This window comes from Coregonus clupeaformis, chromosome 36, assembly GCF_020615455.1.
Source record: "Coregonus clupeaformis isolate EN_2021a chromosome 36, ASM2061545v1, whole genome shotgun sequence".
In the NCBI taxonomy this organism is placed as follows: Eukaryota; Metazoa; Chordata; class Actinopteri; order Salmoniformes; family Salmonidae; genus Coregonus; species Coregonus clupeaformis.
In genome coordinates this window covers 17123163-17267341 of record NC_059227.1, presented here as the reverse complement: position 1 = coordinate 17267341, position 144179 = coordinate 17123163, and the positions used below count along the sequence as shown (strand labels likewise).

Here is a 144179-nt window from a genome sequence, read left to right as displayed (position 1 = left end):
TCACACTGAGCAGACCACCCATCGAGAGCCCTCTGTTGCCACGAAATAGCAGGGTTATGGGTGCTTAACCAGGGAATCCCCAGCACCACTGGGTACGCAGGAGAGTCGATCAGATACAGCTGTATAGTCTCTTCATGACCCCCCTGCGCACACATCCTAAGTGGCGCTGTGACCTCCCTGATCAACCCCGACCCCAACGGGCGGCTATCTAAGGCATGTACGGGAAAAGGTTTGTCAACAGGTAGGAGAGGGATCCCTAACTCTAAACAAAACTTTTGATCAACAAAATTCCCAGCTGCGCCTGAATCTACTAGCGCCTTATGCTGGGAATGAGGTGCAACCTGTGGAAAACCAACAGGTATACAAAAGTGCGCAACAGAAAGCTCTGGGTAAGCGGGGCGTCTACTCACCTGGGAGGCCCCCCCAGTGCGTGGCCTGTTGTCCTCTCCCTCGGAGAACCCTCCCCCAGCACCTGGCCGCAGTGTGCCCTCCACGACCGCACTTGGTGCAGGAGACAGGCCCCCTCGGGCTCTTCCTCCTCCGCTCTCTAGCGCCAGCGCCCCCGAGCTCCATGGGGCACGGCTCGGAGGCGCTGGAGGGTGAAATGGACGGACCCCCCTCGGAACGTCCGCGGGTAGCTAGCAGGTTATCCAGCCTGATGGACATGTCGACCAACTGGTCGAACGAGAGGCTGGTGTCCCTACAGGCCAGCTCCCGACGGACGTCCTCGCGAAGACTATATCTGTAGTGATCGACGAGAGCCCGCTCATTCCACCCTGCATCTGCCGCTAGAGTACGGAATTCTAGGGCGAACTCCTGGGCACTCCTCCTCCCCTGCCGGAGGAAGACCAGACGCTCCCCCGCCGCTTTCCCCTCCGGGGGATGGTCAAACACCGCCCTGAAGCGGCGGGAGAACTCGTCGTAGGTGATGGTATCCGCGTCGATCCTCCTCCACTCCGCGTTGGCCCATTCCAACGCCTTCCCGGAAAGGCAGGAGATCAGGGCGGACACGCTCTCATGTCCCGAGGCGCCGGGTGCACGGTGGCCAGGTACAGCTCCACCTGGAGAAGGAATCCCTGACACCCGGCCGCGGTCCCATCGTAGGCCCTCGGGAGCGAGAGTCGAACTCCTCGGGGTTCCGGAACGGGAATGGGCTGACTGGCCGATGGTGCTGGCAGGGAGGATGGCGGTGGAGGAGTCCCCCAGCCTCGGATGGTGGTGATCACCTCCTGCAGTGCGGACCCCATCTGCAGGATCTGGTCACTTTGTTCACGGACCTTGTCCTCCAGCGTCGCCTGGGCTGCTGCGGCTCCTGCTGATTCCATTCTATATGGTGTGTGATTCTGTCAAGAATGCTGTAGGTGGGTGTAGTGGTGGAATCAAGCGCAGGACACCGAAGTATAGTCCAAAAGACTTTAGTTCAAATTCCAACAAGGAAAATACGAACAAAACTTGCCCGAAGGCGAAACTACGCACGAAGGCGACACAAACAAAAGGCGCACAAAACATGTGCGTAAACACTCCAACACAGTGGCGTGAAGCTCAACCGAGCGAAAGCAAATACGAGCACAACACACGACAGAAATAAATCACACACAAACACAGACACACACAACGAGACTTAAATAGAACACTAATGAGGACTAACTAGACACAGGTGTACAACATCAAGACCAAACCAAACGAACATGAAACATAGATCGGTGGCAGCTAGTACTCCGGGGACGACGACCGCCGATGCCTGCCCGAACCAGGAGGAGGAGCAGCCTCGGCCGAAACCATGACAAAAGGCTCTTAATGGTACAGCTGTAGAACCTTTTGAGGATTTGAGGGCCCATGCCAAACTTTTCAACCTCCTGAGGGGGAAGAGGCGCTGTCGTGCCTTCTTCACGACTGTGCACCTGAGTTTGGACCATTTTAAGTCTTTAGTGATTTGGAACTTGAAGCTCTCGACCTGCTCCACTGCACCCCCATCGATGTGGATGGGGGCGTGCTCTCCCCCCCGTTTCCTGTAGTCCACGATCAGCTCCTTGGTCTTACTGACGTTGAGGGAGAGGTTGTTTTCTGGCACCACACTGCCAGGTGACTGACCTCCTCCCTGTAGGCTGACTCATCAGGCCTACCACCGTCGTGTCGTCAACAAACTTCATGATGGTGTTTGAGTCATCCGTGGCCACACAGTCATGTGTGAACAGGGAGTACAGGAGGGGACTAAGCACACACCCTTGTGGGGCCCCTGCTTTGAAGATCAGCATGGCGGAGGTGATGTTGCCTACCCTCACCAGCTGGGGTCGGCCCGTCAGGAAGTCCAAGTTGCAGAGGGAGGTGTTCAGACCCAGAGTACTAAGCTTGGTGAAGAGCTTGGAGGGGGAGGACAGTGTGGAGAGCAATTGAGATTTCACCATCTATGGATCTGTTGGGGTAGTATGCAAATTGGAGTAGGTCTAGGGTGTCTGGGATGGTGGAGTTAATGTGTGCCATAACCAGCCTCTCAAAGCCCTTCATGATTACAGAAGTGAGTGCTACAGGGCGGTAGTCATTGTGGCATGAAGCCTTAGAGTTCTTGGGGACAGGAATGATGGTGGTCATTTTAAAACAAGTGGAGATTACAGACTGGGACAATGAGAAGTTGAAAATTGCCATGAATATGCCTGCCAGCTGTTCTGTGCATGCTCTGAGAACGCGCCCAGGAATACCGTCGGGACCCGCGGCCTTGCGGGTGTTGACCTGATTAAAAACCTTTCTGACGTCGGCCTCGGAGAGCGAGATCACTCAATCCTTTGGGTTGGTGACGGCCCTCACACCTGGTACCATGTTGTTATTGTTGAAGTGTCTATAAAATGCATTGAGTTCATCTGGTAGCGAGGCATCGTTGGGCAGATCACTGCTGGGTCTTCCTTTGTAATCCGTAATGAACTGTAGCCCCTGCCACATGCGGCGGGCGTCGGAGCCTGTGTAATATAATTCCACCTTATTCCTATATTGTCCTTTTGCTCTTTTGATGACTCTGTGGAGATCATAGCAGGACTTCTTGTACTTATTCCTGTCCTCGGCCATAGCTTCAGGGTTGTCTATGATAGCTCTGTGTGCGGTAGCCCTGTCCTTTAGTTTAGCGCCAACCAGAGTATGTGCGTGGAGCAGAGCTGGAGCAGAGTAAGGAGAGGAGCGTGGCCAATTTGTCTGCAGCATTGAGCGAGATTCCCAAAGGCTGGAGCGTCGGCCTTCTCGCCCGCTCCAATTTCGCTCTAGTAGCACTCACTTCACAAGCTCAGGGCATGCTCGGCTCAGTATGCATCTGTAGTCTACTTGTGTGCTGCTATCTATAGCCCCTTTCTTTAGTTATTGTCATGGAGTTCGCTAAATATTTTCATAAAGAAACACACAGGTGCTAAATCAAGGTGACTTACTAAGACAAGGACCAAGAGCAAGACAGGGAGTGCAGTGATGTAGTGTCCACAACTAAATAATCATTGTGGAATCTGAAAAGACACGTATCCCGAAAGCATGATGGTGTACTTACTACGTGCACATGCTAAAAGAAAGGAATGAGGTGGGTAGATAACTAAGTGTGTCATTGTAGCAAAGTATTTATAAACCAAAAATCAGATCTCTTAAATGTTTTGTTCATTTTTGTTCTATTATCTACAGTATACAATAGGCCATAATTGATTTTGGCCCAATAGGCCTGGCATATTCCCACCTTCAAGGAGCTTTCCATTTTGATTGGGTTATTTTGCCTAAAAACCTTTAGGCCCACCTATAGAAAAAGTTTAAAACAATTCTGCATCTCTGCCCAGCCTGGGAAGAGTGGTGAAAAGGGGGTTTAGCATCCCCAGTGGCTCTGCTGGCCTGCTCTCCAGGCACCATCGCATGAGCCTGAAGCCACAGAATAGCCAAACTTTCTAAAATTGAATTATAAAAATGAATTCAAAGGCACTAATAAGTCATTTTTTGTTTAATTTGTATTTGATTCTAAATAAGTCACAGCCTATATGCGCAATTTATGGACTATAATGATTTAAAACAACAAAATGTTGTTTAAATGCTGAACGTTCAACGTCCCTACCAGCCTAGTGTGTTGCACTCGCAAATGTTTCACAATGTATTTCTTTGTAGGCTATAGCCTTGAAATAACTGAAATAATATAGCCTAAATAATTATTTTTTTGTTCCTGTCTGGCTCATGACCTATTTAGTGTAACGATCCCGGCTGTCTGAGTCGGGTCCTGGTCGTAATCTCCAGTTTCCCGAGGGTTCGGGAACGCTCCGGGGAGCGCTCTGGTTTCCGCACCTGCTTCCCATTAGCAATCTGCACACCTGGGCCTAATCAGCACCTTTCTTAGGCTCTGGCCCAACATCCAGTTCCTGCCGGATCGTTAGCCATGAACAGTAGGTGTATCTGCGTATCAGTTAGAGTATCTAGCGTGAGTTTTTGTTGTTTTGTACTTTGTTGAGTTTTGTGTCCTTACCTCCGTTTTTGTTTCACCTGCAGTCACACGTCCGGAACCTTCACCCCACCTCTGCCTGATGGTCGGCGGCTGCCGAGCCATCACTGGACCTTGCACTGCACCCCCAACTACTCATCCACGCCGCCCGCTCTGTCCCTGGAATATTCTGCACCTTTTGTTTGTATCCGAATAAACCCTCACTTTCGTTCAACTCTCCTTGTCCTGGTCTGCTTTTGGGTTCTGGCTGAGGGAACTGTGACAGAACGATCCGGCCAATTATGAACCCAGCGGACCTGGACTCCGTTCGCCATGCCATCACCCAGCAGGAGAAGATGTTGGGCCATCATAGCACGGTACTACAGGAGATCGCGTTGGCAGTTCGGAACCTCTCTACCGGTCTGACGGAGGTCCAGGACCAGCGCAAGTTTCCGGTGGAGGATCCACTACCGGTTTCACCCATCCCGCCTGCCGCTTCTGGAGCTGTGTCCTTCCGTGAGCCCGAGGTTCCGACGCCGGATAGATATGAGGGGGAGCTGGGAAGATGCCGTTCCTTCCTTATGCAGTGTGGATTAGTGTTCGATCTACAGCCCTACTCTTATGCCACAGACAAGGCTAGGATAGCCTTTGTGATTGCGTTGCTGCGTGGTCGAGCGCTGGAGTGGGCTTCAGCCGTTTGGGAACGACAAGACCCCTGCATGGCTTCATACCAGGGGTTCACGGCCGAGATGAGGAAGCTCTTCGACCATTCCGTCCGAGGAGGGACGCAGCTAGGCGCCTGTTTTCGCTTCACCAAGGTACTGCGTAGCGTGGCCGACTTCGTGATCGAGTTCAAGACGTTGGCTGTGGAGAGTGGGTGGAACGAGGAGTCTCTGCAAGCGGCCTTTTACCAGGGTCTGTCGGAGCAGCTCAAGGATGAGTTGATCTCCTATCCGGAGCCTAGTGACCTGGACAGCTTGGTAGCCTTGTCTATTCGGGTGGATAATCGAGTCCGTGAGCGAAGGAGGGAGAAGCAATGGGGTCCATCCAATCGATCAGCTTCTCAGTTCCCAGTCGGGTCGGGTGGTGGTCCAGAACACGTCGATCATTCTCCTCCACAAAGGATTAGTGGAGAGGTCCTCTCTCCCGATTCTGAACCCATGCAAGTGGGGCGGCACGGGTTAACCAAGGAGGAGCGTCAACATAGACGTAGGACCAACTGCTGCCTCTACTGTGGTCGCTCGGGACATTACATCTCCACTTGCTCCCTGCGGTCGTCAAACTGCCCGGCTCGCTAAAGTTGGGAGGACTTTTAGCGAGCCAGTTTCAACCTCTCAGTACCTCTGTCAGACCCCGCTTCCCGGCTACCCTTGTGAACAGGAATCAGAGCTTAGCGCTTAACGCTTTTATCGATTCAGGTGCCGATGGAAGCTTTCTTGATGCCGAGTTGGTGGAACAGCTGGGGCTTTCCAAGGAGCAATTGCCGGAAGCCATTGAAGCGACCACTCTGAACGGCAGTAGTCTGGCACGTATCACGATGAGGACTGAACCGGTTAAGATGCGGTTGTCAGGGAATCATTCTGAGATGATTTCATTTTTCATTCTGCCGTCTTCCCATGTTCCTCTGGTCCTTGGATACCCCTGGCTGAAGGAACACAATCCCACGTTCGATTGGGTGACGGGCAAGGTAACGAGTTGGAGCCTGGATTGTCATGCTAACTGTCTCAAGACTGCCTGCCCTCATTCGGTTACCAGTCAGGTGATTGAGGCTAAACCTCCAGATTTGTCCCTGGTTCCCGAGACATATCACGATTTGGGGAAGTTTTCAGTAAGCAGAAGGCTCTGTCACTCCCCCCCCACCGACCATATGATTGTGCCATCAACCTGGTTCCTGGAGCTGTCTACCCCAAGGGAAGGTTATACAGTATCTCCCGACCTGAACGTGAGGCGTTGGAGACCTACATCAAGGAGTCCCTAGCTGCTGGTCTCGTTCGTCCCTCGTCATCACCCCTGGGGGCAGGATTCTTCTTTGTGGGTAAGAAGGATGGCTCTCTTCGACCATGTATTGATTATCGGGGGTTGAATGACATCACGGTCAAGAACAAGTATCCCCTGCCCTTGATGAGTTCTGCCTTCGACTCTTTACAGGGTGCTACGGTGTTCACCAAGTTAGACCTACGCAATGCGTATCACCTGGTCCGGATCAGAGAGAGGGGGACGAGTGGTTGACGGGTTTCAATACACCGATGGGGCACTTCGAGTATCAGGTGATGCCGTTTGGACTGACCAATGCTCCAGCGGTATTCCAGAGTATGGTGAACGACGTCCTGAGAGATATGATCGGTCTCTTCGTGTTTGTTTACCTGGATGACATTCTGATCTTCTCGAAGGAACCTTCCGACCACGTCCAGCATGTCCGGCAGGTTCTGCAGCGATTATTGGAGAATCGCCTGTTCGTGAAGGCCGAGAAGTGCGAGTTTCACGCCCACACGACATCCTTTCTCGGGTACATCATCTCCAGGGGTGAGATTAGGATGGACCAGGAGAAGGTTAGAGCGGTTCTGGAATGGGCCCAGCCCGGTGCGAGATTGCAGCTCCAGAGATTTTTGGGGTTTGCGAATTTCTACCGCAGATTCATCCGGGATTACAGCCGTGTGGCCGCTCCATTAACTGCCTTGACTTCCAGCATCAGGACCTTCAAGTGGAATCCGGAGGCGGATCGAGCGTTTCTGGATTTGAAGAGGCGATTCACCAACGCACCGATTCTCTCTCAACCGGACACGGCCCGTCAGTTCGTCGTTGAAGTGGACGCGTCTGATGTGGGAGTTGGCGCCATCCTGTCGCAGCGATGCTCCACGGACAGTAAACTCCATCCCTGCGCCTACTACTCTCGTCGCCTTTCGCCTGCGGAGAGGAATTACGATGTGGGTAACCGGGAGCTGCTCGCGGTGAAACTTGCCTTGGAGGAGTGGCGCCACTGGTTGGGGGGGGCGGAGCAACCGTTTATTGTCTGGACTGACCACAAGAATCTTGCTTACGTGCAATCGGCTAAACGTCTCAACTCCCGTCAGGCCAGGTGGGCGTTGTTTTTCGGACGATTCAAGTTTGTCCTGACGTTCCGACCTGGATCTAAGAACGGCAAGGCGGACGCCTTGTCCCGGATGTTCTCCAAGACGGAGGAGAGTGGGTCCAAGACCGAGACAATTCTCCCCCGGAACTGCGTCGTGGGAGCAGTTATGTGGAGGATTGAGGAGGAGGTGCTGGCGGCCCTTCGGACTCAGCCCGGTCCCGTAACGGTCCACCCGGTCGGTTGTTTGTGCCTGAGTCGGTTCGTCCTGCTGTTCTCAAATGGTCCCACGCCAGTAAGATGGCTTGTCACCCTGGCGTGGCTCGGACTATGGCGTTTCTTCGCAGACGTTTTGGTGGCCTGCCATGGCCGAGGATACTCGGGGGTTTTGTTGCTGCCTGTCCAGTGTGTGCGCAGAATAAGAGTACCAATCGGCCCAGCTCTGGACTACTTCACCCCCTTCCTATTCCCCGGCGTCCATGGTCGCATCTGGCCCTGGACTTCGTCACGGGGTTGCCCGCTTCTGAGGGGAACACGGTCGTTCTGACTATCGTGGACAGGTTCAGCAAGTTCGCCCACTTTGTGCCTATTGCCAAGCTTCCCTCTGCCTCGGAGACGTCCGAGATCCTGGTCAGGGAGGTTTTCAGGGTCCACGGTTTGCCCAGTGATATCGTTTCCGACCGTGGCCCTCAGTTTACCTCTGCTGTCTGGAAGTCCTTCTGTTTGGCCATTGGAGCTACAGTCAGTCTCACATCTGGTTTTCACCCCCAATCCAATGGTCAGGCGGAGAGAGCCAACCAGAAGATGGAATCCACGCTACGCTGTCTGGTCTCTTCCAACCCCACCTCCTGGGCCTCTCAGTTGCCTTGGGTTGAGTATGCCCACAATACTCTCCCCTACATCTGCCACTGGGATGTCTCCCTTCCAGTGCCTGTATGGCTACCAACCTCCCCTGTTCCCTTCTCAGGAGAAGGAGCTCTCTGTGCCTTCTGTTCAGGCCCATATTCGTCGTTGCCACCGGACCTGGCATCGGGCCAGAAAGGCACTCCTTAGAGGTTCGGACCGGTATCAGCTCCAGGCGAATCGTCGCCGGACCCCGCTCCCACCTATACCATCGGAGATAGGGGTTTGGTTGGCCACACGGGATCTTCCGTTACGGACTGAGTCTAGGAAGTTGTTACCGAAGTTTATTGGTCCGTTTGTGGTGGAGAAGGTGATCAATCCAGTGGCAGTGCGACTCAAACTACCGAGGACGCTCAGAGTCCATCCCACCTTTCATGTCTCCTGCCTCAAGCCTGTCTTCCTCAGTCCTCTGTTGCCTCCTCCGCCTCCTCCTCCTCCTCCTCGGATGATCGGAGGTGGTCCTGCCTACACGGTGCGTCGCATTATGGATTCCAGACGGCGGGGCCGGGGTTTCCAGTATCTCGTGGACTGGGAGGGGTATGGTCCTGAAGAGAGGAGTTGGATTCCGCGGCGACAGGTCCTAGATGCGGATCTCATCAGGGACTTTTACCGCCTCCATCCTGGCGCTCCGGGAGTCCGCCCGGTGGCGTTCGTCGGAGGGGGTACTGTAACGATCCCGGCTGTCTGAGTCGGGTCCTGGTCGTAATCTCCAGTTTCCCGAGGTTCGGGGAACGCTCCGGGAGCGCTCTGGTTTCCGCACCTGCTTCCCATTAGCAATCTGCACACCTGGGCCTAATCAGCACCTTTCTTAGGCTCTGGCCCAACATCCAGTTCCTGCCGGATCGTTAGCCATGAACAGTAGGTGTATCTGCGTATCAGTTAGAGTATCTAGCGTGAGTTTTTGTTGTTTTGTACTTTGTTGAGTTTTGTGTCCTTACCTCCGTTTTTGTTTCACCTGCAGTCACACGTCCGGAACCTTCACCCCACCTCTGCCTGATGGTCGGCGGCTGCCGAGCCATCACTGGACCTTGCACTGCACCCCCAACTACTCATCCACGCCGCCCGCTCTGTCCCTGGAATATTCTGCACCTTTTGTTTGTATCCGAATAAACCCTCACTTTCGTTCAACTCTCCTTGTCCTGGTCTGCTTTTGGGTTCTGGCTGAGGGAACTGTGACATTTAGAGTGTTTATATGTTGTTTAATATGACATTTTTGAAATGCCTATTTGAAATGATGTGCTCCATGAGCGATGAGCGGGATTTCCAACTGCTCAACTCCGCTCACATTCTCTGGCGCCAACCTCTGTGTTAATCCAGGGCTTTTGATTGGGGAAGCAGCGAACCCTCACCGTGGGGACAACGTCCCCGATACATTGTCCCTGATTCATTGTCTAATGAAGCCGGTGACGGAGGTGGTTAGCTCGTCAATGTTATAGGCGGAGCCTCGAAACATATTCCAATCAGCGCTAGCAAAAAAGTCCTGTAGCATAATCTCTGATTCTGGTGACCATTTCTCAATGCATCGAGTCATGGGTACTTCCTATTTGAGTTTATGCTTGTAAACAGGAAGCAGGAGTACGAAGTCATGATCTGATTTGCCGAATAGCGGACGAGGGAGGGCCTTGTATGCTTCTTTGTGGGTACAATAACAGTGGTCTAGGACTTTATTGCCCCTAGTGGTGTTGGAAATTCGTCATCATGTGTCTTAGTGATGCGGAATTAAAATAGCCGGCAACCAGAAAAGCAGCATCTGAATGCATGTTTTCTTGCTTGTTTATAGCCTTGTACAGTTTGTTAAGTGCCAGCTTGTTATTTTTCTTGTCCTGAGGTGGAATGTAGACAACAGTCACGATAACAGCTGAAAACTCTCTCAGTTATTCCAAGACAGGTGGGTGAACAGTGTGTCGACACTTCCACCGCGCTGGAGTTAGCACACCAGTTGGTGTTGATGTAGAGGCAAACCCCTCCCCCCCCCTCGATTTCCCCGACTCCACTGTCCTGTCCGCTTGGTGAATGGAGAATCCATCGAGTTGGATAGCCATGGGGGGTATCAGGAAAGCAAATAATATTGCAGTTTTGAGAGTCCTGTTGGTAGCAAATCCGCGATCGGAGGTCATCCATCTTACTATTGGCCAGTAGAATGGAGGGAAGAGGTGGCCGGTTTTCCCTTTGCATTAGTCTCACCAGGATCCCCCCCCCCGGATACATTTCGTGAAAATAAAGTTCAAATAAACAACAAATAATCACAAAATAGCAAAGTTGGGTCGGAGCTTGCAAAACCTATGGTGCCATCCTTATTTAGTAACTACTGCTATAGTAACTACTGCTATAGTAACTACTGCTATAGGAACTACTGCTATAGTAACTACTGCTATAGTAACTACTGCTATAGTAACTACTGCTATAGTTACTACTGCTATAGTAACTACTGCTATAGTAACTACTGCTATAGTAACTACTGCTATAGTAACTACTGCTATAGTAACTACTGATATAGTTACTACTGCTCAGTGGGAGCTGTGAGTTGTTTGCTTCCCATCAAGGTTATTAAGTGGAGGCATGTTGGAGATGCACTTCAACCTGCTGGTCAAAAGGAATTGATGTGCTTTATTCCTGCATGCATGTGAACTGCGCTTCCCAGTGGTGTGCCACAGCCTGGAGGTATAAATCCAGCTACTACACCTTCATGTTGCATCAGCCCCCTGTTGTGTGATTAAGACGGAGCCGCTATATAAACCCAACATAGGATCACTCCCATAGAGGGAGACACACCACTGATAATGAGGCTGGGTAGCACTTCTTTACTGGAATACGTAGATCAGAAAGACAGCAGCTTCTCTGATATCCAGCGTTCCACATTCAAAATGTAAATGAATTTGTGTGTAGTTAAAAAAGAAAGGGTGACTAGAGGGGAGGGCAGCATCTCAAACAGTGGAGAGAATAAAACAGTTTAAAATAATCATCCTCACAGGGGGTACCAGTTATGTAAGAAAAGTATCTTCACATGGGGTACCAGCTATGTAGAGTACCTTTATTTTTTGAATGGTTAATTTAGATTGGTGCATCCGGTGTGAGGATGATGTTTACAGCAGCATGTACAGATCTATCCCTATCCTCACACCGGGCGCTGGAAATGAAGCACAACCCATGGAATGGCGGGAACAAAGTGTATATACTGCTGTCACGGTTTCGGCCGAGGCTGCCTCTCTCCCTTGCTCGGGCAGGCTTCGGCGTTCGTCGTCTCCGGAATACTAGCTGCCACCGTTGTATGTTTCTATGTTCGTTTGCTTTTGTCTGATTGTTGTACACCTGTTATCGTTTAGTGTAATTAGTGTCCTATAAGTTCTCGTTGTGTTTGTCTAGTGTTGTGTGTGATTGTTTTACTGTCGTGCCGGTAGGCTGGATTTACTGTTTGCTCGGTTGAGCTATTTTGCTCCTTAGTTTTGGAGTATTTTGTCGCACCTGTTTGTGCGCTTGTGTTTTCGCCTACGTGCGGAGCTTTTGCCTCAGGGCAGTTATTTCGTGTTTGTTTTGCTGTGCATCACTAAAGTCTGTTGGACTAACGTACTGCGTCCTGCGCCTGATTCCACCCACACCCACCTACATCTACCTTGACAGAATCACACACCATACTCGATGGAATCAGCAGGAGCCGCAGCAGCACAGGCGACGTTGGAGGACAGGGTCCGTGAGCAGAATGACCAGATCCTGTGGATGGGGTCCGCACTGCAGGAGGTGATCACCACCATCCGAGGCTGGGAGACCCGAGGGACTCCTCCACCGCCATCCTCCCTGCCCGCACCATCGGCCACTCAGCCCATTCCCGCTCTGGAACCCAGAGGAGTTCGACTCTCGCTCCCGAGGGCCTACGATGGGACCGCGGCCGGGTGTCAGGGATTCCTTCTCCAGGTGGAGCTTTACCTGGCCACCGTGCACCCGGCACCCTCGGGACACGAGAGTGTGTCCGCCCTGATCTCCTGCCTTTCCGGGAAGGCGTTGGAATGGGCCAACGCAGAGTGGAGGAGGATCGACGATAACACCATCACCTACGACGAGATCTCCCGCCGCTTCAGGGCGGTGTTTGACCATCCCCGGAGGGGAACGCGGGGGAGCGTCTGGTCGGCCTCAGGCAGGGGAAGAGGAGTGCCCAGGAGTTCGCCTTGGAGTTCCGTACCCTAGCGGCGGATGCAGGGTGGAATGAGCGGGCTCTCATTGATCACTACAGATGTAGTCTACGCGAGGACGTCCGTAGGGAGCTGGCCTGTAGGGACACCAGCCTCTCGTTCGACCAGTTGGTCGACATGTCCATCAGGCTGGATACCCTGCTAGCTACCCGCGGACGTTCCGAGGGGGGTCCGTCCATTTCACCCTCCAGCGCCTCCGAGCCGTGCCCCATGGAGCTCGGGGGCGCTGGCGCTAGAGAGAGGAGGGGTCGGCTTACGAGGGGGTCCATCTCCTGCACCAACTGTGGTCGGGAGGACACACCGCGGCTAGGTGCTGGGGATGGCCTCCTCGGGGAGAGGACGACAGGTCCCGCACTGGGGAGTCCTTCCAGGTGAGTAGGCGCCCCACTCACCCAGAGCTCTCTGTTGCACATTTCGGTATATCTGTGCGTTTTCCACAGGTAGCACCTCATTCCCAGCATAAGGCGCTGGTAGATTCAGGCGCGGCTGGGAATTTTGTTGATAAGAAGTTTTGTTTAGCCTTAGGGATTCCCCTTCTCCCTGTGGACGTTCCCTTCCCCGTTCATGCCCTAGATAGCCGTCCGTTGGGTGCGGGCTTGATCAGGGGAGGTCACTGCGCCACTTAGGATGTGTGCGCAGGGGGGTCATCAGGAGATGATCCAGCTATTTCTGATCGACTCGCCTGCGTATCCGGTGGTGCTGGGCATGCCCTGGTTGAGTACCCATAACCCATCGATTTCGTGGCAGGAGAGGGCTCTGATGGAGTGGTCTGCCCAGTGTGTGGGTCGATGTTTAGGCGTTTCCATAGGGGCTACCTCGGTGGAGAGTCCAAACCAGGTGCCCGCATTGCACGTTCCCCCTGAGTATGGGGATTTGGCTATTGTGTTCAGTATGTCGAGGGCGACGCAGTTGCCTCCCCATAGGCAGGGAGATTGTGCGATAGACCTCCAGGCAGGAGCTGCGCTCCCACGGAGCCATGTGTATCCTCTGTCTCAGGAGGAGAAGAGAGCTATGGAGACGTACATAGACGAATCTCTGAGACAAGGATACATACGGCCTTCCACTTCCCCTGCGTCCTCAAGTTTCTTTTTTGTGAAGAAAAAGGATGGAGGATTACGCCTGTGCATTGATTACCGTGGTCTCAATCAGATCACGGAGAAGTACAGTTATCCACTCCCGCTGATTGCGACCATGACGGAGTCATTGCACGGGGCGCGTTTCTTCACTAAATTAGATCTCAGGAGCGCGTACAACTTGGTGCGCATTAGGGGGGGCGATGAATGGAAGACAGCCTTTAGTACCACCTCGGGCCATAACGAGTATCTTGTCATGCCATACGGGTTGATGAACGCTCCTTCAGTTTTCCAATCATTCGTGGATGAGATCTTCAGGGACATGCAGGGGCAGGGGGTGGTCGTGTACATCGATGACATTCTCGTGTACTCACCTACCCGAGTCGAGCATGTGGCCCTGGTGCGCCGAGTGTTGCGGAGACTGTTGGAGCACGACCTGTATGTCAAGGCAGAGAAGTGTCTGTTCTTCCAGGAGTCGGTCTCCTTTTTGGGTTATCAGTTGTCTGCGTCAGGGGTGAAGATGGAGGTAGACCGGGTGTCAGCCGTGCGTAATTGGCAAACGCCAACTACTGTGAAGGAGGTGCAGCAGTTTTTGGGGTTTGCGAATTATTACCGGAGGTTTATCCGGGGTTTTGGACAGGTGGCAGCTCCCATAACGTCTCTTTTGAAGGGGATCCGGTGCGTCTGCAGTGGTCAGCCGAGGCGGACAGGGCGTTTGGGAGGCTGAAGGACCTGTTTACCTCGGCTCCGGTGCTGGCGCATCCGGATCCCTCTTTGCCATTTCAGGTAGAGGTGGACGCGTCAGAGGCCGGTATAGGAGCCGTGCTGTCGCAACGGTCCGGCGCGCCACCTAAGCTCCGCCCCTGTGCCTTTTATTCCAAGAAGCTCAGTCCGGCGGAGCGAAACTATGACGTGGGGGACAGGGAGTTGTTAGCCGTGGTACAGGCCCTAAAGGTGTGGAGGCACTGGCTTGAGGGGGCTCAACACCCTTTCCTCATTTTGACGGACCACCGTAACCTGGAGTACATCCGGGCAGCGAGGAGGCTGAACCCTCGCCAGGCGAGGTGGAATATGTTTTTGACCCGTTTCACATTTAAGATCACGTACATCCCTGGGTCACAGAACGGTAAGGCAGACGCACTGTCTCGGCGGTATGACACGGAGGAGAGGTCCGTGGAGCCCACTCCCATACTGCCGGAGTCTTGTCTGGTGGCACCGGTAGTGTGGGAGGTCGATGCCGAACTCGAGCGGGCGTTACGCACCGACCCTAGTCCACCTCAATGCCCGGAGGGTCGGAAGTACGTTCCGCTCGAGGTTCGGGATCGTTTGATCTATTGGGCTCACACGTCACCCTCCTCTGGACACCCTGGTATCGGCCGGACAGTGCACTGTCTTAGTACCAAGTACTGGTGGCCCACGTTGGCGAGGGATGTGAGGGTTTATGTTTCCTCCTGCTCGGTGTGCGCCCAGTGTAAGGCGCCTAGACATCTGCCTAGGGGTAAGTTACTACCCCTGCCCGTTCCACAACGACCATGGTCTCACCTCTCGGTGGATTTCCTCACTGACCTTCCTCCTTCACAGGGGAATACCACTATACTGGTCGTTGTGGACCGGTTTTCTAAGGCCTGTCGTTTGCTCCCTATGCCGGGCCTTCCTACTGCCCTGCAAACCGCCAAAGCACTATTCACCCATGTGTTCCGGCACTACGGGGTACCCGAGGATATTGTGTCTGATCGAGGTCCCCAATTTACCTCCAGAGTCTGGAGAGCTTTTATGGAGCGGTTGGGGGTCTCGGTGAGCCTCACCTCGGGTTACCACCCGGAGAGTAATGGGCAGGTGGAACGCGTGAACCAGGATGTGGGTAGGTTTCTTAGAACATACTGCCAGGACCGGCCGGAGGAGTGGGCAAAGTACGTTCCCTGGGCCGAGATGGCCCAGAATTCCCTACGCCATTCCTCCACTAACCTAACCCCTTTTCAATGTGTGTTAGGTTACCAGCCGGTTCTGGCACCTTGGCAGCAGAGCCAGATCGAGGCTCCTGCGGTGGATGAGTGGGCGCGGCACTCGGAGGAGACATGGAACGCTGCACACGTCCACCTGCAGCGGGCCCTCCGACGTCATAAGGCGAGCGCCGATCTCCACCGCAGTGAGGGACCGGTGTACGCACCTGGTGATCGAGTCTGGCTCTCTACCAGAAACCTGCCCCTCCGCCTGCCCTGTCGGAAACTGGGTCGGCGGTTTGTAGAGGCCATTTAAAGTCCTGAGAAGGTTGAACGAGGTGTGTTACAAATTACAACTACCTGTTGAGTATAAGAGTATTAACCCCTCGTTCCATGTGTCTCTTCTCAGGCCGGTGGTAGCTGGCCCACTCCAAGAAAGTGAGATCAGGGAGACTCCTCCGCCCCCATTGGACATCGAGGGGGCACCGGCGTACTCCGTACGGTCCATCTTGGATTCGAGACGTCGGATGGGGGTCTCCAATATCTAGTGGAGTGGGAGGGGTACGGCCCGGAGGAGCGGTGCTGGGTGCCGAGGAGAGACATTTTGGACCCGTCTCTCCTGACGGAATTCCATCGTGGGCACCCGACGCACCCTGCTCCGCGTCCTCCTGGTCGTCCCCCGAGGCCGGAGTCGGCGCACATCTGGAGCCGCGCGTCAAGGGGGGTACTGTCACGGTTTCGGCCGAGGCTGCCTCTCTCCCTTGCTCGGGCAGGCTTCGGCGTTCGTCGTCTCCGGAATACTAGCTGCCACCGTTGTATGTTTCTATGTTCGTTTGCTTTTGTCTGATTGTTGTACACCTGTTATCGTTTAGTGTAATTAGTGTCCTATAAGTTCTCGTTGTGTTTGTCTAGTGTTGTGTGTGATTGTTTTACTGTCGTGCCGGTAGGCTGGATTTACTGTTTGCTCGGTTGAGCTATTTTGCTCCTTAGTTTTGGAGTATTTTGTCGCACCTGTTTGTGCGCTTGTGTTTTCGCCTACGTGCGGAGCTTTTGCCTCAGGGCAGTTATTTCGTGTTTGTTTTGCTGTGCATCACTAAAGTCTGTTGGACTAACGTACTGCGTCCTGCGCCTGATTCCACCCACACCCACCTACATCTACCTTGACAACTGCTTTGAGAATGTTTATATTTTTTTAACCTAAATGTGTTTGAGAGATTAAATAGATAGAGGGTTCTACTTTTTTCCTTGAGTGCATATATTTGAGAAACCTTTCAAACTCTCTGACCATTCTTCTGTCTTTCATAACTGTTTTGTCCCCTATGGACTATATAACACTGTGTTATTGTGGCATATATTTTTAGAGAATGATTAACTGAAGTTGAGAGCTGCTCACAGAGCTGAGATGGAAATGTAATAGAAATCATCATCATTTTCCATCTCAATAAAGATGAATTAATCAAGGGGTTGACAGCTTCTTTTGTGTGTTTTGCTCGACAACCAGTTTATTTTCACAAGAAAAATATGAATACGCTGTTGCTCTTGGCAACAGATCAGATCTGATATTGCTCTTGAGAATATATTCCAATGACTTGAGCCATCTTGGATTAATATTTAATTTGTGAGCAGATGCTTCAAAGGGGGAAACGGATTAGACTGCATACCCCTGGGATGACTTTCAAAGGAATCCCATAATGTATCTGCTCCAACAGGGTGCCCTTCTCCACTGATCTGGGATCAGAACCGCCAACTCTTAGGATGCTGCTATAGTCTCTGGGGGTCACAGCAGGGTTACTCTGGATCAGTGAGGTGAAGGTCACAGGTAGAACCCTGTTGACGTTTTACGCTATGTTCCTCCTCATCTCTTTTGTATTGCTTTTCTTGGGGTAATTTTCTCCAAAGTCCCAAGCAAAGTTCATACAGTGTTTGTAGAGTATTTGTGTTCATTGCTTCCAAAAGTCCAGAATCCACAAAGATCTTGGATCTGACACTTGTAGGAGTGAGGAGTGAGCAGAGTGGTCAGACTGCAGTGGGTCTTGGGCCTTGTTATTCTGTGCTGTAGTCCATATCTCTGTGACTGACAGTAAGGTCTCCATTACCTCAGTGAGTTAGAGACTGAGTTAGTGACTGGACGAGGGTGAGTGCACTCAGGAGTGTAGTGTTGGAGTGGATGAGACTTCTTCTATGGCCGTGGCTTTGACTTAATCTGGCCTGATGTTTCTCTCTCTCCTCTAACTATTCCCAGGAGAGCTCTTCTTAAATCAGACACACCATTGTGAAAATTATCCAAGGGAACCCAGGGAAGGGGAACAGACGGCCACATCTTCACTCTCCTATCCTTTGCCTGTCCATAATAGATTCAGTGTCCTGCATCCTGACTGAAGAACAAAACAGTGCTGGCTATATGAGATGGACCATTTTACATTCCCTGAATGTTTTGTTGCAGGTGATGAGGGCTGCCAAGATGAAGGCTGCGTTTTGAGAGCTTGATCTTAGTTATCAGGGCACTTTAACATATTCTGAATGTCCCATCGTTATTTTACTTACTTGCTACCTAAATATGATTTCAAATGAGTTGGGAATCTTTTGATATAATTTTTATAGACACACACAGTAATCACTTTTTGAATATTGTCAGATTCACTGATGGAACTCATAAAACATAAACTTGGCAATGAATATGTACACATACCTAGTGAAACCACAGCAAAGAAGATACAGGTAACTGCCAAAATAAAGGAAACACCGACATAAAGTGTCAAGGGCATTGGGCTGCCACGAGCTGCCAGAACAGCTTCAATGTGCCTTGGCATAGATTCGACAAGTGTCTGGAACTCTATTGGAGGGATGCGACACCATTCTTCCGCAATAAATTCCATTATTTGATTGTTGATGGTGGTGGAGAACGCTGTCTCAGGCGCCGCTCCAGAATCTTCCATAAGTGTTCAACTGGGTTGAGATCTGGTGAAACACACACACCCTTTGAAACCCCTATGCTCCTTTTTCAAAGTCACTGAGATCTCTTCTTCTAGCCATGGTAGCCAAAATAATGGGCAACTGGGCATTTTTATACGTGACCCTAAGCATGATCGGATGTTAATTGCTTAATGAAATCAGGAACCACACCTGTGTGGAAGCACCTGCTTTCAATATACTTTGTATCCCTCATTTACTCAAGTGTTTCCTTTATCTTGGCAGTTACCTGTATTTGTTGTATCAATTTTTTTTTTTATCCAATGAGATTTGGGCAAATACACAGGAGATGCAAGATTTATTTTTTATTTTTTACAATAGGCCTATTGGTACTGCATTACATGGATTTACTAGACATCAGGATGAATGAATCTAGAACTTTCTTGTTCCCCTGACTGAAGGGAAAGTGTTGACTAAGATGGGTCCCTACTGTGAGAGTAGAAAAATCACCTCTTTAAAGAGCTTCACTGATAGAAAAACAATGATCTCCAAAACCGTAGCTTCTCAACGTTTTTTAAGTTAGGATTTCTAAAATGGCATATCCTCCTTTGTGAACAGTATTTGACAGATTTTTAGCACACCATTAAAAGTCACAATCCTGCAGTTTAACTGATGGTTATAACACGTCGTTATCACTTTATTGGGACTGTCTGCTTCCTGTCCTCTAGTCCTAATCTTTGTATTTTAAATGAACATGTTAAGAAAACAATTCCTCTTGCAGGAAGTGAAGGCAGCAATTATGCTGCTGTCTGCTGTTGACATTTTCTATGGCATGGCAGTCTGAGGTGTCAGAATTTCAACTTGTTGAGTAAGCAGTGGATATATGCGGCACGCGCTCCTGAGCTAACCGAGCAGTGGGAGCCGGCCTATCAGACTCTTTGAAGGAATCCATTAAAACAGGACAGGCATCCCTCCTGGGAGTGTACTGTTTCAACAACCTTCCACCATCCCTCTCCCGCTCTGACATAGAGAAATGAACGAGACAACAGCAAAACAAAACTGATTTTCAAACGGCCTCTGTCGTTGGAAAGGTATGATTTATTTAGAACCATTATAATTGATCAGTCATATATGACCGTTGTATAATAAATGGGGTGTTACTTTTCATGCTGAATATGGTTTGCGGGGACACTGGCTATGTGTGACTGACATCTGGAATATGAACTAGAGGGCAGAGCAGAAAAACAGCAAGCAACAGTCAGTTTACTGTCACATTTCTTTCCTGTTAATTCTTGATAGAGTGAATTAAATGTGAACCTTTTCCTGATCAGTGAATTAATCCACTCACTTTGACAGTTGACGTTTGAAAACACTGAAGTCTTTATAGGGGTGCTATTTCAGATTTCTCTGAAAATAATGAGGCAGAGATTGCTTCCATCTAATAATTGGACATTACATTGATATTACTTATGAGGCTGATTGAGCCTACAAATCCCCTCCTCATGTTTTCATCTTTACCTGGCGAGCAACAAGTGTGATGAGGTGATTTTGAAGGAGTCAGGCACAGGCGGGTAAATCACAGAATAACAGGATTTATTCTGAACCACAGAGTTACACAGTAATGCGTAAAATCACTCCAGTGCGCAAAACAGGCGCACTGGAAAATACAAGGCACATGGGGAAATATTCCCGGCGATACAAAATACACTGCGCTCCACCGAGCTTCTCTCTCCTCCACAATAAACAATCACACACAAAGACAAGGGGGCAGAGGAAACACTTATACAGGTACTGATGAGGGGATATGAACCAGGTGTGTGTAATAAACAAGACAAAACAAATGGAATGATGAGATGAGGAGCGGCAGTGGCTAGAAGGCCGGTGACGACGAACGCAGAAGCCTGCCCGAACAAGGAGAGGAGGCAGCCTCGGAGGAAGTAGTGACAACAAGAGAACAGAAAGATACTTAAATACTCAAGACAGGAAGGTTGAATAGCAAAACACCTGGCCTCTCGTTATTACAGTGCATTCAGACCCCTTGACTTTTTCCACATTTTGTTACGTTACAGCCTTATTCTAAAATTGATTAAATTGTTTATTTTTTCCCCTCATCAATCTACACACAATACCCCATAATGACAAAGCAAAAACGGTTTTTTGATTTTTTAGCAAATCTTTACAAAAAAATGAAATATCACATTTACATAAGTATTCAGACCCTTTACTCAGTACTTTGTTGAAGCACCTTTGGCAGCGATTACAGCCTTGAGTCTTCTTGGGTATGACGCTACAAAATTGGCACACCTGTATTTGGGAAGTTTCTCTCATTCTTCTCTGCATATCCTCTCAAGTTCTGTCAGGTTGGATGGGGAGCATTGCTGCACAGCTATTTTCAGGTCTCTAAAGAGATGTTCGATCGGGTTCAAATCCGGGCTCTGGCTGGGCCACTCAAGGACATTCAGAGACTTGTCCCGAAGCCACTCCTGCATTGTCTTCGCTGTGTGCTTAGGGTCTTTTTCCTGTTGGAAGGTGAACCTTTGCCCCAGTCTGAGGTCCTGAGTGCTCTGGAGCAGGTTTTCATCAAGGATCTCTCTGTACTTTGCTCCGTTCATCTTTGCCTCGATCCTGACTAGTCTCCCAGTCCCTGCCGCTGAAAAACATCCCCACAGCATGATGCTGCCACCACCATGCTTCACCGTAGGGATGGTGGCAGGTTTCCTCCATACGTGAAGCCTGGCATTCAGGCCAAAGAGTTCAATCTTGGTTTCATCAGACCAGAGAATATTGTTTCTGATGGTCTGAGAGTCTTTAGGTGCCTTTTGGCAAACTCCAAGCGGGCTGTCATGTGCCTTTTACTGAGGAGTGGCTTAAGTCTGGCCACTCTACCATAAAGGCCTGATTGGTGGAGTGCTGCAGAGATAGTTGTCCTTCTGGAAGGTTCTCCCATCTCCACAGAGGAGCTCTGGAGCTCTGTCAGAGTGGCCGTCAGGTTCTTGGTCACCTCCCTGACCAAGGCCCTTCTCCCCCGATTGCTCAGTTTGGCCGGGCGGCCAGCTCTAGGGAGAGTCTTGGTGGTTCCAAACTTCTTCCATTTAAGAATGATGGAGGCCACTGTGTTCTTGGGGACCTTCAATGCTACAGAATTTTTTTGGTACCCTTCCCCAGATCTGTGCCTCGACACAATCCTGTCTTGTAGCTCTAAGAACAATTCCTTCGACCTAATGGCTTGGTTTTTGCTCTGACATGCACTGTCTACTGTGGGACCTTATATAGACAGGTGTGTGCCTTTCCAAATCATGTCCAATCAATTGAATTTACCACAGGTGGACTTCAATCAAGTTGTAGAAACATCTCAAGGATGATCAATGGAAACAGGATGCACCTGAGCTACATTTTGAGTCTCATAGCAAAGGGTCTGAATACTTATGTAAATAAGGTATTTCTGTTTTTTAGTTGTAATACATTTTCAAGAAATTTAAAAAACCTGTTTTCACTTTTTCATTATGGGGTATTGTGTGTAGATTTATGAGGATTTTTTAATTGTATTTTTTTATCCATTTTAGAATAAGGCTGTAACGAAACAAAATGTGAAAAAAGTCAAGGGGTCTGAATACTTTCCAAATGCACTGGAATGTCTCTCTTCAGTTCTGTTTCAGAGCAAAAAACTAAAAATTAAAAACATAAGCCATGTCTAGACTTGTTGACTAATCTACTGGTACATTTTCAAAAATCTCCTGATGCGCTATCATTTACACCTTACAATTTCAGTCTGTGTGAATAGGCACCTTTTCATGCCACACTTCTAATATGAAGGGCCTTTTGTATTTGAGCAAGGCATTTTGATGTCTAGAAGGCCACATTTAGCTAATAAATCCACAACCTATTCAGTTGAATACACAAATCTCTGCTCTGAGCTGCTATTTTTGCATTACAGAGAACACTGTGTGAAACAACTCACACCAATGGAAATAATGGCGTCTGTGGATACTGAAATGGCTCTTGTGTTTGTGATTATTGCTCTCTATTTCAGAACGGTGATGCGACAAGGGCCGTCTGCAGAACACAAAAGCTGTCGGAATTATGCCAGTGCAAACTCCAGACGCACACACACACACACACACACACACACACACACACACACACACACACACACACACACACACACACACACACACACACCTCCCGTCTCAGAGTACCAGACACATCAGAGGAGACAGAGTGGTGCTGCTAGGGGCCCGAGGCCCTTCACTGACTGTTTTAGCCTGGGCTGGCTGGGACCCTGTCTTCCGCCTGTAACTGGACTCTGGTCTCAGGCACTTTTATTGGTGCATTACTGTCACCCAGATAAATGGGAGTAATGGAGATATTCTACTCTGCCACAATAACCAGGGACCAGGGACCACCGTGTCCCCATAACTGTCACTAGGAATATATATGGTGTCCAGAAAGCCCCAGACAATCACAAAGTTGTTATATTCTGCCCAGCTATATACACAGTTATTGGGAGAGGGGAAAACTTTCCAAACAGAGGTTTGAGTGTGACTCACAACAGCTATGTCAGAATCAAAGGTTGTTGACTCTTGCTCTTACCCCATTAAATTATACCCTTTCAAATGACACCCATTGTTCAGAAATAAAAACTGGTGTTAAAAACACATCCTCCCAGATCCAATATTGCTTGCGCATCCTTGGCAGATATGACTGTTCTACTGCTGAGCAGAAGGACCCTAGGTACAGTAAGCTAAGTCAAAGCCTCAAGGTGATATTAATGCGGCCGTCAGAAGCAGCTCAGCCTTCACAAACCAAACAAGCCCGCCTCTCCATCTACAAAGACAAGGACCACTGTCAGATTAGGTGATGAGGTGATCTCTCTCCTACAGAACCTCCAGAGGAGAGAGATAGACAGACAGGAGAGAGGGAGGATATGTTTAATTGTTGGTGTGAAAAATATCTTTACTGTGCCCATAAACCACAAACACAAAGACATCATGTCATCATGAGCATGGCACTTTGTTTAATTGCCCAGAGACCATGGAGACCATCTGTGCCTGTCTGCTTTTTCTACATTTGGACACAAGGCTTTCTGAAGTGACAATGAAAGTTCAAGAACAGGATGGGTTGATGAAAAACTGAAGGTAAATGGATGAGATAAATAGACACAGTATCCTTGGCTGTTAATGTAGTTAATTACCGTTAACAATACAGATACTGTTAACCACAAACAGACATCTACTGTAGCATGACTCAGGGAAATTCACTAGCTATACAGGGTTTCATTAAACTTTCAATCTACAGTATGTGTGCTTGGATATAATCTCTGCTCTTGTATATTTCTAAAGAGAAACACAGTGGGTCTGTGAATGTGCTGAAAGGAGGCTCGGGTGGAAGTCTGAATCTCTGACTGCGTGTGTCATTCCGTGTGGGAAAGGCTGAAATTATTACTGGCTTGCCGCACTCGCTCTCTCTGTAATTACTGATATTGTGCAGATGCAAATTTTGGGTGATGAATGTGGAATTTAAATCAGATGAATTGCAAAGTTCTCAACAGGATGCTTGTTGAGGCCCTCTCTCTTTTTCTGGGAATGATAATGTGTTGCAATCAATCCATAGTTTGGTTACAAACCCTCTTGAAAGGCTACTTTTATTATAATCTTCTCCAGTATCTATTTACTGTGATCTGTTTGGAAGGTAGGAATCATATTCAAATTGTAGTGGCTGTGGTTATGGAAATACATATCTACAAAAACCTCAGGTGGTAGGATCTGTAAAATCGTTATGTTTGTGTGATTGCACTCAATAATGAACATTAATTCCGCTTCACTCATCCAAGTTTATATGGGGGTAATGAAGGCATACTGTGTGTGCAGTGGCGGCTCCTGAAAAAATTCTCAGGAGGGGCAATTTTTCTGATGATTTAGGTGACCTACACACATTTTAAAAAAGATATGTCCAGCAACAACATGAAGACAGGGGCAGCATATAAGTCAATACCAGAAGCATTTATTGACTGATCTGGGGAGATGGATTCCAGTTTCTGTGACAGATTATAAATAATCTCTGATGCCTTTGTTATATTAGCTTTTGGTTGAATGTACTGTCGTAGTAAATATATAATGTTATAGCTTGGTCTGACTAAAATCTTGTGCATGACCCATTTTGTGTTGGGCGTTTGTTTTCAATCAATGCTGTTCCTATCCTATAACAATGGACAAAAGAGTCCTATCTTGTCAGCCTTGTCAGCAGGTGGCCAAGGACAACACCCACGCCATAGGTCTCTCAGTTCTTCCAACTCACGAGTTCTTGCTCTGAGGACACACACACACACACACACATCATCACTGATAACACACACACACACACACATCATCACTGTTAAACACACACACACACACACATCATCACTGTTAAACACACACACACACACACACAAAAATCCCCTCTCTTTAGGCTGAACATTTGAAGACAGAGAACCCGACTCAGAGCCAATGCAACAGCGGAGGGGACCTCGCCCAACTCATCAGGACCAATCAGAAGATCAGAACTACTAGATTCAACCTACATCATTTATTGTATAAAATGTCAGCACACAATGTTTTCGGGGCTCTCTTCAGATAGCTCCCTAAGAGTTTGACGAACGAGTCCGTGCACGCGATTCCAGATATCTTTACCTCTGAATAAACTGCCTTTATTATACCATATCCACCCTGTCCAAAGTCTCTACTTGGTCTCAGTTCTCCAGTAAACTTGTGATTATCAACAGTACACAACGGTAACAAACAATTGGGGGAACTCACGGGGCAGATAGTAAGGTCACAGTGACACAGAAAGCAGTTCAATGTCAAGGCTCGGGGGTACAGAGTCGCTCTCTTACCAGGATCGACAGTGACTGTCAGATCGAGGTCCGCTCCGACCAGGGTGAAGCCGGCCGGCTCCACTTCTCTGTCCGGGACTCTGTCATCCAGCCAAGTCTCCCAGCTGTATTGGATTCCGCTGCCAGCAACGTTTTCATTATTTAGTCCGTTCGTAGCGGGTATGTACACGATCAACAAGATCAGTCCAAAACCCACCACTCGAAATCCATGGTTGGCAGAATGTTTGTAAACTAAGTGTACAAATTAAAAACATAAAATAACGCCACTAAGTGTACAAATTAAAAACATAAAATAACGCCACACTGCAGGTCGCAAAGAGACGCTGCTAGCCGCTATTTGCTTAGTTACGTTCATGGTTACGTCACGTATGACGAAAGCGCGTAAGTGCAAGCCCACAGACACCCATAGAGAATGTATTGAAAGCTTTGAAATTTGAAAAAAATAGATTTTACATGACAGGCTATGAGAGACTTCTGGGCGATTTTCAACCTGACTGAAATCGCCCAAAAACGGGCGGGGCCATTTGAAGCACGACTTTAGCCTGATTTGACATTTAGTGGCAGTCAGATCAGATTACAACACTGATAACTACTGTTGCCGTGATATAATTGATTAGAAAAAAAATCCCTTCCTTTTCCCGTTTGGCAGTGCGTCGCCCATATCGCCCTATTGAACAGGCCGTCCCTGTGTGTGTGTGTATACAGGGTGTGTGTGTGCCTTTATGTGCACTCTGTCTGTAGATATGTGAGCTCAGTGGTTGTGGAGGCTCCAGGGCCACATCATTAATTAGAGCTGGTATAATCTGTGCCCCACTCTGAACTTTGCAGGGATTCCAGGGCTAGTGCAACTGCCACCAAATTAATATCAATGTCTTTGGATGTAAATAAGGGTCTTCTATTTTTGTAGTGCTCTCACAGACGGAAGTGGTTATACCGCTCATTTCACGGTTATTCAAGAAGGAAATCTACACTGATTGGGTAACCAATGGCACAACTATGTAAATACTTTGTAACTACATAAGTAGAAACACACTGCATACAATGCATAGATTTTGCATCATACGAATATAGTTACGGTTATTGATTTGATACAGTATAACACAAGGACAGACTTTCACTATGACAACAAAGTCTACCTACTGCTAATGAACCCGTCCAGATAATGTAGCTTGATGCTAGCTAGCTCCTCTGTGTGCTGTGTGAGGGCCACCCCTCCCCTCTTCTGTCTTGTTAATGCTGGTCGTGCCAATGAGATCAATAGCGACAGGACAAGTGTGAACTTTCCAGAGCCTAGTTAATTAAACTGGAGGGATATTTTAAATGGAAATACGAGGAAATGGACAGGCTGCAATTACCATGCATGTCAGCATCTCCACTGAATAATGAATCCCTCCATCTTCTCTATTTCCTCCTTCTCTTCACCCCACACGTCATCCTGACCGACCGGGAGACCTCTGCACAAAACATTATTGGATGTTTTAGGTAAAGTATGTAATAATATATTTAACTGAAATATTAGTTCAAATGCATTGTCTGCAGGGTTCCAGGACTTGCTTTTACAGGTATAGCGTTATCTGTTTTGTAATCAGCAGATGAGATGCTGTTGGCTGTCCGTCGCTGGTGAAAGATCTAGCTAATAAAAGCTCATGTTTATTGCATTGCACCAGCCCGGCTGATGTGATGACTCCCATCTCGCTCACTGACCTGTCATCTCCTCTGCCACAGGGAGAACTCCTGCACCTCACCAGGCCAAACTCATTTACTGCTGTAGTTTCATCACACACACTCAAACTAACTGCCAAACCTTGCCGCTGCTCATATCCAAAGGTGAATTATCAAGCAAGTGGACGCATTGGGAAAACGCCCTGGGTTAGTCATCATAGTTGTTAATATGAATACATCATTATCTGTTTTTCTTTAGCTTTAGAGATTGCCTGGCAAAGAGCTTTCAATTCAGACTTTTAGTGAGTCTGCAAAGCCTTGTCATTATCAATCTAATCTCTTTGCATGACTTGCAGAGTGGACCACTTTTGACTGGGAGCTTGCAGAGTGCACTCCCGTGACATATTATGATTAATATTTGACTGGAACTGTCCCCTGGTATATTGTCTCCTACCCCCTGAGGGACTTGTATTGATAAATGGAGAGCACTAAGTTAAGCTTGTTTGATCTGCTCAGTCAAGGCTATACAATAGAGAACCGTTGCATGCCAATTCATTTGTCTCATCTCTTTCACCCGATGTTGTTTTTCACGTCCCCAGCAAAACTTGGCCATTGTCTTTTTCTACTTCTTATTTCACTGTAATAAATCATGAGTCATGGTGACCAGTAAGCAAAGGTTTATCTGTGATCACAATGCTATTGTATGGACACACCTGTTGGAGGATAACACAATGTTCAGTGTACACAAAGGTTTGGTTTTTAATAAACAATGAGTGACATTCGGCCTTGACCTTTAAAGGATGCACACGTGGAGCCATTGTTAGCCATCTCCCCTGACATATAGCAGCAGCCGTTGACTGGTCCTGGAGTGCTCCGTTCCAAACAGCGTCTCTGGAGTTGTGACATTCAACAGCACAGAGCAGATAGCGTCGTTGTGAACACTGACACTAGCCTGACATTTCCTCTCATCAACACAAGCTGTCAGAGACGGGGCTTTCGGCTGCACACTCATTTGAACTCAAAACACTGGAGCAGCAGGTCCATAATATATAGAGTTAAGACTATGCTTTCTGCAGAGTTATTTAACCTTTATTTTAACAGGGAGTCATGCTGAGCCCAAGGTCTCTTTTACAGATAAGCCCTGTAATTACAAAAATATACACATCAAAACAATATGAAAAGCAAAACAGAGATACTGTACAAAACACAGTTACAGAAAACAAACACATTCTTCATTAAAAAGGTCCTTAATCTGCCATCTGAAATGCCCTAGAGGCACCAATTCCTCAAATTTTTGAGAGTTTTGGAGATTATTCCACAAGTAAGGTGCAAAAAAAACTAAAAGCTGATTTACTTAACTCTGTAGACTGAAGGAATTTCCGGAGTTAGCCATCCCTGAGACTGGGTATGGTAACTTGTCTAAAAGTTATTTTGATGTTAGGTACAGCAGGAGTTTTTGTAAAATAGCTTTATAAACAAAAAGTGAGCAATGCATCGATCTACGTGACTTCAGAGGGCCAACCTTCTTTCTGATACATAATGCAGTGATGTGTACTGATCTGCTTCCTGCTATTAAGCTAGAGGCATTACCTATTTCTATAGAAGAAGCCAATTTTATTCGCAACAGCTTAGTTAACTCATCAGTGTGTTTTGTAAACGACAACTTGTCATCTATCCAGATGCCCAGATACTTATAAACAGGGACACGATCAATGTGGGCACCATCCAAGGTACAGATTCTTGAAGAATGTGAGATAAAGATGTTGACTCCCTGTAAGGCTTATACTGTACTTTTTTTCTGACATGCTGACGTTGTTGCCTGCACTCAACATGGTCAAAAAAACATGACTGTTATTGGTTAGCATGGTCAAAAAAACATGGATGGTCTTGGTTAGCATGGTCAAAAAAACATGACTGTTTTTGGTTAGTCATAACCATCCATCATTCATTAGCGCAACATTTGCATCCCAATGAAGCACAGCAGAGATGAACACAACACGATTAAACCATGTTTCAATACTGACCATTATAATGAAGGGTGAGGGGTTGAGAGCTCGTGTCAGAATGAGAGCATCTATACATTATAGTCAAGTCCATGCACGCAATATGCAGAACAGCCTGTTGGAAAGCCCTTCTAATGATGTATCTCAAGTGACCTTTCTCCGCGGGTGTCTGAGACATCAGGAAGCATCGCCGCTATCATGTTGCTGTGATGTATGGTGGGGAGCTGCTCTGACTTATTGCCCTTCACTAATTTAACACAGTGCCTGATAGCAAAGTACTGCCCCTTCATTTAACGGATGCCCCTGGCACAATCCGCCCTCTCTAGCTTCTCTAACTCTGCCACCCTCTTTATGTAGCAGATTTGGAACTTGATTTCCTGTTTCCTTGTTTTGTATGGATCAGTGTACTGGAGACCTAGTGTTTGCGAGTGTGTGTGTGCGTGCAGGTGAGTGAAAATATGTGTGCGCTCTTATTAGTGTGAGTTCCTCTCTGTATTGCAGTCAGGTCTGTGTTTCTTTGCCATTTCTCATCCATTCTCTCTCAGGGCTCTTGTTCAGTATTCTAGCAGGACACACAGACAGACAACACACCAGTGCACGTTGTGTGTTCTTTGAAAATATGTGCTTCAACTGCAGGAGTTGTATTCCAGGGGATAAAAACCATAGGTACTGAGAATGTTTTTGCCTGCGCTACACATGGCTATATCGGTCTGCTAATACAGGATTAGTAAAGTCCCAGTCCTCTACTTTTGTGGGAAATACAGTATATACTGTATACACTATATATACAAAATTAGTGGATTCGGCTATTTCAGCCATACCCGTTGCTGACAGGTGTATAAAATCGAGCACACAGCCATGTAATCTCCATATACAAACATTGGCAGTAGAATGGCCTTACTGAAGAGCTCAGTGACTTTCAAGGTGGCATCGTCATAGGATGCCACCTTTCCAACAATTCAGTAAGGCCATTCTAATGCCCTGCTAGAGCTGCACCAGTCAACTGTAAGTGATGTTATTGTGAAGTGGAAACATCTAGGAGCAACAACGGCTCAGCCACGAAGTGGTAGGCCACACCAGCTCACAGAACGGGGCCGCCGATTGCTGAAGCGCGTAAAAATTGTTTGTCCTCGGTTGCTGTACTCACTACCGAGTTCCAAACTGCCTCTGGAAGCAACGTCAGCACAAGAACTGTCTGGAGCTTAATGAAATGGGTTTCCATGGACGAGTAGCCGCACACAAGCCTAAGATCAAGCCAAGCGTCAGCTGAAGGCGTGTAAAGGCGTGTAAAGCTCGCCTCCATTGGACTCTGGAGAATGATACCTGCCCCAATGCATAGTGCCAACTGTAACGTTTGCTGTAGGAGGAATAATGGTTTGGGCTTTTTCATGGTTCTGGCAAGGCCCCTTAGTTCCAGTGAATGGAAATCTTAATGCTACAGCATACAATGACATTCTAGACGATTCTGTGCTTCCAACTTTGTGGCAACAATTTGGGGAAGGCCCTTTCCTGATTCAGCATGACAATGATAACATACAGCTAGCGGGCTATACGCTACATCGGCAGGATAGAACGGCTGACTCCAGTAAGACAAGGGGTGGCGGTCTGTGTATATTTGTAAACAATAGCTGGTGCACAAAATCAAATACTAAGGAAGTCTCGAGGTTTTGCTCGCCTGAGGTAGAGTATCTTATGATAAGCTGTAGACCACACTATTTACCAAGAGAGTTTTCATCTATATTTTTCATAGCTGTCATTTACCACCACAAACCAATGCTGGCATTAAGATTGCACTGAATGAGTTGTACAAGGCCATAAATCAACAGGAAAACGCTCATCCAGATGCAGCGCTCCTAGTGGCCGGGGACTTTACTGCAGGGAAACTTAAATCCGTTTTACCTAATTTCTACCAGCATGTTAAATGTGCAACCAGAGGAAAAAAAACTATAGACCACCTTTACTCCACACACAGAGATGCATACAAAGCTCTCCCTCGCCCTCCATTTGGCAAATCTGACCATAACTCTATCCTCCTGATTCCTGCTTATAAGCAAAAACTAAAGCAGGAAGCACCAGTGACTCGGTTAATAAAAAAGTGGTCAGATGACGCAGATGCTAAGCTACAGGACTGTTTTGCTAGCACAGACTGGAACATGTTCCGGGATTCTTCAGACAGCATTGAGGAGTACACCACATCAGTCACTGGCTTCATCAATAAGTGCATCGATGATGTCGTCCCCACAGTGACCGTACGTACATACCCCAACCAGAAGCCATGGATTACAGGAAACATCCGCAATGAGCTAAAGGGTAGAGCTGCCGCTTTCAAGGAACGGGACTCTAACCCGGACGCTTATAAGAAATCCCGCTATGCCCTCCGACGAACCATCAAACAGGCAAAGAGTCAATACAGGGCTAAGATTGAATCGTACTACACTGGCTCTGACGCTCGTCGGATGTGGCAGGGCTTGAAAACTATTACAGACTACAAAGGGAAGCACAGCCGCGAGCTGCCCAGTGACACAAGCCTACCAGACGAGGCTAAACCACTTCTATGCTCGCTTCGAGGCAAGCAACACTGAAGCATGCATGAGAGCACCAGCTGTTCCGGATGACTATGTGATCACGCTCTCCGTAGCCGATGTGAGTAAGACTTTTAAGCAGGTCAACATTCACAAGGCCGCAGGGCCAGACGGATTACCAGGACGGGTACTCCGAGCATGTGCTGACCAACTGGCAAGTGTCTTCACTGACATTTTCAACATGTCCCTGACTGAGTCTGTAATACCAACATGTTTCAAGCAGACCACCATAGTCCCCGTGCCCAAGGACTCTAAGATAACCTGCCTAAATGACTACCGACCCGTAGCACTGACGTCTGTAGCCATGAAGTGCTTTGAAAGGCTGGTCATGGCTCACATCAACAGCATTATCCCAGAAACCCTAGACCCACTCCAATTTGCATACCGCCCCAACAGATCCACAGATGATGCAATCTCTATTGCACTCCACACTGCCCTTTCCCACCTGGACAAGAGGAACACCTACGTGAGAATGCTATTCATTGACTATAGCTCAGCATTCAACACCATAGTGCCCTCTAAGCTCATCACTAAGCTAAGGATCCTGGGACTAAACACCTCCCTCTGCAACTGGATCCTGGACTTCCTGACGGGCCGCCTCCAGGTGGTAAGGGTAGGTAACAACACATCTGCCACACTGATCCTCAACACGGGGGCACCTCAGGGGTGCGTGCTCAGTCCCCTCCTGTACTCTCTGTTCACCCATGACTGCATGGCCAGGCACGACTCCAACACCATCATTAAGTTTGCAGACGACACAACAGTGGTAGGCCTGATCACCGACAACGATGAGACAGCCTATAGGGAGGAGGTCAGAGACCTGGCCGTGTGGTGCCAGGACAACAACCTCTCCCTCAACGTGACCAAGACAAAGGAGATGATTGTGGACTACAGGAAAAAAAAGAGGACTGAGCACGCCCCCATTCTCATCGACAGAGCTGTAGTGGAACAGGTTGAGAGCTTCAAGTTCCTTGGTGTCCACATCACCAACGAACTATCATGGTCCAAACACACCAAGACAGTCGTGAAGAGGGCATGACAAAGCCTATTCCCCCTCAGGAGACTGAAAAGATTTGGCATGGGTCCTCAGATCCTCAAAAATCTCAACAGCTTTTACCCCCAAGCCATAAGACTCCTGAACAGCTAATCATGGCTACCCAGACTATTTGCACTGCCCCCCCACCCCATCCTTTTTACGCTGCTGCTACTCTGTTAATTATTTATGCATAGTCACTTTAACTCTACCCACATGTACATATTACTTCAACTATCTCAACTAGCCAGTGCCCCCGCACATTGACTCTGCACCGGTACCCCCCTGTATATATAGCCTACCTACTGTTATTTTATTTTACTTCTGCTCTTTTTTTCTCAACACTTTTTTTGTTGTTGTTTTATTTTTACTTTTTTGTTAAAATAAATGCACTGTTGGTTAAGGGCTGTGAGTAAGCATTTCACTGTAATGTCTGCACCTGTTGTATTCAGCGCATGTGACCAATACAATTTGATTTGATTTGATTTGAAATGGCAACAATCAATAATGCAGATTAACAGTGATGAAGTCAAAGTGTGACTGTGGACTAATACAATTATGAAAGGTTAGATCATGGAGGCATTAGATTAGATGTGGAGAAAAGCATATGGTATACAGAGACAACCTTTTAGCCACAAAGTTGGGGACAGCAATGCCATTACAATCTTAAAAGGCCAAACAAAATGTTGCCTCATGAATATCTACCAATTCAGAGCCTGTGCCCATGAAAAATTATGTAAAGAGTGCTAACTAGAAACGTAAAATCTTTATTCAATACTCCCTCCCTTCCACCTAATTGGTCTCCCTATTATCTTATGTCCTATTCCTTCTTCCACCTCTAGCCAATGAAGGGAATTGAATGTATTATTCTCTCACAGAAGAGACAAATGGTCAAGATAGGGGTTGATGCAAGCAGGGTTTAGGCAGAGGGACTGTGGGAGTCTACCTCTTGCATTTTAATCAACATCAGCCCATTTTAAATTAAAGGAGAAGCAGCAATTGAATGGAGAGACAAATTATGGAGTTTCTACTGCTGCCTGATGCACTTTGGATCAATAAACAATTCTGCATTTCTATAGTTAGCAAAGACGTGGTTGTAAAATGCTAAGTTCAGATGGCTTCTTCATCTGAGATGTATCCAATTACTATACTGTGAGCTGGCTGCCCATTAATATTTATTGATGTAATGGTGTGACTTATTGAGTTGTTATTCCCCAAACCACACGCATGCAAGGTGAACATTACACCGCATCAAAAGGGCATTAGTGACCACTAAAATACATACACTACATGACCAAAACTATGTGGACACCTGCTCATTGAACATCTCATTCCAAAATCATGGGCATTAACATGGAGTTGGTCCCCCCTTTGCTGCTATAACAGCCTACACTCTTCTGGGAAGGCTTTCCACTAGATGTTGGAAATTGCTGCGGGGAAATGCTTCCATTCAGCCACAAGAGCATTAGTGAGGTCGGGCACTGATGTTGGGCGATTAGGCCTGGCTCGCAGTTTGCGTTCCAATTCATCCCAAAGGTGTTCGATGGGGTTGAGGTCAGGGCTCTGTGCAGGCCAGTCAAGTTCTTCCACACCAATCTCGACAAACCATTTCTGTATGGGCCTCACAAGGGCATTGTCACGTTGAAACAGTAAAGGGCCTTCCCCAAACTGTTGCCACAAAGTTGGAAGCACAGAATCGTCTAGAATGTCATTGTATGCTGTAGCGTTATGATTTCCCTTCACTGGAACTAAGTGGCCTAGCTCGAACCATGAAAAACAGCCCCAGACCATTATTCCTCCTCCAAATAAACTTTACAGTTGGCACTATGCATTGGGGCAGGTATCATTCTCCAGAGTCCAATGGAGGCGAGCTTTACACGCCTTCAGCCGACGCTTGGCATTGCGCATGGTGATCTTAGGCTTGTGTGCGGCTACTCGTCTATGGAAACCCATTTCATTAAGCTCCAGACGAACAGTTCTTGTGCTGACGTTGCTTCCAGAGGCAGTTTGGAACTCGGTAGTGAGTACAGCAACTGGGGACAAACAATTTTTACACGCTTCAGCAATTGGCGGTCCCGTTCTGTGAGCTTGTGTGGCCTAACACTTCACGGCTGAGCCGTTGTTGCATCTAGACGTTTCCACTTCACAATAACAGCGCTTACAATTGACCGGGGCAGCTCTAGCAGGGCAGAAATTTGACGAACTGACTTTTGGAAAGGTGGCATCCAATGACGGTGCCACGTTGAAAGTCACTGAGCTCTTCAGTTAGGCCATTCTACTGCCAATGTTTGTCTATAGAGATTGCATGGCTGTGTGCTCGATTTTATACACATGTCAGCAACGGGTGTGGCTGAAATAGCAGAATCCACTAATTTGAAGGGGTGTCCACATACTTTTGTATATATAGTGTAGATATTTTTAATACATAGCCTACACCGTCTACAGTATAGGGAATCTGCCCGCTTGGCAAGGCTCATATAGCATTGCACAGCAGCTTTATTACCACGTAATCAATGTAATTATAAGTAATTAGCCAATAAAAATTACTTCCTGTCATTTAAAGTCTATCATTCAGATGAAATATTAGATTGATCATTACTGTAAAGGTTGCTGTTGTCATTTTTAAATGTAATCTAACAGCAATCTCTAGAAGGCGCAGCAGTGTTGGCCCGATAATGCGATTTTTTTACATAATTGAAATAAACAGCTCATTAGACTAAAATTAAATGATTTAGTACAATGGAGTCATACCAAGGAAGAAAAGGGGCTGACAGACAATCAAACATAGAAGGTGGAATTTTATTTAACACATGGAGATCAAAGATAAATAAATACAAGTCTAATGACTTTTAAACCTTGCTTGAAGAGCTTACCAGGTAAACATTTTGTCGCACTGATTTCTATCACTTCTATCCACCTCTTCCCTATGTAGATGGTAAACAGTATATAATATTTAACAGTTGTTGTGTTGGAGAAACCAAAGACTTTAATGATCTCATTCATTATTCAGAGGTGTTCATTTCAGATGTTTCAGCTGAAGGAGAGAGAGGGGATGTTTATTAATGAAGGTTTGTCACAACGCTGCCTCTCCATGGTCATCATCAACCATCTCTATGAGGAGAGTGGACCCGCAAGATAGAGCTATTTGGTATACAGACCCTATACCATTCATAACGATTTGGAGCTTAGCATTGATCTCAAGGAGAGGATGTGTAATACATTGTTGAGTAGAATTGGAATTAAAAAGGCATGACCAAACAATCATCATATTGTCTAGTGGAGGTATTAGTAGTGGTTATATTGAATAGGAGAGGTCAGTAGGTTTACAGGTAAATATAATATGCCCTTAGAGATGGATTACTATAATGCATCATCATAACCCTGAAAATGTAAAAGACAGTACATCAAGTAGAAGATCATTATTATGTACACTGAACAAAAATATAAACGCAACATGTAAAGTGTTGGTCCCATGTTTCATGAGCTGAAATAAAAGACTGCATTCATTTTACATACGCACAAAAAGCATATTAATCTCAAATGTTGTGTACAAATTTGTTTACATTTCTGTTAGTGAGCATTTCTCCTTTGCCAAGATAATCTATCCACCTGACATGTGTGGTATATCAAGAATCTGGTTAAACAGCATGATCATTACACAGGTGCAACTTGTTCTGGGGACAATAAAAGGACACTAAAATGTGCAGTTTTATCACACAACTGCCACAGATGTCTCATGCTTTGAGGGATTGTGGAATTGGCATGCTGACTGCAGGAATGTCCACCAGAGCTGTTGCCAGATAATTGAATGTTCATTGCTCTACCATAAGCCACCTCCAACGTCATTATTATTATTTTTTGTATTTTTACCCCCTTTTTCTCCCCAACAGGCTCGGGAGGTGAAGGTTGAGTCATGCATCCTCCGAAACATGACCCGTCAAACCACGCTTCTTAACACCCGCCCGCTTAACCCAGAAGCACCAATGTGTTGGAGGAAACACCGTTCAACTGACGATCGAGGTCAGCCTGCAGGCGCCTGGCCCGCCACAAGGAGTTGCTAGAGCGCAATGAGCCAAGTAAAGCCCCCCCGGCCAAACCCTCACCTAACCCGGACAATTGTGCGCCACCCTATGGAATTCCCGATCACGGCCAGTTGTGACACAGCATGGGATCGAACCCGGGTCTGTAGTGACACCTCTAGCACTGCAATGCAGTGCCTTAGACCGCTTAGGTTTAGGGTTAAGGTTAGGTTTTTGGGTTAAGGTTAGGGTTAGGGTTAGGGTAAGAGTATGGGTTAGGGTTAGGCTTAGGGGTTAGGGAAAATAGGATTTTGAATGGGACTGAATAGTGTGTCCCCACAAGGTTAGCTGTACAATACTGTGTGTGTGTGTGTGTGGGGGGGACTTTAACAACCTGTAAAAGTGCAGCCAGTGTGTGGGATGGCCTAATGTGCAATGACATTTTAACAACTGCAATTGGATCGAGGCCAGATTGCTAAGGACAAAATACAAGTTAAAATGTTGGTAATTTGTACAGTCAGCAATTTCATTTATGGCGTTATAATTACTCTCGGAGTGAAACATCTTTTATGGTGATTCTCAAGTACACAGACAATAAAAAATGAAAAACAGAGGAAATAAACTTTTATGGGTTCATTGGAAAGTCGATGTGTGCAGTGCAAGCGTATACTGTTTGCTACCTACAGAACACAGCACCCAAATGGTGGATATCTTAGCCAATGACACAGAACAACCCTGAGCAAACAAATGCAATGCAAATGTCCTTATATTCACACTTTAAATTATGTAGTGGCAGGGGTTAAAGCCAAAATAAATCCCATGACTGAAATTTAAGTCAATCTCAGATCGATTGTCTAGGGCCAAGTTAACTTCCCTTTCATGTAAGTCATGACCATCATGCTTTTAGGGAAAGAGGATTGTTTTGTACATGTATTAAACTGTGAGTTTGACCAAATCCAGTCCTCTTGCTTAGGGGGTCTGGAGTCCTCCCTGGGAAATGTTTATGTAGAAGGACTGAGAAGCTCAGTTCTGGTGACTTTATAAAAGGACATTCTACAAAGAATGCATGAAAATAAAATAATGTTGACACCATCTAAAATATAATTTCCACCTCCAGAAATGGGCCCAATAACATATTGGTAAAAATGATTGGACCGTCAGTGGTGTAGTGCTATATTTTTTAGGTGAGGGACATAACAAAATGACTCAGTTTGTACTGACGGATTGAATATCATTATAAAATAGGTGCATAAAATGCATCCTCCAATTGCAACGTCTGCCTATATGCCCACACATCTTGTCTCAGTAATATTTTATATTTTTAATACCCTCAAACACCATACATAATTTAAAAATAGGCCATTATTACTGTCAATCGTGAAATATAATTCTTCACGTTTACCAGTGAAATGTCCAAACTGCATGCACAATATTGGATCTCAATCAGTTTCATGAGGATATGCATTTAGATCTTATTGAATAACTGTTTCATGAGCGAATTAAAGCAGATAGTGTTAAACTATTCGCATTTCTTGTAGGCCTATTTTGTTTCAATCAAAGCATAGCCTGCAGCGCATGCTGTTGAGTTTTGGCCGCATGAGGAAAATGTTTTGACTATTCAGCTTCAGATAAGAAATGACTGAGGAGGTGTTTTTGGTGTAAAATGTTATAGGCCTACTATGCTACAGTAGGCTTATATGCCATTGTATTCAGATCTGTTATGTAAAATACTAATGAATCATTATGTGATCTTGCGAGATTCAGCTTTGAGCTAACTTTACTAAACAAGCACCATTGGGAGAAGTGATAATCTTAAATTTGTAAGAAGAAGAAGAAGAAGAAGAAGAAGAAGAAGTAGAAGAAGAAGAAGAAGAAGAAGAAGAAGAAGAAGAAGAAGAAGAAGAAGAAGAAGAAGAAGAAGTGATGAGTAGGACTATTAGGCGAAGGCAACATCTTGATGAGGGAGATTTTAAGCGTTTTGAGTGCCCTTCGAATCGTGGCGCTGAAAGGAAAGCTGTGGTCACGTATCATTCTGGGTTCCTCTGTGCAAGGGGGTCCGTGGAGTTTTATGTTATGAACATCATGGCAGACGCGGTGAATTTGGATTCTAGATCTCGTTGGTGTGATGATAAGGTTCATGAGTGGATCACTTTGTCTGCATATACAATAGAGGTGGTACGTTTCTGTAAGCTAAGCACTCGGACAGTAGGGCGAGTTCAAATGGGTCGTACAAGACCGTTTTGAGGACAGACGTTTTGGCAACCCTTGGTAGAGTTTTCGGTCTGTGGCTGTTCTTGCTACGTCGGATTTGGCCTGCTCAAAGTGGTCAAGCCTCCGACCGACGGGACTCTGCACACATGCCTACAGTTCATAATTCGTGCCACCGCCATAGAGAAAGAAGACAGGGAAGAAACCACAATTTAGGCTACCTACCTATAGGCTGCTATAGCCTACATATTTAGTTTGTCATTCCATCGTTTTCATGGAATGTTTGGTGGTAATTAAATATAATTTATTTAGAATTTATCAGAATACATTTTCCAGATATAATTTTACCATTCAGCTAGTTGTACACTCAAATTGAAAAAGTGAGGGCGCACTACATCCCTGTGGACCATGCATATAGCCTATGCATGGTCTATATTATCAGATGTGCTATTAGCAATAAGCATTATCACCTGTAGCCCAACTGATGCAGCATAGTAACTATAAAATGTACATAGGCTGAAGCAGGGGTTTGTCCATCTGCATTTACCCCATTGGATACAACATCCTGATTGTTATTATTATTAATTATACATTTTTATTCACAAAAAAAAAATACTTTTTTGTTGTTGTTTCTATTACAAAGTATGTCATTGCCCTTTTAAGACGAAAATGCACCTTTAAGAGCTCTGTTGCGCAGCTGAGCCTAAACCGTGCTTGAAACTCCGGTTGTAAAACTGCATTTGTTGTCACGAGTTACAAAGCCAGAACCCAGAAGCAGACCAGGACAAGGTAAGTTGAAACGAAGGTGAGTGTTTATTTACAAATTCAAGAGTGATGCTGAATAATCCAGGGAACAGAGCGGGCGGCGTTGATTAGTTGTTGGGGGTGCAGTGGTTGATCCAATCATGGCTCGGCAGCCGCCGACCACCAGGCAGAGGTTGGATGAAGGTTCCGGACGCAGTGACTGCAGATGGAACAAAACGGAGGTAAGTAAACAACAAACCAACAAGGTGCAAAACAACAAAACTAACGCTAGAAGCTCTAAGACTGATACTCTGGTAAACCTACTGTTCATGGCTAACGATCCGGCAGGGAATGGATGTTAGGCCAGAGCCTAAGAAGGGTGATGATCAGGACCAGGTGTGCAGATTGCTGATGGGATGCAGGTGCGGAAATCAAGAGAGCTCCCCGGAGCGTTCCAGAACCCTCGGGAAACTGGAGATCCCGAGCAGAAAAACTAGTCCACAGACAGGACCCGACTCAGACTGCCGGGATCGTTACAGTACCCCCCCCTCCGACGAACGCCACCGGGCGGACTCCCGGAGCGCCAGGATGGAGGCGGTAGAAGTCACGGATGAGGTCAGCATCTAGGATCTGTCGCCGCGGAATCCAACTCCTCTCTTCAGGACCATACCCCTCCCAGTCCACGAGATACTGGAAACCCCGGCCCCGCCGTCTGGAATCCATGATGCGTCGCACCGTGTAGGCAGGACCACCTCCGATCATCCGAGGAGGAGGAGGAGGAGGCGGAGGAGGCAACAGAGGACTGAGGAAAACAGGCTTGAGGCAGGAGACATGAAAGGTGGGATGGACTCTGAGCGTCCTCGGGAGTTTGAGTCGAACTGCCACCGGGTTGATCACCTTCTCCACCACAAACGGACCAATGAACTTCGGTAACAACTTCCTAGACTCAGTCCGTAAAGGAAGATCCCGTGTGGCCAACCAGACCCTATCTCCGATGGTGTAGGTGGGAGCGGGGATCCGGCGACGATTCGCCTGGAGCTGATACCGGTCCGAAACTCTAAGGAGTGCCTTTCTGGCCCGATGCCAGGTCCGGTGGCAACGACGAATATGGGCCTGAACAGAAGGCACTGAGAGCTCCTTCTCCTGAGAAGGGAACAAGGGAGGTTGGTAGCCATACAGGCACTGGAAGGGAGACATCCCAGTGGCAGATGTAGGGGAGAGTATTGTGGGCATACTCAACCCAAGGCAACTGAGAGACCCAGGAGGTGGGGTTGGAAGAGGCCAGGCAGCGTAGCGTGGATTCCATCTTCTGGTTGGCTCTCTCCGCCTGACCATTAGATTGGGGGTGAAAACCAGATGTGAGACTGACTGTAGCTCCAATGGCCAAACAGAAGGACTTCCAGACAGCAGAGGTAAACTGAGGGCCACGGTCGGAAACGATATCACTGGGCAACCCGTGGACCCTGAAAACCTCCCTAACCAGGATCTCGGACGTCTCCGAGGCAGAGGGAAGCTTGGCAATTGGCACAAAGTGGGCGAACTTGCTGAATCTGTCCACGATAGTCAGAACGACCGTGTTCCCCTCAGAAGCGGGCAACCCAGTGACAAAGTCCAGGGCCAGATGCGACCATGGTCGCCGGGGAATAGGGAGGGGGTGAAGTAGTCCAGAGCTGGGCCGATTGGTACCCTTATTCTGCGCACACACTGGACAGGCAGCAACATAACCCCGAGTATCCTCGGCCATGGCAGGCCACCAAAAACGTCTGCGAAGAAACGCCATCGTCCGAGCCACGCCAGGGTGACAAGCCATCTTGCTGGCGTGGGACCACTTGAGGACCGCAGGACGAACCGACTCAGGCACAAACAACCGACCGGGTGGACCGTTACCGGGACCGGGCTGCGTCCGAAGAGCCGCCATCACCTCCTCCTCAATCTTCCACCTAACAGCTCCCACGACGCAGTTCCGGGGGAGAATTGTCTCGGTCTTGGACCCACCCTCCTCCGTCTTGGAGAACATCCGAGACAAGGCGTCCGCCTTGCCGTTCTTAGATCCAGGTCGGAACGTCAGGGAAAAATTGAATCGTCCGAAAAACAACGACCACCTGGCCTGACGGGAGTTGAGACGTCTAGCCGATTGCACGTAAGCAAGATTCTTGTGGTCAGTCCAGACAATAAACGGTTGCTCCGCCCCCTCCAACCAGTGGCGCCACTCCTCCAAGGCAAGTTTCACCGCGAGAAGCTCCCGGTTACCCACATCGTAATTCCTCTCCGCAGGCGAAAGGCGACGAGAGTAGTAGGCGCAGGGATGGAGTTTACTGTCCGTGGAGCATCGCTGCGACAGGATGGCGCCAACTCCCACATCAGACGCGTCCCACTTCAACGACGAACTGACGGGCCGTGTCCGGTTGAGAGAGAATCGGTGCGTTGGTGAATCGCCTCTTCAAATCCAGAAACGCCGATCCGCCTCCGGATTCCACTTGAAGCTCCTGATACTGGAAGTCAAGGCAGTTAACGGAGCGGCCACACGGCTGTAATCCCGGATGAATCTGCGGTAGAAATTCGCAAACCCCAAAAATCTCTGGAGCTGCAATCTCGTACCGGGCTGGGCCCATTCCAGAACCGCTCTAACCTTCTCCTGGTCCATCCTAATCTCTCCCCTGGAGATGATGTACCCGAGAAAGGATGTCGTGTGGGCGTGAAACTCGCACTTCTCGGCCTTCACGAACAGGCGATTCTCCAACAATCGCTGCAGAACCTGCCGGACATGCTGGACGTGGTCGGAAGGTTCCTTCGAGAAGATCAGAATGTCATCCAGGTAAACAAACACAAAGAGACCGATCATATCTCTCAGGACGTCGTTCACCATACTCTGGAATACCGCTGGAGCATTGGTCAGTCCAAATGGCATCACCTGATACTCGAGTGACCCATCGGTGTATTGAACCCCGTCAACCACTCGTCTCCCTCTCTGATCCGGACCATGTGATACGCATTGCGTAGGTCTAGCTTGGTGAACACCGTAGCACCCTGTAAGGAGTCGAAGGCAGAACTCATCAAGGGCAGGGGATACTTGTTCTTGACCGTGATGTCATTCAACCCCCGATAATCAATACACGGTCGAAGAGAGCCATCCTTCTTACCCACAAAGAAGAATCCTGCCCCCAGGGGTGATGACGAGGGACGAACGAGACCAGCAGCTAGGGACTCCTTGATGTAGGTCTCCAAAGCCTCACGTTCAAGGCGGGAGATACTGTATAACCTTCCCTTGGGGTAGACAGCTCCAGGGAACAGGTTGATGGCACAATCATATGGTCGGTGGGGAGGGAGTGACAGAGCCTTCTGCTTACTGAACACTTCCCCCAAATCGTGATATGTCTCGGGAACCAGGGACAAATCTGGGGGTTTAGCCTCAATCACCTGACTGGGAACCGAATGGGGACAGGCAGTCTTGAGACAGTTAGCATGACAATCAAGGCTCCAACTCGTTACCTTGCCCGTCACCCAATCGAACGTGGGATTGTGTTCCTTCAGCCAGGGGTATCCAAGGACCAGAGGAACATGGGAAGACGGCAGAATGAAGAATGAAATCATCTCCGAATGATTCCCCGACAACAGCATCTTAACCGGTTCAGTCCTCATCGTGATACGTGCCAGACTACTGCCGTTCAGAGTGGTCGCTTCAATGGCTTCCGCAATTGCTCCTTGGAAAGCCCCAGCTGTTCCACCAACTCGGCATCAAGAAAGCTTCCATCGGCACCTGAATCGATAAAGCGTTAATCGCTAAGCTCTGATTCCTGTTCACAAGGGTAGCCGGAAACGGGGTCTGACAGAGGTACTGAGAGGTTGAAACTGGCTCGCTAAAAAGTCCTCCCAACTTTAGCGAGCCGGGCAGTTTGACGACCGCCGGGAACAAGTGGAGATGTAATGTCCCGAGCTACCACAGTAGAGGCAGCAGTTGGTCTTACGTCTATGTTGACGCTCCTCCTTGGTTAACCCGTGCCGCCCCACTTGCATGGGTTCAGAATCGGGAGAGAGAACCTCTCCACTAATCCTTTGTGGTGGAGAATGATCGACGTGTTCTGGTCCACCACCCGACCCGACTGGGAACTGAGAAGCTGATCGACTGGACGGACCCCATTGCTTCTCCCTCCTTCGCTCTCGGACTCGATTATCCACCCGAATAGACAAGGCTACCAAGCTGTCCAGGTCACTAGGCTCCGGATAGGAGATCAGCTCATCCTTGAGCTGCTCCGACAGACCCTGGTAAAAGGCCGCTTGCAGAGACTCCTCATTCCACCCACTCTCCACAGCCAACGTCTTGAACTCGATCACGAAGTCGGCCACGCTGCGAGTTCCTTGGTGGAGCGAAAACAGGCGCCTAGCTGCGTCCCTCCCTCGGACGGAATGGTCGAAGAGCTTCCTCATCTCGGCCATGAACCCCTGGTATGAAGCCATGCAGGGGTCTTGTCGTTCCCAAACGGCTGAAGCCCACTCCAGCGCTCGACCACGCAGCAACTCAATCACAAAGGCTATCCTAGCCTTGTCTGTGGCATAAGAGTAGGGCTGTAGATCGAACACTAACCCACACTGCATAAGGAAAGAACGGCATCTTCCCAGCTCCCCCTCATATTTATCCGGCGCCGGAACCTTGGGCTCACGGAAGGACACCGCTTCAGACGCGGCAGGCGAGATGGGTGAAACCGGTAGTGGATCCTCCACCGGAAACTTGCGCTGGTTCTGGACCTCCGTCAGACCGGTAGAAAGGTTCCGAACTGCCAACGCGATCTCCTGTAGCTCCGTGCTATGATGGCCCAACATCTTCTCCTGATGGGTAATGGCATGGCGAACAGAGTCCAGGTCCGCTGGGTTCATTACTGGCCGGATCGTTCTGTCACGAGTTACAAAGCCAGAACCCAGAAGCAGACCAGGACAAGGTAAGTTGAAACGAAGGTGAGTGTTTATTTACAAATTCAAGAGTGATGCTGAATAATCCAGGGAACAGAGCGGGCGGCGTTGATTAGTTGTTGGGGGGTGCAGTGGTTGATCCAATCATGGCTCGGCAGCCGCCCGACCACCAGGCAGAGGTTGGATGAAGGTTCCGGACGAGTGACTGCAGATGGAACAAAACGGAGGTAAGTAAACAACAAACCAACAAGGTGCAAAACAACAAAACTAACGCTAGAAGCTCTAAGACTGATACTCTGGTAAACCTACTGTTCATGGCTAACGATCCGGCAGGGAATGGATGTTAGGCCAGAGCCTAAGAAGGGTGATGATCAGGACCAGGTGTGCAGATTGCTGATGGGATGCAGGTGCGGAAATCAAGAGAGCTCCCCGGGAGCGTTCCAGAACCCTCGGGAAACTGGAGATCCCGAGCAGAAAAACTAGTCCACAGACAGGACCCGACTCAGACTGCCGGGATCGTTACATTTGTAAAACAATGACACAAGCACAACATTGAAGAAGTAGAGATGTGTTATATTATTTCGATTTTTAAAGGGATAGTTGCAGCACCATCAGCTCCCCTACTTCCCGAGGCTATGAAAGTGGTAGCAATGAAAACTGGGATCCCCCTCTTTTTACAACGAAGGCCAAAACTCCTTTCAAAAGTGTTTTCCCGCGATTGAATTAAGAATAGTTGTGCAATGATTGCTTGTTGTCAGAATACATGTTTCCCTCCTATGGCTCTCGCAACTTCAATGCGCTTCGAGAGGAATATTTATCTCGCATAGAACACACAACATGCGACAAGGTAAATAGGTAAACTATTATACTATGGGGTTGTCTGATTTTGTTTTAATAACAATATTACATGGCAAAAATAGCAGCACTGGAAAGTTACATCCTGAGGGATAAAGTAAAGGCTTTGAATTACTTTACCAGCAGCTACAGTAAGCTACACACCACTGTCTGAGTTGAGCGATGCGGCGCATTATAGACTATTTAATTCCTTTCATCTGAACATCGGAGTGCCACCAACAATCATGCATGTCAATTCAGTGCACACAGTATAACAGAGAAAATAAAATATTTGAGAATTCATTTATTTGGGAATTTCATAGAACATACATGCTTCTATCTGTATTAGGCTATGTCATCTCCAACTGATTTTTATTGCGGATCTACACTCGTCTCAAAAACGACCTCTCCAGAATTCATGACAGAAATCCATCGCAATGACGGAGAACTTTAACCCCTGTACAGGTGTGTGTTTGAGTAGATTGAAGCTCTAAGGCAGACCTGTTATATACAGTGGGGAAAAAAAGTATTTAGTCAGCCACCAATTGTGCAAGTTCTCCCACTTAAAAAGATGAGAGAGGCCTGTAATTTTCATTATAGGTACACGTCAACTATGACAGACAAAATGAGGAAAAAAATTCCAGAAAATCACATTGTAGGATTTTTAATGAATTTATTAGCAAATTATGGTGGAAAATAAGTATTTGGTCAATAACAAAAGTTTCTCAATACTTTGTTATATACCCTTTGTTGGCAATGACACAGGTCAAACGTTTTCTGTAAGTCTTCACAAGGTTTTCACACACTGTTGCTGGTATTTTGGCCCATTCCTCCATGCAGATCTCCTCTAGAGCAGTGATGTTTTGGGGCTGTCGCTGGGCAACATGGACTTTCAACTCCCTCCAAAGATTTTCTATGGGTTGAGATCTGGAGACTGGCTAGGCCACTCCAGGACCTTGAAATGCTTCTTACGAAGCCACTCCTTCGTTGCCCGGGCGGTGTGTTTGGGATCATTGTCATGCTGAAAGACCCAGCCACGTTTCATCTTCAATGCCCTTGCTGATGGATGGAGGTTTTCACTCAAAATCTCACGATACATGGCCCCATTCATTATTTCCTTTACACGGATCAGTCGTCCTGGTCCCTTTGCAGAAAAACAGCCCCAAAGCATGATGTTTCCACCCCCATGCTTCACAGTAGGTATGGTGTTCTTTGGATGCAACTCAGCATTCTTTGTCCTCCAAACACGACGAGTTGAGTTTTTTACCAAAAAGTTATATTTTGGTTTCATCTGACCATATGACATTCTCCCAATCCTCTTCTGGATCATCCAAATGCACTCTAGCAAACTTCAGATGGGCCTGGACATGTACTGGCTTAAGCAGGGGGACACGTCTGGTACTGCAGGATTTGAGTCCCTGGCGGCGTAGTGTGTTACTGACGGTAGGCTTTGTTACTTTGGTCCCAGCTCTCTGCAGGTCATTCACTAGGTCCCCCCGTGTGGTTCTGGGATTTTTGCTCACCGTTCTTTTGATCATTTTGACCCCACGGGGTGAGATCTTGCGTGGAGCCCCAGATCGAGGGAGATTATCAGTGGTCTTGTATGTCTTCCATTTCCTAATAATTGCTCCCACAGTTGATTTCTTCAAACCAAGCTGCTTACCTATTGCAGATTCAGTCTTCCCAGCCTGGTGCAGGTCTACAATTTTGTTTCTGGTGTCCTTTGACAGCTCTTTGGTCTTGGCCATAGTGGAGTTTGGAGTGTGACTGTTTGAGGTTGTGGACAGGTGTCTTTTATACTGATAACAAGTTCAAACAGGTGCCATTAATACAGGTAACGAGTGGAGGACAGAGGAGCCTCTTAAAGAAGAAGTTACAGATCTGTGAGAGCCAGAAATCTTGCTTGTTTGTAGGTGACCAAATACTTATTTTCCACCATAATTTGCAAATAAATTCATTAAAAATCCTACAATGTGATTTTCTGGATTTTTTTCCCTCAATTTGTCTGTCATAGTTGACGTGTACCTATGATGAAAATTACAGGCCTCTCTCATCTTTTCAAGTGGGAGAACTTGCACAATTGATGGCTGACTAAATACTTTTTTTCCCCACTGTATGTTCAGGAGCACATTCACTTACTCACCCTGTCAAAACCAGAGCGGGCTGTCGTGATAAATGTGGGATTAGCATGAAGAACATTCTACTTAACGGAGTGACATTTCTTCCTGTTCCTTCCTGTTCCAAGTTCATAATGGCAATCTTTGTATGAAAAGCCACCCAAATGACCAATGCAATTTCCCTGAGTCTTTATCACCCAGAAAAGAGCTGTAAACACCATCAAATGTGGAAAACGTGAAGAGTGAACAGATACGAATTAATTCAGCAAGTTAGGTAAACCAACTGTACTGTAGCCTTGCTCCTATTGTTACTGTGAGAGAGAAGTAAGCAGGGACTGGAATGAACATTTTGGAAGGCACTTTAGAAAATATCTGGGAGCAGTTCTTTGAAAAATCCCAGTCATGTTGGCAGAGAACCCATGGCAGCATTGTGTAGTGACAGGCAAGTTCTTTTGAATTTTGAGGAACAAAGAGAGGCTTTATTTTCCATTTGATTCACCGACAATGCTTTTTTAATTTGTGTCTTCCACCACATTGAGCTGCAGAATGACATCCAGAACAATTGTAACAAGTAATTTCCATTTAAATGTTTAATTGAGATGAAATATAGATATACTCAGCAGCCGCGGAGACGTACAAAACCCAACAAACCCATCCGACTGTCTGTCTAAAACGGTTCCCCTATTGTTCAAAGTGTGAACCTCAATGAGCATTTACAAAGTAGCATGTTTCAAACTTTCGAAGTTGAACCAAGGACAATGAGAAGATTGCATAAGCATGTTTCTGTCTAGCTGTATTTGATGCAAAACGCTACAATTCATCACAAGAATATCTCCAGAGACAGCCAAAACATAATCTTTTATTCAAACTATCAGTCTGTTGATGGAGCAGGGACTCAGTTGTTATCTCTTGTAGACGGATTCACTAGCTCTAGCTGTATGAAAGCTACTGTACTCTATGGAGAGTGTCTCAGTGTTTCAGCGCTTTGCAGTGCACCAGGCAGTGTGACTGACAGCCAGCCAGACTCACCTTAAGGAAGACCTGCAGGTCCTGGGTCTGCGTGTGCTGCAGGATGTCCTGGCGCAGGTGTTTCAGCACGCCCACACACGTACAGTTGAAGTCGGAAGTTTACATACACCTTAGCAAAATACATTTAAACTCAGTTTTTCACAATTCCTGAAATTTAATCCTAGTAAAAAATTTGTTAGGATCACCACTTTATTTTAAGAATGTGAAATGTCAGAATAATAGTAGAGAGAATTATTTATTTCAGCTTTTATTTATTTCATCACATTCCCAGTGGGTCAGAAGTTTACATACACTCAATTAGTATTTGGTAGCATTGCCTTTAAATTGTTTAACTTGGGTCAAACGTTTCGGGTAGCCTTCCACAAGCTTCCCACAATAAGTTGGGTGAATTTTGGCCCAATCCTCCTGACAGAGCTGGTGTAACTGAGTCAGGTTTGTAGGCCTCCTTGCTCGCACACACTTTTTCAGTTCTGCCCACAAATTATCTATAGGATTGAGGTCAGGGTTTTGTGATGGCCACTCCAATACCTTGACTTTGTTGTCCTTCAGCCATTTTGCCACAACTTTGGAAGTATGCTTGGGGTCATTGTCCATTTGGAAGACCCATTTGCGACCAAGCTTTAACTTCCTGACTGATGTCTTGAGATGTTGCTTCAATATATCCACATCATTTTCTTTCCTCATGATGCCATCTATTTTGTGAAGTGCACCAGTCCCTTCTGCAGCAAAGCACCCCCACAGCATGATACTGCCACCCCGTGCTTCACGGTTGGGATGGTGTTCTGCGGCTTGCAAGCATCCCCCTTTTTCCTCCAAACATAACGATGGTCATTATTTTTGTTATTTGTTATTTAATTTTTTTAGTCATTTAGCAGACGCTCTTATCCAGAGCGACTAACAGTTTAGTGAGTGCATACATTTTCATACTGTGTTTTCATACATTATGGCCAAACAGTTTTATTTTTGTTTCATCAGACCAGAGGACATTTCTCAAAAAAGTACGATCTTTGTCCCCACGTGCAGTTGCAAACCGTAGTCTGGCTTTTTTATGGCGTTGTCACGGATTCTGCCGAGACTGCTCCTCCTCCTGGTTCGGGCAGGCTTGTCTGTCTGTTACACCTGTGTCCATTTGTGTGTTGATTACGTGTCTTATAAGTTCCTTGTTTTTGCACTAGACTGATTGTGTGTTGTTATTGCTGCCACTTTGTCAGAGCTACGTGTTTGCACTCTGTTTTGTTTCGTGTTTAGTGTTTACGCGTGTGCGTAATTTTCCCTCGCCTCTTGGTGTTATTCGAGGTCGGGTTTTTTCCTCATATTCTTTAGACTATTAAAGTCTGTTGGACTTTGTCAGCTTCCTGCTTCCCCTGTTTGTCTCCTGGCCTCTAGAGGTCAGCTGTGTTCCCCTTTGCCTTAGTTCTTCCTCATGTGTCCTAATTAGCTTATCCAGGTCACCTGTGCCTTGTTTCCCCTTGTGTATTTTAGCTGTGTGTTTTCCCCTTGTTTGTCACTTGGTTATTGCGTCCTGACTGTGTGTCTCCTGCTTTGTCTCACCGTGTCTGTCCTAGTAAGTTTTTGAAGTTATCTTTAGTTTGTTTTTCTCCCTCGTGGAGTTGTTTTGTTTTGCCTCCTGTTTTGTGAACATTAAATCTACTTGCCTGGAGTATTGCCTTGGGTGTTTCATTTGGGTCCTACAACATCTCCTCTGTGGCTAAGGGGTAGTACCCCCAGCTCTACACTTCTGAGACCGGAGTTCTAACCCGGAGTGTGACAGAATAACCAAGTCAATCATGGACCCAGAAACACTCAGTTCCCAGGACCTGTTGGCGGTGATCATTCGACATGAGGCTTCTTTCCAGCGCCATGAAGCCGTTCTCAGCCGACAAGAGGAGCTGATGGCTAGACATTCTCAACTCCTGGCCGAAATGATGAGTTCCCTTCACCAGCTCTTTGAACGCCTCCTTGGTCCTCCCCCTTCCCCCCGGTCACCTCCCAGTGACGACAGGCCTTCTCGGTTGGCGGAGCCCCGACTACCACCTCCCAAGCCCTTTTCTGGGGATCCAAGCTCTTGCCAGGGTTTCCTCACCCAATGCTCCCTCACCTTCGAGCTCCAACCCTCAAGTTTTCCCACAGACCGTTCCAAGATTGCCTACCTCATTACCCTTCTTTCAGACAAGGCGCTCGCCTGGGCCTCTGCGGTGTGGCAGTCCCAGGAGGCCTGTTGTGACTCCCACGCTGCATTTGTAGAAGAGTTCAAGCGGGTGTTCGATCATCCTGTCAGTGGGCGGGAGGCTTCCAAGCGCCTACTGTCTCTCCGTCAGGGCCCCCGAAGCACGGCAGATTTTGCCATTGAGTTCCGAACCATGGCAGCAAGGAGCGGATGGAATGATGAAGCGCTGAGGGTCTGCTTTCAGGGAGGGTTATCTGAGCCCCTTCAAGATGAGTTAGCCACCCGTGAACCAGCTGAAGATCTCGAGTCCCTCATAGCCTTGGCCATCCGCCTGGACAATCGTCTAAGAGAGCGGAGAACGGCTCGCCGTCAGGTGTCTCAGTCCCAAGTTCCTCTGAGCAGCTCTGTTTCTCCTGTTTGGACTCCGTCATTCAGAGCTGCCCCGGCTCCTGAACTGCCCCAGGATTCCCCGGAGAGCATGCAGTTAGGCCGTTCCAGGCTTTCTTCCAACGAAAGGGAACGTCGCATGAGGGAGCGTCGGTGCCTCTACTGCGGGGTTGCCGGCCACTTCCGCTCCACTTGCCCCGAGCTTTCGGGAAACGCCTGTCCCCGCCCAGCTACAGGAGGGTTGTGATGGGGAAAATTAGAGCTCCTCCTACTAACGCGGTCCTAGCTATTCCAGCCACTCTGTCCTGGGAGGGCCACCAGCATCGGGTCCAGGCTATGATCGATTCCGGTGCCGCAGGTGATTTTATGGATGTAACCTTGGCTAAGGAACTTAAGATCCCTACCCAACTACTTCCTCAACCCCAGGCAGTTACAGCCTTAGATGGCAGACCTCTGGAACCAGGAAAAGTTACTGAGGCGACTCAGTCCCTGCGACTTACCATCTCTCAACACCAGCAGGAGGAGACCTTCTATCTCATTGACTCTCCCGAGTATCCTATTATCCTGGGTCACCCTTGGCTATGCAGACATAATCCCCAGATCGACTGGCCTACTGGCACCATTCTTAGCTGGGGTCCCACTTGCCAACTCACCTGCATGCTTCAGAGTTCCTCAGCCCCTAGTACCCAGTTTCAAGAGTCTGTTGACGTCTCCCGAGTCCCCAGTGTTTACCATCGGTTCAAGGCAGTGTTCAGCAAGGCCCGGGCTACTGCCTTACCGCCTCATCGCACTTATGACTGTGCCATTGATCTACTCCCTGGGTGCTGCCCTCCTAGAGGTCGGATCTTTTCCTTGTCCTCCCCGAGCACGCAGCTATGGACACCTACATTAAGGAGTCCTTGGCAGCCGGCCTCATCTATGCCTCTACTTCCCCGGCTGGGGCGGGCTTCTTTTTGTTGAAAAGAAAGACGGGGGTCTGAGGCCTTGTATTGATTACCGGGGACTCAACAAGATCACGGTTCGGAATCGATACCCTCTTCCTCTCATGGCCACTGCTTTTGAGCTGCTTCAAGGGGCTTCCATTTTTACTAAGCTGGATCTCCGCAATGCTTACCATCTCGTGCGGATCCGGCCAGGAGACGAATGGAAGACGGCGTTCAACACGCCCACGGGACACTATGAATATCGGGTGATGCCGTTCGGGCTCACCAATGCCCCCGCAGTATTCCAAGCCCTGATTAATGATGTTCTCCGGGATATGCTTAATCTGTTCGTCTTCGTGTACCTGGACGATATCCTCATCTTCTCGAGGTCACTGAAGGAACATGAGGGGCATGTTAGCCGGGTTCTCCAGAGGCTCCTTGACAATCACCTCTACGTTAAGCCTGAGAAGTGTGAATTTCATGTTTCTCAGACTCAGTTTCTCGGGTTTATTGTCACTCCCGGGCACCTAGAGATGGATCCCAAGAAGGTCAAGGCGGTCCACGATTGGCCCACACCTGCCACGGTCAAGGAGGTTCAACGGTTCATTGGCTTTTCTAACTTCTATCGGAAGTTCATCAAGAATTTCAGCTCGGTGGTAGCCCCCCTTGACGACGCTTACCAAGGGAGGAGGGACCAAGATTCACTGGGGTCCGGAAGCAGCAGGGGCCTTCGAGGATCTCAAGCGCCGCTTCACTTCTGCTCCGATTCTGGTGACCCCTGACCCAGAGAGACCTTTCGTGGTGGAGGTGGACGCCTCAGAGGTGGGGGTGGGAGCCGTCCTGTCACAGAGGGGTGCGGATGGGAGATTACACCCTTGTGCCTTCATGTCTCGCCGCCTGTCTGAGGCCGAGCGCAACTACCACGTGGGGGATCTAGAGTTGCTTGCGGTTAAACTGGCCTTGGAAGAGTGGCGCCATTGGCTTGAGGGGGCTCAGCACCCTTTCCAGGTTCTCACAGACCACAAGAACCTGGAATATCTCCAACAGGCTAAGCGGATGAACCCTCGGCAAGCACGATGGTCCCTTTTCTTTAATCGATTCCAGTTCATCCTGACTTACCGACCTGGCACCAAGAACGTCAAGCCGGATGCTCTGTCTCGAGTCTATTCTCCCGAGGTACAAGAGAAGCCCTTGGCATCGATTATTCCGAGGTCTAGGATCGTCGCACCTCTTCAGTGGGAACTAGAAAGAGGGGTACGAGAAGCTCTTGCCCATGAGCCCGATCCAGGCGGTGGTCCTGCCGGTCGCCTGTACGTTCCTCTCTCGGTTCGGGGCCCGCGTCTTGCAGTGGGGGTCATGAGTCGCCCTTGACATGCCATCCTGGCAGTGCTCGCACACTGGAGTTCCTCCGACGGCGGTTTTGGTGGCCGTCCATCAAGAAGGACGTGCAGGTCTATGTTGAGGCCTGCCCTGTGTGCAACCAGGGAAAGTCGACACGCCAGCGACCCCAGGGACTGCTCCATCCCTTACCTGTTCCTCGAAGGCCATGGTCACACCTTTCTCTGGACTTTGTTACGGGACTTCCTCTATCCCAGGGCAACACCGTCATCCTTGTGGTGGTAGACCGTTTCTCTAAGGCTGCCCGGTTTATTCCCCTGCCCAAGCTGCCCTCGGCTAAGGAGACTGCTGAGCTCCTCATGAACCATGTCTTCCGGATATTTGGCATTCCCCTGGACGTGGTCTCTGACCGAGGTCCCCAATTCTCGTCCCCGGTTTTGGGGGGCCTTCTGCAGGCTTATTGGGGCCACAGCCAGCCTATCGTCAGGATTCCATCCAGAGTCTAATGGCCAAACGGAACGGATTAATCAGGATCTGGAGACCACCCTGCGGTGTATGGCGGCCAGTAATCCCACGTCTTGGGCCACCTATATCATTTGGGCTGAATATGCCCACAACACCCTCCAGTCCTCAGCCACCGGATTGTCCCCCTTCGAATGCCAGTTCGGTTACAACCCTCCATTATTTCCAGAGGAAGAGGCGCAAGTTGGTGTTCCCTCGGCCCAGCGCTTTGTCCAACGCTGTAGGCGGACCTGGAAGAAGGCCAGGTGTACCCTCCTTCGGACCTCCCAGAGATACCAAAGTCAGGCTAATCGCCACCGCCGGACGGCCCCTAGTTTCCGAGCTGGTCAGAGAGTTTGGTTGGCCACTAAGAACTTGCCCCTCCGGGTCGAATCCAAGAAGCTTTCCCAGAGATACATCGGCCCTTTCCGCATTGCTAGAAAGGTTAACCCTGTTTCGTATCGTTTAGTTCTGCCTCGCTCCCTTAGAGTTAACCCCACTTTCCATGTTTCACTCCTTAAACCTGTCTTGTCTTCTCCTTTTGCCCCCCACACAGACCCCCGCCACCTCCCAGGATCATAGACGGCCAGCCAGCCTACACAGTCCGCCGGATACTGGACTCCCGGAGGGTCCAGAACTCTCTGCAGTATCTGGTGGACTGGGAGGGCTACGGGCCAGAGGAGCGCTCCTGGGTTCCAGCCAGGGACATCCTGGACCCAGGGTTGATCCGAGATTTTCGCACCCTGGGGCCAGGGTGTTCTGGAAGGAACGTCAGGAGTCGTTCCTAGAGGAGGGGGTCCTGTCAGCTTCCTGCTTCCCCTGTTTGTCTCCTGGCCTCTAGAGGTCAGCTGTGTTCCCCTTTGCCTTAGTTCTTCCTCATGTGTCCTAATTAGCTTATCCAGGTCACCTGTGCCTTGTTTCCCCTTGTGTATTTTAGCTGTGTGTTTTCCCCTTGTTTGTCACTTGGTTATTGCGTCCTGACTGTGTGTCTCCTGCTTTGTCTCACCGTGTCTGTCCTAGTAAGTTTTTGAAGTTATCTTTAGTTTGTTTTTCTCCCCTCGTGGAGTTGTTTTGTTTTGCCTCCTGTTTTGTGAACATTAAATCTACTTGCCTGGAGTATTGCCTTGGGTGTTTCATTTGGGTCCTACAACATCTCCTCTGTGGCTAAGGGGTAGTACCCCCAGCTCTACACTTCTGAGACCGGAGTTCTAACCCGGAGTGTGACAGACTTAACCTCTGTGTCCTGCGCCTGACTCCTCCACCACATCCACATCGGTTCTAGTGACAGGCGTTTTGGAGCAGTGGCTTCTTCCTTGCTGAGCGGCCTTTCAGGTTAGTCGATATAGGACTCATTTTACTGTGGATATAGATACTTTTGTACCTGTTTCCTCCAGCATCTTCACAAGGTCCTTTGCTGTTGTTCTGGGATTGATTTGCACAAGTACGTTCATCTCTAGGAGACAGAACGCGTCTCCTTCCTGAGCGATATGACGGCTGCGTGGTCCCATGGTGTTTATACTTGCGTACTATTGTTTGTACAGATGAACGTGGTACCTTCAGGCATTTGGAAATTGCTCCCAAGGTCTACAGTTTTTTTTCTGAGGTCTTGGCTGATTTCTTTTGATTTTCCCATGATGTTAAGCAAAGAGGCACTGAGTTTGAAGGCAGGCCTTGAAATACATCCACAGGTACACCTCCAATTGACTCAAATTATGTAAATTAGCCTATCAGAAGCTTCTAAAGCCATGACAGAATTTTCTGGAATTTCCCAAGCTGTTTAAAGGCACAGTCAACTTAGTGTATGTAAACTTCTGACCCACTGGACTTGTGATACAGTGAATTATAAGTGAAATAATCTGTATGTAAACAATTGTTGGAAAAATGACTTGTATCATGCACAAAGTAGTCCTAACCGACTTGCCAAACCTATAGTTTGTTAACAAGAATTTTGTGGAGTGGTAGAAAAACAAGTTTTAATGCCTCCAACCTAAGTGTATGTAAACTTCTGACTTCAACTGTATGTGGCTGTGATCTTGAGGAAAACTTATTACACTGTTTCATGAAAACTCATTTCTATTCCATTTCAATGGTCAAATCCTTGGTCAAAATAGTCACTAAGGGTCTCCATTTGATTATAATATAATCCTGTAAAAACAGTGGAAAGTGAATGGACAGAGGGTGATATTGTACCTGGGAGGGGGTGCACCCGGATATCCCGAAGGCAGAGAAGACCAGAGGCACTTCAGACTTCAGCAGCATCTCTACATAGTGTGTTGTACATGAGTAGACTAGATAGATGCCAGACTGAACAATCTCCAAGGGGAGGTGAACTTAAAAGGCAAATAAAATAAAATATTTACAGAGCATAGAACTTTAACTATAAAAGCCCAGCTCTGTAGGTTAATATCTAAAAGTGTGAAAATAAAATGCAGACACAGACTGCTGCTTTGTCTGATTTTCACTCATCAATTTCCTCAAAACAACAGAATTGTCAGAGCCTGAATGCTTTAGAATAATGCAGTATGTGTGCATGTGTTTACTGGGTACACTGTCAATTTGCTACTACTACTTCATTACCTGTCCCTCTGTTTTCCTAGGTATTGACAGGATCGACCACATCAAATTTACAGAGGATTGTGCCACCGCTGTTTAGGAATTCTCCCTCATCGACGACATGGTGTGCTTACTCCCATCTGTCTGCATACATCCTGATTTGCATGCACTGCTGCTCGGATGGCAGAGCCATAGGAACTATAATAATTTGTACAAACTCATCCACGGTAGCATTACCATTTCCAAGACATATTCTTAGCCCTGAAACTCTATTAACTTCAGCGTATTCACCATCATCTGCAGAGAGAGATTGCCATTTCCACATTTTATGGGAACAATGGTAATGACTATGCCACCATAATCTCATCATATTCACCATTTCCATCAAGAAAACATGAGGCATTAAGAATCCCTAGTCTACACAGTTACAAATGATAACATAACTCAAAACGTGTACAATTTGGCTCGTGGTGCATAAATTGGGGCGAGAATATTTAGCATTAAAATGCAACTGCATCTTTCCAATGCACAGCCATACAAATGACAGTATTTCATAAGAATCCAATTGCAGCAGGATTCAGTAGACGCTCCCACCAAATGAAAGAAGTGTTTATCTCCTTATATACTTTTAACCGCCCTCTTCCTTGATTACTCCCTAACCTGCATGCAAATGGAAGGCAGGGAGAGACAGAGAAGAGACAGCAGATGTAGAAAGGAAAAACAGCTAAGCTCTATTCGTCAGACTGGAGGCCTCTTGGTATTCAGTCCCTTCCGGGGAGATTGAGGGGTGGGCTGCTGGACTCACCAATCCGAGGAGCCTGGCGGGCCAGAGGAAGGCCGATGTGAGCAGGGTTGAGAGGTGGAGGAGGAGGTGGAGGGCTCTTTCCATGTCTCCAGCCATGATGAGGAACACAGTGGAGGCAAACCAGTCGTGGCCGGGGTAGGCTCCCTGCAGAGTGTCTGGTGGAGGGGAGTCAAAGTGCAACATCTAGGACTGTCTGACTGGCCCCCCCCAGCAGAACAGCCAGACCAGGGGTAATGTCAGGGACAGGTCCACTACAACAACCACAGCATCTTACCTAGGGCACCACAGGTCAGTCTCAGTAGGCAGCAGGAGAGAGGGGTTACAGATTGAGGGGGCTGAGGCTGGACGCAGTGGGCCTTCTCAATGTGATTGACAGGCACGCACTGCAGGGGAGTGGAAGCGGCCAGTCATGATGCTAAACATAGAAGTATGAATCTGAATTTAAAACAGAGCATAACAACGAGAGGCTCTTACCAGGGAATAAAGAGAGCAGTCTCGGCAGAACTGCAGGTATCACTCTGTTGAGGAAAAGGTCCGTTTCTAAAAGCCTCTGAGTGTTCACGATGTGTCCTTGAAAAAAGACAGGTGTAAAATATCTATTCTACCTCTGAGGGAGAATAATAGAGTTATCACTTTACTGACCCTGGAATAGTCAGTGGAGGCTAAGTCAGTCCCTTTGTGATTCGTACGGTTGTCAAACAGAGATAGCTGATAAGGATACAAAGCTCCGATGTGAGTTTGGCTCTCTGTTGAGAGAGGAGCTCTTAGCAATGCCTCACCAAAAGACAGAGGTCCTGCTCAGAGTCATCGCTCAATAACATCAGATATCTCCCATACCTACAAACAAACACAAACCGACACAAATTCAACAGGGCTCTACTGATCTTATGGTGGCCGTCGTCACAAAGACATCACAAAGTAGGTTAGAAAATATTCAGGATTCCAGATCACACTTAGACTCATTTACTCAACATATTATGAGGTGTGCAATCAGAACAATTCGGGTTTATATATGGATATAATTAGCCCAAACGAGCCTTGTTTTAATGCTCAACTCTTCATTAACATATTGCCAAAAGACAGTATGAAATATCTTAAAGGAGTTCATAGAAAGTTTAGCTATTGTTATAGAATGTCTCTGTAATACCGCTGATCACCGTATAATTCTGTAATAATTGTAGTTATCTTTATTGGTCATTGAGTACCCCCTCTGAGAAAATGGCTGGTGCTTACTGGGGGGATTGAAACAATGCTGTGAGGTTCAGACAGACTTTGAGGATGCAGACGGCGTACCTGAGAGAGGCCTGAATCCCCAGCTGGTCCACAGACGACAGGCTGCCAGCCTTTACGCCGCTCTCTGACGCTATAAAACAGGCAATAAAGGAACAGGAAATTACCAGGGGTTTACACAATCGTGCTCCCCAGCCATTAATACAAATTTAAATTCAATGACTGCGGCAAAGCAAAGAGAATGTGGCTTTGGCAAAGCTCGCTCATCTGGTGAAATGACACAAACCCTAATCACACCTCTGTGATACACTGCAGAAACGATCAGACGAGCGATCTGTATTCATCATAGAAACCAATGCATGCTTTAATTGAGAAAATGACCTTGATGAGAGTGAAGTATACCCAGACTGACTGCTGCAGTTCTGTGGAAACTACTCTCCCCTCCTTATTAATGTCAGCGAAGCCCACTTCCTGATTGCAATTACTATCTGATGGAGATGAATGGCTTCTCTCTCCCATCTGCCATTGTTGCCTCTTGATAGATGAGTCCGTGAGAAATGCCTGGGAGAGATGTGGAGGAGCTCACAGGGTTAAGGCTCCAGCAAATGGCTCTGCTCCGCACAATGGCAGCACCTCAACTTGAGCAAATCTCTGCACCTATTGTTGATGTCAATCACAAGCCATGACAGGAGAGGAGAAGAGAGCCAACCCACACTGGCTAGGACAGCTGCTCCCCTGTGGGCCATTTGGTGGGAGGAATAACTTGACAGAAGAAATTAGAAAAGGGGAAAACAGGGCATGGGAGTGTGTGTGTCTGAGGGGGAGATGGAGTTTCTTTTGCCTTTTTCTATGATTCACCATCCATTGTGAGCTACAGCCCAAGAGTACAGCTCAGTTCTGATGAGCATGTCTCACATAAAGAGACTCCAGTTTTCGTTTGGCCTGAGTTAAACAAGCGAAGCGGAGAAAGAATACATTCTGAACATACGTGGTATTGATCCAGACGTCAGGACTCAAACACCTACAGGTCTCAATGAAACACTGACTGACTTCTACACCTACAGTATTTTACCAAGTCAACCATATATTATTACACATTGACTAACAGAATTGTACAGGAACACATAAAGGAACATACATAAGGGAAGGGGTCTCAAAGGTTACAAAGGTATGCTATTAGCCTCTAGGTTTGGGGAAACCATCAAACTAAGCTCCACGAAAACATGAAAATAAAGATTTCAAATCAACACCAATGGCTTAGAAATGACAGACCATCATTGTCTGGACTGAAGTTACTGAAGCTAGCTCCCATCAATAAATAATGGGCAACATTGAGGTCTCGGTGGACCCTAAAAACGTTGGTGTGTGTTGATAGAATTATGAGGCCAATTCGGATGAAAGAGCACCAAAGCACTGAGGATCCTTTGAGCTTCAAGGGAAAGTTAAATACTATAACTAGTGATGAGATGGAAAGAATGTGCTTACAGTTTTCCTGAGTGAGGCCTCCACTTGCTTCACTGAACAGTAAATAACCTGCCTTTGGACTTCTGGACAAAGAGCCAGATGTTATGATGGAGCACTTTGTACAATATAAATAATACATGCAAAACGATTATAATACTGGGGAAAATAACAATATTTGAGTTGCATTTAAAAGGTTTGGTTCTATTTAAGTAGTGGAGGCTGATTTGTCCTAACATTAGATGTCCACACAGATGAGTGACTCATCACTAATTAAAACACAGTTAATTATAGATAACAAAGCTGTGAAAGTGACAGGGATGGGAGCGTTTGTTCTATCATTTGCTCTTTACTTTTAATTGATAAAAGTGTCAACACCGGAATAACTTCAAACCAAAATTCATAAAAATTGAAGATGTGATGAATGCAGTTTATGAATAAAGAACAAAAAGTCTGCATGAAAAGTCTATTTTCTAAATCATTATTTTCCCTGGGAGGACGGGGAGGTCTACCGACATTTCAGTAAGGCAGTTTGGGTAGGAGACTGGGAGTGCCTGTCGGGGTAATATCTCCATTGTCATTCCTTTATAAGATAAAAGGGCCCGGCGCAGGGGACACACCTTTCCATATCAATTAAATGTAAAGGTCAGAGGGAGATAGGTTTCTGACATGGTATGGAAGCGTGTCGACGTCATAGGGCTAAGGCATGTTCCTGCCAGGCATGTCTTTCCTCTATGTTCCACAGACATGCTCAATGGCAGAGAGTCTCTCTCTCTCTCGCCCACCAGGCCCAGGTAGACCCTGAGGGGCTGGGAGGGAAACAGTAAGCTCCTCAGCTCACACTGACCTTTGTATTGTACAGGCAGGAAGAAACGCTCTGACAGCGAAGCAGAGAGGTGCAACACAGCCTTCTCCAATAGATCAGCCAGGACTGGGGAGGAGACAGGAAACACACATCACAGAGGCCTTTGAAAAGCCATTTCTCTTCAATGCTACACCAGGCAAGTACAAATTGTGCAGCCTTTACTGTACACACAGCAGGGAAAATGAGAAGGTAATCAAGCATCTTGTTGATCTATTATACGAAGAAAGGCAGCTCTGTGTAGACAATTTTTCTCAATTCTAAGCTATATCAAAGGCCTTCGTCCTGGGTGCTTCTTTGTCTCTGAATGAAATAAGCAATCAGGAAGTCTCTTACTATGTACACCGCAATCCCTTCACAACCAATAACTCAGAATGGAACTCTTTTAGAGTGACATTCAGAGGAAGCAATTGAACACACAATGACACATAATCAAGATGGTTTCAATGAATAGCAACCAATCAATGACATAAACACCCTCAGAGAGTGCAAAAGTACAGTACATGTACAGTAAATGAAAATCTTATGTGGGTAAGTTAGTCATCTTTACCGTTATTTACTGTTACCCAGGCAAAGTGATATTCTATACCTTTGCAGTTGTAGGCAGAAAGATATTGGTTCTTCAGTATGTAGTAGTCTAGCAGCACACCCAATATGGGCCTATCATTTCATCCACTGACAAATTGTTCGTCCATTTAATCATGGGAACATAATGGACAATAAAATGTTAACAAACTGTAGTCCCTGTCTGTGGTTTGAATATAAAACAGATGAGTTATAACCCAACAGAGCTATCATTCTCAAATACAGTGTAGATTGTAGCATATCGGAATGGCAAGAACATTGAAATACAGTGGGGGAAAAAAGTATTTAGTCAGCCACCAATTGTGCAAGTTCTCCCACTTAAAAAGATGAGAGAGGCCTGTAATTTTCATCATAGGTACACGTCAACTATGACAGACAAAATGAGAAAAAAAAATCCAGAAAATCACATTGTAGGAGTTTTAATGAATTTATTTGCAAATTATGGTGGAAAATAAGTATTTGGTCACCTACAAACAAGCAAGATTTCTGGCTCTCACAGACCTGTAACTTCTTCTTTAAGAGGCTCCTCTGTCCTCCACTCATTACCTGTATTAATGGCACTTGTTTGAACTTGTTATCAGTATAAAAGACACCTGTCCACAACCTCAAACAGTCACACTCCAAACTCCACTATGGCCAAGACCAAAGAGCTGTCAAAGGACACCAGAAACAAAATTGTAGACCTGCACCAGGCTGGGAAGACTGAATCTGCAATAGGTAAGCAGCTTGGTTTGAAGAAATCAACTGTGGGAGCAATTATTAGGAAATGGAAGACATACAAGACCACTGATAATCTCCCTCGATCTGGGGCTCCACACAAGATCTCACCCCGTGGGGTCAAAATGATCACAAGAACGGTGAGCAAAAATCCCAGAACCACACGGGGGGACCTAGTGAATGACCTGCAGAGAGCTGGGACCAAAGTAACAAAGCTTACCAGCAGTAACACACTACGCCGCCAGGGACTCAAATCCTGCAGTGCCAGACGTGTCCCCCTGCTTAAACCAGTACATGTCCAGGCTGTCTGAAGTTTGCTAGAGTGCATTTGGATGATCCAGAAGAGGATTGGGAGAATGTCATATAGTCAGATGAAACCAAAATATAACTTTTTGGTAAAAACTCAACTCGTCGTGTTTGGAGGACAAAGAATGCTGAGTTGCATCCAAAAGAACACCATACCTACTGTGAAGCATGGGGGTGGAAACATCATGCTTTGGGGCTGTTTTTCTGCAAAGGGACCAGGACGACTGATCTGTGTAAAGGAAAGAATGAATGGGGCCATGTATCGTGAGATTTTGAGTGAAAACCTCCTTCCATCAGCAAGGGCATTGAAGATGAAACGTGGCTGGGTCTTTCAGCATGACAATGATCCCAAACACACCGCCCGGGCAACGAAGGAGTGGCTTCGTAAGAAGCATTTCAAGGTCCTGGAGTGGCCTAGCCAGTCTCCAGATATCAACCCCATAGAAAATCTTTGGAGGGAGTTGAAAGTCCGTGTTGCCCAGCGACAGCCCCAAAACATCACTGCTCTAGAGGAGATCTGCATGGAGGAATGGGCCAAAATACCAGCAACAGTGTGTGAAAACCTTGTGAAGACTTACAGAAAACGTTTGACCTGTGTCATTGCCAACAAAGGGTATATAACAAAGTATTGAGAAACTTTTGTTATTGACCAAATACATATTTTCCACCATAATTTGCAAATTAATTAATTAAAAATCCTACAATGTGATTTTCTGGAATTTTTTTTCTCATTTTGTCTGTCATAGTTGACGTGTACCTATGATGAAAATTACAGGCTTCTCTCATCTTTTTAAGTGGGAGAACATGCACAATTGGTGGCTGACTAAATACTTTTTTTCCCCACTGTATGGATTCAGGGGTTTTATTGATTAACTATTCAAAGTCAGGAATCTGGGACTACGTTTTTTTTCCGCTCTGACCATCTGACCTGACCAGTAATAACTCTGTGTCGTATCTAGAGCCCAGAGTTTTTCCTGGTCAGACCACGTGGTCTAGAAAAACTAATTGCCCTACATTGGCATGGGTCCTCAGATCCTCAAAAAATTCTACAGCTGCACCATCGAGAGCATCCTGACTGGTTGCATCACCGCCTGGTATGGCAACTGCTTGGCCTCCGACCGCAAGGCACTACAAAGGGTAGTGCGTACGGCCCAGTACATCACTGGGGCCAAGCTTCCTGCCATCCAGGACCTCTATACCAGGCGGTGTCAGAGGAAGGCCCTCAAAATTGTCAAAGACTCCAGCCACCCTAGTCATAGACTGTTCTCTCTGCTACCGCACGGCAAGCGGTACCGGAGTGCCAAGTTTAGGTCCAAAAGACTTCTCAACAGCTTCTACCCCCAAGCCATAAGACTCCTGAACAGCTAATCATGGCTACCCGGACTATTTGCACTGCCCCCCCACCCCATCCTTTTACGCTGCTGCTACTCTGTTAATTATTTATGCATAGTCACTTTAACTCTGCCCACATGTACATATTACTTCAAAATTTTTTACATTTTACATTTTACGTCATTTAGCAGACGTTCTTATCCAGAGCGACTTACAGTTAGTGAATACATATTTTTTTTTTATACTGGCCCCCCGTGGGAATCGAACCCACAACCCTGGCATTGCAAACGCCATGCTCTATCAACTGAGCTACATCCCTGCCGGCCATTCCCTCCCCTACCCTGGACGACGCTGGGCCAATTGTGCACCGCCCATGAGTCTCCCGGTCGCGGCCGGCTGCGACAGAGCCTGGATTCGAACCAGGATCTCTAGTGGTACAGTTAGCACTGCGATGCAGTGCCTTAGACCACTGCTACCTCAACTAGCCGGTGCCCCCCGCACATTGACTCTGCACCGGTACCCCCCTGTATATATAGCCTCCCTACTGTTATTTTATTTTACTTCTGCACTTTTTTTCTCAACACTTTTTTTGTTGTTGTTTTATTTTTACTTTTTTGTAAAAAATAAATGCACTGTTGGTTAAGGGCTGTAAGTAAGCATTTCACTGTAATGTCTGCACCTGTTGTATTCGGCGCATGTGGCCAATAAAATTTGATTTGATTTGATTTGATTATAACATCATAATATATCACCCACCATTTGCTGAGACAATGTTGGACTTGGTGGTCATGACTTTACAGTATTGTCTCCTACAGGTATCCATCCAGCTCCCATCCTTCTCTGTGTCCTTGGTGGAGGCACTTATCTCAGAGTCTACAGACAAAACCAAAACACATCGCTCACTCACTGACTACCAAATGTAATCATTCATATCCTAATTTACCTTCAGGAGAGCCTATCGCCTCCATTATGCAATCAGAGACATCTTTTATTTCAGAACCCTGACCTTTTAAACAACATTGACATTGTGTCTGAATCTAAAGTGCCACCTCACCTCCCAGACTTTTGTTTAGAATTTCAATTAGCCTCTCTAGCCTTAATCTCTAATGGCAACCAATGCTTGATGTTCCAATTCAGGCTATACATTTCTAAATGCCTTGTTTTCAATGCCTCTACTGATTAAGGGGGCATTGTTTGTATTGAGTGCTGTTGAATAGCCTATTTTTATATATTTACACCACAGGCAAAGCAGAACTGTAATGAAAGGAAAGGTTTTAAAGCATTAATTAATCAGGGGAGAATCCTTGGCACCAGGTGGAGATCTTGTGGCTGAATGAACAGCATTGTTCAAGAGACTCTGTCCCTGCACCCAACTCCACAGCTAATGACAGAAATGGTCACCCAAACCCTTCATATGCGAACTTCAAACAACAAAATCTTTATTGACCTATTGCAAAATGATTGCTGTATATCTAATACCCTTACCATAGTCAGACAGAAATACACTACATAACCAAACAACTCATTCCAAAATCATGTGCATTAATATGGAGTTGGTCCCCCTTTGCTGTTATAACAGCCTCCACTCTTCTGGGAAGGCTTTCCACTAGATGTTGGAACATTGCTGCGAGGACTTGCTTCCATTTAGCCACAAGAGCATTAGTGAGGTCGGGCACTGATGTTGGGCGATTAGGCTCACAGTCGGCATTCTAATTTATCCCAAAGGTGTTCGATGGGGTTGATGTCAGGGCTCTGTGCAGGCCAGTCAAGTTCTTCCACACCGATCTCGACAAACAATTTCTGTATGGACCTTGCTTTGTGCAAGGGGGCATTGTCATGCTGAAATGGGAAAGGGCCTTCCCCAAACTGTTGCCACAAAGTTGGAAGCACAGAATCGTCTAGAATGTCATTGTAATAGCCAAATCCACTAATTTGAAGGGGTGTCCAAATACTTTTGTATATATAGTGTACATGTCAACAGGGTTGAAGGAATGTTCCTCTTACCCTGTTGTCCCCAGGATGTCTTTGGGAGATTCAGTATGTAATAGAGGGCATGATGAAAACATCGGCCAAGGATAAGGGTCAATGCCCTAAAAGAGATGAATAATCATTATGTTAACATAAATGTGATCTCTCTGTTTACTACAAACTCCTACAAGCTTACGTACATCTATATCATGTTATTGACATGCCTTATTAAATAATGGTGTGTATTACTGATTGTCTGTAGATGCTATCAAATAAGTCAAATCAGAGTTATTCTACATGTGAAGATCTAGAAAGTCAATCCTCACATATGAACAGAGAGCCATGTTGGTTTACTTTCCAGATGCAGTGTGTCTAAATGTTAACGAGGTTTTGTTTAATCATCCTTATAGTTTTGTCTGTGCTATTTACATTCATTAAAGACATAGTGGTATTTAAAGCATGTCTTTCCAGGTCACTAGTTTCTGTGGCAAGTGAAGCGACTGAATAGCACAACATCCCTGGAACAGGTTACCAGGTTGCTAAGATGAATGTTTTGTATGCAGGTGATAACATTTAAGTTTAACACACAGTTCTGGAAAGCCATTCCTTCAGTCATCAGGGCTTCCTCTGCTTGATGTTAGGCCAAGGGGTGTGAGTAGAAAAGCACTGAACTTCTGGAGGGCCCTAGGGGGAAGTCTCCTCTCCGATGGTCCTCCAATCACACTCATACGCACCAGGATGTGGTTCCTCTCCACAGACAGACCATCAATAATGAAATCTCTGAGAGAGGAGAGGGGGGAGGGGATAAAACAATGGGAGGAGAAATGAGGTGATCTCCACTTCAGACACAAAACCACCGTGCTTGCAGGCACATTTCTTTTGTGACCAGACAATTCGGACCATTTCAATTCATGACCAGTCGCAATATCCATTATGGAGGCATTCAAAATACATTTTTGGAAATGGCCTTTTGTTTACGCTTTATTTCATTTTACTGTGACAAGGCAAATGATCCATTTCTAATTTTGTCGTGATTAGACTAACGGTGGAACCACAGCCTGTCATAACATTATGAGGCACAGGAAAACAAAAAGCTTTTCAAGTACCCTTCACCAGATGATGGAACGGTGATGTTGTCCATCTGACATTGCACCAACATGTCGGAAATGTTGTACTGTGACTCCAGAAGCAGGAGGGAGTCTAGGTTGCAGCACATCACACTTAGTAATCTGAAAGTACATGAAAATACATAGATAAACAAACGTCACTTCTCATGGACATACAATTACAGATCGTACAGACTTAATCATTATAAAGTTAGTTAACCATTTGATTTAGAGTGCTTGCTCTGAAAACACATTGAGTCTAGCTGCCTACTGCCTACTAATGGACAGCATGTTGTATTTTTTCCCAGGTCTTATCAAAGTTATTATTTGTTTCTGCTCGCCTGCCTTATTGCCTTGTAGATCAACAGACTCCACAGAGGGCCAAGCCAGAGTGCTTTGCATAAATTGTGGAAATAGATTTCAACATTAACGCAGCAGTTGAGAGTAATAAATCACGCAGGAGCGATGTGACAGGGACATTGTGCATCTGTGGAGAACATAAAACAGGCAGGTGGAAGTGAGCAGTAAAATAGGACAACCCTGGGTGTCATTGTTAAATGACAGTGATTTCCCTCTCTAATGGCTAATAATTATGTGATTTAATACCGAGCAGTCTGTTCATATCAGCCTTGTCCCTTTGCTGTGACAGTAACACAAGCCAATTGAACAGGGTTTGGGCAGCAACACAACATACTGAAGCTGTAATCAACCAAAATGCTCACAGCTGAGACCAAAGCAATCTTGGGACACTTGGAAGCAATTCAACATAGCATTGTTTCAACATAGACTCCAAACTGCAGGAATGCAAGTTATTGTAAACATGAAAAAATACCAGTCCTAGAGCAGAAAGTATTCCACCATTCAAATCATGAACTATAAGTGAAAGATTCCGTAGAAGCCAGTCAGGAGGCAGTAAACATTATAAATGTTCGTCATGCATTCAGGGAGTGAGGAGCTCCATCTTTGTTCATACCATTAGAAGGCTCTGCAGCGTGAGGGCAATTAATTATCATTACTTTAAGCATGACAACTGGGAGCCAACGTGCTGCTGAAATGAACACTGAATAAAACCGCTCAAGAAAATTACACAGCCGCAGCGTTTTGTCAACAGGAAGCCTTCCTCCTCCAAAACAACAGTCTCTTAATTGATCTATTTTGCATATTTGGAGGAGCTGAGCCGGTCTCTCCAAAGAGAATGTAGCTCAGACTCTTTCATCTGCAGTCTCCGCCACCGCGCCACCCTCCCCGAGACACCAACACTGACTTGCCCTCCCTCTGACTAGGGCGGCCATCGCTAAGGATTCCCTTTGACCTCACAACCTGAGTGGCCCCTCTTGCAGAGAACAAGCACTGAACGCACGCTGCTGCGTGTTCACATTCAAAACAGCAGAGAGGAAAAAGTACAGGGGCGATATGTTAAAATACATTAAGGGTTGTGTTATTAAACATTATAGAGACAGCACTTTGAGTGATCTGGTTAAGCAAGGAGAGGTGCGAGTCGTTGCCGTGATGGAGCATTCTGTCAAAGCAAGATGATTAATTTCTGTGATGCTGTGAACTGTCATCATGCCCCCAGTGTGATGGGCACCTTCAGACATTCAGTTTGACGTCCACTGGAAGACAAAATGGCTTTGTGAGTTCTGAAGGCTGTCCATTTCCCACCTCATCCTTCACTGTTTACCATTCATCTAAAAATCTAACCTTTATGGTTTCAACGAGTTTCAGACAGAATGAACTGTAACTAGATTCTACAGTTATTTTCAAGACGTAGCTGTTGTGTTCACTTTGGGACATCAGTGCGGAGAAACCCTAACAAACTGTGAGCTAACACCCACTCAAGCCGGTTCTTCTCCCTGTGATGTCCCGCCAGCCACTCCAGCGACACACTGACGACTGTGACAGTTGTTGGGAGAAATGAGGACATGAGGAGGGACAGTGGCTCAGTAATAATGACCTCTCCCCAGAGAGACAAGACAGTGAGGCAGAGGCCATCCAGTGACATGTCTATAACCACTAGAAGTGTGGTTTAGTTCAAGTGAAAGCACCAGCTGTGTTAACACTGAGGAAAGCTGGTGTTTGTTTGGAGTGTGTGTGGAATACATCACCCTTTCCAAGATTATTCTCCAGAGAGGTTAAGCTAACCAAAAATATGTGAGCAATATAAGCAAAATAAATTGTTCACATCAAATCATGTTTAGAATAAGAATATCCTTTGTGGTAGCTTTAACAGCCATGGTGGGGTCTTATCTGTAGCAAATGCTTTAGTTTTATATTAATGAGTCTTCTCTGTGTCTAAAAGAGTGACTCAGTACAGCTTTAGCCTTAATTCAACTAAGAATGCTTTTCAAAGAAAAATAAAACATACATGACTCAATTCTGAGAATAGCTATTTTCATATAGTGGAATTATTCTATCAGGCAGTCCATGTTGTTTAAGCATAGAGCAAAGAGTCAATCTCATATTGATCAATGGGTGAAGGATGTGTGTGTGACACAACAGGCTAACCAGATGGTAAACCCCACAATGCAATGCACTTCTGATTTGTGCTCCCGCTCCCCATTCATTCTGAAAGGAAGATCGGAGAACAGAATTCATCTTACCTCAGGCCAAACGTGTGAGATTGCTCGTAGTTGAACAGTGAATGAATTTTCACATCTGAATTCATGACAATCAGCCTATCAATCAAATATTGTGGCAAAGAGGTACAAAACAGAGTGAAAATTATGTGAAAGGTAGATAATTAATTCTTACCTAAATACTGATAACGTGCAGTAGTTATTGATTTGGTTATGTCTGTAGAAGCTCACATAAATTTTTTTTACGATAGGCCTGTTTGAACACAAACAGAGTAAGTATGCCCTCCTATGGTAGAACCTGGGACTGCAACCACATTTAAAAGTACCACCTTATCTTTCATATTGGCTGTATAATCTAAACTAAACATTCTTCTCTTTCACGTTTTCACATATTTTAAACAACACATGTTATTTATGTGTAGCATCATCTGAACAAACTGATGTTAAACCGTATCCAACCTAGGAGTCATACAAGTGTATGTCAAGTCAAGCGTTCTCCTCGTAGTGTGTGAGGGTCAGTGTTGAGGTCAGGACTCACTGTGATGGAGGTGGGCATCTCCCTTAGGTTGTACTCAGCCTTTTTGGGCAAAGGCTGCTGTCCTAAGAAATCTCACACAGCATGGGGGGAGGACAGCAGGTTGACCAAGGACAGGAACGACTGGGGAGCAGGAGGGGTCAGGCAAAACAGTCAAACATCATTTTATTGTTCTGAAAAACTAAGGTAAAGATTACATGAGTTCGGCAGCAATTGTTTTTGTTTCTTTCCTACATTCTATCTATTCAAACGGCTTACAAATTATTTTTGGGGGTGAATAAGGAATTCGGTCTCTAGAGATTTATTCAATCAGTCTCTAGAGATTTATTCTGCATGTAAATAACCTATTTCTTCTCAACAAAAGGATGACAATTACATTCACATCTACTACAGACATTGTGTATTGCTGAGAGTGTATCAGAGGACTGACATATTGATAGATCACCCTCAAACTGATGCAGAGAACACCAACTGTGAATCCATGAGTAGATTACTTCCTGTAGATTGGTGAATACAAAAGACCGGATTTAAATAAAACATCAGAAAACAAGAGCTAGGCTATTTATCTATCAGATACCGTTATTGACATTACATTTTATATTTTAGTCATTTAGCAGATGCTCTTATCCAGAGCGACTTACAGTTAGTGAGTGCATACAATTATTTAAAAAAAATAATAATTATACTGGCCCCCCGTGGGATTCGAACCCACAACCCTGGCGTTAGACCACTGCGCCACTCGGGAGACTATGTAGGGAATAACTTGCACCAAAACAGATCTAAAAACCCACATTACTGTCATTCTTGCAGGTCTGGTGTCTGTTGTTTTTATCTACGGCTGGGCTGGTTCCTATCCTGTCTGAATATGGTATAGACCAGGGCTAGGCAATCATTTTAGCTCGAGGGCCACATCGTGATTTCACAATTTTTCGGACCGATTTGTTTGTCAAAAGCAATTTGTGGGCCAGAAAAAGGGCAGTTATTTGAAAACGCATAAGTCCATTATAATTTCTACATACTTTTTTTGTATCTAGTTTTAGACATTCAAGAGTGGCCTGGAGTGTTTTTTAACCCAAAATAATAATTTCCCAAAACAGATTGAATGGGCAGTATGTTGCCCAGCCCTGGCACAGACCTACCATTCACACAAAGCCTTTAACCCATCCACCATACAGAGCTAACACAACAGGGACAATACTCATAACGCCAACGTCAATCAGAGCACTGCTCACTGACATCTGTCAACTCAGATCAGACATTCATCCTGTTTATGAGCACTCTGTTGGTCTCTGTAGTAAGTCTGACCTCATGACCTCATAAGAAAGGCTGACTGAGTATGTCAAGGCTGAGTTGTCCTGCTGATTGTCCTCAGGAGGTATCATGAGGAAACCATGGACGTTGAAGCACACAGAACTGTAGAAAACTGAGAAGATAATTGACCTTCAGACAGCTCCTGTTTATGGAGTCCATGCGAGTGGACTTGGGGTGAACGACCCTCACATCCTCTCTCCCACACTCCAGAGCCGACCACAACTCAACCACTATGGCCTGCACGAAACCTGCCAGGACATACTGAGGTGTAATTCATGTGTATGGTCCCATGTAGCTCAGTTGGTAGAGCATGGCGCTTGCAACGCCAGGGTTGTGGGTTCGATTCCCACGGGGAGCCAGTATGAAAGCAAAAAAATGTATTAACTCGCTAACTGTAAGTCGCTCTGGATAAGAGCGTCTGCTAAATGACTACAATGTAATGTGCAATAACTGTATTTTCAAACTGCTATCAGTGCTGTCATGAAGTAGCTAGTACCTGAGCTGTGTAACGCCACCACGCCAGGGGCTGTTGCTGCTACCTGTGTCACCATCACACTGTAGCCAAACTTCTCACATCGGCTTACCTGGAGGAAAGTGTTATAACAGATTAAAAGTAGGCCATGATTGCTATTAGCCAAAAGCTATTTACTATCTCGCATAATCAAAACGTGTGTGTGTGTGTGATTCATCATTCTTTGTGTGCATTATATTTGTTTATTATGAAAATGGGAACACATTAGTTAGGCCAGAGGCATTCTTCTATACTCTGGGATATCGAAATGGCACTCAAGTGTATAAATATATTTCTGTTAATTGATTTTATGTAAATCTCTAGCTGGAACAATTGATAGAATATAAAGATAAAAGTAAAACAATAAGTGGAAAATGCATGTAAGACCTACAGGGTTATTAAGCCTCAGATTCCAAGCACATTTTCACCACTATTGTGGATGAATCAAAGTAATGGGCATTTACAAAAAAATAGGGCTAATAGCTGAAATTGAAGATTTAAAACATTTAGAAATGTAAACACAAATTGATTTAATGTGTAAAGATCCTTAATTAATTACAAAACAATGGTGTGACTTAAAAATAGATTAGTTCAATTACAATATGGAGCAAAATGTATGCAAAACAAGGGAGGTAATTAAAAGAGCATGTAAACAATTCTAGTCAATTAAAGCAGCAGGGATTTCTGCCCAGGTTTGCAGTATATGATGAAAACACTGGGCAGTAAGGGTACTTAAAGAGAGACTATATAATACATCTAAATAAGTGTAATAGTACCAGCATATAATATACATACAGTACATAGCTGGGCGTAATAAATACTCAGTGGGGAAGTGGACTTAATTTAGCCTATTCATCCCTACCATGGTGTTGTTATTCAATGCACATCACCAGTAAGCAATAAGAGTTGATTATAACGTGGTAATACCTGCCGTTTCAGTCTGCTGGAGGAACAGCAGGCCTTTCGGAGTGGCAGAAAAGTTCAGCAGGTTGTCCAGCAAAGTCTCCTCCCAAACCACTCTGTGTGAACAGACAGCAGAAGGAAAGATTGACGGGGAGCCTCATTATTTATCCTTCTTAACAACATGCCAGAGGGGTGACAAAATAAAATCACAACATAATTATCATAGATACACAGGCACCATTTGCCTGCAGGGGGAGACACTAACAAAACTAACATATTCTGCAGTTCCTGAGAGGATGTGCCAAGGATGGCTCTGGGAACCGGGGTGGGATCGCTTTCTGACAGGGAGCTCGTCTATGATAGGGAGAAAATAACTTCAAAGTGGTCCTTTGTTATTCACCCCTGAACCCGTACACTGAACTTCAATAATGAGGAGTTCAGCAGTGATGTTAGGGGCTCTGCATCTCATTCCTCCAGCCTTTCTACCTTCCTCCATAGGAGCACAGGGCTCACAGGGATGAGTTATTAGCAGAGTGGAGAAAGTTCTCCTCTGTTCTCCTCCACTGCCTGTCTGACACACTATATCCCTCACATAACAATGAACTTGGGCAATATCCCACTGGGCACAAACTTGTTGAATCAACGTTGTTTTAAAGTAATTTGTAAATGTATCGTGATGTGGAATCTACATGGAAAATACATTTGAAAAAAGTCATCAACTGTTGTTTTGAGGGTGAAATTTCAACCACAGGATTTGGTCACCATGGTAACCACATTTTAACAGACAAACCTTGTGTTAAATATATTGAATTCGTACCTTTAAAACGTCAGCTCTTCAACGTTATATTTACTATCAGAAGAAAAAAATAGGCTGGCCAGCACCTCCTATCCAGGGTTTTAACCAAGCCCAGTCCTGCTTAGCTTTTACATTTGTCACTGACTATTACCAATGTGCTATCGTGAGAATGACTGTTGAGAGATCTCCACTTAAAAACGAAATAGATTCACTGTTGCTATCGAAGTCATTCCAAATGGTAGGTTTAACAGAGCAAATTAAATGTGACCATACTTTATCACTCATATCATCAATGATGCTATTTAGGCCTATATTGCATTTGCAAAGTCATCAACAGCTATTCAACTAAAAATAGACAATAACATAGGTCTAGGGTTTCAAGCTCTGGTTGAATTAAAATGTAATGATATTTAGTGATATCAGTGGTGGAAAAAGTACCCAATTGTAATATTTGAGTAAAAGTAAAAATACAATTGCTGTAATCATCTGTAAAGAAACTCGAACGGCATTGATCACTTGCACCATGTAGGCTACTTTTAATGTAATCTCAACTGCAATCCAGGTCATTTGATTCCGCTATTAGATGAAGCACAGTGATAACACATTAATCTGTTGTATAAATAAACAAAATATCTGACATTGTATTCCCATTTGAACTTTGCTGTGCTTTTAAATGGCTGAAAGCGTAGTGATAACGGATTTAGGTGACAACTAAACCAAAAATCAGACATTGTTTTTCCATTGGAATTTGGTTATGCTTTAGATGGTTGAAAGCAGAGTGATAACACATTGGGAATTCAATTAATTTATGACTGTCTTTTTGAGTGAGTGAAACTGAATATACAGTGGGGGAAAAAAGTACTTAGTCAGCCACCAATTGTGCAAGTTCTCCCACTTAAAAAGATGAGAGAGGCCTGTAATCTTCATCATAGGTACACGTCAACTATGACAGACAAATTGAGAAGAAAAAAATGCAGAAAATCACATTGTAGGATTTTTAATGAATTTATTTGCAAATTATGGTGGAAAATAAGTATTTGGTCACCTACAAACAAGCAAGATCTCTGGCTCTCACAGACCTGTAACTTCTTATTTAAGAGGCTCCTCTGTCCTCCACTCGTTACCTGTATTAATGCCACCTGTTTGAACTTGTTATCAGTATAAAAGACACCTGTCCACAACCTCAAACAGTCACACTCCAAACTCCACTATGGCCAAGACCAAAGAGCTGTCAAAGGACACCAGAAACAAAATTGGAGGTTTGGAATCAACAAAACACATCCTATCCATCATAAAGTATGTTTTTTGGTAAATTCTCTAAAAGTTATTCTGAATATTTTAGAGGGGCGACTCAGGAGACTCAGGTAAAAGGAAGTGTATTGTTCAGATGTTTTCCACACCCAGAAGACTGTAGTAGGGTGGAGTTTGATATGTGAACGTAGGTTAAGGATTATGTTGAATTGCTATCAATAAAGGCGTAGACGATGGCTCATGATAGTCAACAGCATATCATACGTAGTAGCTGGCAAATGAGTAATCAAACTAGCAAAACTGCTGATAAACGTATCCTAAAACACTCCATTCCAACGTAACCTTTTATTGGTCGATAACTTGCTATAGTAGTTAACTTTAAATTTTTTACTGACGACAAAGCCAATGAAGAGTTGCTTTGAGTTACTGGGTCTCATTTAGCTAAAAGAACTGCACATAACTGCAATTTGTATTGCCAAACTCACAACAAAACAAAGTACTGTAGTTTAACTGTAATATGATGGAAATATTGCTCCTTTTTGGTAGAGTAAAAACACTACCTTTTCCCAGGCTGCAGCGATGCACTCATACAGGCCATTAAGCCTGAGCACCTGCAGTCCTTCACATGTATTGTACATCTGCCGACACACAAAGATGAAGGCCCCGCTCACACCAGGGGATGTATCTGCCTCCTGTAACAATGGCAGCTCTTTAGCCAGGAGCCTCTGGGTGAACTGGAAGATCACAGATCAAATAGCCTGATTGAGTACATGATCCACCTCATACTGGTCCACCATTCAAATGTTTACTTTTAAGTAACAAGCTTTGATGTTTTGGTATCAACAATCAAGAATTAAAGGCCCAGTGCAGTCAAAAACGTGATTTTCATGTGTTTTATACAGTGCATTTGGAAAGTATTCAGACCTCTTCACCTTTTCCACATTTTGTTACGTTACAGCCTAATTCTAAAATTGATTAAATAAATCTTTCTCCTCATCAATCTACACACAATACCCCATAATACAAAGCGAAAACAGATTTTTCTACAACTTGATTGGAGTCCACCTGTGGTAAATTCAACTGATTGAATATGGTTTGGAAAGGCACACACCTGTCTATATAAGGTCACACAGTTGACAGTGCATGTTAGAGCAAAAACCAAGCCATGAGGTCGAAGGAATTGTCCATAGAGCTCCGAGACAGGATTGTGTCGAGGCACAGATCTGGGGAGGGGTACCAAAATGTCTGCAGCATTGAAGGTCCCCAAGAACACAATGGCCTCCATCACTCTTAAATGGAAGAAGTTTGGAACCACCAAGACTCTTCCTAGAGCTGGCCGCCCGGCCAAACTGAGCAATCGGGGTAGAAGGGCCTTGGTCAGGGAGGTGACCAAGAACCCGATGAGCTCCAGAGTTTCTCTGTGGAGATGGGAGAACCTTCCAGAAGGAAGATTTGCTAGCTAAATAATGCAGAATATTCCCTATCTAGCTAGTGTAGTGAAGTTCTAGCTAATGCACAAATCAGTTTTCATGATATCTGTTCTGCCGTGATTAGTGTGCCGAGTTCTACAGCACAGCTGACTGCTCTCTGCAACATTATCGCGTTGGCCAAATGTTACAAAGTAGCGAGGCACAGTGCCCGCTGTCAGTCAGATACAGTTCATGCTGATTTCAGTCCCATCATTTTGGTGCTGTACAACTTCATCAACAAGCTGGCAAACTAGCTACCGTATGGCCATTCAAACAAGCTTGTACTAGGCTGCTAGCTGGAGCAAATTTGCTCAGCTGATCGAGCATGGTTTGCCATAGTAGCCAGTGTGTCATAGCTACCGAGAGCAGAGTGATTTTCAGAATAAGGAACTAGTGTTAAATGGATGAGCAAAATCTAGATTTTTAGAGAGGAGTTCCACATCCTACAAGACAGATCGGTTGATGGACGAGCGTCGCGTAGGAGTGACGTCATCTGACGTGAGACAATTGTAAGAGCTTGTAAGAGTGCCTGAAATTTCTGCCAGTTATAGTTTGGCCTGCCTGGTGACATCACCAGGTGGTAAATTACATAATAGACCAATAAGAAAGAAAGTTCCCAACCTCTCTGCCAATAACAGCTAGTTTTCCGTTTTCCGCTCCACACTCAGAACACTCCCAGAAGGTCCTATCCAAATTCTTGCTTGAGAAATTGCTATTGCTAAGAAGCAATTTTTTGTTGTTGACTATTTTGATTGAAAACAATCACACTAAGGTACTTAATTGTTACCCAGAAACCTTTAACAAGCAAACTTCCTATTTGTGCTCTGTAAGTACACATGAGAAAGAACTTCTACATACTTTCTTAGTATACTTAGTATGCTACTTAGTATGCTGAAAGTGTAATATTCATAATAATAAATAAGCACCCTGTGTATAAAGTCAGTTTTAACTTACCCTTCACTCTTGGCAGAAACTAGATTACTTTCATATAAGAAAAGTGATAATCCTCGCTCAGTGGTGGCAATTCTTGCGAGAGTGTCTGCTATATGAGTGTAGTTTCTGGGGAGGTTAATTTGGCCTGTGACACAAAAAAACAATTGAAATGGCTTTGAGCACATTGCGGAATGAATACAAAATCACACAGACAACTCATACAGTGGATATGTAACTCTTGACATACCATCAACAGTTCGCACACACATCCACAGGGGTCAGTTCAGTTTCTGCAGCGTAGTACTGGAGCGTAAATTCTGCAGCGTAAATTCCTAAATAACAGTTATCATTATCTGAAGAAAGATAATGAACGATATGGCTATTTTAAGCTGTAAGCTAGTTAGTGACGAAGCACAGACAAAGGATATCCTGTGAGACAGGGAAGGTACATTATTATTGATACTTTGTCTGGAATAAAGATAGTGTACTTTTGGTCATGAAAGTGAAGGGCAATAAAAGGACTGACAGAATTAAAGTGGGTGTACTCTAGAACACTATATCGAGATAAGTGGCTGTCATAAAAATTAAGGCACATACTACAGTATCTGTTGCACCTTCTTTCATAGTTAATTAATCATCTTAATCGGAGGCTGGGCATCATGTGTAAAAGAAGGCTTTGTGGTGAGTCAAGGGATGGGAGAGGCAACGTGAACCACACCTGCATGTAACGAGTCACTGTGAGGAGGCTTGGGGTGTTGATACAGTGAGGGAAAAAAGTATTTGATCCCCTGCTGATTTTGTACGTTTGCCCACTGACAAAGAAATGATCAGTCTATAATTTTAATGGTAGGTTTATTTGAACAGTGAGAGACAGAATAACAACAAAAAAATCCAGAAAAACTCATGTCAAAAATGTTATAAATTGATTTGCATTTTAATGAGGGAAATAAGTATTTGACCCCCTCTCAATCAGAAAGATTTCTGGCTCCCAGGTGTCTTTTATACAGGTAACGAGCTGAGATTAGGAGCACACTCTTAAAGGGTGTCACGGTATATTTGTGGATGTGGTGGTGAAGTCAGGCGCAGGACACAGCGGATAAGTCAAAACGACTTTACTGAGACTCATAGACAATCCAAAATAAATGGCGTCAAACACACAGGAGGCAAAGAATACGCGCAACGCGTAAACTACACTAAGCACAACATATACTGAAAAAAGACAAACGACAATGCGGACAATAACACACAACTCCAAAACATAACACAGGGAAACTTATAGGTGACATAATCAGGACAGAATACGAAACAGGTGCACTAAACTAGACATGACCAAACAAACATCAAAACATCAAACGGTGGCAGCTAGTACTCCGGGGACGACGAACGCCGAAGCCTGCCCGAACAAGGAGGAGGAGCAGCCTCGGCAGCATGACAGTACCCCCCCCTTGACGCGCGGATCCAGCCATGCGCCGACCCCGGCCTCGGGGACGGCCAGGAGGACGCGGAGCAGGATGGTTACGATGGAACTCCGTCAGGAGGGAGGGATCTAAGATATCCCTCCTAGGCACCCAGCACCGTTCCTCCGGACCGTACCCCTCCCACTCCACGAGATATTGTAGACCCCCCATCCGACGTCTCGAATCCACGATGGACCGGACTGAGTACGCCGGAGCCCCCTCGATGTCCAGTGGGGGCGGAGGAGTCTCTCTTATCTCACTGTCCTGGAGTGGACCAGCTACCACCGGCCTGAGGAGAGACACATGGAACGAGGGATTAATGTGATAATCATTAGGCAGTTGTAACTTGTAGCATACCTCGTTCAATCTCCTCAGGACTTTAAATGGCCCCACAAACCGCCGACCCAGCTTCCGGCAGGGCAGGCGAAGGGGCAGGTTTCGAGTCGAGAGCCAGACTCGATCTCCAGGGGCGTATACTGGACCCTCACTGCGATGGAGATCGGCGCTCGCCTTCTGTCTACGGATAGCCCGCTGCAGATGGACGTGTGCAGCGTTCCACGTCTCCTCCGAGTGCAGAAACCACTCATCCACCGCAGGAGCCTCGATCTGGCTCTGATGCCAAGGTGCCAGAACCGGCTGATACCCTAACACACACTGGAAAGGGGTCAGGTTAGTAGAGGAGTGGCGAAGAGAGTTCTGGGCAATCTCTGCCCAAGGAATATAACCCGACCACTCCTCCTGCCGGTCCTGGCAATACGATCTCAGAAACCTGCCCACATCCTGGTTCACTCTCTCCACCTGCCCATTACTCTCAGGGTGAAAACCCGAGGTAAGGCTAACCGAGACCCCCAAACGTTCCATGAACGCCCTCCAGACTCTAGAGGTGAATTGGGGACCTCGATCGGACACTATATCCTCGGGAACCCCGTAGTGCCGGAAGACGTGGGTTAACAAAGCCTCTGCGGTCTGTAGGGCAGTAGGGAGACCCGGCATTGGGATGAGACGACAGGCCTTAGAGAACCGATCCACAACGACCAGAATGGTGGTATTCCCCTGGGAGGGAGGTAGGTCAGTGACAAAGTCTACCGAGAGGTGAGACCATGGCCGTTGTGGAACGGGCAGGGGCTGTAACTTCCCCCTGGGCAGGTGTCTAGGCGCCTTACACTGGGCGCACACTGAGCAGGAGGAGACATAAACCCTCACGTCCCTAGCCAATGTTGGCCACCAGTACTTAACACTAAGGCAGTGCACTGTCCGGCCAATACCTGGATGTCCAGAGGAGGGTGACGTGTGAGCCCAATATATGAGACGATCACGGATCTCGAGCGGCACGTACGTCCGCCCCACTGGACACTCCGGAGGAGTAGGGTCGGTGCGTAACGCCCGCTCGATTTCCGCATCGATCTCCCACACCACCGGTGCCACCAGACAAGACTCTGGCAGTATGGGAGTGGGCTCAATGGACGTCTCCTCTGTGTCATACCGCCGGGACAGGGCGTCTGCCTTACCGTTCTGGGACCCTGGGATGTACGTAAGCTTAAAGACAAACCGGGTCAGAAACATGTTCCACCTAGCCTGACGAGGGTTCAGTCTCCTAGCTGCCCGGATGTACTCCAGGTTACGATGGTCAGTCAGAATGAGAAAAGGGTGTTGAGCCCCCTCAAGCCAATGCCTCCACACCTTTAGGGCCTGAACTACGGCTAGCAGCTCCCTGTCCCCTACGTCATAATTTCGTTCCGCCGGGCTGAGCTTTTTAGAATAAAAAGCGCAGGGCCGGAGTTTAGGAGGCGTGCCTGAGCGTTGAGACAATACTGCCCCAATACTGGCCTCTGACGCGTCCACCTCCACTTGGAACGCTAAAGCGGGGTCCGGATGCGCCAGCACCGGAGCCGAGGTGAACAGGTTCTTCAGTTTATCAAACGCCCTGTCCGCCTCAGCCGACCACTGCAAACGCACCGGGCCCCCCTTCAGCAGGGAAGTGATGGGAGCTGCCACCTGTCCAAAACCCCGGATAAACCTCCGGTAGTAATAGGCAAAACCCAAAAACCGTTGCACCTCTTTAACAGTGGTTGGAGTCTGCCAATTACGCATGGCTGACACACGGTCAATCTCCATCTCCACCCCTGACGCGGACAACCAATGACCCAAGAAGGAGATGGACTCCTGGAAAAACAGACATTTCTCTGCCTTGACATACAAGTCATGCTCCAACAGCCTACCCAACACTCGGCGTACCAGGGCTACATGCTCGGCTCGTGTAGACGAGTACACTAGAATGTCGTCAATGTACACGACCACACCCTGCCCATGCAAGTCCCGGAAGATCTCGTCCACAAAGGATTGGAAGACTGAAGGAGCATTCATTAACCCATATGGCATGACGAGATACTCATAATGACCCGAGGTGGTACTAAATGCTGTCTTCCATTCATCTCCCTCCCTAATGCGCACCAAGTTGTAAGCGCTCCTGAGATCCAGTTTTGTGAAGAAACGCGCTCCGCGTAATGATTCCGTCATACTCGCAATCAGAGGAAGAGGATAACTGTATTTAACTGTGATCTGATTGAGATTACGGTAATCAATACACGGGCGCAACCCTCCATCCTTTTTCTTCACAAAAAAGAAACTCGAGGACACAGGGGAAGTGGAGGGCCGTATGTATCCCTGTCTCAGAGACTCGGCTATGTATGTCTCCATAGCCACCGTCTCCTCTTGAGACAAGGGATACACATGGCTCCGCGGAAGTGCCGCACCCGCCAGGAGATCTATCGCACAATCCCCCCGTCTATGAGGTGGCAAACGCGTCGCCCTAGTTTTGCTGAACACGAGTGCCAAATCCTCATACTCGGGGGGAATGTGCATTGCGGGCACCTGGTTCGGACTCTCCACCGTGGTCGCCCCTACGGAAACACCTAAACATCGCCCGACACACTGGTTAGACCACTCCTTGAGAGCCCTCTGTTGCCACGAAATGGTGGGATCATGGGCGATTAACCAAGGAAGCCCCAGTACCACGGGATACGCAGGAAAGTCGATCAGATACAACTGAATAATCTCTTCATGACCCCCCTGCGTCCTCATCTTAAGTGGCGCTGTGACCTCCCTAATCAACCCAGATCCCAACGGACGGTTATCTAGGGCATGGATAGGGAAGGGTGCATCAACGGGCAGGAGGGTAATCCCTAACTTCACACAAAAATTACGATCAATGAAATTCCCAGCTGCGCCTGAATCGACTAGCGCCTTATGCTGGGACTGAGATGCAACCTGAGGAAATACTACAGGTATAGAAAAGTGAACAACAGAGAGCTCTGGGTGAGGTGGGCGCCTACTCACCTGGAATGACTCCCCAGTGCGCGACCTGCTGCCTCGAACCCCTGGAGACCCTCCCCAGCACCTAGCCGCAGTGTGTCCTCTACGGCCACAGTTGGTGCAGGGGACGGCCTCCCTCGGTATCTCCCTCCTCCTCTCTCTAGCGCCAGCACCCCCGAGCTCCATAGGGCTCGGCTCGGAGGTGCTGGGGGATGGAATGGACGGCCCCAACTCTGGACGTCCGCGGGTGGCCAGCAGGGTATCCAGACGGATTGACATGTCCACCAGCTGGTCGAAGGTGAGATTGGTGTCCCTGCAGGCCAACTCTCGTCGAACGTCCTCACGCAGGCTACACCGATAGTGGTCGATGAGGGCCCTCTCATTCCACCCCGCATCCGCCGCTAGAGTCCGGAAATCCAGGGCAAACTCCTGTGCGCTCCTCTTCCCCTGTCGAAGGTGGAACAGACGCTCTCCCGCCGCTTTACCCTCAGGGGGGATGATCGAACACAGCCCTGAAGTGGCGGGAGAACTCTGCGTAGCTGATGGTGGCGGCGTCTATTCCCCTCCATTCGGCATTGGCCCACTCCAACGCCTTGCCGGAGAGACAGGAGATGAGGGCGGAAACGCTCTCGTATCCCGAGGGCGCCGGGTGTATGGTTGCCAGGTAGAGCTCCACTTGAAGGAGGAACCCCTGACACCCGGCTGCGGTGCCATCATATGCCCTCGGGAGCGAGAGCCGAATGCCACTGGACTCCGGAGCTGGTATGGTGGGGCTGGCCGATGGTGGTGGTAAGGTAGGAGGAGGTGTGGGCAAACCTCCTCTCTCCCATCGGCGCAGGGTGTCCATGACCTCCTGCATGGCGGATCCGAGTTGCTGGATCTTGGCGTCCTGGTAGCTGACCCGATCCTCCAGCGACTCGGTTCCCTCGCTGCTCCTGCTGAATCCATTGTAAAGGTGTGTTATTCTGTCACGGTATATTTGTGGATATGGTGGTGATGTCAGGCGCAGGACACAGCGGATAAGTCAAAACGACTTTACTGAGACTCAAAGACAATCCAAAATAAATGGCCTCGAACACACAGGAGGCAAAGAATACGCGCAACGCGTAAACTACACCAAGCACAACATATCCCGAAAAAAGACAAACGACAATGCGGACAATAACACACAACTCCAAAACATAACACAGGGAAACTTATAGGTGACATAATCAGGACAGAATACGAAACAGGTGCACTAAACTAGACATGACCAAACAAACATCGAAACATCAAACGGTGGCAGCTAGTACTCCGGGGACGACGAACGCCGAAGCCTGCCCGAACAAGGAGGAGGAGCAGCCTCGGCAGTATTCGTGACAAAGGGAGTGCTCCTAATCTCAGCTTGTTACCTGTATAAAAGACACCTGTCCACAGAAGCAATCAATCAATCAGATTCCAAACTCTCCACCATGGCCAAGACCAAAGAGCTCTCCAAGGATGTCAGGGACAAGATTGTAGACCTACACAAGGCTGGAATGAGCTACAAGACCATCGCCAAGCAGCTTGGTGAGAAGGTGACAACAGTTTGTGCGATTATTTGCAAAAGGAAGAAACACAAAATAACTGTCAATCTCCCTCGGCCTGGGGCTCCATGCAATATCTCACCTCGTGGAGTTGCAATGATCATGAGAACGGTGAGGAATCAGCCCAGAACTACACGGGAGGATCTTGTCAATGATCTCAAGGCAGCTGGGACCATAGTCACCAAGAAAACAATTGGTAACACATTACGCCGTGAAGGACTGAAATCCTGCAGCGCCCGCAAGGTTCCCCTGCTCAAGACAGCACATATACAGTGGGGAAAAAAATTATTTAGTCAGCCACCAACTGTGCAAGTTCTCCCACTTAAAAAGATGAGAGAGGGCTGTAATTTTCATCATAGGTACACGTCAACTATGACAGACAAATTGAGAGAAGAAAATCCAGAAAATCACATTGTAGGATTTTTAATGAATTTATTTGCAAATTATGGTGGAAAATAAGTATTTGGTCACCTACAAACAAGCAAGATTTCTGGCTCTCACAGACCTGTAACTTCTTCTTTAAGAGGCTCCTCTGTCCTCCACTCGTTACCTGTATTAATGGCACCTGTTTGAACTTGTTATCAGTATAAAAGACACCTGTCCACAACCTCAAACAGTCACACTCCAAACTCCACTATGGCCAAGACCAAAGAGCTGTCAAAGGACACCAGAAACAAAATTGTAGACCTGCACCAGGCTGGGAAGACTGAATCTGCAATAGGTAAGCAGCTTGGTTTGAAGAAATCAACTGTGGGAGCAATTATTAGGAAATGGAAGACATACAAGACCACTGATAATCTCCCTCGATCTGGGGCTCCACGCAAGATCTCACCCCGTGGGGTCAAAATGATCACAAGAACGTTGAGCAAAAATCCCAGAACCACACGGGGGGACCTAGTGAATGACCTGCAGAGAGCTGGGACCAAAGTAACAAAGCCTACCATCAGTAACACACTACACCGCCAGGGACTCAAATCCTGCAGTGCTAGACGTGTCCCCCTGCTTAAGCCAGTACATGTCCAGGCCCGTCTGAAGTTTGCTAGTGTGCATTTGGATGATCCAGAAGAGGATTGGGAGAATGTCATATGGTCAGATGAAACCAAAATATAACTTTTTGGTAAAATCTCAACTCGTCGTGTTTGGAGGACAAAGAATGCTGAGTTGCATCCAAAGAACACCATACCTACTGTGAAGCATGGGGGTGGAAACATCATGCTTTGGGGCTGTTTTTCAGCAAAGGGACCAGGACGACTGATCCGTGTAAAGGAAAGAATGAATGGGGCCATGTATCGTGAGATTTTGAGTGAAAACCTCCTTCCATCAGTAAGGGCATTGAAGATGAAACGTGGCTGGGTCTTTCAGCATGACAATGATCCCAAACACACCGCCCGGGCAACGAAGGAGTGGCTTTGTAAGAAGCATTTCAAGGTCCTGGAGTGACCTAGCCAGTCTCCAGATCTCAACCCCATAGAAAATCTTTGGAGGGAGTTGAAAGTCCGTGTTGCCCAGCGACAGCCCCAAAACATCACTGCTCTAGAGGAGATCTGCATGGAGGAATGGGCCAAAATACCAGCAACAGTGTGTGAAAACCCTGTGAAGACTTACAGTAAATGTTTGACCTGCGCATTGCCAACAAAGGGTATATAACAAAGTATTGAGAAACTTTTGTTATTGACCAAATACTTATTTTCCACCATAATCTGCAAATAAATTCATTAAAAATCCTACAATGTGATTTTCTGGATTTTCTTTTCTAATTTTGTCTGTCATAGTTGACGTGTACCTATGATGAAAATTACAGGCCTCTCTCATCTTTTTAAGTGGGAGAACTTGCACAATTGGTGGCTGACTAAATACTTTTTTTCCCCACTGTACAGGCCCGTCTGAAGTTTGCCAATGAACATCTGAATGATTCAGAGGAGAACTGGGTGAAAGTGTTGTGGTCAGATGAGACCAAAATCGAGCTCTTCGGCATCAACTCAACTCGCCGTGTTTGGAGGAGGAGGAATGCTGCCTATGACCCCAAGAACACCATCCCCACCGTCAAACATGGAGGTGGAAACATTATGCTTTGGGGGTGTTTTTCTGCTAAGGGGACAGGACAACTTCACCGCATCAAAGGGACGATGGACGGGGCCATGTACCGTCAAATCTTGGGTGAGAACCTCCTTCCTTTAGCCAGGGCATTTAAAATGGGTCGTGGATGGGTATTCCAGCATGACAATGACCCAAAACACACGGCCAAGGCAACAAAGGAGTGGCTCAAGAAGAAGCACATTATGGTCCTAGAGTGGCCTAGCCAGTCTCCAGACCTTAATCCCATAGAAAATCTGTGGAGGGAGCTGAAGGTTCGAGTTGCCAAACATCAGCCTCGAAACCTTAATGACTTGGAGAAGATCTGCAAAGAGGAGTGGGACAAAATCCCTCCTGAGATGTGTGCAAACCTGGTGGCCAACTACAAGAAATGTCTGACCTCTGTGTTTGCCAACAAGGGTATTGCCACCAAGTACTAAGTCATGTTTTGCAGAGGGGTCAAATACTTATTTCCCTCATTAAAATGCAAATCAATTGATAACATTTTTGACATGTTTTTTTTCTGGATTTTGTTGTTGTTATTCTGTCTCTCACTGTTCAAATAAACCTACCATTAAAATTATAGACTGATCATGTCTTTGTCAGTGGGCAAACGTACAAAATCAGCAGGGGATCAAATACTTTTTTCCCCTCACTGTACATGATGCTAATCAGAATGACAACCAGGTCTGTCAGACTGACTGGATCTGTAAAACAGAAAAATGACAAATTGATCAGACAGTTAGGTTGGCAACCTAGAATAATATATTGCAGCTGTTCCTCAAGGATGGGGTCTACGTAACTTCTGTGAAATAACTGTAGAATTATCTAAAACGATAAGACAACTGTTTTAAAAAACATCTAACAAAAAGTATTTATGTCTGCTCATACCTTTGCGTTTCCCCACTTTGATGGGAAAGAGCTTTCTCCCATTAGTGTACATGAGAAGCCTTCCAAGCACACATAATGAGTGAACAAAATAAGTGTATTCTAGCTTTTTGGCAGTGTAGAGTCCTTTTAGCAATGCCTGGACAGAAACAAGATTATAATTCAACAGTGGGAACAGAATAGATATAATATATATAGAATATAAAATAGAATAGAATCCCTCCGATGTCAACAACTACAGACCAGTATCCCTTCTTTCTTTTCTCTCCAAAACTCTTGAGCGTGCCGTCTCTAGCCAACTCTCCTGCTATCTCTCTCGGAATGACCTTCTTGATCCAAACCAGTCAGGTTTCAAGACTGGTCATTCAACTGAGACTGCTCTTTTCTGTGTCACGGAGGCTCTCCACACTGCTAAAGCTAACTCTCTCTCCTCTGCTCTTATCCTTCTAGACCTATCCGCTGCCTTTGATACTCTGAACCATCAGATCCTCCTCTCCACCCTCTCCGAGTTGGGCATCTCCGGCGCTGCTCACTCTTGGATTGCGTCCTACCTGACAGGTCGCTCCTACCAGGTGGCGTGGCGAGAATCTGTCTCCGTACCACGTACTCTCACCACTGGTGTCCCCCAGGGCTAAGCTATTCTCTCTATACACCAAGTCACTTGGCTCTGTCATATCCTCACATGGTCTCTCCTATCATTGCTACGCAGACGACACACAATTAATTTTCTCCTTTCCCCCTTCTGATAACCAGGTGGCGAATCGCATCTCTGCATGTCTGGCAGACATATCAGTGTGGATGTCGGATCACCACCTCAAGCTGAACCTTGGCAAGACGGAGCTGCTCTTCCTCCCGGGGAAGGACTGCCCGCTCCATGATCTCGCCATCACGGTTGACAACTCCATTGTGTCCTCCTCCCAGAGTGCAAAAAACCTTGGCGTGACCCTGGACAACACCCTGTCGTTCTCTGCTAACATCAAAGCGGTGACCCGATCCTGCAGGTTCATGCTCTACAACATTCGCAGAGTACGACCCTACCTTACACAGGTCCTAATCCAGGCACTTGTCATCTCCCATCTGGATTACTGCAACTCGCTGTTGGCTGGGCTCCCTGCCTGTGCCATTAAACCCCTACAACTCATCCAGAACGTTGCAGCCCGTCTGGTGTTCAACCTTCCCAAGTTCTCTCATGTCACCCCACTCCTCCACACACTCCACTGGCTTCCAGTTGAGGCTCACATCTACTACAAGACCATGGTGCTTGCCTACAGAGCTGTGAGGGGAACGGCACCTCCTTACCTTCAGGCTCTGATCAGACCCTACACCCAAACGAGGGCACTACCTTCATCCACCTCTGGCCTGCTAGCTCCCCTACATCTACGGAAGCACAGTTCCCGCTCAGCCCAGTCAAAGCTATTCGCTGCTCTGGCAACTCAATGGTGGAACAAGCTCCCCCACGACGCCAGGACTGCGGAGTCACTGACCACCTTCCGGAGACACTTGAAACCCTACCTCTTTCAGGAATACCTGGAATAGTATAAAGTAATTCTTCTTCCCCCATCCCCCATAAAAAAAAAATAGGTGGTTGTCCCACTGGCTATCATAAGTTGAATGCACCAATTTGTAAGTCGCTCTGGATAAGAGCGTCTGCTAAATGATGTAAATATAAATGTAATAGATCAAATGCTGTCTAAACCCATTTAACATCTGATCAGGTGAAACTCCCAATAACATAATGTGTAACAAATAGCATGCTGATGTAATTTCATATGAAACCAAATACAATTTCTTCACAAACCTATCTTTTAGCATATGCTGAAACAATTAAAACATACTACGGGCAGTGCTGACACTACATGATCACACAAGGGACAAAAAAGCCTTTGTGTAAACACTGACAATGGGGTCAGTTTATCTGTGCTCATCCAATGCAAGGTCAAGAATGCAGCCTCACTCTATGCCAGATAACACTAGGCACTTTCCGGAGAAATACTCCCTCTTCTCTGACGATAACACAGCTATCTGGGCTCAGGAGACAGGCAGGGAGGACATAACACCTCTGTTTTATGGAGAACTATACAGCATAGAGAGGCATTAGTCATCTCTTTTTCACTAGGCCTTCCATATCATACATGAGGCTGTGGACATATCAATTGTACTGTATTCAAGAGAAACAATGTATGGAGAAAAATAGTGGGCCCTTCTGAAGTCTCAATGGATTTAGCTTGGGAGAGAATAGAGAGAAGCTAGTCTGAATTAGAATACAGGTGTGGGATAAGTAATATGTTCCGTCCTAACCAAATGAAGAAACACCTAAGGGATTCTTAAATAATTTCTGCATTTCCATAACCCTAAGTCTCCTTTACTTAATTACCCCCTAGAATGATATAGCCTACCACAAGTTATTTAGCACAATCATAGTGAGCTCTAGTCCACACATAAACCATTTATTTTATTATGGACCAAATGATGTATACATATTGCATGGTCATAGACAATCTGGGTTTATCAAGACTTTTCAAGAGCCCTCTACTACCTGAGCTTGACCAGTCAGTGATTCCCTCCATCCCCACCAACACTATGCAGCTCCTCCCAAAACTATACAGTATACACAGTGGTCATCTCTATCAGTGCATGGGAGCACTCCTCGACCCTGGCGATAGATAGTAGAAGAGCCATTGGGCCTGGAGAGGAGGACAGACTAAGACCACAGACGGAGGAAAACAAACCAGCGGCTGCCTGATAACTCCTGATACGGTCCGCCTCAACAAGACTTGACTTATTCAACATCTAAACCCCCTCCACTACAGTGGGATAAGGAGGTGTGTGAACCAGGTGAATAGGGAGAGGTGGAGGCAAGCTGTGAGGGCTGGCCTCTGGCGCCTGCATCGAGTTGTCAAGGGTTATAGAACAGGTGAAAAGCCACAGAAAAAGCTACTATCTCCTGATTAAAATGTCATGGGTAGTAAATATACATGTTCACCTCCAACAACTAGATACAAAATAGGCCTACATGTCAATTTTTAGTGTTGTGCTACAGTAGATCTTGGTTATAATATAATTGAAATAGAATGGAGAAATACCCGTGTAGATTAAAGTTGAATTTACTGATGTGCTGGTTCTGGATAGAGTGGGTGACCTCAGCCGTCTCATCTATGAATGGGTCACAGGACTCAATAGATACACTACTGATGAACTGCTACAATCTGGGATATAACCGCACTCATTACAATCATCAAAGGGACGTTTTAAACACTGAAAAAAATACAACTGAAGACCAGGAAATAATTAAAAATAAATTAGTTTTAAGTTAATATATTTTCCAGAACTCTACCTCAGAATATAACTATGAATAGCAAGTGTAATGTCTTCATCATCCATCAATGTCATACTGTAAGGCAAGCATTACATGTATGGCAAGTTTTTAATAGCTATAAAGGCAATTAAGAATTGAATCTTAATGAAACTGGGAACTCATTTCTAATCACGAAGGAGGACAATCAGAGACAGACCCTTGATATTCCTGGAGTGGTCAATCATCAGCTCATCATTAATCTCTCACCACCCCCATTTCCAGTCCACTCTCACTGCCACAGAACAGAACCATTAAGATTAGTCGTCACTCACTCACCAGAGACTTGTACTTCCTCTCCAGAAGCCTGTAGACCACGGTCCTGCTGTAGTAACCATGCAGGAAGAGACAGGACTGACATCATCTTCACTCAGCACTGACAATTGGTTAGACTACTTATGGGGGGGATCGGTTTCTTGTAGTGTTTAGAGAAGCAAGGTTAATATTGTGCTCACCATCCATTTCTTAAACCAGGTGGCTTTGATATCCAGTAAGGCAATGAAGTGCAAGGCTTTCTCTGACCCTTGTGTGCCTAAGCCGTGTTCAGGGTGTAAGGACCCTCTATTATCTCCTCCATGTACCTAGTGAGACAAAGTTACATTTTAGACTAAACTATTACTTTGCAAGTGCTGATCACTGAATATACCGTAAAACAGAACATCTCACTTTTCTGGGTGGCTAATCCAAAAGGTTATCACTTCCTTCTGAAAATCATTCATTAGTCGCATCTGGTGGGAAAATAAATGTAAATAAAAACTGTATCATATTCATATGGGTATAACTGCCATGCAAGTATCACATTAAAGAGGGTGCATAATGGTTTTAGAAGATGTCCGGTCTGTTTACAGTGAGGGAAAAAAGTATTTGATCCCCTGCTGATTTTGTACGTTTGTCCACTGACAAAGAAATGATCAGTCTATAATTTGAATGGTAGGTTTATTTGAACAGTGAGAGACAGAATAACAACAAAAAAATCCAGAAAAACGCATGTCAAAAATTTTATAAATTGATTTGCATTTGAATGAGGGAAATAAGTATTTGACCCCCTCTCAATCAGAAAGATTTCTGGCTCCCAGGTGTCTTTTATACAGGTAATGAGCTGAGATTAGGAGCACACTCTTAAAGGGAGTGCTCCTAATCTCAGTTTGTTACCTGTATAAAAGACACCTTGTAACGATCCCGGCAGTCTGAGTCGGGTCCTGTCTGTGGACTAGTTTTTCTGCTCGTGATCTCCAGTTTCCCGAGGGTTCTGGAACGCTCCGGGGAGCTCTCTTGATTTCCGCACCTGCATCCCATCAGCAATCTGCACACCTGGTCCTGATCATCACCCTTCTTAGGCTCTGGCCTAACATCCATTCCCTGCCGGATCGTTAGCCATGAACAGTAGGTTTACCAGAGTATCAGTCTTAGAGCTTCTAGCGTTAGTTTTGTTGTTTTGCACCTTGTTGGTTTGTTGTTTACTTACCTCCGTTTTGTTCCATCTGCAGTCACTCGTCCGGAACCTTCATCCAACCTCTGCCTGGTGGTCGGCGGCTGCCGAGCCATGATTGGATCAACCACTGCACCCCCAACAACTAATCAACGCCGCCCGCTCTGTTCCCTGGATTATTCAGCATCACTCTTGAATTTGTAAATAAACACTCACCTTCGTTTCAACTTACCTTGTCCTGGTCTGCTTCTGGGTTCTGGCTTTGTAACTCGTGACAGAACGATCCGGCCAGTAATGAACCCAGCGGACCTGGACTCTGTTCGCCATGCCATTACCCATCAGGAGAAGATGTTGGGCCATCATAGCACGGAGCTACAGGAGATCGCGTTGGCAGTTCGGAACCTTTCTACCGGTCTGACGGAGGTCCAGAACCAGCGCAAGTTTCCGGTGGAGGATCCACTACCGGTTTCACCCATCTCGCCTGCCGCGTCTGGAGCGGTGTCCTTCCGTGAGCCCAAGGTTCCGACGCCGGATAAATATGAGGGGGGAGCTGGGAAGATGCCGTTCTTTCCTTATGCAGTGTGGGTTAGTGTTCGATCTACAGCCCTACTCTTATGCCACAGACAAGGCTAGGATAGCCTTTGTGATTGAGTTGCTGCGTGGTCGAGCGCTGGAGTGGGCTTCAGCCGTTTGGGAACGACAAGACCCCTGCATGGCTTCATACCAGGGGTTCACGGCCGAGCTGAGGAAGCTTTTCGACCATTCCGTCCGAGGGAGGGACGCAGCTAGGCGCCTGTTTTCGCTTCACCAAGGAACTTCGCAGCGTGGCCGACTTCGTGATCGAGTTCAAGACGTTGGCTGTGGAGAGTGGGTGGAATGAGGAGTCTCTGCAAGCGGCCTTTTACCAGGGTCTGTCGGAGCAGCTCAAGGATGAGTTGATCTCCTATCCGGAGCCTAGTGACCTGGACAGCTTGGTAGCCTTGTCTATTCGGGTGGATAATCGAGTCCGAGAGCGAAGGAGGGAGAAGCAATGGGGTCCGTCCAATCGATCAGCTTCTCAGGTTCCAGTCGGGTCGGGGATTGGACCAGAATACGTCGATCATCGTCCACCACACAGGATTAGTGGAGAGGTCCTGTCTCCCGATTCGGAACCAATGCAAGTAGGGCGGCACGGGTTAACCAAGGAGGAACGCCAACTCAGACGTAGGACTAACTGTTGCCTCTACTGTGGTGGTTCGGGACATTACCTCGCCACCTGTTCCCGGCGGTCGTCAAACTGCGCGGCTCGCTAAAGTTGGGAGGACTTTTAGCGAGCCAGTTTCGACCTCTCAATACCTCTGTCAGACCCCGTTTCCCGGCTACCCTTGTGAACAGGAATCAGAGCTTAGCGATTAACGCTTTTATCGATTCAGGTGCCGATGGAAGCTTTCTTGATGCCGAGTTGGTGGAACAGCTGGGGCTTTCCAAGGAGCAATTGCCGGAAGCCATTGAAGCGACCACTCTGAACGGCAGTAGTCTGGCACGTATCACGATGAGGACTGAACCGGTTAAGATGCTGTTGTCGGGGAATCATTCGGAGATGATTTCATTCTTCATTCTGCCGTCTTCCCATGTTCCTCTGGTCCTTGGATACCCCTGGCTGAAGGAACACAATCCCACGTTCGATTGGGTGACGGGCAAGGTAACGAGTTGGAGCCTTGATTGTCATGCTAACTGTCTCAAGACTGCCTGTCCCCATTCGGTTCCCAGTCAGGTGATTGAGGCTAAACCCCCAGATTTGTCCCTGGTTCCCGAGACATATCACGATTTGGGGGAAGTGTTCAGTAAGCAGAAGGCTCTGTCACTCCCCTCCCCACCGACCATATGATTGTGCCATCAACCTGTTCCCTGGAGCTGTCTACCCCAAGGGAAGGTTATACAGTATCTCCCGCCCTGAACGTGAGGCTTTGGAGACCTACATCAAGGAGTCCCTAGCTGCTGGTCTCGTTCGTCCCTCGTCATCACCCCTGGGGGCAGGATTCTTCTTTGTGGGTAAGAAGGATGGCTCTCTTCGACCGTGTATTGATTATCGGGGGTTGAATGACATCACGGTCAAGAACAAGTATCCCCTGCCCTTGATGAGTTCTGCCTTCGACTCCTTACAGGGTGCTACGGTGTTCACCAAGCTAGACCTACGCAATGCGTATCACATGGTCCGGATCAGAGAGGGAGACGAGTGGTTGACGGGTTTCAATACACCGATGGGTCACTTCGAGTATCAGGTGATGCCGTTTGGACTGACCAATGCTCCAGCGGTATTCCAGAGTATGGTGAACGACGTCCTGAGAGATATGATCGGTCTCTTTGTGTTTGTTTATCTGGATGACATTCTGATCTTCTCGAAGGAACCTTCCGACCACGTCCAGCATGTCCGGCAGGTTCTGCAGCGATTGTTGGAGAATCGCCTGTTCGTGAAGGCCGAGAAGTGCGAGTTTCACGCCCACACGACATCCTTTCTCGGGTACATCATCTCCAGGGGAGAGATTAGGATGGACCAGGAGAAGGTTAGAGCGTTTCTGGATTTGAAGAGGCGATTCACCAACGCACCGATTCTCTCTCAACCGGACACGGCCCGTCAGTTCGTCGTTGAAGTGGACGCGTCTGATGTGGGAGTTGGCGCCATCCTGTCGCAGCGATGCTCCACGGACAGTAAACTCCATCCCTGCGCCTACTACTCTCGTCGCCTTTCGCCTGCGGAGAGGAATTACGATGTGGGTAACCGGGAGCTTCTCGCGGTGAAACTTGCCTTGGAGGAGTGGCGGCACTGGTTGGAGGGGGCGGAGCAACCGTTTATTGTCTGGACTGACCACAAGAATCTTGCTTACGTGCAATCGGCTAGACGTCTCAACTCCCGTCAGGCCAGGTGGTCGTTGTTTTTCGGACGATTCAATTTTTCCCTGACGTTCCGACCTGGATCTAAGAACGGCAAGGCGGACGCCTTGTCTCGGATGTTCTCCAAGACGGAGGAGAGTGGGTCCAAGACCGAGACAATTCTCCCCCGGAACTGCGTCGTGGGAGCTGTTAGGTGGAAGATTGAGGAGGAGGTGATGGCGGCCCTTCGGACGCAGCCCGGTCCCGGTAACGGTCCACCCGGTCGGTTGTTTGTGCCTGAGTCGGTTCGTCCTGCGGTCCTCAAATGGTCCCACGCCAGCAAGATGGCTTGTCACCCTGGCGTGGCTCGGACGATGGCGTTTCTTCGCAGACGTTTTTGGTGGCCTGCCATGGCCGAGGATACTCGGGGTTATGTTGCTGCCTGTCCAGTGTGTGCGCAGAATAAGAGTACCAATCGGCCCAGCTCTGGACTACTTCACCCCCTTCCTATTCCCCGCGACCATGGTCGCATCTGGCCCTGGACTTTGTCACTGGGTTGCCCGCTTCTGAGGGGAACACGGTCGTTCTGACTATCGTGGACAGATTCAGCAAGTTCGCCCACTTTGTGCCAATTGCCAAGCTTCCCTCTGCCTCGGAGACGTCCGAGATCCTGGTTAGGGAGGTTTTCAGGGTCCACGGTTTGCCCAGTGATATCGTTTCCGACCGTGGCCCTCAGTTTACCTCTGCTGTCTGGAAGTCCTTCTGTTTGGCCATTGGAGCTACAGTCAGTCTCACATCTGGTTTTCACCCCCAATCTAATGGTCAGGCGGAGAGAGCCAACCAGAGGATGGAATCCACGCTACGCTGCCTGGCCTCTTCCAACCCCACCTCCTGGGTCTCTCAGTTGCCTTGGGTTGAGTATGCCCACAATACTCTCCCTACATCTGCCACTGGGATGTCTCCCTTCCAGTGCCTGTATGGCTACCAACCTCCCTTGTTCCCTTCTCAGGAGAAGGAGCTCTCAGTGCCTTCTGTTCAGGCCCATATTCGTCGTTGCCACCGGACCTGGCATCGGGCCAGAAAGGCACTCCTTAGAGTTTCGGACCGGTATCAGCTCCAGGCGAATCGTCGCCGGATCCCCGCTCCCACCTATACCATCGGAGATAGGGTCTGGTTGGCCACACGGGATCTTCCTTTACGGACTGAGTCTAGGAAGTTGTTACCGAAGTTCATTGGTCCGTTTGTGGTGGAGAAGGTGATCAATCCGGTGGCAGTTCGACTCAAACTCCCGAGGACGCTCAGAGTCCATCCCACCTTTCATGTCTCCTGCCTCAAGCCTGTTTTCCTCAGTCCTCTGTTGCCTCCTCCGCCTCCTCCTCCTCCTCCTCGGATGATCGGAGGTGGTCCTGCCTACACGGTGCGACGCATCATGGATTCCAGACGGCGGGGCCGGGGTTTCCAGTATCTCGTGGACTGGGAGGGGTATGGTCCTGAAGAGAGGAGTTGGATTCCGCGGCGACAGATCCTAGATGCTGACCTCATCCGTGACTTCTACCGCCTCCATCCTGGCGCTCCGGGAGTCCGCCCGGTGGCGTTCGTCGGAGGGGGGGTACTGTAACGATCCCGGCAGTCTGAGTCGGGTCCTGTCTGTGGACTAGTTTTTCTGCTCGTGATCTCCAGTTTCCCGAGGGTTCTGGAACGCTCCGGGGAGCTCTCTTGATTTCCGCACCTGCATCCCATCAGCAATCTGCACACCTGGTCCTGATCATCACCCTTCTTAGGCTCTGGCCTAACATCCATTCCCTGCCGGATCGTTAGCCATGAACAGTAGGTTTACCAGAGTATCAGTCTTAGAGCTTCTAGCGTTAGTTTTGTTGTTTTGCACCTTGTTGGTTTGTTGTTTACTTACCTCCGTTTTGTTCCATCTGCAGTCACTCGTCCGAACCTTCATCCAACCTCTGCCTGGTGGTCGGCGGCTGCCGAGCCATGATTGGATCAACCACTGCACCCCCAACAACTAATCAACGCCGCCCGCTCTGTTCCCTGGATTATTCAGCATCACTCTTGAATTTGTAAATAAACACTCACCTTCGTTTCAACTTACCTTGTCCTGGTCTGCTTCTGGGTTCTGGCTTTGTAACTCGTGACACACCTGTCCACAGAAGCAATCAATCAATCAGATTCCAAACTCTCCACCATGGCCAAGACCAAAGAGCTCTCCAAGGATGTTAGGGACAAGATTGTAGACCTACACAAGGCTGGAATGGGCTACAAGACCATTGCCAAGCAGCTTGGTGAGAAGGATGACAACAGTTGGTGCGATTATTCGCAAATGGAAGAAACACAAAAGAACTGTCAATCTCCCTCGGCCTGGGGCTCCATGCAAGATCTCACCTCATGGTGTTGCAATAATCATGAGAACGGTGAGGAAAGCCCAGAACTACATGGGAGGATCTTGTCAATGATCTCAAGGCAGCTGGGACCATAGTCACCAAGAAAACTTCACGCCGTGAAGGACTGAAATCCTGCAGTGCCCGCAAGGTCCCCCTGCTCAAGCAAGCACATATACAGGCCCGTCTGAAGTTTGCCAATGAACATCTGAATGATTCAGAGGAGAACTGGGTGAAAGTGTTGTGGTCAGATGAGACCAAAATCGAGCTCTTTGGCATCAATTCAACTCGCCATGTTTGGAGGAGGAGGAATGCTGCCTATGACCCCAAGAACACCATCTCCACCGTCAAACATGGAGGTGGAAACATTATGCTTTGGGGGTGTTTTTCTGCTAAGGGGACAGGACAACTTCACCGCATCAAAGGGACGATGGACGGGGCCATGTACCATCAAATCTTGGGTGAGAACCTCCTTCCGTCAGCCAGGGCATTGAAAATGGGTCGTGGATGGGCATTCCAGCATGACAATGACCCAAAACACACGGCCAATGCAACAAAGGAGTGGCTCAAGAAGAAGCACATTAAGGTCCTGGAGTGGAAAATCTGTGGAGGTAGCTGAAGGTTCGAGTTGCCAAACGTCAGCCTCGAAACCTTAATGACTTGGAGAAGATCTGCAAAGAGGAGTGGGACAAAATCCCTCCTGAGATGTGTGCAAACCTGGTGGCCAACTACAAGAAACGTCTGACCTCTGTGATTGCCAACAAGGGTTTTGCCACCAAGTACTAAGTCATGTTTTGCAGAGGGGTCAAATACTTATTTCCCTCATTAAAATGCAAATCAATTGATAACATTTTTGACATGCATTTTTCTGGATTTTTTTTGTTGCTATTCTGTCTCTCACTGTTCAAATAAACCTACCATTCAAATTATAGACTGATCATGTCTTTGTCAGTGGACAAACGTACAAAATCAGCAGGGGATCAAATACTTTTTTCCCTCACTGTACATCAATCCCAGCTGATCCAGTTGGGAGGCTCAGTTTTTGGTACAGGAAGTCAGACTCATTTTCCACATCAGACTTTGAATAGAAAAAGAAACAAGACATTTCATAAACATATAGGGGAAAACTAATGAATTACCTAAACTGGTGTCGATCTCTCTTGTTACATTCAGTGGAGAAGAGGAGAATGTTTTTGCAAAAAAGCACAGGACCTTATCCTGAATAGAGGATAAACAAAACTCTAGGACTCATGCAGGTGTGAATTTTTGCAATTTCACTGTGTGACAAATGTTCATCAGACCAATAAAAAACTAAAGTTGTTTACAAAACAGAGTACACAAAATCCCTAGGGGGTGAATTCCCATATTAGAGTATCATATTATATTTAGCCATTTACAGTCCTAGCCCTGTCTAAGCTGGGGGAGGGGGTTCTACTAAGGTATATGGAATTGTTTTAACCCTCCCGTTGTCCTAGGGTCAAAATGACCCGCCACTGTGTTGAACCAACTTTATTTAATTTTTATATTTTGGGGATCATTTGTGAGAAGGAGGCAGTGAGACTTTTCAGACCCCTTACATTTTTATTTGGCCTTACTGCTATTTTCCCATTCAAACACATTGAATAACAGATTCACTACATAGAACAACAGATAATCCCAAAAATAAAATAAAAAAGGATGTTTGTTCTGAAGTGTCTGTCCTATATATGAGAGATATAAGAAAGATCAGGAAACATTTGTTATATATATATTTTACATGTATTTAAACCGTTATTTTTGGCACTAAACAGTCTCCATACATACTTCCATTATTTTTTTCAACTGGTACATGGGGACCTTCAGACAAGGACAGATTTCCAGACTGTTGGAAAAGCATTCCAGGCAAAGCTGGTTGAGAGAATGCCAAGAGTGTGCAAAGCTGTCATCAAGGCAAAGGGTGGCTACTTTGAAGAATCTCAAATATACCATTTATTTTTAACACTTTTTTGGTTACTACATGATTCCATATGTGTTATTTTATAGTTTTGATGTCTTCACTATTATTCTACAATGTAGAAAAGAGTAAAAAATTAAGAAAAACCCTTGAATGAGTAGGTGTGTCCAAACTTTTGACTGGTACTGTATGTGTTCGTGAGAGTCTCACCTTTCCATATTATTGTGTAAACCAAACTGTTCGGACGCTACAGACGATTTTGTGGAGGATAAGATCGCAGGCTTTGGCGCAGGCATTTACATTATTGTTACCTGATAAAATTTCACACAAAGTAAATGAGACAGGTAAATACAATGCAAGATCTAGTCTACACTACTGCTTCAAGATTGTATTCATTGTGAAGCACACAAGCACATAGGCTTTAGACTCCCTGTAAGCAATGGCATACTCTGAAGTAAGTGACGAGCCATGTTAGTCATATCGTAAAGGATAAAGTTAATCAAAAGTCACTAGTGACAAGTCTTCACTGGGAATGCTTTATAGAGAGACACCATACATACTCTCCAGATTCTCTAGTCCTCCTTGTAACAGCATGAACCAAGGTGTTCTGACCGGACAGAACAGCATGCCCCTCTCCTCTGGCACAGCTCTCTGTCTCCTCCTCAATAACTGCTCCCAGAGCGCTTTCCACATACTGCCGAAGGTACTTAACAAATTCATATCTGAAAAAGAGACGGATATTAAACAAGCGTTTGATAATAATGGATATCAATTACTACAGATTTGATTGTAGCAAATGAAAAGGTATTTCATTTCTGCATAATTATGCAAGTTCTTGTCCGTCTCCTCCAGATGAAGAAATATTTCCTCTGCACATTCAATGGATGGTGTACCTGAGATTCTGTCTTAGTTCAGCCTCATCCTCAGTTGAGAACTGAGACATGGTACTGATGTGGAATCACTCTTCTCTGCAGAAATATATACAGAATTGACATTATCCAGTGGCAACTCAGTTAGCTAGCTAGCTACCGTGCTACTTTAATGTATTTACTATAGCTAGCTAGACAAGCGATGTCATTGTATTAAAACCTGGGCATGCATTGTCTTGCTATGTACTGTAGCTAGTTGACATTGTGTTTGTTGACATCTCTTTGAAATTAGTGCTAGCTAGCTAACGACGGTAGCTAACGTTAGCTTGCTAGCAACGAAGGAAAGGAGATAAAGTCCTTTGCATGACAGAACTTGGCTAAACATTTCCGCAAAACCAAAAAATATCACATTGTAATAAACAGTGTAAGACTTCCACATGGTACTGCTATTTCGTCAATATACAGTACCAGTCAAAAGTTTGGACACACCTACTCATTCAAGGGTTGTTCTTTATTTTGACTATTTTCTACATTGTAGAATAATAGTGAAGACATCAAAACTATGAAATAACACATATGGAATCATGTAGTAAACAAAAAAGTGTTAAACAAATCAAAACATATTTTAGATTCTTCAAAGTAGCCACCCTTTGCCTTGATGACAGCTTTGCACACTCTTGGCATTCTCACAACCAGCGTCACCTGGAATGCTTTTCCAACAGTTTTCAAGGAGTTCCCACATATGCTGAGCACTTGTTGGCTGCTTTTCCTTCACTCTGCGGTCCAACTCATCCCAAACCATCTCAATTGGGTTGAGGTCGGGTGATTGTGGAGGCCAGGTCATCTGATGCAGCACTCCATCACTCTCCTTCTTGGTCAAATAGCCCTTACACAGCCTGGAGGTGTGTTGGTGTTGAAAAACAAATGATAGTCCCACTAAGCGCAAACCAGATGGGATGGCGTATCTCTGCAGAATGTTGTGGTAGCCATGCTGGTTAAGTGTGCCTTGAATTCTCAATAAATCACTGACAGTGTCACCAGCAAAGCACCCCCACACCATCACACCTCCTCCTCCATGCTTCACGGTGGGAACCACACATGCGGAGATCATCTGTTCATCTACTCTGTGTCTCACAAAGACACACGGTTGGAACCAAAAATCTCCAATTTGGACTCATCAGACCAAAGGACAGATTTCAACCGGTCTAATGTCCATTGCTCGTGTTTCTTGGCCCAATCAAGTCTCTTCTTCTTATTGGTGTCCTTTAGTATTGGTTTCTTTGCAGCAATTCGACCATGAATGCCTGATTCACGCAGTCTCCTCTGAACAGTTGATATTGAGATGTGTCTGTTACTTGAACTCCTTGAAGCACTTATTTGGGCTGCAATCTGAGGTGCAGTTATTTTATTTTATTTTTATTTCATCTTTATTTAACCAGGTAAGCCAGTTGAGAACAAGTTCTCATTTACAACTGCGACCTGGCCAAGATAAAGCAAAGCAGTGCGATAAAAACAACAACACAGAGTTACATATGGGGTAAAAAAAACATAAGGTCATAAAATACAACAGAAAATATATATACAGTGTGTGCAAATGTAGCAAGTTATGGAGGTAAGGCAATAAATAGGCTATAGTGCAAAATAATTACAATTAGTATTAACACTGGAATGCTAGATGTGCAAGAGATTATGTGCAAATAGAGATACTGGGGTGCAAAAGAGCAAAATAAATAATAATATAGGGATGAGGTAGTTGGGTGGGCTAATTTCAGATGGGCTGTGTACATGTGCAGTGATCGGTAAGGTGCTCTGACAACTGATGCTTAAAGTTAGTGAGGGAGATAAGAGTCTCCAGCTTCAGAGTGCCAGCAGCGTTCGATTGAAGAGCATGCATTTAGTTTTACTAGTGTTTAAGAGCAGTTGGAGGCTACTGAAGGAGTGTTGTATGGCATTAACTCTAATGAACTTATCCTCTGCAGCAGAGGTAACTCTGGGTCTTCCTTTCCTGTGGCGGTCCTCATGAGAGCCAGTTTCATCATAGCACTTGATAGTTTTTGCGACTGCACAAAGTTCTTGAAATTTTCCGGATTGACTGACCTTCATGTCTTAAAGTAATGATGGACTGTCGTTTCTCTTTGCTTATTTGAGCTGTTTTTTTTCCCATAATATGGACTTGGTCTTTTACCAAATAGGGCTATCAATCAATCAATTTTATTTTATATAGCCCTTCTTACATCAGCTAATATCTCGAAGTGCTGTACAGAAACCCAGCCTAAAACCCCAAACAGCTAGTAATGCAGGTGTAGAAGCACGGTGGCTAGGAAAAACTCCCTAGAAAGGCGAAAGCCTAGGAAGAAACCTAGAGAGGAACCAGGCTATGAGGGGTGGCCAGTCCTCTTCTGGCTGTGCCGGGTGGAGATTATAACAGAACCATGCCAAGATGTTCAAAAATGTTCATAAGTGACAAGCATGGTCAAATAATAATCAGGAATAAATCTCAGTTGGCTTTTCATAGCCGATCATTAAGAGTTGAAAACAGCAGGTCTGGGACAGGTAGGGGTTCCATAACCGCAGGCAGAACAGTTGAAACTGGAATAGCAGCAAGGCCAGGCGGACTGGGGACAGCAAGGAGTCACCACGGCCGGTAGTCCCGACGTATGGTCCTAGGGCTCAGGTCTCTCAGTTGGCTTTTCATAGCCGATCATTAAAGAGTTGAAAACAACAGGTCTGGGACAGGTAGGGGTTTCGTAGCCGCAGGCAGAACAGTTGAAACTGGAATAGCAGCAAGGCCAGGCGGACTGGGGACAGCAAGGTGTCATCATGCCCGGTAGTCCTGACGTATGGTCCTAGGGCTCAGGTTCTCAGAGAGAAAGAGAGAACGAGAGAATTAGAGAGAGCATACTTAAATTCACACAGGACACTGGATAAGACAGGAGAAGTACTCCAGGTATAACCAACTAACCCCAGCCCCCCGACACATAAACTACTGCAGCATAAATACTGGAGGCTGAGACAGGAGCGGTCCGGAGACACTGTGGCCCCATCCGAAGAAACCCCGGACAGGGCCAAACAGGAAGGATATAACCCCACCCACTCCGCCAAAGCACAGCCCCCGCACCACTAGAGGGATATCCCCCACCACCAACTTACAATCCTGAGACAAGGCCGAGTATAGCCCACAGAGGTCTCCACCACAGCACAAACCAAGGGGGGGCGCCAACCCAGACAGGAAGATCACGTCAGTAACTCAACCCACTCAAGTGACGCACCCCTCCCAGGGACGGCATGAAAGAGCACCAGCAAGCCAGTGACTCAGCCCCTGCAACAGGGTTAGAGGCAGAGAACCCCAGTGGAGAGGGGAACCGGCCCGGCAGAGACAGCAAGGGCTGTTCGTTGCTCCAGCCTTTCCGTTCACCTTCACACTCCTGGGCCAGACTACACTCAATCATATGACCTACTGAAGAGATAAGTCTTCAGTAAAGACTTAAAGGTTGAGACCGAGTCTGCGTCTCTCACATGGGTAGGCAGACTGTTCCATAAAAATGGAGATCTATAGGAGAAAGCCCTGCCTCCCGCTGTTTGCTTAGAAATTCTAGGGACAATTAGGAGGCCTGCGTCTTGTGACCGTAGCGTACGTATTGGTATGTACGGCAGGACCAACTCGGAAAGATAGGTAGGAGCAAGCCCATGTAACGCTTTATAGGTTAACAGTAAAACCTTGAAATCAGCCCTTGCCTTAACAGGAAGCCAGTGTAGGGAAGCTAGCACTGGAGTAATATGATCAAATTTCTTGGTTCTAGTCAGGATTCTAGCAGCCGTATTTAGCACTAACTGAAGTTTATTTAGTGCTTTATCCGGGTAGCCGGAAAATAGAGCATTGCAGTAGTCTAACCTAGAAGTAACAAATGCATGGATTAATTTTTCTGCATCATTTTTGGACAGAAAATTTCTGATTTTTGCAATGTTACGTAGATGGAAAAAAGCTGTCCTTGAAACAGTCTTGATATGTTCGTCAAAAGAGAGATCAGGGTCAAGAGTAACACCGAGGTCCTTCACAGTTTTATTTGAGACGACTTTACAACCATCTAGATGAATTGTCAGATTTAACAGAAGATCTCTTTGTTTCTTGGGACCTAGAACAAGCATCTCTGTTTTGTCCGAGTTTAAAAGTAAAAAGTTTTCAGCCATCCACTTCCTTATGTCTGAAACACAGGCTTCTAGCGAGGGCAATTTTGGGGCTTCACCATGTTTCATTGAAATGTACAGCTGTGTGTCATCCGCATAGCAGTGAAAGTTAACATTATGTTTTCGAATAACATCCCCAAGAGGTAAAATATATAGTGAAAACAATAGTGGTCCTAAAACGGAACCTTGAGGAACACCGAAATGTACAGTTGATTTGTCGGAGGACAGACCATTCACAGAGACAAACTGATATCTTTCCGACAGGTAGGATCTAAACCAGGCCAGAACTTGTCCGTGTAGACCAATTTGGGTTTCCAGTCTCTCCAAAAGAATGTGGTGATCGATGGTGTCAAAGGCAGCACTAAGGTCTAGTAGCACGAGGACAGATGCAGAGCCTCGGTCTGACGCCATTAAAAGGTCATTTACCACCTTCACAAGTGCAGTCTCAGTGCTATGATGGGGTCTAAAACCAGACTGAAGCATTTCGTATACATTGTTTGTCTTCAGAAAGGCAGTGAGTGTACAGTTACCTTGTCACAACACAACTGATTGGCTCAAACGCATTAAGGAAAGAAATTCCACAAATTAACTTTTAACAAGGGCACACCTATTCCTTGAAGTGCATTCCAGGTGACAACTTCAAGAAGCTGGTTGAGAGAATGCCTAGAGTGTGGAAAGCTGTCATCAAGGCAAAGGGTGGCTACTTTGAAGAATCTAAAATCTAAAATATATTTTGATTTGTTTAACACTTTTTTGGTTACTACATGTGTTATGTCATAGTTTTGATGTCTTCACTATTATTCTACAATGTAGAAAATAGTAAAAGTAAAGAAAAACCCTTGAATGAGTAGGTGTGTCCAAACTTTTGACTGGTACTGTAGTTGTGCAGTATCGTTAGCGACAATTTCCAACCTGCTGCAGCTTGGGTCGACCACTGTCTCTATGGAAACAAGTAGCTCACGTTTGTGCATTGAGGGATATTCAAAGCAGTTGGTCACAGACAGAGATCATGCTGAAATAAGGCAAAAACAGTACTTTGGAAAAGGGGTGCAAACGAACACCATATGTATAATGTTAACATTGACAGTTATGATATACAATAAATTCCTGCTACTCCTGTTATTTTAAACCAAAGTTTTTAGGCGATATGCTTTTTACTGTGGCTTTAAATCCTTGTCCGTTAGATGTCACGTGGTCCCCCATGTTTACAATCTCTTCCCTTCTGTCATAAACCAAATCAAAGACAGAACAGCATTAAAACAGGCTAAAACTGCTTCTCTAATCGAAATCCCCTATATCATACCTGTAGGCGAGGTCATGGCGGCATTGGCTAGCTAAACTCATGCGTCATCGGGTCCAACGGTCATCTCGCACCGAACTGCGCATGTGCAAGCCGTCAACTCAAAGGCTCTCCTTCGATATAAAGTTGTTTTTGACGAAAATGACAACGTATCTGTTTGTCACTTTCATGAGGTTGTTGTAATAACATGTTAAACTACTTAAGACATGGTCTCGAATCTTAGATTTCGAGGAAATGAACAACTATGGAATAATTTTGGACAGAAGAGGAAGCAAGACACAACACTCGCTGTTTTTTTGTGGTTCAATGAAAGTCAATGAACTAAGTACACTAGACCCAGCTGCTATTGCATTGGTGTCTATGGGAGAGCCACCCCGTTAAGCAGACCGGAACTGACCATTTTTAAATGGTAAACGACCATCTTTGGCCAAAGAACCTCAATATTGCGCATGTCAGAACTGCTGTGTAGCTAGATTACGAAATACTATGCACAATTTAATGTAACTTTAAGCGTTAAGTATCAAGTAAAGTATATAATCGGAAAACCGTTAACGTTAGCTAGTTTATTGAAGTATCCAAGTAGTACAGATTGGCTAGGATTAGGAAACATTGTTTGTAGTTTGCTTTAGTTTAGCTAAATACCAACCTGTGGCTGATGTTGACAGTTTTGAGCTTTTGCAAAGCACGTGCCTTGGCCACGGTTTTGGTGAATGGGGTGTCATTTATGGAAAGGTACAAATGCAATCATAGCCACGGGTAGTAGGCGTGCTGCAGCACCCCCTGAAAAATCGGAATAAAATAAATAAATAAATATATAAATATATATATATATATATATATATATATATATATATATATGTATATGTATATGTATATATACAGTGTATATATATTTTTAAACATTCTCATGATCCTGATAAGCCATTCTAATCATCCTGATGACACATCCAAGGCCATCTCTGAGACTCCTGGAGTGGATACAATGGTGCTTGAGGCAGACTTCAGTCAGGGCGATGCAGCTTGCAAGCCTGTCAAAGATGCCTTGAGGGACAAAGATATAGGCTTTCTGGTTAACTGCGTGGATGACTGCCTTGGCAACTCACCAAACTTTACTGGCCTGCCTGAAGACCAGTTGTGGGGCGTACTCAACACACATTGCTGCCACCACACTGATGACGGGCGTGGTTCTACTTGGCATGGTAGAGAGGAGACGTGGAGCAGTGGTGAACATCTGCACCATGAATATGGTCATCAGGGAATCTTTGTGCAGTCTGGTACCTTTCGAAGTGGCGCCCCATGGACTATGGACTATCAGCAGGTAGCTGTCTAGTACCACAGTCAGATGTGTATGCCTGTTACAGGCTATTGGCCCCATACACTGCAGGTACACAGATCAGTGCTGATTAAAATGGGGTTTGGAAGGGTTGAGGGATAGACATTTAGTAGTCTATAGTCCATGTTAAACTATAGGCTAACCATGACTCTTGTTTGTGTTATCTTTTCCAGTTTGGACTTGTGCAGTCAATGCCAGAATGGATTTGGGTATTGGGGTCAGGTATGCTCACAAGCTCATGCTGAAAGGTCTCCTTCATACAGAAAACTGAACTACAGTCACTGAATGACTCATGACAACAAAGTTATGCCTAGCTAATACAGGCATCATAAAGATGATATTACACTAGTGAGTGAATGAGTGTGTGTAATAATTGTATCTTGAACGCCATAAAAATCTATATTAATTCAGAGAATGTAATACTAAAGAATCTCCAGGAGTGTAGCTCCCAAATTATGCTGATGACGTCTGTGAAATGCACAGATATGTGAGGTGAAGGAGATCTTTTTTGTAGTGATTTGAGATGTTTATTTGAGGAACTGTGGTCTTTGAGGTGTTTAACGGGCATTCCTATGTAAAGACAGTTGTTTTGACAACAACTTACAGTATACTTGAGAATTTATTTTGAAATGGGTTCTTTTTTATTTATGATTGTAGGAAGAAATTGTGTGCTTGTGAATGACTTTCCATCTAGTTTATGCTTGGTGAATATGCATATGTTATGCATAGCACAATACAAAAAGAAAATGAGGCCAGACATTGTTTGTAATCTTCACAAGGACATGTGAAGCAAAGTCTGCTGTTAAAAACAAAACAATTGATGGAACGATTAGAAAGTAACTATGGACAAAGACATTACAACATGTCTAGTCATTAGACACATAAAATGCATATTGTGTATGAAAATCAATACTTGATCTATAGACAATTAAATCTTGTTGCAGGTTGTCAGTGTCTCTGACTTTTAAATAATTTGTCAATCTTAATTTCTTGAATATTGACATACCTTGCCTCTATGTTTGGTATAGCCATACACTAGATATCATAGGAACCTAAATTATCACTTTAAGGTTTCACCTTGGTCCATAACACTACCACAGTTCATTGAATGGTGTCATGCCTAAAAGGTGGGATATGTAGTCTTTGTTGTGGTTGGGATGGTGCCTCCTCCATAAGAAGGGAAGGTTGAGAAGATTCTCGTCTTCACCCTGACATCACCCTCCTGAGAGACTGAGCTTGGACCTTTCTTCAGGCTTGTCCCTTGGTAAGTTGAAAAGCAAACAATTAACTTATGATAATTACATGATCAAATACCAGATTTGTGAAAATTGCATTCATGACATTAGAAAGTGAGATGTAATGGTTCATTGCCTCTGGGTAGTCCCCTGTAGCTCAGTTGGTAGTGCATGGCGCTTGCAATGCCAGGGTTGTGGGTTTGTTTCCGCACTGGGGGCCAGTATGAAAAATGTATGCACTCACTAACTGTAAGTCACTCTGGATAAGAGCGTCTGCTAAATGACTAAAATGTAAAAAATGTTAGTTGTTGGAATTAGACAATCATAATGCATAGACAGTGAGGTTAATCAATTGAGCTTTACATTAGAGATATTTCACCTGCTTTGTAAGGATGGATGGGATTGCTGACCTTGACAAAAAGTAATGGCACATAATTATAACATTATGTGAACATACTAGTTTACCAATAGACTGCGTACAGCCTTGATGAAAAGTAGACTACTATCTGTAGTGGGAGGTTTTTCCTCAAAAACTTTGATAGGCAAAGATTGAATTTTGAGTATGCATTCAATAAATGTCCCCAAATTAAATAGTGGCACAGCAAACTGACTGTAATGAAAAGGCAGGAATATAATCTTAATGTCTTCTTGTGCCTTCTGAATAAAACAATCAATGTTTAGGGATTGAACAAGGTCAGGTCCTTGGTTCCCACCAGATTGGAAAGGTCTGTTATTGGAATGGCTCCTGATATCTGGGCCTCATGGGCCTTCACGTATCAATGTACTCACTGGTCCAAATGAACAGATAAAGAGGGTCCTTGAGTGGGCGCTCATTGGTACATTTCAATTAGTACATATTAATTAATGCTGTTATGAGATCTATTCATTCTCTAAAACTTTGCTTAAATTTTTTAAAATATCTTCTACAGTTCTTGTCATAACTGATAATCCCCCAGGTGATGAATATATATATATTATTTTTTCACAGCAAACTGTCCAACTGGACAGTCGAAATGGGTGAATGGGACTTGCTGGGCCGGCTGCTGGACAAAGTGCAGTCCCACTCCACAGTCATAGGGAAGATCTGGCTGACTGTCCTGTTTGTGTTCAGGATCCTGGTCCTCGGGGCCGGGGCCGAGAAGGTGTGGGGGGACGAGCAGTCAGACTTTGTCTGTAACACAGAACAGCCCGGATGTGAGAACGTCTGTTATGACCACGCCTTCCCCATCTCACACGTCCGCTTCTGGGTCCTTCAGATCCTCTCCGTCTCCATCCCAACCCTGGTGTACCTGGGCCATGTCCTCCACGTCATCCACGTAGAGAAGAAGGTCAGGGAGAAGATGAATAAGCAAGTACAGGATGAGCAGGCCAATAACTTCCTGAAGAAGGGCTACAAAGTCCCCAAGTACAGCAACGTCAATGGGAAGATTAACCTGCATGGCCGTCTGTTACGCAGTTACGTAGTGCACCTACTGGTGAAGATCCTGTTGGAGGTGGGGTTCATTGTTTGTCAATACTACCTGTATGGATTCACCCTCCAGGCTCGCTTTGTCTGCAGCCGTTTCCCCTGCCCTCACCAGGTGGACTGCTTCCTGTCTAGACCCACGGAGAAGACCGTCTTCATCTGGTTCATGCTGGTAGTAGCCTGTGTGTCTCTGCTCCTCAACCTCATCGAGCTCTTCTACCTGTTTGTCAAATCAGTCAAAGAGTGTGTGGACAGGAAGCAGGACTACACGGTGACCCCGGTCACCCCTGTCCTTGAGAGAAAGGCCATTGAGAACAGGGACCAGATGATCCAGAACTGGGTCAATCTGGAGTTGGAGCTCCAGGGGAGGAAGCTGGGCAGTGCAGTGACGAAAAGTGTGGCTTCTGAGGACAACACTGCTAATATGGGGGAGGTCCATATTTGATCTGCCAGCTTCTGTACACATTCCTTTTCACACAATCTGCGTGTATGTGGACCCAATGAGTCTTGTGCCAGGCTAAAACCATATGTATAAAATGACCTTACTTGTGTGCCTAAATTGTTGATTTCTCCAAAATATTAACTGCATTCAAAAAAAGTTTTCATCGAATAGAGGATCAGTCTTTGAGCTTGTGCCACAGATAACAAATATAAATAATATCAATCTGTATATTTTTGGGGGATTTGTATTATTGGTTGTGCCATTGCTTGTATGAGTTGATGTAATGTAATTCCTATAGCACCATAATCTTGATATAGCATCATAATCTTGATATAAGGAATTTATTCTGGCTGGTATCATTGTGTTTGGTTTGATTCCTCTTTTGTTATTATAAATGAGTCTCAGAATGTGTCTGCCTCCATGATATCTATTTCATGAACAACTCTGAGCTCTGTGTTATTCATTCAATGCAATATAAAAGCATTAATGTAGATGTGTTCCTGTTTAATCTTTAGTCTGTATCTATTTGTCAATCATTACGCGGGACCTTCCAGTCAGTCCCAAGGGTTAACTTTTAAAATCCCATTTGCCGATGATGACTGGGACTGTGAACATGCTGATGGGTTACTCAATCCTTACCACCAGCCCTAAAATCTCAAGGTTCAACTTATGTTAACATCAGTTGGCCGCAGTCTCCATAGGGTCAGGACAAGGTAAGAGGCAACATTTCTCTTCTCACTTCTCTTCACAATTTTCTTTTTAAATGTAATGAAAAATGAACAGAACAGCAGTTCATTTTGTAATAGTTTTTGATATAAGGATTCCACTGCAAATATTGTCTTTGGAGTTTACCGATTACCAGGCAATAACATAAAATGTTTAAATATAATTGATAGCAAAGTTATACATAATTTTTTTCCCAGAATCATTACGTTTACATTTAAAACTATATATTTAGTATCATATAGACTGTCAATCAGTGGTTTCTCTACATTTGACCAACTGCTTACATTTGATTTATTTTTGGTTTTAATAATTTTTGAATACACACGGGTTACATGATAATGTTTTGTAACAATAATTTTCTTATTAAAGGTAAATTAAAGGCATTGAGGGATATCAGTTTCAGGCACTTGGCTTGAGGCTATAGTGTGCGTTTCCCAATAGTCCGATTAATGATTAAGGCTGAAAACTGAGTGAAAAACATTGAAAACCTGACTCATGGATAAGATGGCCGTTGTGTACCCAGCCCCTCGTTCCCATTTGGCCCTCAGATTCATAGACACTAACTTGTTTCATGTCTTCTTCTTTACTCTAGAAAGCCATTGAACATCAGCAAACATGGGAGACTGGGGTTTTCTTTCCAAGTTACTGGACAAGGTGCAGTCTCACTCAACAGTCATCGGAAAGATATGGATGAGTGTCCTGTTCCTGTTCAGAATCATGGTCTTGGGTGCCGGAGCGGAGAACGTTTGGGGCGATGAACAATCTGGTTTCATATGCAATACGCAACAACCTGGTTGTGAGAATGTGTGCTACGACCATATCTTCCCCATCTCACACATCCGCTTCTGGGTCATGCAGATCATCTTCGTCTCCACTCCAACTCTTCTATACCTGGGCCATGCCATGCATGTCATCAGCCAGGAGAACAAACTGAGAGCCATACTGCAGAGCCAAGTTGACAATGGCACGTTGAAGAAGCCCAAATACAGCAATGAAGCAGGGAAGATCAAAATTAAGGGGAATTTGCTGGGTAGTTACATGACCCAGCTGTTCTTTAAGATCATAATAGAGATCGCTTTCATCGTGGGCCAGTACTACCTGTATGGGTTTGTCATGGTCCCCATGTTCCCCTGCTCCAGATCTCCCTGCCCCTTCACTGTCGAATGCTACATGTCCCGTCCTACAGAGAAGACCATCTTCATCATCTTCATGCTGGTGGTGGCCTGTGTGTCTCTGGCACTGAATGTGATTGAGGTGTTCTATCTGCTTTGTAGAAGATTAAGATGTGGTGGCTCCAAAGGCCGCAATTATCACACTACCTCAACTGCGAACCCAGCCACCCTCCCACCCCCTGCGTGGTCTGGTCGCGTGGATACTGAGATGGACACCCTGAGACAGAACAAGATGAATCTGGAGTTTGAGAGTGGCCAGAGTTTAGGTGGTAGTCTGGATGCTAAGGAAGAGAAAAAGTTGCTGGGTGACCACCACTAAAACGCTTGAAAGTTAATTTGCCGTTAATGTATCTTAATCTTTTGTATTGTTGAAAATCTGAATGAATACACTACCTGTTTTGTTTTCTTATGTTTATTTGATAATAATAATATAATAATATGCCATTTAGCAGACGCTTTTATCCAAAGCGACTTACAGTCATGCGTGCATACATTTTTGTGTGTGTATGGGTGGTCCCAGGGATCGAACCCACTACCTTAGCGTTACAAGCGCCGTGCTCTACCAGCTGAGCTACAGAGGACCATTGATTTAGGCGCAGTGCACTAGTAGTGTGTTTGAAGTTTCTAAAATGTTCCTTTAGTTTTTGAAACTACCCGCTGGGGTCTTGAATTGAGTTGTAAACTGACAGATGAATGCTGACAGCTAATATATTTTCTATCATATGATACATAAAAGGTGTCAAGATATACAAGTGTATTTAAAAAAAATAATAAACTAAATATAGTGTCAAAATTAATAGTGTTTTCTTTGTATCAATGGTGCCTGAATGAAAATGAGAGACTGAAAACCCATCAATAAAATCACTGAAACCTAACAAAATAACACACATGAGGAAATAGTTGATTATCTTAGGACACCATTTATGGAAATATGGCTATCAAATTAACATCACTGAACATAAGACATCAGATCTCCAAACCCTCAAAATAAAGGAGCTTGTAAAATAAACTCATTTTTTACCAGAACGTTGTCAAACTACCAATCCAGACAAATGTTCTAGGAGTGAGAGTATGCAAATATGGCTATTGAAGTGTCATTTGAAAATAAGGAGCGCCACGTCCTCCAACCCTCACAATGAAGAGGCTTATAGGTATAATATAACAAAAATATCCTTCTTGTTTTGCCAGAACTGGATTAACTACAGTACCAACCCAGGCACATATTCTGATAAAGTATATTGTAGAAAAAATATCCCCCCAAAAATGTTGATTTAAGATTTCATTACCTCATATTACCTTTTGCCTACCTGGACCACCCACATTTTCTATTATAAATCATTAGCACAGGCCATGGCCTAGATTACAATGCTATTTCATGGTTATTACTGGTTAATTTGGAGGTACTGATACATAATTAACTTTATCATTGTGTTGCCAATTATTAACCTTTACAATCACCCCCAGGTACACCCAAATTCTAAACAGCAGATTTCTCAATTCAGGATGTCATGCACAACGTGACACCTCGTACGACAAGCAAATTGTGCAACTTCAAGGTAGACGGTTGTAGGCTACTACGTAGCATTTGATCATTTGTCTCTACAGCTGGTGGCTGTTGTGTTCTGTTCAGAAACGGTCTGTTTAAAGGTAAAGCAACTTATCTTTCTACTTATTTTTTACATTGTCTATAATTATGAATTATTGTATTGTTTTCACCTAACATGAATAGACATAAGAATGAAAATCTAATATCACCAAAACCAAAATGATTTATTGATAAGCTTGAACCATTCTAAGATGGACAACCTAAGTGATTATTATTATCTGAAACAAGTGTAATCGTTTTTATTAGAATATTGATTTTGTGGTATTTGGGACATTTTACTTTGATAGCCTCGTGCTGTCTGTGTCCATTACTTGAAGCAAGTAAATAATTGATGCAGACTAAACACACAGACCACATATACTGGTACACTGACCTCATGAGAGCCCTGTGAGGCTTACAGCATGGAAAAAATATCCCATTCACTCACTTTCCCAATATTTTTGGGCATATCAAAAAAATTAATTAATATAATTTGTAATAAAATGTTATCAAATCGAAATAGAATACATACTGTATTTATAAAGAAGTGATATACACTGAGTGTACAAAACATTAGGAATACCTGCTCTTTCCATGATCCCTTATTGATGTCACTTGTTAAATCCACTTCAATCAGTGTAGATGAAGGGGAGGAGACAGGTTAATGAAGGATTTTTAAGCCTTGAGACAATTGAGACATGGATTGTGTATGTGTGCCATTCAGAGAGTTAATGGCAAAATAAAATATTTAAGTGTCTTTGAATGGGGTATGGTAGTAGATGCCAGGCACACCAGTTTGAGTGCGTCAAGAACAGCAACGCTGCTGGGATTTTCACACTCAACAGTTTCTCTTGTGTATCAAGAATGGTCCACCACCCAAAGGACATCCAGCCAACTTGACACAACTGTGGGAAGCATTGGAGTCAACATGGGCCAGAATCCCTGTGGAACGCTTTCGACACCTTGTAGAGTCCATGCCCCGACGAATTGAGGCTGTTCTAAGGGAAAATGGGGGTGCAACTCAATATTAGGAAGGTGTTCCTAATGTTTTGTACAGTCAGTGTATTTTGCTACCAAAATACTGAATTCCAATGTTAGATGCTGAAATATGACAAAAACTTAATCTGGTTGATAACAGACAGCATAGGATATCTCTTCTGTTATGCGATATGTTTTATAGCTCCCTTGGCTCTAGGAAATAGCCTTACTATCCCATACACAGCTTGTGTTCTTATCTCCATAACACAGACTGTTCTCTGTTGATCTACTTACTGTGTGTGATTCTGCTTTAGCTGTTTGATATTTTGTCATTTAATCTTATCATAGATTTCTTCATCATTTATCAGAATGTTGCAAATTCTGTAACTCAACTTTTAACTTTGTTTCCCCAAACATCAGCATCACATTCACCGTTCCTATGTTTGTATTTCTTTCCAACCAGAACAATCTGCAAACATGGGAGAGTGGGGATTTCTGTCATCCCTGCTGGGCAAGGTGCAGTCACACTCCACGGTCGTCGGTAAAGTTTGGATGACTGTCTTGTTTATCTTCAGGATCATGGTCCTGGGGGCCGGGGCAGAGAAGGTGTGGAGCGATGAGCAGTCTAATATGATTTGCAATACCAAACAGCCCGGCTGTAAGAACGTGTGCTATGACCACGCCTTCCCCATCTCCCACATCCGCTTCTGGGTCCTTCAGATCATCTTCGTCTCCACCCCAACGCTGGTGTATCTGGGACATGTCATGCACGTCATCCACAAGGAGAACAAACTGAGGCAACGGCTAAGTCAGGCAGGCAATGAGATGGGGAAAATGCCTAAATATTCTGATGAGAAGGGTCATGTCAAAATCAAAGGTGACTTGCTGGTCAGTTACATGGTCAATATCTTCTTCAGGATTTTGCTGGAGATAGTGTTTATAGTGGGTCAGTATTACTTGTATGGGTTTGTGCTGGACCCCAAGATTGAATGCAGCAGAGCTCCCTGTCCGTTCACTGTAGAATGCTTCATGTCACGACCAACAGAGAAGACCATCTTCATCATCTTCATGCTGGGGGTGGCGTGCGCATCTCTGCTGCTGAATGTGGCGGAGATATTCTATCTGATCTGCTCCAAGTGTGGTTCTGGCTCAAGAAGATGAGCCCAAGCAGTTCCAGCCATCGCAATGCACAGCTGTCTGAATGGAGGTAGTATGATGCAAAACGAGAAGATGAGTCTTCATGCAACTGGTCACAGCACAGCCTGAAGTCACTGATCACCAATCAACTATTGTAAACACTATTGACATTTCTGTTGACATACCGAGGAAGGATGCCCCTGAAACTGTTAGCCCTACAATAATGCAGGGTCTTAAAGGTCCAGTGCAGTCAAAAACGTGATTTTCCTGTGTTTTATAGATATTTCCACATTATGAGGTTTGAATAATGCAGTGAACTTGTGAAAATAATGATAATGCCCTTTCAGTGTAAGAGCTGTTTGAAATGACCACCTGAAATTTCAGCCTGTTTTTGTGGGATGGAGTTTTGGCCTTACACAGTGACATCACCATGCGGTAAATTAGTTAATAGACCAATAAGAAAGAGAGTTCCAAACATCGCTGCCAATAACAGCTCATTTTCTGTTTTCCCCTCCCTACTCATACCGCTACCAGACAGTCCTATCAAAATTATTGCTTGAGAAATTGCTCTTTGCTAAGAAGTTATTTTTGTTTCTTTTTGACCATTTACAATGAAAACAATCACTTCATTGAAATTATTTGATATTGAGATAAAAACGGCTGCATTGGACCTTTAAGATTATTGTTAGGCTTGGCTTGATTCTGTAAGTAAGGGTTAATACAATACAGTAGGTGTAACAGGACTGATGCTTTGAGCTTTGCTTTATTTTATTTGTTCATGGTGTGCACTAGGAGCAACCTAACTTTCAGCAGTCTTGTTGTCGCTCCTCAGTGAGCTGGTCACCGCAGGGTCTTTCTCTGATGATGTATGAATCTTGATATAATGTGATTCATCATACATTGTTTTGGTTATTGAACCCACACTGTCCTAAAGTGACACTAAATGTCACAACTTCCTCCAAAGCTGCATCCCCTCCTTGTTCGGGCAGGCTTCAGCGTTCGTCGTCACCGGCCTTCTAGCCACTGCCGCTCCTCATCTCATCATTCCATTTGTTTTGTCTTGTTTATTACACACACCTGGTTCATATCCCCTCATTAGTACCTGTATAAGTGTTCCCTCTGCCCCCTTGTCTTTGTGTGTGATTGTTTATTGTGGAGGTATTATAGCTCGGTGGAGCTACTTTGTATTTGTATCGCCGGGATATTCACCCGTGTGCCTTGTTTTCTCCAGAGCGCCGTATTTACCGTACTGGAGTGTATTACGCATCGATGCGTACCTCTGTGTTCCTGATTAAACTATATATTCTGTGATTTACCCTCCTGCGCCTGACTCCGTCCGAAGTCACCCGCCACAGAATCACACACCCAAACATGGAGTCAGCAGGAGAAGAGAACATGCCTGGAGTCGTGGCGCGGGTCTGGGAGCATTCTACTATGCTAGCCAGATTGGGAGAAGCGATGAATCGGGAGAAGCGATGAATTCTGTGATTTACCCTCCTTTTAAAAAAAATTGTTAGTTCACCTTTATTTAACCAGGTAAACCAGTTGAGAACAAGTTCAAATTTACAACTGCGACCTGGCCAAGATAAAGCAAAGCAGTGCGATAAAAACAACAACACAGAGTTACATATGGGGTAAAACAAAACAAAGTCAAAAATACAACAGAAATAAATATATATACAGTGTGTGCAAATGTAGCAAGTTATGGAGGTAAGGCAATAAATAGGCTATAGTGCAAAATAATTACAATTAGTATTAACACTGGAATGATAGATGTGCAAGAGATTATGTGCAAATAGAGATACTGGGGTACAAATGAGCAAAATAAATAACAATATAGGGATGAGGTAGTTGGGCGGGCTAATTTCAGATGGGCTGTGTACAGGTGCAGTGATCGGTAACGTGCTCTGACAACTGATGCTTAAAGTTAGTGAGGGAGATAAGTGAGGGAGATAGTGAGGGAGATAAGTGTCTCCTGCGTCTGACTTCGTCCGAAATCACCCGCAACACTAAAAATTGTTTCAGAAAATATTTGTAACTTCGTCATGTGAATATGTCAATTTGATTTAGTAATTTATTTATGTTTTTGTAAAAAGATAAAATGTGAGCTTTGTCTTGAATGTATTTTATGTTATATTTATGTTTTATGTTACAGGGGACTGGTGAGATGTTTTTTCTCTATGTGTACATCATATATATAAAAAAAAGTCAATCGTGTAGCAAAACAGGACTTTGATGTGTAAATTATATCAGTGATTTATTTGGCTCAGACCAAAACATAAGCTGTATACACAGTATAGTCTTCATGGGTCAAGAGGTCAAACAAACTTGTCATGGTAACGGACCATAACAAATGTGTGTGCAATGAGGCTGTCCACTGGACACACCGGTTGATCAACATTGTTTTCACATCATTTCAATTAAATTAGGTTGAATTGATGTCTGTGCCCAGTGGCTGTAGTCTACACACTGTATGTATATCTGCAGGAATGTAAAGTATATTATAAGTCAATTATGGTTACATTTTAGTAGGTGACATTTTCAGTACAAGTTAATCATCTTCTATTCACATTGCTTTTGCTACATCATGAAAAATTGTGTCAGTCTACAGCTGTACATGTGAAGAGAAATGATGTAACATCATAAAACTCAGTGAACTCAAATTTGATATTTGATATATGATTGCATGGATCCAGACAAGCTAATCTGTGTACGCAACAAATCAACTTTGATTTGATTTGTTGTATTTGTTGAAAAGGCACATGTCATTATCAAATGATCCACTTCACAAACAAAAAACACACAAAAAGAACTAATTCAGTTGTCAGTCAATCAATTTTACACAACAGAGTCAGAGAGCAGCGGTAAAAACAACAACGTATTGTATTTGGGATTTGTTGTTATAATTATGAGGTCAATGGCACTCGTCATACATGAGAAAACAAATTAAGTTAGACAGTGATTCAACTGGATATTCAGCAAAATGACTCTTTATCAAACTGTCTATGTTTATCATGGAGTGCATACCTCTCAGCTGCTGGAGGTTGTCTGTTACGCCCCTGCCTAACCTTTGATCCAATCAGGTGGAACATCTCCACCACATTGAGCAGCAGAGACACACAAGCCATCACCAGCATGAAGATGATAAAGATAGTCTTCTCAGTGGGCCGCGATATGAAGCACTCTACATGGTCTCCCTTACATGGGTATCCACTGCATTTAATCTTATAAGGCAATACAAAGCCATACAGGTAATACTGACCCACTATGAATCCAACCTCAAATAGAATCTTAAAAAACACATTGGACATGTAACTGACAAGCAAGGTCCCCTTTATGTGAACTTTGCCCTTGTCGTCAGTGTATTTGGGCACTTTCACAATTCCATTCTTTCCTTTTGATTGTTTTCGTCTCAGTTTGTTCTCCTTGCGGATGACGTGCAGGACGTGTGCCAGGTAAACCAGAGTTGGGATGGAGACGAAGATGATTTGAAGGACCCAGAAGCGGATGTGGGAGATGGGGAAAGCCCGGTCGTAGCACAGATTCTTACAGCCCGGTGAAAGTGTGTTGCAGTCCAGACGTGATTGTTCATCTCCCCATACTTTTTCTATCCCTGCCACCAGTACCAGCAGTCTGAACACGAACAGGACCGTCAGCCAAACCTTTCCGACAACTGTAGAGTGGGATTGTACTTTGTCCAACAGAGAGGCAAGAAAAGACCAGTCCCCCATTTTTCAGGTGTGGCTAAATGGTCAAAGAAAATATAGGATAATAGGAGAGAAAACATGATTGGTGTTGTTAGTACTGTATCTACTACATATGGATCTTAATTTGATCACTCTTTTGTTGCTGAGAATTGTTCTGCACCACAGGATATGCAGATAAGTTTTGTGATTTACATATATTCACTAACACATGGTGCAGTAACTAACCACAATAACACACGGTTATATTAACAGCGCTTTTCATGTAACCTACCTTTGGACAACTAATAGCCTAACCACCGATCAAGCAACATTATGGACTAAACTTTAAAATCCTTTTGCTGCAGGATTATTGTGCTGTGAAATTATAGGTCAAATTAAGATCCTACATCTGTGTATGTAGATAGAGTAGTCAGCCAATGTTCTATGTAACATGTTTCGCTGCAGCGTAAACAGAATGATATTGTAGTTTTCTTAACTGAATATACAAACCAGCTTTCTTACCTCAGAGGTGAGCACAATCTCCTCACACCAGTTCTTCTCTACTGTGGGGAATTCTCTCTTAATGAATTGCACTCTCCCCTCTTATAGTTTGGCATCAGTTTGAATCATCATGATGTCAACACCGTCCACCCCCATACTCACTGACAACTTGCACGTCGTTCATTCCTCTTTACAAATGTTTAAACCAAGGAAAGCAGAAACTCATGATCATCCTCAGAACTGCTTTCCCCCCCAAATATGTCATCATTGGTCAGTCACCACCCAATGCCTCATCCTTGTGAAGCAATCAAATGTCTGTAAATCCAAAAGGTCATGGTGGATTCAGGGATGTTATCAAACACGATCCATGACATTTGGGCCCTACCAAGAGAGGTAGACTGCGTAGCCGATGTGAGTAAGACTTTTAAGCAGGTCAACATTCACAAGGCCGCAGGGCCAGACGGATTACCAGGACGTGTACTCCGAGCATGTGCTGACCAACTGGCAAGTGTCTTCACTGACATTTTCAACATGTCCCTGACTGAGTCTGTAATACCAACATGTTTCAAGCAGACCACCATAGTCCCCGTGCCCAAGAACTCTAAGATAACCTGCCTAAATGACTACCGACCCGTAGCACTGACGTCTGTAGCCATGAAGTGCTTTGAAAGACTGGTCATGGCTCACATCAACAGCATAATCCCAGAAACCCTAGACCCACTCCAATTTGCATACCGCCCCAACAGATCCACAGATGATGCAATCTCTATCGCACTCCACACTGCCCTTTCCCACCTGGACAAGAGGAACACCTACGTGAGAATGCTATTCATTGACTACAGCTCAGCATTCAACACCATAGTGCCCCTCTAAGCTCATCACTAAGCTAAGGATCCTGGGACTAAACACCTCCCTCTGCAACTGGATCCTGGACTTCCTGACGGGCCGCCCCCAGGTGGTAAGGGTAGGTAACAACACATCTGCCACACTGATCCTCAACACGGGGGCCCCCTCAGGGGTGCGTGCTCAGTCCCCCTCCTGTACTCTCTGTTCACCCATGACTGCATGGCCAGGCACGACTCCAACACCATCATTAAGTTTGCCGACGACACAACAGTGGTAGGCCTGATCACCGACAACGATGAGACAGCCTATAGGGAGGAGGTCAGAGATCTGGCCGTGTGGTGCCAGGACAACAACCTCTCCCTCAACGTGACCAAGACAAAGGAGATGATTGTGGACTACAGGAAAAAAAAGAGGACTGAGCACGCCCCCCATTCTCATCGACGGGCTGTAGTGGAACAGGTTGAGAGCTTCAAGTTCCTTGGTGTCCACATCACCAACGAACTATCATGGTCCAAACACACCAAGACAGTCGTGAAGAGGGCACGACAAAGCCTATTCCCCTCAGGAGACTAAAAAGATTTGGCATGGGTCCTCAGATCCTCAAAAAATTCTACAGCTGCACCATCGAGAGCATCCTGACTGGTTGCATCACCGCCTGGTATGGCAACTGCTTGGCCTCTGACCGCAAGGCACTACAGAGGGTAGTGCGTACGGCCCAGTACATCACTGGGGCAAAGCTCCCTGCCATTCAGGACCTCTATACCAGGCGGTGTCAGAGGAAGGCCCTCAAAATTGTCAAAGACTCCAGCCACCCTAGTCATAGACTGTTCTCTCTGCTACCGCACGGCAAGCGGTACCGGAGTGCCAAGTCTAGGTCCAAAAGACTTCTCAACAGCTTCTACCCCCAAGCCATAAGACTCCTGAACAGCTAATCATGGCTACCCGGACTATTTGCACTGCCCCCCCACCCCATCCTTTTTACGCTGCTGCTACTCTGTTAAGTATTTATGCATAGTCACTTTAACTCTACCCACATGTACATATTACCTCAACTACCTCAACTAGCCGGTGCCCCCGCACATTGACTCTGCAACGGTACCCCCCTGTATATATAGCCTCCCTACTGTCACTTTATTTTACTTCTGCTCTTTTTTTCTCAACACTTTTTTTGTTGTTGTTTTATTCTTACTTTTTTTGTTTAAAATAAATGCACTGTTGGTTAAGGTCTGTAAGTAAGCATTTCACTGTAATGTCTGCACCTGTTGTATTCGGCGCATGTGACCAATACAATTTGATTTGATTTGATTTGATTTAGACTGCTGTACTGTACATACAAATATTTCACACAGTCGTCTCTACATTTGTGTTGATCTCTCCTTTGAGACTTTCCAAAGATGCCTTACATCAACAGATGAGTTTGCTCATGGATAATTCCAGCTGTGTACAATCATTTCAAGTACTGACACAAACATCCAGACAAAAACATCCAGTAAGAAACTAACTTTCTGTAGACAATACAGTCAGAGAGGGTTGAATGACTCTGCAAAATGGGTTTGTGATAGTTCACATGTTTAGATTGGGAGTACAAGCACATCTTTTTTGTGCTGACATTAACATGAGAAGGGGGTGGGGTGTCAAAAGGTCATCCACTTTTAGAGGAAGAGAGAGATTACGTGAAATTATGAAATTTGTTGTATGGACCAAATTCTGAAGTGAAGTCTGATTGGTGTAAAAGTGTTACCACAAGCACGTAGTATAACTGTGAGTCAGGCTGACCAAACCCATCAGGTTTATAAGCATGGCCTACTCTGAGTATTTCAATATCCTAATCCCATGTTCACGAACGCTATTACTTGCCTCTGGTTTATTGATGAAAAATAATTTCTGATCTGAGCAACATAACAAGTGAGTAAATCTGAGGATAATATCTCATGGAAATGTAGATGTCAACAGAAATATATAGTATTTAATTTTGAAATAGTGTTGTGAAATAAATGTACTTTTCCAGTCTTTTCACAGCTCACTACTATCAAAGTCAATTAATTATCTCAGTATGTTCTCACTTTTTCTCTAAAATGGTATTCATGAATGAAATTTGACCTATTTTTTTCCACAGAGATAATAACCAGTGGCAATGGGGGACTGGTCATATCTTTCCAAGTTACTGGACAAGGTGCAGTCCCACTCAACGGCAATCGGAAAGATATGGATGAGCGTCCTGTTTATCTTCAGGATCCTGGTTCTGGGTGCAGCAGCAGACAGTGTGTGGGGAGACGAACAGTCTGATTTCTACTGCAACAACAAAGAACCTGGGTGTGAGAATGTGTGCTATGACTGGGCCTTCCCCATCTCACACATCCGTTTCTGGGTCATGCAGATCATCTTCGTCTCCACCCCAACTCTTCTATATCTAGGCCATGCCATGCATGTCATCCACCGGGAGGATAAGATGAGGGAGGCACAGCAGAACCAGGTTGACAATGGCATGTTGAAGAGGCCCAAATACACAGATGACCGGGGGAAAATCAAAATCAAGGGAATTCTGCTGCGTAGCTACATGACCCAGTTGTTCTTTAAGATAGTGTTAGAGCTCGCTTTTATTGTGGGACAGTACTACTTATATGGGTTTGTCATGAAATCCATGTTCCTCTGTCAACAACAGCCCTGCTCCAGACTGGGGGCTGAGTGCTTCATGTCCCGTCCCACAGAGAAGACCATCTTCATCATCTTCATGCTGGTGGTGGGCTGCGTGTCTCTGTTGCTCAATGTGATCGAGGTGTTTTATTTGATTTGCATCAGTGTAAAACGTGGAACCAAGAAGCAATACCCACTGCATATCATCTCAGCTGAGAACCCAGTCACGCCATACAGTCCAGCATCAGAATGGCAAAGTAACCTGGATGGACATAAAGATTGCTCATCCCTTCACAACATCCAAAGAGAAGCTGAACTAATGGAGGAAAATAAAAACACTCCTTAGGCTTTCAATAGACTTCACTTGATGATATTCTGACCTGTGAATTTATGTAATCATATGCAATTAGTTGGCTACACTTCCAGTAAATTAGAGGAAAACAAATCATTACAGAGTGTATTGAGTTTTTGTTTGTCACATAGATTACCTTGTTACTGAATGTTGTTCATATTACAGTTTGTTTCTATGCTGACACTGTGATGACTAATGTTTTGTAGGATATGCCGCACATTTCCAGGGCATACACTAGATGGCAGCATAAACTTGGTGATTGAAATCACATTTCACCAGTGATCAGACTTTACATTTACATTTTAGTCATTTAGCAGACGCTCTTACCAGAGAATCTTACAGTTAGTGAGTGCATACATTTTCATACTGGCCCCTCGTGGGAATCGAACCCACAATCCTGGCATTGCAAGTGCCATGCTCTACCAACTGAGCTACACGGGACCAGAATAGGCTATAGTCTTATCTAAAGGTCTAGCTCTATGTTTATAAACACATGCAACACAAGTTACCTTTCATGTCAAAGTTCCATATTATTAGTGCAACATAAAATCGTTATGCGTCTTGATTCATTAATCTCATCATGATTAATGTTTGACACTTTTAGTCTGTCATTGCAGCTAACAAGAAAAGGTGATTGTCAAACATGTTTAGCAACTATCTTTGTGGTTTGATCTACATACAATGGATATCATTTTAATAAATTAAAACATACTCCTCAAATAGGCTACTGGTTTACAGATTGGCGCACAGGACCTATCAACGGAACGCTCTAGCATATCATATGCTGTAGACTTGGTCTCGGTGAAGCTATTCATTCATAGTGATCTGAAAAAGTTGCTGTTAATCTTGTTATTTAAAGAAAAGAAATGTTCTATGACACAATTACATTTAAGTAAAAAAAAAGTACAGAAACCGAGCGTAAGGAGGTCTAAGGCTTGACGTACCGGTCAGGTGACTCCAAGCTTTTCTCTCCTTCGCTTCTTTTTTTCTCTCCTCCTAGCCTGTATGTGGACTGTTATAAGGCAAGGAAAGTTTGAAAAGTTAGTCTCAGTTTCTCTCTGGTCCCAAACTTGGATTTCAAGAAAGTGGTGACTGTTTTCAAGAAGTGACGGGGAAAGTCCCTAAGGGCTCTCTTCTTACTTCTCAGTAACTTTCCAGGTGAGCTTTGCGTTAAATTCAAGTGCCATTATTGATCTGAATAAGTATTTGTATATATATATATATATATATATATATATATATATATATATATATATTCTATATATATATATATATATATATATATTTGCAGAGAAACTAAATTGCTCAGAATCCAGACGCACTGTGCCAATACAGACGCATTGCATTTCTATAGGCTATCTATCCGCTATAGTATGGTCCATAATATATACTTTAAAAAACGTTTTTAACAAGGAAAAGTTTAAATGATCCTCCAAGAGAGATTGAGCCATTGATTCATCTGTTTCTTTTGCTGTTTTCCTTTTATAATTTGGTGTGACCATTGCTTATGAGTAACCTGTGGCAAATGACTCTAAAAGCAGCATGTGATGTGAATGATTACAAGCTTATAGATAATTGTAACTGAACTGCTTATAAGCTGTAGACTGGAGATTGAATTGTTTTCTAAATGTAATCCTAACCAAGCATATTGACATGTTTTTTTTATATTTATATTTTCCATATATTACATCTTAATGGAATATGATCGAATTGGGATCAGATTTGTGAAGTCCTTCCTTGCATCTGGGAAGCACAGTTTAAAATCCTCTTCCACTGTAAGGAAATCTTGAGGTTGAACTGATGTACTTATTACAATCTTATAAATTGTGATATTCGCTCAACGTGTCATTTAATTGCTCTAATAACATCATTACAAGATCAGAGATCTCAAGCTTTAGTGGGTTTCTTACTCTAGATCAGCATTGTCCACATGGATGTTTTCTTCTACTTCTTCAAGTCACAAAATGGTTCTGTTATATTAAATTGGCCTATAAATGACCCAGTGAAATCGATTTTAAACAAATCTTGAATTACAAATTATTTATTTGAAAAGGCTTTTATCATGGTACCATCATTGTTGAGGAAGAAGCAGTACTTAGATTGATGTGTGTTATTTTTCACTTTACTGTAGTCCTTTGAGAAGTGGGACCACAAGTGAGAATAATTTAGACGTTTGGCAGGATTTTCCTGTGTGCTAAACATCAAAATTGTCATTCCTCATTCATTCACATATGGACTGTTTTCTACACAAAGTTAAACCTGCATGTGAAAGGTTGTTTGTGATGTGAAGTTGAAAACTCCAGTACAGTATGTCTACAGTATATGCAGTACATTATTAGCTAATTGAAGACACATGCTTTTGGTACACCCTCCTAGCAGATGGCTTCTACTTATCCATGTTTGTTCATTGTGCAGTCATTGTGCAGTACTGGCGTTGTTCAGAATTTTTATTAAAACGTTATTTGTGTTTACAAACTTGAATCTCATATGACATGCAGTGTGAGTTTAGTATCTGTGAGAGTTAGGTCTCTGTAGTAGAGCTAGGCAGGTCACTAATAAGCGCACAATGAACGGGGCCCTGTGCTGTAGTCTCAGAGCCCAGATGGACTGTCTGAGTGCGCTCCAGACACTCTTGGATCCTCACAGAGCTATTGGCCCAAGCAGGAGAGCCATTGGTCCCCAATCTGAGGCTTGCTCTGAGAGCAGAGAGCTATTAGGCCTTAGTGCAGACCACTAACTGCATAGGCTGTATAGGTAAAGTTTGTACTTGGATGTGGACGTTGGTTAAATTCAATCTCCAGCTTTTAGGACCGATATTTACTGAGGATGATACTTAATGAGAATAAAAATGATATGTCCAGGATAATCAGAATGCAAATAGATCTTGCATAATGAAGATCTTATAGTTATTTTCACAGCTGACTAGTAAATTAATGCATTTTGTGATGAACAGTGACTTTGTCTGAATCTGTGTGACATTTCTTTGAGACTTGGGTGTATTTGCATAACAATCCTTAGATTACACTGTATAACATAAATTAACATTGAGAAATGCTCACACACACGCTACTTGACATCTTTTAACAACTCGAATAAACATGAAACCATGTAGAAATAAGGCATGCGGACCAAATTAACAAACAATGACTTGATGAGAAACAGGTCACATTTTTATAGCCTGCCGATGAAGGGGAAACAAATGTTTGTGCTTGTGTTTCACAAACCTGGGCTCTATCATCTACCATTATACTATTCACTTACTCAGTATTTTAAGAAGTACCATCAACACTGGTAGGACCACACAATGTGATTTTCCTCTCATCACTTCCAATAGGAAGACAACAGCCATCAAATTTACTCTCTGTATTGAAGATTCATTAAGCATAACGTAAGGGATTGACATCTTGTGGTCAATAAGACATTGTTCTTGTCCATCCAGAAATTGGATTTGTTCTGTTCGTCACTCCAGCCATGAAAGAGCCATCACAAGACTTGTAGTCTTTACACTTTTTCATAGAACGTTGAGATGTGTTTGATTAGAATCACAAATGTTACTTGAGATAGTGATATATAAGCATGTTTATAGGAATGTTTTTTATTTATTGCATTCAATTATTTTCTGTCTAATTGCAGCTAAAACTCCTTCATCATGGGTGACTGGAGTGCTTTGGGGAGGCTCCTGGACAAGGTACAGGCTTACTCCACGGCTGGAGGGAAGGTGTGGCTCTCTGTCCTCTTCATCTTCAGGATCCTGGTGCTGGGGACGGCTGTGGAGTCTGCCTGGGGGGACGAGCAGTCCGCCTTCAAGTGCAACACCCAGCAACCTGGTTGTGAGAACGTGTGTTATGACAAATCTTTTCCTATATCACATGTACGGTTCTGGGTGCTACAGATTATCTTTGTCTCGACGCCGACTCTTCTGTACCTTGCCCATGTGTTCTACCTGTTGCGAATAGAGCAGAAGATTAACCGCAAAGAGGAAGGGCTGAAAAACATCCAGAACGATGGAGGCGACGTGGACGTACCTCTGAAGAAGATTGAGTTAAAAAAGCTCAAGCATGGGCTGGAAGAGCATGGGAAGGTTAAGATGAAGGGAGCCCTCTTGAGAACCTACATATTCAGCATTTTCTTCAAGTCCATTTTTGAGGTGGGCTTCCTGGTCATACAGTGGTACATTTACGGCTTCAGCTTGGCTGCTGTCTACACCTGTGAGAGGTCCCCCTGCCCCCACAGAGTCGACTGTTTCCTCTCCCGACCTACTGAGAAAACTGTCTTCATCATCTTCATGCTGGTGGTCTCTCTGGTCTCCCTGCTTCTGAACGTCATTGAGCTCTTCTACGTGATGTTCAAGAGGATCAAGGACCGCGTGAAGGGGAAACAACCGCCCGTCCACTACCCTGGCACTGGGACGTTAAGCCCCACTCCCAAGGATCTGTCCACCACTAAGTATGCCTACTATAACGGCTGTTCCTCTCCCACTGCACCGCTGTCCCCCATGTCACCCCCAGGGTACAAGCTGGCCACTGGGGAGAGAACCAACTCCGTTCGCAACTACAACAAGCAAGCCAATGAGCAAAACTGGGCCAACTATAGCACGGAGCAGAACCGCCTGGGCCAGAATGGCAGCACCATCTCCAACTCCCATGCACAGGCCTTTGACTTTCCTGACGACACCCAGGAGAGTAAGAAACTGACCCCAGGGCACGAGCTGCAGCCGTTGGCCCTGATGGACCCTAGGCCCTGCAGTCGGGCCAGCAGTCACATGAGCAGTCGGCCGAGGCCAGATGATCTAGATGTCTAGCCCCCCAACCCCCCCCCCCCTCCCATTGGTGCCAGAGAACAGAGAGCTCAAGGAAGCATTCTCAAAGTGCTGAAGGGGGCGGGGCATAGCCCATTCACTGTCCTAGAGAATCTAGTCAATAAAGAGACATTCAAATACTTACACTGTTGGAGGTACTATACATGTATTGATGACTTTGAAACTAGTGGAGCTAAGAAGCTTTAAAAAGAAAACAACTAGTAGGCGAAGAACATGTGACCGTGTTCCGATAACTGTGCCCAACAGTCCCTCATTTCACTTTAGAAGAATATGCCTTGGCGATGTGTTTGGTTTAGTTATCATGTTTTTACCTGTAGGTTTCATTATGCAGGATGGCATTTATTGTCATGAATCTTGCCCTGGAGGCAGCTCTGGAAAACACTGCACACTGCTGCTCATGCTCCAGGTGATTTTATTATAACAACGTTTCGACCGTTAGGTCTTCATCAGGCATCCATATCCCAGGTGGGGGTGGAAAAGTGGTCACTAGCTGGCACAGCCACAAAGTCAAACAATCTGATTTTGAACTTCTTACCTTAATCTTAACCACACTGCTAACCCTAATGCCTAACCCTAACCTTAAATTAAGACCAAAAAGCACTTTTTCTTTTCAAGCATTTTTACGATATAGCCAATTTTGACTTTGCAGCTGCTGGCCCATCTAGCGGAAATCGCTCAGTTCTGCCTCCAGGGCAAGATTCATGACAATAAACTTCAACCTGCTTCCACCATTTGGCCACACACAATGACATTCCATTTAGAAAGACTGCACTTCAATATAATAGCAATGTGTATTTTTCCATGCCTTGGAAGTAGTTTGAAAAACACTTGGCTTATAAATCTCTGTCACACTCATCCTCTGTATGACTTCCAAGTCTGTCTTGTAAAATTGGGTTGTGAAAAGGATGCTCAATTTCATAAATAAATATGTATTTATTAGTATGCAGGACATCCACCACTAGAAAAAGATTGACTACTATCCAAGGTCATGTCCATATAAATGATATATTAAGTCACTACACCCAACTGCATATTTATTGATAATAATCAAAATTTCAGCAGTACAATTTTCTCAACAAATAAGAGGTTGATTTTATTATCTTGGACTGTCATTTCCTGATAAACTTTGAATTTATGTGGTGTCAGTTGATTTATTTTATGTTTGTTGTTTGGGGTTTTGTGGGGAAGAGGTTGTTGTCAGATGGTGGACTCTGTAATAGAAATACAGAGCAACAGTTTTTTATTGCTACATGTGTCTCGGAAGCATCTTTGAAAGAAAGGCTTTATATTTTTCTCATTTTAATGTGTGTGTGTTTTTTTTTTAATGTTGTTTCCTGTTGGATGGTAGAGGAGGGCAATAGAATGATTATTTGTGTTTTACCTTTTGAGTGAATGATTTTTTTTTTCAAACTCAATGTAATCATTGCTGCTTGAGAGATAGATATTTAGTACTGTAAATCAAGCTAACTGTGTCACAAATGTGAGTTTTTAGAAGACTGCTTATAGAGCCGGACTAATATTTAGTCAAATATATTAAAAGGTATATGCCAATGTAGCTCCACAACTACCAAACACTTGTAAATGGATTTTCAATTGGAAATGTTCATGTTTTCTTTCCGTTTTTCTCTCTCCAATTTCGCAATATATTATTTTGGTACTCAAACAGAGAGTTTCATGGGTTTTTCAGCTACAATGGTGTTTGCACTGAGATCTTGACTAGGGTGTAATATGATTTAAAAAGTGGCAAGTGTTTTCTGATATGCATGTTACTAATTTATTTTACAACACGAGGCAGAAATCACTACAGTACATTCAGACAGTGCTTTTGTTTGACCGCTGGTTTCAATGATCTTGAAAGGCTAAAGCGAAGGGCCTCCATACAGAGTACAAGACAAACTTGGGTGTACATTTGTTTGATAACGTGGTCAAATAACGCCATTCCATGGAAATCCACTGTTGTACAGTGTGTAAGTGCATGATAGCAAAAAACCTCATTAATCATATCTGTGAAAAGCTATTTTAACCCAATAAAGATTTTTTCTTTCTTAAGATTGTTTTCTTTCCAAGTCTGTTATCATATGCACCTCATTTTGCCTTTGTCCGTTTTGTTTGTCTAGTCCAGCCTCCTCAATAGGTATCAAACAGATCAATGTTATGGTTAAAATATACATTTGTCATGTTTTGAGACTACAGTAGCTCACACCTTCTTGTTTCATAGGAAACAAACCCTAAACAATGAATCATATATGTTAAAGTCGGATATTGAGAGAATGATAAGAGTTATTCAGTATTATGTACTGAAAATGCCTTGGAGACTTTGAAAATGTCATAATATGAAAAGACTCAGCGCTTTTCTCTTATCCAAGTTTCCTATTTAACCTTTCCACAAAGCTAAATAAAACCACATGTTTGGACCCAGTCTGTAGACCACATGTGGCTGGAGCAGAACGGAAAAAAGCTATACTTTGATCCCAATGCTAATTAATCTAGATGTTTAATTTAACAATGAGTTTTTATCAGGACTTTTAAACAAGATGTCACTGTAAGTACAACGGCCAACACAAAAATGGTTGAAACACACAACATTTCTACGAAAAATATGTATTACATAATGTATTGACATAACAGAAGATATCATAAAAATGAAGAACTGTGCCCAGAGTGTGAAAACTAACAGTACAGCAGTTTACCTAATTAAGATAAAGTTTTCTTCAAATGTGGATTCTCTATGTGAGTGAAGCAAAGACATGACCCCTGATACCATGGAGTACTAAATGTTAGAAATAGTACATTAGCAAAACTGTATCACAGAATTTTCTAATTTAAAATGGTAGTCTTAGTACATTTTAAAGCATTCAGAAGGTGATGGAAAACAAAATGCGATTCTACAACTTCTGGCTCTCTAGTGCAGATGCTAACCACATGAATACTTAATAAATGTCAAATAAAGTCCTGTGACTGTAACTGCACGGTGCAGTGGTCAGGTTAGAGAGTCTGCGTTTTACTGTGTTTGTGCATGTTTATTTTTAGACAATAAGGATTCAAAAGAGGACAGCTTTCATTTCTCCAAAGACTACTGGAAACCTTAATGTCTGAGTTACATTTCCGCTGTCTGTACAACCGCTCAGACCACAAGGCCAGGGCGGGGCTACCAATACATGGTAAAGCTGCTAACCTTAACTAAAAATACTAGATCAACTTTTCATCATGACGTCATCCCAGAGCTAACAGAAACAGATGGTGCCTTGTGTAGACTTCTCATCACACAATAAGCTTTTAAAAGTTATGTATTCCTTTTATCTTGTCAGTGGGGTGGAAAATAGTTTTATTAGGCATCTTTGACAGATTGACCATTCCCTGTCCTCTAAAGGAAAGACAGCTTGCAAAACTACAGATAAATGAGTAGCACAACACATCAAAAGTGAGTTAAACTATCTACTGTATATGATAGATATATCATTCACCTCTCGCTGCAAAGTGTATTAGGAACTGAATGCTAGACCATTAGCGTCACTAACTTGGACCTAATTGCTGTTTTTTTTAATGCCTTTCAGTTTCCCACCTCTTGTTAGTACAAAGCTGTGGATACGTAAGACAGACTTGACCCTATTTACTTTGTGGTTACCATTACTGGGTCAGCTAACCAACTTTGACAAGCAGTTCTGGCAAAATCACTGCATGGAAATATCCCACCTGGTGCTAGCTGGAAGCGGCTGGGATTATTGATGAAACAGAACATCATATTTCATCCCTTCAAGCAGGTCAGACTCAAATAGAGCATGGAGAGTAAGGATAAACCCAGCCATTCCACATGTGTGTGGGAAAAAATGTGGGAGATCTCATATGATTCAGTGGAAACTATAGTCAGTGTGTGTGCTACCTGTGTATTGTATCCGGATCTTCTTTACTGGGCAGCTCCACAGTGAGTGCGGATATCATGCTCAGTCATGTTTCCTGAGCTGTCTACACGCTCCCAACTGTTTATATAAGCATAAGTAAAGGAAAACAATCGGATACTTCCAATTTTAAATGGCAAGAGTAGCAGATCTCACATGGCGTCTCAGCTTTCTTTGCGGTTACAAATTGAATTCATACCCAATTCATTTTCTTCACATTTTGCCACTGCTGGACGGAGGCCATCAAACTGTGGTTATATTAAACACGGGAAAGCTGCTCCAAGCATTTCAAATGAACACGAGGACTTGCGCTGAGTCAAAGTAAGTTTGTGCTAATGTAGGTTAACTGTTAGTTAGACAAGCACACAACACCATGCCCAATCCATTAGGGATGTGCCCTGGAAGTGTCCATAATAACTGAAGCTTTAGCAGGATGTCTGTGCTGAAATGTGAGGTGCCAGAGCATGGGAGCATATGACCCTAGGGTTTCCTCCCATGGAAAAGGACCCAAAAACACAAGGTATACAGATCTGTATCTGAACTATGTGTTTATATTGGTAAATTGTTTAATGAACTGACATAATAAGAAAAGTTGAATAATTGTGGAAACTTTTAACCAGATTACCAATCACTGAAAGCTAAAAGCATTCTTTGGGGGTTCTTATCCTAGTATCAGCCATAAAACATCACTTCATTAAACTTAAAGGCCCAGTGTAGTAAAAAAGAAGAAGTTTTCCTGTGTTTTATGTATTTGTATATATTTTTCCACACTATGAGTTTGGAATAATACTGTGAAATTGTGAAAATGATGATAATGCCCTTTTAGTGTAAGAGCTTTTTAAAATGAGCGCCTGAAATTTCAGCCTCTTTTAGTGGGATGCTTTGGCCTGCTTGGTGACATCACCAGGCGGTAAATTAGAGACCAATAATAAAGAGAGTTCCAAACCTCTCTGCCAATAACAGCTAGTTTTCAGTTTTCCCCTCCCCACTCAGACCACTCCTAGCTAAATTCTTGCTTGAGAAATTGCTCTTTGCTAAGAAGATATTTTAGTTTCTTTTGACCATTTTAATTGAAAACAATCGCAGTAAGGTACTTAATTGTTACCCAGAAATGATTTGATATTGAGATAAAAAAGGATGAATTGGTCCTTTTTTAGCTTTCCATTAGATACAGGACCCACATGCACACACACACACACACACACACACACACACACACACACACACACACACACACACACACACACACACACACACACACACACACACACACACACACACACACACACACACACACACACACACACACACACACACACACAGACAGACAAAGCAAATTCATATTTTTATGTGCCTTTATTTCAAGGCACATAAACCACTGATTGCAAAAAGCTGTGTCCCAGACATTTTTGCTTTTGAAGTCTGTGAGCAGCACATGAGGCATATGGTTCATGAGCTTCCTTGTCCCACACAACTGGAGCCTGAGGCAGGGAGAGACACAGCGAAGGAAGCACTGAGCACAAAAACAGGGTCTCTGAACAGATTGTGGTAAAGTGCAGGGGCAGGTAACTACAGTACAGTGGCTTCTGTAACTTGAAAGGTGTCCAAGTTAATCTAAGTATTAGAAGCCAGTTCAAGCCACTGCCTATGAAAGAAGACACTTGGATTTAGATGGATGCGATTGCAGTGCTATGCAGTGGTCTAAGGCTGTGCCACTAGAGATCCTGGTTCGAATCCAGGCTCTGTCGCAGCCGGCCGCGACCGGGAGACTCATGGGCGGCGCACAATTGGCCCAGCGTCGTCCAGGGTAGGGGAGGGAAAGGCCGGCAGGGATGTAGCTCTGTTGATAGTGCATTGCGTTTGCAACGCCAGGGTTGTGGGTTCGATTCCCACGGGGGGCCAGTATGAAAAAAATATAAAATATGTATTCACTAACTGTAAGTCGCTCTGGATAAGAGCGTCTGCTAAATGACGTAAATGTAAATGTAATAAAATTGATAAGGCTAAAATGACAGCTTTCTGTTCTCTGAAAGGTCATAATAAAAAATGTATGTAGCATGCATACAAATACAATAGCTAATTGTACTGGCACACAAAATATTTCCACATCTCACTAAGTAATGTTCTGTGTATGTTCTTCCACATCAGCAGCCACTAACAATGCAGCCTGGTCGGTGCGTAGGTAATTCTGGTTAGTCTATATTTGGCCAGTTGGGTCTTGGTTTTCCATGGCAAGATCCAAATCTCGAAAATCAAGCCAGGAGTATTCTAAGAATGCAGAGTCCTACATTATATTTCACATACCTAATATGCTTGTGATTGAATCACTTGCACAAGATTCTTTTAGCAGTGCTGTACATATTCGCCATAGCCATAATTTCATTGGGAGAGGTCTGTAAGCAGTTATACGCTTGCTCTCGCAGAGGGAACAGAGTGAAATAACCAGAGGTAATGTGTGATGAATGGCTCAGACAGTCACTGGGTAAGGCCCAAAGTCAACCTCTCACTTGCGTAACAAAATGAATGTAGCCATTGGGTTCAAGATCCTACAGTACATACACCACCTGGCCTCTCGTGCAAATGAAAGGAAACAAGACCCCCCAAATGGTAGTAACATATTATTTGTATTCCCAAAGCAAGTGATAAGTTGGATGGCTGTAGTGTAGACAGTAGGAGGAGGACAGAGCAGAACAGACTGCCCAGTGGAAACTGTTACTCACTGTAAACTGATTCAAATCTCCTTTAGGAAAAAAAACTGTTTCTGATTATAATTACCCACTGGGCTCACACTGGTTGAATCAACGTTGTTTCCATGTCATTTCAATTAAATTACATTGAACGAACGTGGAATAGATGTTGAATTGACGTCTGTGCCCAGTGGGTATGTTGTGATTGATAATCAGAACCAGTTAAATCTGGTGTTTAAGCTAAATCTGGATTTGCACTCGTAGCAATAGCTAAAGCTTACCTGACCCTAATGACTACAGTCCTCAGTTTGCCACAGTATCCATCACCACAGTAGCCTATATCACAAGGTACAATTCACAATCCCTTTGCAATTACACCAAGAATGCAAACCCTTAAACCCTTGACATGTATGTTTGTTTTCATATTACTCTTTGATCATTTTTCAGAACATGGTTGTTAGTTACTAGATCCAGTAGATTAGTGAGGACTGCTGGCTCCAAATGACTTTCAGAGGCCATTACAACAGGCTGGGTATAACATAGCACCCCTTTAACAGCCACGGACATATTCAACAAACAAGTTGAAGAACATCATTTGTGAGCTATTCTCGCAATTTAAGGCTATGTACATGAGACGCCGATTATGTCGAAGATTATTGAGGCAGGGAGGACTGTGTGGTGTGTGATTACTTACTGAACTATGCCGTATGTCGAAACACATACAGTAACTTTGTCTGACAAATTGTTGTTTTAAAGTAAAAATACTTAAAGTTCCATTACTTTGCCTTAGGATCTTAGGCTCCCCACTCTTACTGGGCATCTGAAACACACATGAGGGATGCAGTCTCTACTTTTTCCTCTCTCTTTTGAATAGGTAGATTGAAATGTAAAGATGAAAGGCTACTGTCTTGGCCTGATGAATACCTTTCAAGAGACATTTGAGATCATAGAGAGATATTGTGAGTTGTAGTAGATTTACTGGCGGCAGTGTCACGGTTACTGATAATGAGTCTAGCATGCTTAGAGCGTACTGCTTTTCCCATTAGCGTACAAACCTGCACAGTGGGAGCTTGGGCATTTAGCCAGATGAAGCAGAATGAAGCAGAATGAAAAGTACCATATGCAACTCATGTAGAAAAGGAGGAGACAGGCCACTGAGGAAATTGAACAAGAAGTGGAGGTATGTGTGCTTACCAACAATGGGGACTGGACAGGTTTTGCAAAGCAACGTGAAAGAAGACTGAGGATGTTGATCCTGCTGGTTCCTGGATACCATCCAGACACTCAGCGTTAATTTTCCCCTTCGGTCAATAAAAAAGGATTCTCAAAATGTTCACATTGTGATAGAAAGGAGACAATCACGAGATTCTTTGGACAGGACAGAAATACCCAGTGTGGAACAAACTAATATGTTCAAGAGGGAGGGAAGGAGGCAGCAACACAAATGACCAGGATAAAATTGCATTTAAAACAGAGGACAAAAGGTGATGTGCTATTGCCACTACCTTGGGGCAGTGGTGGTGATGAATATCTCCAAACATCATAGATACTGCCATATTTCCTCTCCATTGTCCCAGACAAATGGTAATTGTACTCAGGACTAATGTCATAATCCATTTGGTTTATGTCCTTAAATTAACTCTAAACCATTTTCCGATACACTGCACAACCAATGACCCTATGACATGTTTTGTATACTAAAACAGATACAAATACCAAATGTTTTATTAGACAATTTGTCATCTTTCCACAGGATCTTGAGGTTTAAGTACTAAATCACTCTCACGCGTCTTAGCTCGCTCCTTGTAGCATAGCGCCTCAACAAATGGATCTCCACACCGTCCTATTCTGGGCCAGGCCCCAGGCTGATGTGGTGTTGAGTCCCAGGTTGTGTAGGTCATCCTCCAACTGGTTGGACCATTTGTCTCTCGGTCTTCCTCTTGGGCATGGCCAGTTGGGGGATGGCTCCTTGAGGATAAGGGCAGGCTCCAGAGGTGGGTTTGATCTGACCAGGTAACCAAACAGTCGGTGTCAGGAGGCTCTGACCAGGGAGGAGACAGGAGGTTGGTCCGTATTGTGGAGTTCGGGATGTGGTGATGCCCTGTATGTGGCGGAGGCAGTTGGAGTCAAAGGCGTCCAGATGACGTGTGAGGTCCAGGGTGAGAGTGAGTTTGTTGCTTCCAGATGATGTTTAGACTGGCCATTGTCGAGAATGCCTGGCCGATGCATAGGTGGATGTCAGCATTGCTCCTGCTGTCAGTTGTTAATGTGCTTCCAAGGTAGCAGAACTTAAAAACAACGCCAACATGGTGGGTGTCTACAACAGGGCTGGTTGGAGGGGGTTCAAAGTCGCTGAAGGACTGGATCTTAGTTTTTTTTCCAGCTGATCATGAGGCCAAGTGGATGGGTCTCCTCATTCATGATCTCAATGGCAAGGTGTATGATGTCCAAGAGCTCGGCCAGGATTGCCACGTTGTCCGCATATTCCAGGTCAGTGAAGCTGAGACTGCTATAACTGGTACCACACATGCTTCGGTCGACAGTCCTTCCTATTACGAAGTCAATGGCTGTGTTAAAGATGGTAGGTGCCAGAACACAGCCTTGTCTAACACCATTGTTGATATTAAAGGTGGGGGAGGTTCAGCCGTTGACCCGAACACAAGAGATGGTGTTCCTGTATAGCAAAGCAGACCGGTCAGCTTCCCGGAAACTCCTAGGATCCTAAGGATTTTCCAGTGGGCTTCCCTGTGCACCCTGCCAAAAGCCTCCTTTAGGTCAACTTAGGCAAAGTATAGTGGTCTCCTGAACTCTCTTCTCTTTTCTGCAAGAAGTCTGTGGGAGAAGACCCGGTCGGTAGTGGAGTGACTAGGGGTGAATCCACGGCTCTGTATTTGCAGAAGTAGGGGGCGTATGCATTTGAGGAGTATGTGGGTGAGTGCTTTTCCTGTGACGCTGAGGAATGTGATGCCTCTGTAGTTGTTGCACTGGTCCTTGGGACCCTTGTTTCAGAAAGGTAGAATGACTCCCAGGAGCCAGTCTTTGGGGATTGTTATGGTCTGCCAGATGGAGTTGATAAGGCAGTGCAGCCAGGTGACTACGGGGGCCCCTCTTTCACCAGAAGCTCTGGGGGGATATTGTCAGAACCTGCGGCTCGGCCTAGCTTCAGTTTCCCTATGACCTCCTCAACCTCTGCCTCCACTGAGGAGGAGGCCAGCTCATCTGGGATTAGAGAGGGAGGTAGAGGAGGGCGGTTAAGGAGTCTGGAGAAGTGCTTACTCCAGCACTCAAGTTGCTGTTCTGTGGTCTCTAACTCAGAACCATCGAGCGCCATATACTGACACCGTGGGGGGTGTATTCTTCCCAGTGAAAGTCTGGAGGGTTTGTAAAAGTCTCCATGGTTCCTACCTTAGAAGCAGCCTTGGCTTCATCAGCAAGGGTGTCATGCCACTTCTGTTTGTCCTTGTGGAGTTCAACCTTCTTTACTCGCTCCTGAGTCCTTTGAGTCTGGCTGCTCTTCTGGCCTCGATTATACTCAGGGTTGCCTCTGAGATGAAGTCCTTCTTCTTTGTGTCTTTCCAGCTGCTTCAGTGATGTTGTTCTTAAAGGCGGTCCAGATCTTTTCTGGATCGGCTGGGATATTGTGAGCGAGAGCAGGGAAGCGGTTTTACAGCTTAAGTTGGAACTTGGATGTTGCTTCAAGATGTCCACAGCAACCGCAGGGTTCTCAAGAGGATTGTGCGGTCAGCCCAACATATCACCGGGGGCACACTGCCTGCCCTCCAGAACATCTAAAACACCCAGTGTCACAGGAAGGCCATGAAAATCATCAAGGACCTCAGCCACCCGAGCCACGGCCTGTTCACCCCGCTATCATCTAGAAGGCGGAGACAGTACAGGTGCATCAAAGATGGGACCAAGAGACTGAAAAACAGCTTCTATCTCCAGGCCATCAGACTGTTAAATAGTCACCACTAGCCGGCCTCCACCCAGTACCCTGCCTAGGGCTGTTGCGGTGAACGTATTACCGCCACACCGGCACGTATTATTACACATGCACGGTAATCTCCATTTATGCACTTTGGAATTACGTTGGTAGGAACCAACTCGCTAATGATCATCAGGTCGCTAATGGCCTAGTACTCAGGGCTCTATTGTCCCTCTAACCACTCTGACATCAATGCAAATGCAGTCAAAAATCACATCAAACACGTCAAATCAAATCAAATCAAATTGTATTTGTCACATACACATGTTTAGCAGATGTTATAGCGGGTGTAGCGAAATGCTTGTGCTTCTAGCTCCGACAGTGCAGTAATATCTAACAATTTCACAACATATACCCAATACACACAAAACTAGTAAGGAATGGGATTTAAGAATATGTACATATATGGACAAGCAATGACAGAGTGGCATTATATATATTATAGAATAGAATGCAGTATATACATATGAGATGAGTAGTGCAAGATATGTAAACATTATTAAAGTGACTAGTGTTCCATTTCTTAAAGTGGCCAATGATTTCAATAGGCAGCAGCAGCCTCTAATGTGCTAGTGATGGCTATTTAACAGTCTGATGGGCCTTGAGATAGAAGCTGTTTTTCATTCTCTCGGTCCCAGCTTTGATGCACCTGTACTGACCTCGCCTTCTGGATGATAGCGGGATGAACAGGCAGTGGCTCGGGTGGTTGATGTCCTTGATGATCTTTTTGGCCTTCCTGTGACATCGGGTGTTGTATGTGTCTTGGAGGGCACATCATCAAAACAGTCTGTGCTTTTAAAATTGACCTCACTGTGATTGATCATTTTGAAGAAAGAAGTTCAATAACAGGTTGAAACTGAATGGAAAACATGGTCGTTGTGTATGTTGTTTCAAAGCCTAACACAATGAAATGGACAGCGCTTTCTAAGGTGCTGATTAATTAATGTGCTTAGAGCTTATGCATACGCAAAAAAAAATAATGAATTAAAATAATGATTGTGCCTTTAAACAATACATAGCCTACCGCATATTACGCATGATAGAAAACTATTAAAAGAAAAACAGATTACATAATTGGTCTAGTCTATACTCCAAAATTAAACAAATTCTAGTAATCACCTTTGAGTATGGACTGTATTATTACGCATACTGGATGGACTGGTTGCCTTATGATTTGCTCCAAACTTTCTATCCATGAGTCTGGGCGAGAACAAATGCTGTTGGTTCAGTGATTGTGCAGGCTGGCTTACAGAGTAGCCTACAATTATAGTGAATTTGTATTTGAGTTTGAATATCCTAGGGCATTTTTTTTTTTTATCATTAAAAGGCTAACACATCACCTTTAGCTACAGAATATCTCACCACCGTGTGTTTCCATCTCCTCCCCTCTCTCCTTCATTCCTTTCTCAAGTGCGCAGAGAGAGGGGCTGTCAACAGTTTAATTAAATATGTTTCGTTGTGAAAACACCGATGTTCCCTAACAGATTTCTCTTGATTTCCCACATTAAGCACTGGGTAGCTGCAGGAACAAGGTTGGAGAGCCCATGGCATACAGAGTTTGGGTGGAATATCACCTGTCATGCAGAGAGAGGCTGCATGCTCCTCAAACAGTGGTTGATGCTTGGAGTGAAATAAGTGGAGTAGCCTACCCTGCATGAGTGAAAAACAAACCGGTGGGAAAGTGGCCTCGATTCTCTATTCGAGTGCATACAGATGACATTTCTTTTTTTTCCTTGCCCCTGTTCCTGCCCATTTGATAATATATGGACCATTCTAAGTCAAACTAATTTGACAAATTAGTAAAGACAAGATTAAATTGAGAATAGTCTGATGGGGGAAAATATGATAACTTGATGAGAGAACAGTGTGTGCAGCCTAAGTCAAGGATCAATAGCCTATAGTCGTGTCATGCAGCCCAAAACATTCTAATCTTGGCTGCTAAATGAACAAGCCTACAGCCTATGGCAGGGTTCCCCAACTGGCGACCCATGGGTGGTTTTATTTGGCCCCCCAAGTTTTCTGAGCAACAACAAAAAAAAAGTAAAAATAATAAAATAATAATAATTTATTGTTGGACATAAAAGACTGTAACAACACCAGGAAATCAGCTCCAAGTGATTTTAATTTAGGAAATCTGTTCCCAAGTATTTCCACGCATAATAGAGACCACCATAATAGAGAGAAACGTGATCGTATACAAATGTAAGCAAGGTTTGAAATTATTATGTTTTAGTCAAATATTATAAATGTTTGAGCTTCTTGTGGTCAATTTGCAGTCTACAAATTATTTGTAATTATGTTCTGGCCCTGTAAGGTTCTGTATTTATTTTCTTAGTTCACCTTGTGTTCTTGAACGTAGCCCTGTTTCTTTGTGTTCTTGAACGTAGCCCTGTCTTTCATTTTTGTTCATTGATTTCACCTGTGTTAGTTACTCACCTGGTCTCATCAGTTCCTTATTTAGTTCAGTTCTTTCTGTTTCTGCCTTGTGAAGTATTGTTCGTTTTGACTCTACTAAGCCTTTTCCTAGCCTGTTTGTGAGAACCAGTTTTAGCCTTCAATCCTAGTTTTGTTTCACCTGCCTGTTTGCCTACCTGTGTATGACCATTGCTTGCCTGTGACCACGATTCCTGCCTTCTGCGTAGGCGTAATAAACACCTGTCGCGCTCTGTGCATGAATCTACACCTTTTTCTCCCTGAGTATTCAATACAGGCCCCCAACCATCAGCTAAAGAAATAAACCATCCTTCTGCTAAATCTGGTTGATGATCTCTGGCCTATGGCATGGTGCATAGCCAGATAACATGCAGTAGGCCTAGGCCAACTCATATTCTGTTCATCTGAAATACATTTTCTTCATATCATAATGTTTCTTTAGATCTGCCTAAAATAAATAATAGATTTATTGTGAAGACGTATATTAAATTGATTTATTAGGCTAGACTTTTTTTAAATATAGGCTAGATGTTCCAAAGGCGCGTATTAGCGGTTTGGATGAGGCTTGTACGTGTGGAGTCCTGGAGACAGTAAACGTGTTTATGTTAATTAACGGTCAATTACCATGAGACTGACAGGCTTTTGCATGAGAATAACAGGCTGACAAAATGTCATGACCGCCACAGCCCTAACCCTGCCCCAGTGGTGTAGTGGTGCCTGAAGAAGTGGGTATACTCTAATTTTGCTAATAATTATCTAAATGGCCCGCCCGGAGAAAAAAAAGACGCCCTATGTGAAAAATTCTATGAGAAACAGTGACATACACTCTGAGTGACCTAAAATGATAAATCCCACATTGGTCTTTCATGGTCAGGCCAACCCGAGCTGTACTGTGCAGTAGGCTAATAGTACGTGTACTATTGAAACAGAAACTGAGTCAGAAATTCAAATATTTTTAATTTTTTTTACAGAAAAACAACAAAATTGTATGTTCTAAGTCCATAACAATGCTTAAACCACATCAGGAGACTACTTTTGAGGTCTGGGAAAAATCAAAGAAATTGACTTTTGAGAGTAATTACCCTTTAATTCAAGTTTGCAGGCACCTAGCACTATTGAATGATTAGCGGTGTTTCTGTAGCACATGAGATGGAGTTTGCAAAAGAAATGGCCACTGGATTGATGCAAATAATCTGACACCTATGCATGGGCTACTTTGTAGCTAGTTCAAATTTAATAGAGAAGGTTTTTGGGAAAGCATTTCCATCTACCAGAAGACGGTTGGGCCTATCATTAGCGTCGATATATTTTTCCTGTTCCTTAATTGTTTGAAACCTGGACGTTTTACGTCATATTATGAGGCATGTCTTACCTTGCTTCAAAGAAGCCTATAGCCAAAATCCCACCATAGAAACGTGGAGGTAATTATTTTTATAAAGACTTACTCATATGAATTCTCATGTTCTATTGGTTTTCTTTCAACTTTCTTTCATTGTCTAGCAGGCAAAGGCATTATCCTAATCATATTAGCAACCCATGATAGTTGTTGCATCTTTAGATCTCCCCTCTTTCTAATGGATATTTCCATCTTGTCCATGAAACCGCTTGCATGTGCAGTGTGCATTTTAGAATGGTGTTTTCTCGCAAATTGCATTTTGGAACATTCACGCATAGGCCTACTGCCGTGTGTACATTTCTGTGCCTAAAATGTGAAGAAACAATAGTTTATCAACATTTTAAGCTAAACATTCCGATCTGTTCCATCAGCCCTATTAATTGATACGGCATATACCTCCACTACACTACTTTGATACGTATCAGTGGGGATTAAGAAGTGAGTATATGCAATGACCACTGAAACATAAGTGGGTATACGGCGTATACCTGCATATACCCTCCACTGCGCTACTGCCCTGCTCTGAACTTTAGTCACTGTTACTAGCTGGCTACCACCCGGAACTCAACCCTGCACATTAGAGACTGCTGCCCTATGTAGGCTACATAGTCATTGAACACTGGTCACTTTAATAATGTTTACATACTATTTTACCCACTTCATATGTACAGTGGGGGAAAAAAGTATTTAGTCAGCCACCAATTGTGCAAGTTCTCCCACTTAAAAAGATGAGAGAGGCCTCTAATTTTCATCATAGGTACACGTCAACTATGACAGACAAAATGAGAAAAACAAATCCAGAAAATCACATTGTAGGATTTTTAATGAATTTATTTGCAAATTATGGTGGAAAATAAGTATTTGGTCAATAACAAAAGTTTCTCAATACTTTGTTATATACCCTTTGTTGGCAATGACACAGGTCAAACGTTTTCTGTAAGTCTTCACAAGGTTTTCACACACTGTTGCTGGTATTTTGGCCCATTCCTCCATGCAGATCTCCTCTATAGCAGTGATGTTTTGGGGCTGTCGCTGGGCAACACGGACTTTCAACTCCCTCCAAAGATTTTCTATGGGGTTGAGATCTGGAGACTGGCTAGGTCACTCCAGGACCTTTAAATGCTTCTTACTAAGCCACTCCTTCGTTGCCCAGGCGGTGTGTTTGGGATCATTGTCATGCTGAAAGACCCAGCCACGTTTCATCTTCAATGCCCTTGCTGATGGAAGGAGGTTTTCACTCAAAATCTCACGATACATGGCCCCATTCATTCTTTCCTTTACACGGATCAGTCGTCCTGGTCCCTTTGCAGAAAAACAGCCCCAAAGCATGATGTTTCCACCCCCATGCTTCACAGTAGGTATGGTGTTCTTTGGATGCAACTCAGCATTCTTTGTCCTCCAAACACGACGAGTTGAGTTTTTACCAAAAAGTTCTATTTTGGTTTCAGCTGACCATATGACATTCTCCCAATCCTCTTCTGGATCATCCAAATGCACTCTAGCAAACTTCAGACGGGCCTGGACATGTACTGGCTTAAGCAGGGGGACACGTCTCGCACTGCAGGATTTGAGTCCCTGGCGGCGTAGTGTGTTACTGATGGTCGGCTTTGTTACTTGGGTCCCAGCTCTCTGCAGGTCATTCACTAGGTCCCCCTGTGTGGTTCTGGGATTTTTGCTCACTGTTCTTGTGATCATTTTGACCCCACGGGGTGAGATCTTGCGTGGAGCCCCAGATCGAGGGAGATTATTAGTGGTCTTGTATGTCTTCCATTTCCTAATAATTGCTCCCACAGTTGATTTCTTCAAACCAAGCTGCTTACCTATTGCAGATTCAGTCTTCCCAGCCTGGTGCAGGTCTACAATTTTGTTTCTGGTGTCCTTTGACAGCTCTTTGGTCTTGGCCATAGTGGAGTTTGGAGTGTGACTGTTTGAGGTTGTGGACAGGTGTCTTTTATACTGATAACAAGTTCAAACAGGTGCCATTAATACAGGTAACGAGTGGAGGACAGAGGAGCCTCTTAAAGAAGAAGTTACAGGTCTGTGAGAGCCAGAAATCTTGCTTGTTTGTAGGTGACCAAATACTTATTTTCCACCATAATTTGCAAATAAATTCATTAAAAATCCTACAATGTGATTTTCTGGAATTTTTTTCTCAATTTGTCTGTCATAGTTGACGTGTACCTATGATGAAAATTACAGGCCTCTCTCATCTTTTTAAGTGGGAGAACTTGTACA

General features: G+C 45.1%; 6 protein-coding genes, 2 long non-coding RNA genes and 1 pseudogene across 9 annotated transcripts; 5 read left to right on the top strand and 4 right to left on the bottom strand.

Moving 5' to 3' along the window:
* Nucleotides 1-48447: 48447 nt before the first annotated feature.
* Nucleotides 48448-77467, bottom strand: LOC121552150 (annotated as a pseudogene).
* Nucleotides 77468-90145: 12678 nt separating this feature from the next.
* Nucleotides 90146-97567, bottom strand: LOC121552887. Its single transcript, XR_005997320.1, has 3 exons — nucleotides 97489-97567; nucleotides 90347-90408; nucleotides 90146-90261 (listed from the first exon to the last, which is right to left on the bottom strand). It is a non-coding gene; the product is annotated as an uncharacterized LOC121552887 (long non-coding RNA).
* Nucleotides 97568-98508: 941 nt separating this feature from the next.
* On the bottom strand, nucleotides 98509-105421 carry LOC121552886. 2 transcript variants are annotated; one of them, XR_005997318.1, is made up of 5 exons: nucleotides 104640-105421; nucleotides 104249-104348; nucleotides 99176-99250; nucleotides 98843-99004; nucleotides 98509-98593 (listed from the first exon to the last, which is right to left on the bottom strand). It is a non-coding gene; the product is annotated as an uncharacterized LOC121552886 (long non-coding RNA). The 2 variants fall into 2 exon arrangements; XR_005997319.1 differs by having other exon boundaries at nucleotides 104249-105421.
* A 2785-nt stretch (nucleotides 105422-108206) lies between these two features.
* LOC121552658 (gap junction Cx32.7 protein-like) lies at nucleotides 108207-109517 on the top strand. The gene has a single exon (XM_041865649.1). The coding sequence runs from the start codon at nucleotides 108218-108220 to the stop codon at nucleotides 109112-109114; it is 897 nt and encodes a 298-aa protein (XP_041721583.1). The 5' UTR covers nucleotides 108207-108217; the 3' UTR covers nucleotides 109115-109517.
* Nucleotides 109518-109719: 202 nt separating this feature from the next.
* On the top strand, nucleotides 109720-111453 carry LOC121552184 (gap junction Cx32.2 protein-like). The gene is made up of 2 exons (XM_041864907.1): nucleotides 109720-109824; nucleotides 110430-111453. The coding sequence occupies exon 2, from the start codon at nucleotides 110453-110455 to the stop codon at nucleotides 111326-111328; it is 876 nt and encodes a 291-aa protein (XP_041720841.1). The 5' UTR covers nucleotides 109720-109824; nucleotides 110430-110452; the 3' UTR covers nucleotides 111329-111453.
* A 68-nt stretch (nucleotides 111454-111521) lies between these two features.
* On the top strand, nucleotides 111522-115130 carry LOC121552185 (gap junction Cx32.2 protein). The gene is made up of 2 exons (XM_041864908.2): nucleotides 111522-112656; nucleotides 114036-115130. Exon 2 carries the CDS (start codon nucleotides 114050-114052, stop codon nucleotides 114731-114733), a length of 684 nt encoding a protein of 227 aa, XP_041720842.2. The 5' UTR covers nucleotides 111522-112656; nucleotides 114036-114049; the 3' UTR covers nucleotides 114734-115130.
* Nucleotides 115131-116622: 1492 nt separating this feature from the next.
* On the bottom strand, nucleotides 116623-119194 carry LOC121552429 (gap junction Cx32.2 protein-like). The gene is made up of 2 exons (XM_041865361.2): nucleotides 118918-119194; nucleotides 116623-118453 (listed from the first exon to the last, which is right to left on the bottom strand). The coding sequence occupies exon 2, from the start codon at nucleotides 118438-118440 to the stop codon at nucleotides 117685-117687; it is 756 nt and encodes a 251-aa protein (XP_041721295.1). The 5' UTR covers nucleotides 118441-118453; nucleotides 118918-119194; the 3' UTR covers nucleotides 116623-117684.
* A 1911-nt stretch (nucleotides 119195-121105) lies between these two features.
* LOC121552591 (gap junction Cx32.2 protein-like) lies at nucleotides 121106-123068 on the top strand. The gene is made up of 2 exons (XM_041865549.1): nucleotides 121106-121647; nucleotides 121859-123068. Exon 2 carries the CDS (start codon nucleotides 121877-121879, stop codon nucleotides 122720-122722), a length of 846 nt encoding a protein of 281 aa, XP_041721483.1. The 5' UTR covers nucleotides 121106-121647; nucleotides 121859-121876; the 3' UTR covers nucleotides 122723-123068.
* A 612-nt stretch (nucleotides 123069-123680) lies between these two features.
* Nucleotides 123681-128163, top strand: LOC121552232 (gap junction alpha-1 protein). Its single transcript, XM_041864987.2, has 2 exons — nucleotides 123681-123886; nucleotides 126362-128163. Exon 2 carries the CDS (start codon nucleotides 126378-126380, stop codon nucleotides 127527-127529), a length of 1152 nt encoding a protein of 383 aa, XP_041720921.1. The 5' UTR covers nucleotides 123681-123886; nucleotides 126362-126377; the 3' UTR covers nucleotides 127530-128163.
* The last annotated feature ends 16016 nt before the right edge of the window (nucleotides 128164-144179 follow it).

Excerpts from the sequence above, each read along its gene's own strand:
- LOC121552232 (XM_041864987.2), top strand. The coding sequence starts at position 126,378 with ATGGGTGACTGGAGTGCTTTGGGGAGGCTCCTGGACAAGGTACAGGCT.
- LOC121552429 (XM_041865361.2), bottom strand. The coding sequence starts at position 118,440 with ATGGGGGACTGGTCTTTTCTTGCCTCTCTGTTGGACAAAGTACAATCC.
- LOC121552184 (XM_041864907.1), top strand. The coding sequence starts at position 110,453 with ATGGGAGACTGGGGTTTTCTTTCCAAGTTACTGGACAAGGTGCAGTCT.
- LOC121552658 (XM_041865649.1), top strand. The coding sequence starts at position 108,218 with ATGGGTGAATGGGACTTGCTGGGCCGGCTGCTGGACAAAGTGCAGTCC.
- LOC121552185 (XM_041864908.2), top strand. The coding sequence starts at position 114,050 with ATGGGAGAGTGGGGATTTCTGTCATCCCTGCTGGGCAAGGTGCAGTCA.
- LOC121552591 (XM_041865549.1), top strand. The coding sequence starts at position 121,877 with ATGGGGGACTGGTCATATCTTTCCAAGTTACTGGACAAGGTGCAGTCC.